General features: G+C 40.1%; 2 protein-coding genes across 5 annotated transcripts; one reads left to right on the top strand and one right to left on the bottom strand.

The window, feature by feature from the left end:
* Window positions 1-48,504: 48,504 nt before the first annotated feature.
* On the top strand, window positions 48,505-132,191 carry PCTP (phosphatidylcholine transfer protein). 3 transcript variants are annotated; one of them, XM_082680001.1, is made up of 6 exons: window positions 48,505-48,560; window positions 111,094-111,208; window positions 125,743-125,822; window positions 128,722-128,893; window positions 129,775-129,842; window positions 130,958-132,191. In XM_082680001.1, exons 2-6 carry the CDS (start codon window positions 111,166-111,168, stop codon window positions 131,021-131,023), a joined length of 429 nt encoding a protein of 142 aa, XP_082536127.1. In that variant the 5' UTR covers window positions 48,505-48,560; window positions 111,094-111,165; the 3' UTR covers window positions 131,024-132,191. The 3 variants fall into 3 exon arrangements, with proteins under 3 accessions (XP_082536127.1, XP_082536126.1, XP_082536125.1); XM_082680000.1 differs by lacking the exon at window positions 48,505-48,560 and adding an exon at window positions 96,936-97,550; XM_082679999.1 differs by lacking the exon at window positions 48,505-48,560 and adding an exon at window positions 96,936-97,550 and having other exon boundaries at window positions 111,091-111,208.
* TMEM100 (transmembrane protein 100) lies at window positions 60,955-64,054 on the bottom strand. 2 transcript variants are annotated; one of them, XM_082679635.1, is made up of 3 exons: window positions 63,995-64,054; window positions 63,708-63,850; window positions 60,955-62,219 (listed from the first exon to the last, which is right to left on the bottom strand). In XM_082679635.1, the coding sequence occupies exon 3, from the start codon at window positions 62,153-62,155 to the stop codon at window positions 61,751-61,753; it is 405 nt and encodes a 134-aa protein (XP_082535761.1). In that variant the 5' UTR covers window positions 62,156-62,219; window positions 63,708-63,850; window positions 63,995-64,054; the 3' UTR covers window positions 60,955-61,750. The 2 variants fall into 2 exon arrangements, with proteins under 2 accessions (XP_082535761.1, XP_082535760.1); XM_082679634.1 differs by lacking the exon at window positions 63,995-64,054 and having other exon boundaries at window positions 63,708-63,916.
* Window positions 132,192-144,179: the final 11,988 nt, after the last annotated feature.

The raw sequence follows: 144,179 nt of genomic DNA, 5'->3' as shown, positions 1-144,179 counted from the left end.
GTAATCAAGACAATATGATACTGGCACAAAAACAGAAACATGGACCAATGGAACAAGATAGAAAGCCCAGAGATAAACCCATGCACTTATGGTCAACTAATCTATGACAAAGATATACAATGGAGAAAAGACAGTCTCTTCAATAAGTGGTGCTTGGAAAACTGGACAGCTACATGTAAAAGAGTGAAATTAGAACACTCCCTAACACCATACACAAAAATAAACTCAAAATGGATTTCAGACCTAAATGTAAGACTGGACAATAGAAAACTTAGGAAAAACACTCTTTGACATAAATCACAGTTAGATCTTTTCTGATCCACCTCCTAGAGTAATGGAAATAAAAATAAACAAATGGGACCTAATGAAACGTCAAAGCTTTTGCACAGCAAAGGAAACCATAAACAAGATGAAAAGATAACCCTCTGAATGGGAGAAAATATTTGCAAATGAATCAACGGACAAAGGATTAATTTCCAAAATATATAAACAGCTCATGCAGCTAAATATTAAAGAAATAAACAACGCAATCCAAAAATGGGCAGAAGATCTAAATAGACATTTCTCCTAAGAAGATATACAGATGGCCAAGAAGCACATGAAAAGCTGCTCAACATCACTAATTATTAGAGAAATGTAAATCAAAATTACAATGAGGTATCACCTCACACCAGTTAGAATGGGCATCATCAGAAAACCTACAAACAAGAAATGCTTGAGAGGGTGTGGTGAAAAGGGAACCCTCTTGCACTGTTTGCGGGAATGAAAATTGATACAGCCACTATGGAGAACAGTATGGAGGTTCCTTAAAAAACTAAAAATAGAATTACCATATGACTCAACAATCCCACTGCTGGGCATATACCCAGAGGAAACCATAGTTCAAAAAGACACATGCACCCCAATGTTCATTGCAGCACTATTTACAATAGCCAGGTCATGGAAGCAACCTAAATGCCCATCAACAGATGGATGGATAAAGAAGATGTGGTACATGTATACAATGAAATATTACTCAGCCATAAAAAAGAACAACATTGAGTCATTTGTTGAGACGTGGATGGATGTAGACTCATACAGAGTGAAGTAAGTCAGAAAGAGAAAAACAAATATCGTATATTAATGCATGTATGTGGAACCTAGAAAAATGGTACAGATGAACCGGTTTGCAGGGCAGAAGGTGAGACACAGGTGTAGAGAACAAACGTATGGACAACAAGGGGGTAAAACCACGATGGGGTGGGGGTGATCGTGTGCTGAATTGGGCGATTGAGATTGACAAGTATACACTGATGTGTATAAAATTGATGACTAATAAGAACCTGCAGTATAAACAAACAAACAAAACAAAACAACTAATACTAAACTTTCTTTGGGTTATTTGTATGGAAATATGTTAATATAAATGTTTCAGACATTACATGAAATTTCTAAAAATCTTATATGTTCTGGTATAATGTTATAAGTCCTAATTCTAGTTAATACTTTAAAATGTATATCTCAGAAATTACTAGATTTCCTCATCAATTGCATTATTATGAACTTTCATCAAATCTTTAACAGTGGTCATTTTTAAGTCTTTTGTCATTTACAGACAGTTCTGGGTGTACTCTGATGCTTTTGCAAATATGTTCCTATAAAAGGGTTTCATCTTCAAGGAATTCATGGAAAAGACTCTGAGAAGTACAGGTTTCTGGTAACTGACTATACTGCTGAACTGAATGAATAAGCGTTTTCAGAACTCTAATGGAAAACTGATGAACTCATAAAAGTGCTAACAAAAATCAAGATAAAAAAATTAATTACATGGGACTGAGTGAACTGATACAGATGATTATAATTTTTGTGACTTTCTGTTTGAATAAAAGAAAAAAATCCCACAAGGACTCAGAGGCAAAAAATATACAAATCAATTTTCACTGCAAAGTGAAGGAGCTGTTACAGTGGAGGATTCCTGGACTGAATGTCAATATTATGACATAGTATGAGTGTGTTTCGTGTTTGGTAATTGCAATCATTGTTGCTTTTGTTGTGGTCATCCATTTACAATGCTTGGTGTCAGTCTATTTATCTCTTGTAAAAATAAAATACCATGTGTGTGTGAAAAAAAAAAGATCTTGTATCAGCAGTAATAGTAAAACTGAGAGCAACCTCTAAAGAGTAGGGCAATAAATAAAGTTTATAAGGAAAAAAAAAAAAAGCAGACAGGAACTACAAAAAAAAAGAAAAAAGAAACACTGATTCAGAGAATGAGTCAAGACAGAAGGATCTTAGAACTCAATGATCTTTTAAAACATTTCCTTCTTGCAGATTTTTCTTAGAAACCTAGTAAAGAAACAAAATGAATTTTAGCCCATAAATCTTTTGGTGTTGGTTGCCATTATATCCTTTATTCATGAAAAGTGTTTAAGGATTTGATCATGCAATTTACATTAACAAGAGTCACTAATTTCCAGTAGTGATCAATAGAATTTTTTTTCTGAGAGGATATAGTAGAAAATGGAAATATGACTTTGCAAAGCCTACAAGACTGACCCAGCAATTTTTCATGTCCATGTTCACTGCTCTAGGTTTATATACCATCAGTAGAAAGTATAAACAGCATGAATTATTGATCTATATTATAGCTACGCAAGCACTAAATTCTTGGAAGCCTCTTTACTATTTTTCTATCTACTGATTAGACACATAATGTTTATAAGTATGCTACAGTGAGTATATCTGGAAGAAATAAATTCTTATCAATGCCTATTATCAGAAAAACAGGAAATTTTTAAAAAGATTGGAATTCAGCAATTTTTAAAACACATTCTGCATAAAGGAGAACTCAATTTTATAAATACTTTCATGAAATATAAGAAATTAAATTCCTAATTGGTAATCTGGGAATTTAAGTAAAATAAGCAAAGTCATGGTAAATGCCTTATCATCATTTATCCATACATTTGTTCAACATTTGTTTACTGAGGGCTGCTATGGCCTGGACTGAGCATAAAACAGTGAAGAAAAGAGAGGTGAGCAGAGGTTCTGCTGTAAGGAAGGGCTCAAAACTGATTTCTCTTCCCTTCCCTTGCTATTGCACAGGATCTCCATGTCCAAAAGATAATTCTTCAGAGTTGTTGCTAGATTTTATGTAACTGCAATGTAATGGGAAACATTGATGCATAACTCAGGGCTAATTTTCAGAGAAAGCGTCCATGAGTTTATACCAAAGAGAAAAGTCACAGAAACTATCAAGTCTTCTATGAGAATTGTAAAATGTATGGCTTGATTCTAAGCCAAGGGCAGGGAGAACGTTCTTAAATAAACACTTCTCTCATCTAGATGAAGAAAAGTAACAGAAAATGAAGATAGCAAATCTCCCATGACTTCACCGAAATCCCTCATGTGACCTTGGGCAGTGGGTGGGACACACCTTCACATCCCCCTCAGCAATCTAAAACCCTGCAACAAGCCACCTTTAGGAAATCTTTACAGTATGGTTTAAAATATTACTCTCAGGCTGGGACCAAGAACTTTCTGGACACTACCATGGAGAATGACCTGGCTTGGACCTAAACCCTTTGTATTTTATCCTGATTGAAAAATAAAGAGTATCTATCCATAAATGGATTGCTTCTCCTCCCTCCCTCTGCTGTATTATATACAAATTCCTTGTAGGCATAATCAAGTCTGTATTTTTCACTATAGCACCCAGCAGAGTGCATAGTGTGCAGCAGAGTGCATAGTGTGCAGATATTGAATGACTGAGTGAATAAGTGAATGAATGAATTCAGCAAGTATGTGTGGAGAGCCTACCATACATAAAGGATAGTTCTAGGCCCTGGGAGCAGGGGTGGAAAGGGAAGTGGATTCAAGAATGATGTAACAGCCCTGTGTTGCTGCACGTCTTTGCCCTTGTACTTAGGCAGCATTTGCCCTGGGAACACAACCTCTATAGATCAGAAGTGCCAGGTTTGTATTCCCTTCCACCACATTCTAGCCCTGTGAGCTCAGGGGGAATCATTGAAATCTCCTTTAACCTCACTTACTTGTTTCAAAATTGGATAATACCTACCTGTTCTATCTTCCAGGGTTGCTGTGAGATTCAATTGATTGAATGTGTGTGAATCCCTCTGTAAAGGAGTAAGCAATTAAGTTAATTTGGCCTAAATAGGAGATGATACTATAAAAATGCTAATGATTATAAAAGCAAAATGATTATAGCATGGGAGAAGTTCAGATAAGATACCAAGCATACGGTTCTCATTTAAAAGTAGTACTTAGAGCAGTACTGTAAACTCAGTATTTACTGCCTTCAATTTTATAGATGAGGAAACAGATTCAGAAAAGTGACTTGCCCAGGGTCACACAGCTAATAAGTAGCTCAGATGGGATAGCCGATCTCCTCTTCCATTGATGTCTGTGTCTGTTCCACATTCAGCTCAGTTAGTTAGCCTAGAAACATATCAGCTAAAATATGGTGGTATTATTGTTATTTTTCTACCATTTAATTTTTTGATTTCCTTCTGATTTCAGAATTAGATTATGTATAAAAGTATATATTTTCTACCTATCCTTAAATGATCATCAGGCATAAATTAGGAGAGAAATAAGGTTATTTTGGTTTATTAAATAATACAATGGTGTTTAAATTTTGGAAAACATTTGCATCATTGGTTCAGGGAAAAAGAACTGGACTCAAAACACTGAGGTGAGGGTGGGAGGGAGACGCAAGAGGGAGAGGATATGGGGATATATGTATACATATAGCTGATTCACTTTGTTATATGGCAGAAACTAACACAACATTGTAAAGCAATTATACTCCAATAAAGATGTTGAGAAAAAAAAGAACTGGACTTCTTGTTCAAATAAACAGGTGGTCAGTTTCAAATAGATGGCAGCTAGAGGACTGTAGTCTGTCTTCACCTCCCACTTGGGATATTTTGTCACGATAAGGATTTCATGCTCCCCCAGGAGAAATACAGCCTTGGAGGAAGAGAGTGAAGATTGAGGCTGTCCATCAGTGTGAGCTCAGCATATTCCTAACAAGTAGTATATTTCCGTACTCTGTGACAGTCACCTTGTGACCTGGACCGGGGGTCCTCCATGCAGGATTCTGGATCTCTGCTGCGTGAGTGATGTAGCTGGAAGGGATGGGATATGTCCTAGGAAAGACGGTGGGCTACTTTCTTGTGACACTCACGTCTTTTTTCGGAACACAGGCTCCGGACGCGCAGGCCCAGAGGCCATGGCTCACGGGCCCAGCTGCTCCGCGGCACGTGGGATCCTCCCGGATCAGGGCACGAACCCGTGTCCCCTGCCTCGGCAGGCGGACTCTCAACCACTGTGCCACCAGGGAAGCCCGACACTCAAGTTTAAAAGAGAGCACTACATGTGTCATTTTGGGGAATGGGGGCTGGATTCCTGGACAGGACAGTGGTAAGTGTATCAGTGCTTGCTCTGGGGGTTCTAGCACAGTGCCTTTGAATGCATGTTCCTGACATCCTACAGCTGGAGTCACTCATCCTTTCCCTTCAAATGCCCCCAAGTCACGCATGGCATGCCTCTGACAATTGTTTCTTTCAGCTACTGTACATTGGTTGTCGCTCCATCCTCTCAGGCTACAGAAAGGTTTGTGATGGCCTTTATAAAGGTATTCACTTGTTCCCAGTTGCCTGAGTGTCATTGTCCTGTCTTTCCTCAGATGTTTCCTAGAAGGCACCTCCAGCCTGCGTACAACACGTGCATTTTATCACCCTGCTTATACTCCTTCTTGGTGTATTAGCTGTACCTCTAGAACAGAGCTGCTTGTTGCTGGCCTCCACCGTTTATTCATTCTGTAACCTTGGGCAAATTATTCATCTTTCTGTGCTTCAGTTTTCTTAAGTAAAGCAAGGAGCGTCATAGCCCCTACCTCATACAAAGTGGAGGAAGAGAGGGGTAGTGGAACACAGTGACTGGGCATATGGAACTGAAAGCAGACTGTGGGGCTTCAATCCCAGCTCTGTCAGTTCCTGCTGAGGGAACCTTGAAAGATACTTCACCTTCGTAAACCTCAGGTTTTTCTCTTACTCAAATGGAGATCATAATAGTACCTACATCACAGAACTGAGATGACGATCAAATGAGATCATATTGATCAAGTGCTTAGCAGAATGCTTGGCACTGAGTGTGGAGTGGTCAGTAAAGAGATGTTGGTGATGGTGATGATGATGATGATAATGATGATGGTGTTAATGGTGATGACAGTGATGGGCAGCAGCCAACCCCTCATGTTAGTTCTGTTGGTAAGTCATTCTCCTTTCTGTTCTTTTACCTAAAAAGCCCATGCTCTTTTATCTAAAAGGAAGGGGGAAGGGAGAATAATACTTCACCTTTCTCAAGTAACAAGAGTGATCAAGAACAATGGTGAGTATGAATGTACCTGGAAGACATATAAAGAACCACACAAACCCAAGGAAGTATTATTCTTGATATATCCTTACCCAAGTAGAGTCAGAACAGCTCTAGGTCTATGTGATTGAGACGTTTGCCTGCGATTCCTCAATTTTTCAAGTAACACATTCTAAGCACAACGCCTCTCTCCCCAGAGACCCATCACTGTCATTTGACACATTTACAGCACACTTCCTTCGAAGAAAATGCTTATTGAATGTTGTACAATAAACTATTTCCTGGCCCAGCACTAAACAACAGAGACTCACAGGCCCTTTCTCCATTTCAGTGAACTTAATGCTGTTTTGTTTCACAGCCTAACCAGCTCAGCTTCCCATCTCATTCCCAAAGGATTAACTCTTTCTGCTCAAGAGGGCACAATTCTTTTTGAGCTAGCGAAAATGTACTCATTCTAAATCTGTAGGCATAGCAGGATAGACCAGGTCATTTGAGTTGCCTTGGAGGTTGGGTCTTTTTAACTTAAGGATCAAATACTCTGTGTTTGGACTTGTCACTTTTACTGAACCAAAATGACCAGGACTCCAGAGGGTAAACTCCTGTCATGACTTCACCAGGACCATGGCAACCCTGCCCTGCTAGTGTTCAGGGTTTAAGGTTTACCTAAAGACCTCAAGGACTTAATATCTATGAGTCCTGGATACTCTCTTCAGCAGGCCCTTTAACAAGCTCCACTTACTTGGCAGTTCTTGCCAGGTGAGCTGGTCTTGCTGACTCTGGAGTCTTGTTATTGACACCAGGGAACCTGCCTGCTCCTCCCTGCCTTGTCTGCTTTAGAGCATTGGTCAGGGAGTTACAAGACCTGGGCTTGAGCCCTGATGCAGATTTCCTAGCTGTGAGTGCATGGGCAAGTTAGCTTAGCCTCTTCCTTACCTGCAGAATGGGGCTCATTAGTTCCCTATATGGCTACTGTGAAGATTAAATGGCATAATGAGTGCAGAAGTTGCATTTTCAACAACTGGTACATGAGATAATTTTAAGCATGCTAAGTGAAATTGGGTTCTTTTGAATCCAACCCCTTATGGCTTTCACATCCTCCAGATTCTCCTAGTCCTACCCTTAGCTGCCTAACCCTTCTTCATTGTTATTTATAAACCTTCAAGTGGATACTCTCACCTTGGCATTTGGTAGGGCTTCATGCATTTCTTAGGGCTTCATGGCTCATTTCTACTGGAAAAATCCAAATGCAAATAGGACATATGGTTCTCATGTATAGATGGTCCATGTAGTATTTACATCTTTGTCAAATAAAGCTAATGGGAAACTTGTGTAGACACAGTCCACATGTGCTCTGTTTTCTTTGTTAGGGATTAGAGAATATGATGAAAAAAATGACAAGAGTATGATGAAAATCTTTTCTGAAGTCACATTAATTTGTATTTTGCTGTAAGTAGAATCATTTGGTTATTCTGAGCAAATGCTTTTTAAAAAATTTTTCCCATGTGTGTGACACTGTTTTCAATTCTATAGGAAGTTCAAGAAAGCCATCATGTAAACTCTGCTTAGAAAGATAACATAAACTTTTAACAAGCTCTATCTTTGTATAGAGAGTCTTAAACAATGAACTGAAAATTATAGAGCTGGGTTTTCTAATCAGAATCATGACACCCAAACTCTGTGTCTGATTATTAATTTAAAATAAATTAAAATTTGATGAATATTTATTAAATGTGTACTACTACTAGCCACAGATTATCAACGATAAAGTCCAGTCCATGTCCTTTAGAAGTTTTTAGTTTAATTGGAGGAGATAGACAAGCAACTGGATAATTATAACACTGTGTGATCAATGCAAATGTCAGTCCTATAAGAAGGAATTGAAAACATACACACACATAGGAGCTGGGGTGGATTTTAGTCCCTGCTCATATGCCAGCTTCCTCCTCTAAACTCCCCCAGCATTTTATCTGAACTTCCATCAAGGCCCTTTTCCATTTTTGCATCCTCCACAAATATTTGTAGAATGAATGAACAATTTCCTTACCTTTTCCAAACACAGGAAGCCAGTATCTATAGCTGAATAGTTGCTGCTCGATATCTGATCCTGCCTACTAGTAGCCAAGCTGCTAGCTGAGTGATAAACTTCCTTCAGACCCCACCCCTGAGAACTTATATCTGTGCACGACCCTGAAAGGGGAAGGAATTTAACGAAATGAGTAAATGGTCAAAGAAAAAACGTGCCCCTGGAACTTTCAATATGGCTGATTTGATGACACGTCATGCTGAGGGAGAGGGGAGGGTTATATGGAAGCCATCTGTGGTGAAAGGATCTTTCCAAAAATTCATCCAAGTATACCCTGCTGCTAACCACCCTTGGCCTGTGGTCTCCTGCTCGTCTCACTTTGTGTCTCCAATCCCCGTGTTTACTTTGGCTTCTATCTCTGTTTTGGACCCTTATTTGTTTTGGTGACTTGGCTTATTATCCTTATCTGACCTTTGCTTCCACGTTTACTCTCTGTTCTTTGTGTGCCCTTGACATCAGTGTTACCTATAGCTTCAAGCAAAGAACCCTCACAAGGCAGCTTCCTCCCTGAGATACACTCATGGGCTGGGCGGTTCCCCCTGTTTCCCCTTAGGGAGGGAAATTTGGACAAGTAAAGGGCGATGGGACTGAGATGTTTTAGTCCCACATATGTCACTTCCTGCTGTTCAAAGATTGTTTACTGTTCACTCTCTTGGTTCATCTCAGGAACACTGGAGTATTCCTAAATCCAACACATGCCGATTATTTTGCAGCTAACTCACTGATAGTTGAATGTGACACAAATTCGTGTATCGATAATACTACCAAAAGAATCAATATACTCAGCAAAAAAGGCTAGTGATGTGTTGCATTATTCCCAGCAGTATAAAACAGGGATATCCTGGCTATCTTCTTTTAAAATTGTACCTTAAGGATTTTATATTGCCTTTGTGTATACATAATTTAATTAACATGAACTAAGTTGTAAGAATATTTTTGTCTTGGTAACTTAGATCTAAGTAGCTCCTTATTCCCTGAACCTCGCCATGTTGCCCTCTTGAAGAGGGAATGGCAACCCCTTGCCCTGTTGACACATCAGCAGTGTGGGTGCACCAAGAAAGAGACATAATTTAAGAGGTTTCTAAAGACGACCAAGAATGTTCCAAGACATGGAATCAAAAAAATGTGCCAAAAGGCTCCCAAGTTTTCAACCATTTGACTTAGACCCTCTACCCTCCACCAAAATAGGGGCTTAATAAATATCCTTGCCCTTGATCCTTACCCATCCTTGGGGATTAAGAAGGCAAATGGGACTTGTCACCCTATGTATTAGTCAGGGTTCTCCAGAAAAATAGAATGTTTATATATGGATTGGAGTATTGGAAGATCAGGATCTTGGGAAAATGTTCAAATCTATTTTGGGCATTGTAAGTTTGAGATTCCTCCCAAAAGGCAGCTAATGTAGGAGTTCAGGATACTAGGGAAGAATCAAGACAACTGGATTACCTTGAATTGTAGACAAGGAGGTCACATAAAGTTACATAGTCTACAAGGTGCTCTTTTGGGGTGTTTTATGACTGAAGTGGTATTTGGTTTCACCTGATCAAAAAATTTTCCATCCTAAGTTGATTGCAGTCTGGCATGAGGTTTGGGATTAGGTTTTTCCATCTGCTTGTGCTGTCAGAAGTAATGGATTTATTCTTTACTATGAATCCCTTGTTTCGGATTCCTCCATTCATCACAACTTTCCTGAACATTCTCTCAACTTCCAACTCAAGGGACTACTGATTCCTCTTAAAGACATCACTTCCTAAAACGGTGGCTGCCTGTTTCCCTTTGTACCTTCAAGTGAGGAAGGAGCAGGGGGTCAAAGTCCGGGATTTTTTAGCTAAAAATCCATGCTCCTCGCGCCATCCAGTGCCACCATCATTTGTCCTTCCTCTGTCTCCAGATACCAACTTCCTGGCCATCTCTTCTCACTCACTGAGTATGGGCATCTGGCTCACTCTTTCTTTCTGCCCCAAAGTCTGCCATTATTTTGTTTGATCCCGATATCCACGACCCCTCGTTCACATATTTCCCTAAGGTATTCAGTGGTGTGTCAGGGGTTACATAAAGCTGCTGGGGAAAAAAAGAAAGAAAATGTAACATATACCTGGAGTCAAAATATTACTTGAGATTTTGGATGCAGAATGTGCACATTAAAATAAACACAGGTAGAATATGAAATAGAATGCAACTATATGGAGGTTTTAAAGACAAAACAGTAGCAATGGGCTGCTTAAGACTATGCCCTCAGACACCCCAGGCTGAGTATGTATTATGCTCTGTCTTTAAGGATTCTTTGGTGGAGAAGCATGAAAAGTGCTACTTTGGATTCTCAGTTCCTTGAGTGCCTCGATTCTGTCACCAGTTCCCATGGCCACACCCGATAAATCTTACTTGCCATCCAGAACTTGTTGGTCTCTAAAGTTTAATTTCCAAACATCACACTCTCTCATGTAAACCTTGGCAATTTGATGGTAGGAAAATGCTGTTTCATTGTTTAAATTCACATTTCTTTTGATTCCTAATGAGATTGATTTCTTTTACATCTGGTGGTCATTTTAATTTTCTCTTGCATATTTTCTTACTGAGATGTCCATTTCTTATAACTGATTAGCACTTTCACCAACAAAAATGCTTCATTTAATTTTTATTATTTCATTTTTATAAGTCATTTTAACAAAAATTATTGGATTGTTTTTAATTTAGCTAACTAAACTTTAAAAAAATCATTTTAAGAAGAACTGGGTTTAGACTCAGGTACATTTAAAAAACAATACCATTACTTTAACACTGAACTGTGTTTTATTTTGTAGGAGTCCCATCTGGCAATTTACCTGTGGCTGGTTCTTCTGAAATGAGCCTATTTCCTGCCTCTGATAGTTATAAATATTATCTAGAGGCTCAAAAAGAATACTTCTTAGTTATTTTCATTAATTTTTGTCTTCAAAATCTCATATCTCTGAGCGAGGTTTTCTTTTTTGAGGACAGATTCTTTTTAATGTTAATGACTAATCAAATGAAATATCTAGTTTGTGATATGTATAATATCACTCCAGAGCTTGTTAGAACTACGAGGAACTTTGAAAAGACCCGAGTAAGTCAGTCCAAAATAGACCCTTAGACCCAAGACACATAGGCAGAAACTCCCCCCTATTTTACCAGCTGCCAAGGCAGCACAGAATATTGGGACCTTAATATTAGGACCTTATACACAGCCTTCCCAAACCCACTAGTGTTCTCACCGTGGAGGCATAGCCTCCTTCCCCTTGTGCTATGCAGCACGTTAGAGGCTTACCAAAGCAGTTTTTAGTATAAACAGTGCTTTCAGTTTTGTTTTGTCTCCCCTCTTCACAGGGAGAACATCCAAATTACAGACATGAATTTGTACTCTTAAGCCCCAGTTCCCTTTGCACACGGGGATTTTGTTTCTAGTAAAACTCATCTTTCTGCCTCCCTCCTTCCTTTCTCAGGGGTCCTCTCAGGCCCTCAAGCAAAAAGATCCATGGCAGGCTCTGCCTGGGAGTCTGCCCAGTGTTCACAGGTATGCAGAGGTGGTCAGGGTCTCAGGTGGGCATCCCTGCCCACGAACACTGTGTATTCAAGAGCCAGAGGGTAAACTGGGGTCAGAATCAGGGGGAGTAGCAGCTACGTAGCCTCTGGAGCAACTTTTGTTCCTGCAGCCCCAGGCATTTCTGGTTGAATGCTGCCACTCACAGCACTTGCACAAAATCTGAAGCCATTTAGAGTTCAAAAGCACCCACAGACTTCAGCAAAGCCGAGCTGGGGACAGCTCTGACTATACAAAGGACACTAACATACATATCTGTTTAAGAGGTTTGGAGGCTACTTGGTGGAGTTACTGGCTGAAAAGCTGCTGAAGAAAGTCCACGCCTGCAACAGGGAGCACCTTTAATACAATTTATGGAGTGTCCAGAAAGGGGTCCGTCTGCAGAAGGTCAGGAAATGAGGGCACCATCTCCACGCTTTTCTCGGCATTTAGTCAGCAAGGATTTGGCCCTCTTGACTGCTCAGAAGGCAAATGGGACCCCCTGGATGCAATGAACCCAGAGTCTCCTTGGAGCACACAGCAGATTTCCTGTGATTCTCAGCTTTGGAGTTTCGAAACTAATAACCAAAAAAAAAAAAAAAAAAAAAAAGACACAGTCAATTCTATTTCTTATTTAGTAATCCCCCTTCTATCTCATCCTTCTCTTTGATTTTTCTCCTCTATGATCCATCTTCTTATCCCCTCTTACCATTCTTCCTTCTGCCATTCCTATCTTCATTTCCTTCCATCCCCCTTTCCTCTCCCTTCTCCCCCTTCCCTTCACCCCTTGTTCTTGCTGTTGATCCTCTTAGAGCTGAACTTCAGCAGAGGTTGGCACAAGACTATTTAGACTCTTGCCACCTTCTTTTTTTGGTTTGTTTGTTTGTTTTTGTTTCTTTCCGGTACGCGGGTCTCTCTCGTTGCGGAGCACAGGCTCCGGACGCGCAGGCTCAGCGGCCATGGTTCACGGGCCCAGCCGCTCCGCGGCATGTGGGATCTTCCCGGACCGGGGCACGAACCCGTGTCCCCTGCATCGGCAGGCGGACTCTCAACCACTGAGCCACCAGGGAAGCCTTCTTGCCACCTTCTTGATCATAGTCATGTGGTGCCTCATGACTGAGAGGGAAGGGTACCCCACTCTAGGGTTCATGAGCCCTGAGACATTTCCTCTAGCAATTCCACTAGCAACTGATCTCCCCACAGAGAAGTTGGGCAAACTTCCAGTGTGAGACACGGAGGCAGAAACCACTGGGGAGACCCACTGGGGGTCACTAGGGTGGGCTTTAAGAAGAGGGAGGGCGTGGAGCCTGGGGAGAACCAGACCACCTGTGAGCCAGTCATACTTTCCCTGTGAGTCCTTGGATGGGGGACGGACCGTCCCTCTCTGTGCCTCAAAGTTCTAGCTGCAAGAATGAAGATGCTGGTCTCAAAGGGCTTTTCCCATTCCTTAATTTATTGGTTCCTTTTGTTATGGTATTGCCATAAAACTCTAGGCTTATCTCTCCCATAATAAACATTATCTTCTGTGAGTAATGAGTAGGTTTATAGTGCAAGTGGCCCTTGAAAAAATTTCCAAGCAGAGAGAGGGGAGCAATTCCTGTTTGCATCTGACCCTGAGACTGAGAGTCGCTGGCTCCACCCTGTCTTCCTCCAGTACCCCCCTCCCCCCACCCCACCCCCACCCCCGCCACAGTCTCTGGCTCCTGCCACAGTAGCCCTTTCTCACTGACGCCACCCACTGGCTCCAGGAATGGCAAGCTCCTCCTCTCTCCTCTTTCCAGGGGAAAAATCTTGTTAGAAACTCAGAAGAAGATTTGGAGGTTAAAAACGGAATGTTTACTGAAAAACAAAGCAAGAAGGCAGCATTTCTGAATAAAGGCTTCTTAATGTATTTGAGAGCCAAGTTCAAGCAAGCTAAACTCTCAATCTAGGTTGTTTTGGGGGCTGAGTTTCTATAACTAGTGGGATCTGCAGACTCTCTCAGAAGACTCACTCACTCCAATTGTTATAGAAACTAAATTCCAGTATTACCACAAGAGTTCTGCTAGTCCCCTCCTCAGAGCTGGCTCAGTGACGGGAACATGACCAGTGTTTACTAAAAGTGGAGTCATGTAGTGGGAGAGGGTCAACAGGAACAGATCAAAACTAATCCTCATTCACCACCTACGCTGCTCCCCCAACCCACAGCTCTGGCTTTGTTGGATAAATTCCCTTGTAGGCTATGAATGGAGCATATCAGCCTCCCTGTCCTATGGCCAGTTAAGCCTCTGGGAACGGAAAGCCAAATTCAGGAATTCATTTGGGAAAAGAAGTACTGGTTGGTTGATCTGTTTCCTTGTCATCAGGCTTGGTTTTGGTCCCTGTTCATCACAGATTGTTCCCATTGCCCTGGCAGAGTCAGACCTACGTGAGGAGGGTCAGTGACAGACTTGGCCTTTGCTCTACTTCTGTGGCAAGGGGCTGCCAAGAGCTGTGGGGAAAGGGGGGGTGCTCAGACATGGTTCCCATTAGGGGAAAGTAGAATAAAGTTTAGGGCAATGACTTGTGCTAGTAAATGCATTGTTCTTTCTAGTGAGGAAGGTTCTCTCTGAAAAAGTGAATGAAGATAGAAAAGAGATGCTGCCCCTGAGAGGCTCAACAGTGCAATGAGCCTGTCTGGTTCTTCTTTCTACAGTATTTCAGTCCCAAAGTCTTTGACTGATGATGCCCAGAGAGCACTGGCAACAGACACCTCTGGTATTCAGACCCCTGTAGCCCTTTCTAAATTATTCTCTTCATAAATTATTATACAAGGAGATTAATGGAGACAGCCTCTATCCTTGTCACTATGCCTAGAAATCTTCGGGATGGAACAGGATTGTCTTCCCACTTCACTTCTGAATGCTTTGTGATAACCATGATTCCTACCCAAACCTTTGGAGTTACATCAATAAATCCTGCTTTCCTTTCACAGGTGGAAAAACAAGGTCAAATGACTTGTGACTGGATGCTCTGGATCGGGGTTAGAAATGAGACACCACCAAAAGATGCCACTTTCTGGTACTTGCCCTACTTTGAACCTCAGGAATGTGGAAGAATGTTAGACATACATGTTCTAACATGGGCTTTCTCTTTGTAAAGTCCAGTGAATGATACAAAGTGCATAATTTCTGATATACAGAGACAGCTGAAGGGACTGTGGGTAAGATGTCAACTACTAGGGAAGAACAGTGCTGGGAACACTTGGGATGCAAAGAGGTCCCCTCAAGTCACATTTCTTTGGGCACTTTTGCTGCTATTTGAATAACTTTCTGCCGTGGCTGTCACCCAGCCCACTGAGAGTTTATCCTCCAAAGACGATGCTTCTGGGAGCATCACCCGGCCCATGAGTGACTCCTCCCCTACGTGTCCTGGGTCAGATGGTCAGGGTGCCACTTTACTACAGTGGGTGGAAATATCAGGCTCTCACTCCCCTGAATAGTAACGACGTGCCTGGACTCACAGCTCACCTCAGCTGTGGCTGCCGCGGTGATAGTCACACCATCATCTCCATCTCAATTTCCTTTCTTCACACTATCACACCCTCCAGGAACCTTCCTCTTCTCTCAAGCTAGAAATCTCTCTCATGCTCTCCCCACATCCCCAGATATTGCAGACAAACAAGAGTCTTTCTAGATGCATGTCAACTTTTATAGTGCTGTGTCCATGCAAGACAGGACTCCCCCAAATGCAATCATTCTTGCCTTGGCAGTCTCTCTGGGTTATGCCCCCAAACTCTCAGATCTAGAAATTTCCTTTCAAAGCATAGACCTTCCAGGGGGAACATCTAAGAAATACACCTCCAAGATGTTCTTCCAAACATCATGCTGCCCTTTGTACTTCTCTCATCAGAGACTTCTGTGGGTAAATTTTTGCCCACAACTTCTCCAAACCTTTATATCTTTTTACCCATCGCACAAGTCACCAGCCTATTTAAATGACACAGAATTCATATTTCTATATGATATCCAATACAAATATGCCTATGTATAAAATATAATTCCATTTAAATTAAAATAGATACAGCATATATGTATGTATATACAGAAACTAAGGGACATTTATTTTTTAAATCTTTTAGTTATTTAAATTATGAAAGTAAGGTTGTTATGTTACAACAACTCAAAAAATGTAAATGAGTCTAAAGTCAAATGAATATCCTCACCCTCTTCTCCAGTTCCACAGTGAAAGGTGGGCAATGGCATGGTATACACAAATATGTAAATATGTGTAATGTTTTTATTCAAAATTTGAGCATACTCTCTCTATATATACATAGATAAAAAGTCTTTAACTTTTTTACTTGATATATCATGACTATTATTTTTATTAATATACACATTTCCCCAATTTTTATATTGTTTTTAATTTGTTGGTTTTTAAGAGTAAATAATATATGTAAAGAATATCTAAAGAGTAAAAACAATAAACGTACATGGTCACAAATGTAAACAATAGAAAATGGGCATACAGTAGAAAGTATCTTATCTTTCCACAGACTCTAGTTTCCCTTTCTCAGAAGCCACAACTTTTAGCACTCTCTTGTGACTTGTTCCTGAAATTTGGAACAATGGATCTCTCTCAAATAAAAGTCTACCTCACCTTCCCTTTCTTTTCATACTCATAGATTAGGAAAAAATAAAGAAAACCCTTTTCTTTCGTGAAAGGGTCTTCCTGACTTCATGAAGCACTGAATAGAAATCAGATATTTCTCAGGGAAAGCCACAAACTACCTGCAGTTGATAAAAGAGTGTTATGTTAGCTCAGAGCTCGAAAGAGACATTGCCACTCAAGTCCAGAGGTTGAAACTGTTGAAAGCTACAAATCATCTTGAGAGAAAAACAAGCATATATGTGTTTTCATATAATTGCAGGAGGCTCATAGATGTCCTGAAGGCCAGCCATGGGCTCTAGATTAAGAGCACCTGATCTGACCCAGTCTCTTTCCTTCTCTCTTCATTGTGCAGAGAGGAAACTGAGGCACAAGTGGATAAATACGACAGACAGCTTGAGCCAGAGCTGTAATTGGGACCAAGGTCTCCTGACACCTGGCCCACTGCTTGGTTTAGATGGCACGGCCATGAGGACACTCTGTTTAATCTTACTCCACACCAAATAAAGAAGTGAGATCATCATACAAACGAGTAGTGTGGTGAATCATCCTGCATAATATTCTAAGGGAAAATGGGCCACAGTGTTTTTGGATGATAGATTATATAATATGCCTATTGGCCCATGTATTAGTTAAGAATCTCCAGAGAACAAGAACCAGTGAGATGTATATATATAGAGAGACTTATTTTAAGGAATTTGCTCACACTACTATGGAGTCTGACAAGTTCAAAATCTGCTGGGTAGGCTGACAGGCTGGAGATGCAGGGAAAAGCTGATGCTGAAGTTCAAGTCTAAAGCCATCTTCTGCAGAATTCCTTCTTGCTCAGAGGAGGTCAGTACTTGTTTGTTATATTAAGGCTTTTGACTGATTAGATGAAGCCCACCCATATTATGGAGGGAGAGCAATCTGCTTTATTCAAAGTCCACCAATTTAAATGTTAACCTCATCCAAAAACACTCTCATGAAAACATCCAGAATAATGTTCAACCAAATATCTGTGGGCCCAGCCAAGTTGACACATAAAACTCACCATGACAGTCTTATCTGGCTCTTTCTATCAACTTCTTCAGACTTAAGTCATAACCCACTGGAATGTGTTTGAACCTGGAAGAGCATTTCCTGGAATAAGAAGATGAATTTTTATTATTCTTTGATGATAAAACCAGCAATGTGTAATTTCTGATACCAACAACCAACTCACTAATGAACTGTATGTATTTGTAGTAAAGTTATGCTGGAACCAGAAATTTTGTACACAAATAATATTAAATTTGAAGACTTCCTTGGATTCTAGAAAGTGTCCAGACATTCAGTGTTGTGAATTTCTGCTCTTTAAGAGTCATTAATTCTTTAGATGAACATATATTGGGCACCTGCTCTCAGCCAGGAATTGTATTAGCCATTGAGAGAATATAACAGTTCTTAAGTCAAGAAACTTATGGTCTAATGGGAAGAGTAGACAAGAAAAATTCCCTCCAGTTAATGCTCTGAAGAAGATTTGCACAGTGTGCTAAAGGAAGCACATTCTCAAGAATAAATCCTCTATCACAATTCATTCCCTCTTCATGTTTACCACACACACTTGCTTCCAAGATACAGAGGCAAGCATTCCTTTGGCCAACTTGCTTAACGTTCATCTCACTCCATCACAAGTTCTCTAACTCCAGAATCCAGTTTCCCTATAGTGGTTTTATCAGAACAAAATTATTTCAATATTTTTCAGGTGCAATGTAGATTGGGGAATAAGGAGTTTGTACCCAAAGCATAACTTATCATTTCTTCTGAAGAGAGAAGCCACATGCACTGACTTGGGTCTCGAGAAGCACAGCCTCTGGCATCTGCATAAATAGAAGCCCCTCTCAGAGAGGCATCTGGGTATTTGGTGGATTTCTGAAATAAGGGTCCCATTAAGAAGGTCACTGTGTTGTACTGTTATGTTAGCAATTATCACAGAGGAAGTTAGTCTGGGATTAGGACCAGATTTTCCAAAGCTGGACTTGTAAACACCATGGAAGTGAACTTTCCTGTTGGTGATCGAAAGATTGACATTTAACAGCAGCTTTTTGTGCAGCAATGACACGTCTGATTATTCTGAAGGTTGACCAAGCTCGCGGGTTGATTAGATTATGGGTTAGTGGGTGTTTCAATTTCTGGTTCACTGAGAGCTAGCTTTAAACTATGGGTCCGTGACTTTAACGTCTGATGCTTTTGTGCTGTGCTAGCCCAGGTGGTCTCTGTAGGTGAGGGGAAGGTGTCAGCTATTTAAAATTAGAGAAAGACAGTATACACAGGCTGGTCATGAAAAGCTCAGTTTTGTCACCCTAAATTGACTCACACTCCTCCTGAAATCCACTGTATTTTTGTTCCAGAAGAATTTATGCTCCAGTTCAGAATTTCAAAATTGAGCAATGCGTGTATTCACTGAACATTAAGAGTAAAAGAGTGAAAATTTATTTTTTCCCAAATTCAGAACAGAATGAATCAAACCTTATCCTGTTGAAGAAAATAGTCTCTTCATTTCAAATAGGACTAATATCTGGAACAGATTAAAATGGTAAGGAGCTTAATGTTGTTTACTTTTGAGCCAACAAAATAAAACATTGTTGGAAAACAACCCCTATTACCCAAAAGAGAGAGAAATGGGAAAGAGGTCCAATTAGGTCAATCCCAAAGAGTATTTTGACTTTATCATACTAACTTGTCCTGGATCACAAGATGAGGGCTAAAAATATTAATAAAAATATTACCATGGTAGTACTACTGAGGTAAGCTTTTGATATTATTCAGTGCATTTTAAAAGAGACACTCAGATGTCATTTTGTTTCAAGCTGGCTGCTTATCTACAAACCAGATTTAAGGCACATTCTGGAAGAGTTTGGCATTGTGCAAATATTGGCTACAATTAATCAATTCTTTCAAAATATTGTGGAATAAACTTATAGACAAACAGGGAAACATAAGGTTTAAGATGAAGCAGTGACTGATTTGAAGTCAGTCATGATCCTAGTGTAAAAATATTATTCCTAAGAGCATTTACAAATTACTGATAATTTTAAAACCCAATGGACATTCCCTTTTGCTGGGTGATGTAAGCAATAGCATGGACTGCTGTTTGCAATCACGTTGAAACAAGGCTCAGTGATGATTATATTGGGAATTTATCTTTGGGAGCCTCTTATTGCTACAAGAAAGAGCACAAGGGGTGGGACAAGACTGAGAAATATTTTAATTAGTAATGAGTGTCACTAGAGTCTATGAAATGATTGGTTCTCTCCAACAACGTGACACTAAAAGACATCTCAGTGACCCTGGCTATTGTGATTTAGCAGCTTAAATATTTTGAGAAGTATGGGCCGAAAAATGACTAAAATAGGGTTTCTAGAAAAATATTAAATGGCTAGTAGATACAAATGAGAATGCTGTATACTTTCTATAAATCCTAATTTATTGAAAGAATATAGAAATTTAGAATTTCTCTACAGACATCCCTGCTTGTATCTTCTTTTTATCTCACTGATTCCTTTCTCTCAACCTATGACTATTTTAACGATGGTGTTTTTTAAAAGCCCCCTTTAACATAGTTTGTGTTTCTAGCTATTAGTTGTACATTTCTATTAAACATATAAAAATTAGCATACTTTTATTGTGTCTTTCCTTAACTGTATCATTTTGAATCTAATAAAATTTATTTTCATAATAATTGTTCTTGCTTGAGTCACCAATGACTTGCTAATTTCCAAATGGCCAAATCAAAGGGTTATGTCCCCATTCTGTTTGATCTCTAAGGCACTGCACTACTACAATCTCCTCTTTTAAAATCCTCTCCTTCTTTGTAACTCAGAGAACCGTCCCTTCTGACTCTCCTATCTCTGCCTTCCTGTCTTCTTTATGTGGGCTTCACTTCCTCGTCCTCAGATGTTCATATTCCAGTAGGTTCCTTCCTAGTCTTCTTAGTCATTGTGAACAATCTCACTTCTCCCATGGCTTCAGCAAATACTTATTATATTTCCAGTCCATGATTCCCAAATTTCAACAACTATTCATAAGTTCAACGATCATTCATTAAGCAACTTTTATGTGCTAGGCAGTGGGGATACAATGAAGACAAGGTATCTGACTTCAAGGTTATAAAAACTTAGAGTAGAAAAAACACAGATGATTTCTTTATAGAGGGATAAATGGAATTATGCTACAAGGACTATTTGAACACAGGAAGTCAGCTCCCTCTAGTTCCCATCTCGCTTTTGAACTTAACAGGTATATTCTCAGCGTCTTTAACTGGATAGTTCTCAGTTGCCACAAACTCGACATGCCGAAAGGAGAACAATCTATTTCTCCATCCCACTTACCTAACACCCTAAACCTGCATTTTGCACTGATATTTCCTATCTTAATTAATAATAAAACAATATAAGCAATTGTCTAAGCTTGAAGTCCCATAACCTTTTTTTTTTGTATCTATTTTTTATCCTTTACATCACCCCCTAAGTATCTCTCAAATCTTTTTTCTCCTTCCTGCATTTGCTTGTGGGTGATGTCTTATATGTGAGAAAGAACCAGAAGTGAGCTGGCCTTGCTCACCCTCAGCTTCATACTGCCCCCCTCTGCTCTTGCTCTGTGACCTCAGCCATGCAGATTCTTCCCACATTTGGTACTTCCTGTGCTGCCTCTTGACTTCAAGGCCTTTGCACATACTGTTCCCTCTGCCTGAAACACTCCTCTCATCCATTGCTGTTAACTTATTCACATTTTAGGTCAGAAGTTCTCAAATCTGTGTGTTCATGTGAAGGGGATTTTACCCCCAGGACAAGCTAGTAGGTAATGGCCAGGGAGGCTGCTAAACTTCCTACAGAAACACCCACAACATAGAATTGTCTGGCTCCAAATGTCAATATTGCTGAGATGGAAAAATTCTGCTCTAGGTCTCAGCTCAAGGAAGATTTCTCCGACAAAATCAGGGCCCCTATCCTTCTCTCTCAAAGCACATCATTGTTTCCCTCAAAGTGCTCACCTCTCTGTAGTAATCTATCACTTGAGAATAGGGGCCATATCTATTTTGTTTGCCATTTTATCCACAGTGCTGGCTCAGAGTTAAGTCCAGTGAATATTATTTGAAGGAAGGAAGAAGGAAAGGAGGAGAAAGGCAAAAGGAACAGGATAAGAAGAGACATCTGTGTTTTACGAGGTCTAAATCTGTTATTAATTTGCTGTTATAATTAGTCATACTTTTTTGTTCTCATCTATAAAACAGAATGATAATCCAGTCTTTGCTTCCATGGCTTGAGTTGGCTGAGGAATAAATGTGCTTCTGTCTGTGATCTAGCATAGGAATCATGGGGAATGATGGTGAGAGGGACCACAGCATCTGATGCAGCAATGTGTACAAAGGCAGACAAGGAGAGAAAGTGGTAGAAGAAAGTGAAAGGATAGTATGGCTTCAGTCATAACAGAGAAGAAGCATCAGTACCCCAGGAGTTAGATGGTCATAGACCTGCATGACCTGCATAGCCCAGCAGGGTTGGCCACGGGTATGGCGAGTGCCATCTATGAAGAGAGGTTGAGAGTAGAAAACAGATACAGCGATCCAAGGAGGAAGAAGAAGCTCCACGGGAAGATAAGGAAAACATGCCTAGATGACTTCCTATAAGCTTTTCAATTTCAAGAGGCTTGCCTAGTAGATAAAGAGACTTCTTTCTGCAGGGAGGGAACACTAAAGGGACTCCTTTAAAAAATGATGAACTTCTAACAAGGTGGAGAACATGTGACTGACTAGAGTTCCTGTCTGGGGTAGGTGGGCTGACCTGGTGAGTTTTCTCCCTGTGAGAGATGCAGTAGAGTGAGGTCAGGAGAGGGAGCTTAGAATGCTCCTTCCAATGGGCAGCATGTTGGGGGAAGCCATGTGTCCAGAGTGTGGGTGACAGGAGGCAGCAGGGCAGGAAAGCACTTAGCCAAGGAGCTGGCAAAGCAGGTCTGATCATTCTCCCGTGATATCCCTGTATTTTGGGTAAAGTTGTTAAATATTACAACACTCTTATGATTGGATTTCTTGTGGAAAAGAAAGAAAGGACAGAATTCCAGATCTAAATATGGCATGGTGCAGCCCTGATGAAGCTGCAAGAACTCAGGTGAAGAGGCAGAGAGAAGCTGAGGAAATGACAAATGAAACTGTGGGGAGAGCTCTGTGGGTCCTCAGGCCTTGCCCTCAGCTCTGAGTCCTCAGTTTCTGAGGACCTGGGTGCATAAGCTTCCACTGGGATGAGGGCAGATATTGAGTGAGAAATTACATAGTGAGGACACCATGTTCAATTACATTGTGGTGCAACCCATAGATATAATATGGAACCCTTAATGAACTCCAGATTGGAAAGAAAACTGGATTTGCTTTGGTGAAAATGGCCTACAAGTGCTGGAAGTAATTTATGTGACCCCACTAACAAGCTAAGATGAAAGAATCTCTTCTTTTTCTCAAACAATAAAACATCACAAAAAGGGAGAATTTGACTTAGCTGAAGAGATTGCCAGATATTTATAGATTAATTTAAAGCAGTTTAAGACATAGGACCAGGCAGAATACCATAGTGGTTAAGATCTGTTTGTATATTGGTGGGAATGTAAATTGATACAGCCACTGTGGAGAACAGTTTGGAGGTTCCTGGAAAACTAAAAAGAGAGCTACTATATGATCCTGCAATCCCACTCCTGGGCATATATCTGAAGAAAAACATGGTCCGAAAGGATACATGCACCCCAATGTTCATAGCAGCACTATTTACAATAGCCAAGACATGGAAGCAACCTAAATGTCTATCAAGAGAGGAATGGATAAAGAAGATGTGGTACAGATATACGATGGAATATTACTCAGCCATTAAAAAGAATTAAATAAGTGCCATCTGCAGCAACATGGATGGACCTGGAGATTGTCATAGTGAGCGAGGTAAGTCAGACAGAGAGAAATATTGTATGGTATCGCTTACATGCAGAATCTTAAAAATGTGATACAAATGAACTTATTTACAAAAAAGAAACAACTTAGAGAACGAACTTACTGTTACTGGGGGGAAGGGTGGGAGGGAGGGATAGTTAGGGAATTTGGGATTGACATATACACACTGCTATATTTAAAATGGATAACCAACAAGGACCTACTGTACTCAGTATTATGTAACAACCTAAATGGGAAAAGAATTTGAAAAAGAATAGATAGCATGTATATTTATAACTCAATCACTTTGCTGTATACCTGAAACTAGCACTACATTGTTAAGCAACTATACTCCAGTATAAAATAAAAAGTTAAAAAATGATCTGTTTGTATAAATTGCATGAGTGTGTGCGTGTGTGTGTGTGTGAGTGTTCGTGTGTGTGTGTATGTGTATGTACAGATGCGTAAAGACAGAGAGGTTGCTGTTCCCCCAAATGGTAACATTGGTCATTTTTGTGTTATGGTATTTATATTTTGGTGATATTTATATTCCTTTCTGGTTTATACTGCTTTCATTTTTTATGATAACATGCTTTCCTTTTACAATACAAAGCAATGAAATTACTCTTTAAATTTGGAAAAGGAAACAGTTTTCCTCTCTCTTTCTATTTAAATATATATGCTAGGTATATATTATCTATCTATTGAAATCAATATCTACTTAGGTATAACAAACAGTAAACAACTTTGTAAAGAAAAGAAAGTACTCAAAAAGTCATATTTTTCTGTTGCCAAGGAAGATAAAGTTTACAGTAGTCCTGTGTAATATTCAATATTTTTAAATATAAAACACTGAATATTATATTCAGTATTTGAAATATAAGGCAAAATATGAAGCATGTTAGGAGAAGAAGGCAAACAAAGAGCCCAAGGATTTGAGAGGAATGACATATCCATTCCAGGGGCAACACCTAGAGCGGCTCTCTCCAGAAGCCTTGCAGCTGCATCTCACCCTCCCTCAGGAATTCTACAAAGGGACACCAAGCCTTTTTCCAAAACCCCCAATGTGAAGGAGATTAGTGTATATTCAGAAACGACGATCCCAGGAACCATAAGATGCTATGCATACACTATTCATTTAATATTTACAAGAAATCAATGAGATTTTCGTCTTCACTTTACAAATGAAAAAAACTGAAGCTTAAATGTTACTTAACTTGGCCAGATTCATGCCCCAGTAGGTAGCAAAGCCAGAGGTGGAACTCAGGACCTCCTGACTTCATTGCTCTGGCTCTCTCACACATATCTCAAAAGGCTCATCCTTAAGGGGCCTCAGCATATAATAAAAAGGAACTTGGTTTATAACAAACATAAATGATGTATGTGCAGATCAATCACGTCTCCATGGGAAGCAGAGGGCACATTCAGTTAGGTACTTGAAAGTTGAACAGAAGGAACCATTTACAAAGTCATAAGCAGCAGTACCAAGCCAGTCATAGGAATGAATGGCAGAGTACTCAGGGCTAGTAGCAGAGGGGTGCCGCTTACCCCTGGATCCAAAGGGGCAGAGTAATGGAAGGATCACCAAGACCTAAGGCAGAGAGCTGTGTGGAGGGGGTCACCTGACAGCTGAAGGATGCTGTCAACCAACAGTGACCCTGCAAGTGGGGAGCCATGGGAATGAATATACTGAACCCACATTCCACCCAACCTCTGATCTCCTTGCTGTGCTCTTGACTGGCCAGACTCAATTGGAAGTCTGGAGGCAAGGTAGATCTTGGGGGAGGCTGGCAAGTAAAATAATGAGGAACATAGGAAATCATTAAATGTGTCATCATGGTACCCTGGCTCAGACTATTAGGCATGACATTGCTGCTGTTCCTACACACAACAACGAGCCTTCAAACTAGCCTAATAGTTGAGTCTTTTGAATTCCGGGACTGCGTCTCATACAACTTTCTATTCCCAGTGTCCAGCATGAGGCCTGGCATGTTAGTAGGCTCTCAATGCATGCTTATTGAATTGACTTGAATTAATAAAGGACTCATGCTGCCTGATATCTACGAACCTAAAATGTTTTAGAAGTATAATTGTCATGGGGGGGGAGGTGTTCCCACATTTCTCACATTTTCAGGCTGACAGTAGGACTAGAAATTGGATAAGAGCTTGAAAAAATGTAACTGGATAACTAAGAGAATTTGTGAGTAGCTCTCAAGAATGATCTGTTATTTGGAGACATGGAGTTTTGATTGATTCCTCATGAGGTTCCCTGGGAAGAGGCAAAGGAGGCTGACTCAGCATTATTGCATCTTTAGTCACAATCACAGAAAACATGCAGAACAGCAAAGATGATGCTGTCAACACTTCCTCATGGAGCAATGTGGAAGATTCCAACACAGTGCGTGTTGCTGTAAACAGACCCTCCAAGTGACATGTAATGGACAACATGTGATGGAGACCTCAGATCCCTCTCTCCGCTGCTCACGCATTTGTCTTCATGGCAGACACTCCTGACGTTTCTCACTCTTAATCACAAGAAGCTATTCAACAAAGTTAAGAATCAGAGCAATCTAGAGCCAAAGGACCCCTAAGTATGTTTTGTTGTATTCTTTCATTCTGCAGGAGAGGAAACTGAGGCCCAAGCTAAAACATTAGTGGAATGCCTTACTTGCATTAAACTTGACAAAACCAACTTGTTCAAACCCATACCAAGCAAATAGGTGTTGTGGAAACCTGGGCTTTGCCCTCAAAATTTCTTTGGCTGATGGAGAGTGTTGTTCTCAACCAGGGCCTTATCTGTCTGAGCATAAGTTTCTTCATTTAATGAAAACGAGTATCACAATAACTTCCTCCCAAGTTATAATGATAAAAGCGAGTGCATGCAAGCAAGTTTTATAAACCACAAAATGTAATAAAATTATTGTTATTCACTAATAAATGAACACTATTGACCAACAGCCAACTCTACCATCCTCTGCTTAAGCTTTGGAGATCAGCCCCTCTTTGAAGATTTTGCTCTTGAGAGTTCTCTTTCTTCTGCTTCGTTATCTTTTCCCTAAATAAATCTTTTATTTTAGAGTGGTTTTAGATTTACAGAAAAATTGGGAAGATAGTACAGAATTCTCATGTACCCAGCTCCCTGCCTTATTGATGTTTCTCTCTTACAGACTCTTCCATCAGTGTACATTTTGTAGTGTCTCCCAGCCTCCCAACTTAAAACAGGAGGACAACACCTTCTCCCCTCACACCCCCTTCAATTATTGTTCCATTTCACTCTTCCACTTCACAGAAAAACCATTCAAGTATTTATCTTTACTTATGGTCTCTACTTCACCCCTATTATCTCCATAACCCACTTTTGTCCCTATGACTCCATTGACTTGAGTTTGTTAAAGTCACAAAATCATCTGTTGCCTATTCCAGTGGTCACTTCTGTCTTTATTTTAATCTACCTCTCATCAGTATTCAATTCAGCGGATTTCTCCCTCCTTGGAAACCTCTTTCCTTGGCGCTTGTTATACCAACCCTCTTTTTTCACTGGTTAACCCTCTTCAATCTCATTTTCCAGCTACTCCTTCTTTGCTTACTTTCTGAATGTTGGCAAGACATTGGACATAATCAAAAGCCTTTTGTTTTCCTCTAATCTATATATTTGATGCCTAGGAAATCTCATTCACGCTCATGGCTTATCCACCTTATATCCAAGGATTTGCATCTCTATTTTGAGGATTGAAATTGCATCTTCACTTGCTGAGTATGCATCTCCTCTTAGGTGTCTAATAGTGATCTCAAATTTCATACAGTCAAAACAGAACTACTGGTCACTCTCCACCTCAATCTGTATGTTTCCTAGTCTCTCGTCTCAGTAAATGGCAAGATCCAGTTGTCTAAGCTAAAAGTGAGGCATTGTCCTTGATTTTTTGTTTCTCTCAACCCTTCACATCCAATCTACCGGCACGTCCCTTCAACTCTACTTAAACATATATACTCAACCCAACCACATTTTTCCATCTCCATACCTATCACTCCAGTTTAAGTCCCCATCTCGAGCCCCACCTACTGCAATGGCGTCCAGAGTGGTTCCCTTGCATCCACTTTTTTGCCCCTTCCTCTCCCAATTACTATTTCATATCTTGGTTTTAATTTCTCCATTGCACATATAACTGTTTTCAGTTTCCTTATTCATTTATTTGTCTGCTTTTCTCCCTCTAATGCCAGCCTCTTGAGAGCAGGCACCCTGTCTATCTTGTTCACCAATTCCAGGGCCTTGACACACTGTTGTCACATAGTAAGGTACTCAGTAGTACACGTTCCTTGAATAAAGGAATGAGTGTACTCAGCAATAAGGCTGTGGTGGTGAACAAATATAAAGGCCTGTGATTACTTTTATTATCTTCACAACAGCCTACTTTTGACATGGACCGTAAGTATCCAAAACCACCCATTTAGAGTCATGCAGGTATTCCTATCCTGCCTGGCCACACAACCTGAGAAGAATGAGGGGATTGTTGAGAGTTTTGTGGTGGATTAGTGGAGGATGGTTGACTTCTAGACACTTGCAGAAGCCCTGGATAATACTAACAGTTGTGAGATGTTAGGACTATTCATCTCCTGGGCAGTGTAGAGACATAACACTGCTAATTGGACATCTGCTCTGTGCTGGAAACCCCGCTCAGGGCTTCACTCATATTAACTCATTGAATCATCCCAATCACTTCACAAGGAATTTATTTATCAACTCCACTTTTCAGATGAAATAACTGAGGCACAGAGGGATCAAGTAAGTTGAAAAAAGTCACAAAAATAATAAATGACAAATCAGAGAGTCCAAAGCCTGGTTTCTCTCCATTGCCTACCACAATTTTGAGAACTAAGATGTATTCCCAGGTTATAATAGCAGGAAGCTGAACTAATAATTGGATCCCAGTTAAGCCTAGAATTTCCCAAGTAACTCCTCTCTGGGGTTGAATTCAAAGTATCCCAGGTATTGGCAAGAGGAAGAATCTTTTGTGAGAAAATGGAATGATCATTAAAATTGTTTAAATATTAAGAATTGAAATGAGCACTCTTCCCCCTCTTTTTCATTCCCCAACTCCCAGTAAATATTTACTTAGTGCCTACTATGTTCCAGGCACCTGCCAGATGCTAGGGATATAGTAGTGACAAGACTGATATAATGTCCTCTGGAGGTTTCCTTTGGAAGAAATGAGACTACATTTAATTCTTCATCACTTATACCATCCACTTCCAGGTCCTTAATAGAAGTAGGGTTCTTCCATGGTCTGGAATCAGCCAGACATTGGTGGACAAAAGGGTCCTCAGAGGGTCTCCAGGGAGATGGAGCATCATTGATGGAACTAGATGGCACCATTCCTAGCAGGTCATCTTTGGTTCAGCTTGGGAGTGTGGCTTCCTTTAGTTAGTTAAGCTTTACAAATTTTTGCTTACTGTGGAGAGAACCTTCCTGGCACATTGTAAACTTATTGCCTGAATCTGGGACATGTTTAGGAAGTGCTATTGACAGGCTTTGGGGGATTTATTGGAGATGAAAGGGATGAAGAAATGGGAAGAGTCAAGGTTGACTTCCTGGTTTGGGATCTGAGCAACTGGGTGATTGGTATTGTCATTTACTAAGAGGAAATGAACTAGAAGAGGAACAGGGTGTTTTGTTTTGGAGAAATATCATGAAGTCAGTCTGGGATATGTTGACAGAGAGGTGCTCTATGAGACTTTCAAGAGGGATGTCCAATAGGCAGCTGAATACACAAGGTGGGACCTCAAAAAAGAGCTGGAAAAAAAACTGGAGAATTATCAACAAATAATAATAAAACCCTGAGAGTGAAAAATATGTGTTATGGGTGGTGAACCATGGAATTCAATAATCCAGATAGAGGCAGTAGTTTTATATTAATTAGACAAGGTATTTTTAATTCTGTAGATTTGTTTCAGCATCCAAATTTCTTCCTTTGGAAAAAAAAACAATAAAAAAGTAAAACAAAACAAAACAAAACAAAAAAATCTGACACCACCTTTTCTTCTAGTATTGTCTTTAAGCTTATCTTGCCTAGTCCTTTCAGCTTCAAGTCAGATAATCATTCCCCCCAAGGGAAGGAAGCAGGCATGGAAATATTGAATTAAATTCTAACAAAAAGAGCCAATATATTTTCCCTCCACTTATGTACAATTCTGTTTCATCTCAGTTGTGACTGATACTTCTGATAAAAGAACATGCAACTCTGGCTGATTTAAGTAGTGTTGTACAACACTTAACTCTGCCATGATCAAAGCTTTTGTATTCTTTTAACTTTATGTTGTTTATAAAAAGGCTTCTTCATTTTTGCTTTTCTTCTGTGAGAAAGTGGTGGGGTACACATGTATTTTGAGGCAAAAGGTCGAGCATTCCATCCCAGCTCTATGTCTTTCAGCTGGTCACATTTTAGTCCCTTCCCTCCGATGCGATGTAATCACTGCCATCAGGAGCTGCAAGGCACAAAGGTGCCTGGTATGAGGTGGGGACTAGTTGCAGACACTGTTAGTTACCTGCCCAATGTCTCTGCTCTCCCTCTTTCTTTACAACAGAACCCCAATTTTCAGGGGGCAGTGTGCCCAACTCTTAGATTGAACCATGTGAAATTGACTCCTTGTCAGTTAAAAATGCAGAAATATTGGTAACTTCATGTGGTTTATTCTAAAGCAAACTTACTTCTAAGGGTGGCACAGAGTCCTTCTGGTCAAAGATGATGGAGGAGGTACGTTGGAAGAGGTTTACACCCTTTCTTAAATAAAAAGGTGAAGTCCATTTGATCCTTCCAGGAATATAGACATGCTGCCTGAAGGAGCAACTGACATGTTGCAATTGTGGGGATGACAGCCATGCACTAGAGATGGTGGAGCAGGAATTCAGAGGAGCCTTGGGCAGAGTAATTTCCTCGACAAATAAACCTCTTACTGGTTCACTGGTTTAAGTCACAGGTTAGTTGGGTTTCTGTTGCCTGATGCTGATTGAAATCCTTTTTGATACTGTGCTCACCAACTGTTGTTTCCTCTTCACCTACCTCCTGATAATTTTTTTAAATTCCAAGATTCCTTGGGCCCTGAGAGAGAGCTTATTCTGCACTCAGAAGTACTTCCAAGCTACTAGATGGAAAGACTTCAGTGTGCAGTGGTTGTTTGATGAAATGACCTCACCCTCAGCCCAGCACTATCATTTCTTGAGCACACACAACATACCAGACATCATGCTAAGCCCTTGCATACGTGGTCTCATGGAATTCTCAAAACAAGCCTATAGGAAAGTAGAATCAATCAGTATCCACCTTTCATAGAGAAGAAAAGCAAGGAAGAGATGTTAATCAGTTTGTTCAAACCATACAGCTGAAACCTAGGCTGAAACTAGACCTGAATTCACGTCTCTTCCTATCCGCTGTGCCATGCTGCCCTTGTTCACTCCTTGTGCTGTGGCCAAGCCTGCTGAAGGCGTCCCTTCATACAGAGTCATTCGTTTCATTTCTCTCTCCTGCATTTCTCTAACAACACTGTTCAATAGAACTTTCTATAATGATGGGAATGCTCTATATCTTCCCCTTCAGTACTGCAGCTGTTGGCCATATGTGGTCATTGAAGACTTGAAATGTTGCTGATGCAACTAAGAAATGGAATTTTTTTGACAAAACTTATGAGATTATTTAGGAATAAATTTTATTTTTCCAGTTTTATTGAGATACAGACATATTAATTACATTAAGGTATACAACATAATGTTTTGATATATGTACATCTTGCAAAATTATCACCACAGTAAGTCTAAGTGTCATTAATCACCTCACATAGTTACAATTTATTTCCTTGTGATGAAAAATTTTAAGATCTACCAACTTTCAAAGATGCAATACAGTATTGTTAACTACAGTCACCATGCTATATATTATATCCCCAGAACTTATTTATCTTACAGTTGGAAGCTTTTACCTCTTGACCACCTTTACCCATTTGCCTCCCACACCCAGCCTCTATAACCACAAATCTGTCCTGTTTCTATGGGTTTGATTTTTTAGGTTCCACATATAAGTGAGATCACATAGTATTTGTCTTTCTCTGTCTGACTTATTTTACTTAGCACAATGACCTCAGGGTCCATCCATGTTGTCCCAAATGGCTGGATTTCCTCTTTTTTATGGTTGAATCATATTCCATTGTGTGTGTATATATATATATATATATATATATATATTCCATTGTGTGTGTATATATATATACATATTATATATATATTATATATATAATATATATATATATATAACATTTTCTTTATCCATTCAGCTGTCAATAGACACAGGTTGTTTCCATACCTTGGCTATTGTAAATTATGCTACAATGAACATGAAGGTACAGATATCTCTTTGTGATAGTAATTTTATTTCCTTCACCCAAAAGTAGAATTGCTGGATCATATGGTAGTTCTATTTTTAATTTTTTGAGGAACATCCATACTGTTTTCCATAGTGGTTACACCAATTTGCAATTCCACCAGTACTACACAAAAGGATTCCCTTTCTCTGCATCTTTGCCAACACCTATTATGTCTTGTCTTTTTGAATTTTTAATTTTAAGTAATTTTTTTTTTAAGTAGAGGGAAAGATTTTTTATTTATTTTTGGCTGTGTTGGGTCTTCGTTTCATGTGAAGGCTTTCTCTAGTTGAGGCGAGTGGGGGCCACTCTTCATCGCGGTGTGCAGGCCTTTCACTGTCATGGCCTCGCTTGTTGTGGGGCACAGGCTCCAGAGGCACAGGCCCAGTAGTTGTGGCGCATGGGCCTAGCTGCACCACAGCATGTGGGATCTTCCCAGACCAGGGCTCGAACCCGTGTCCCCTGCATTGGCAGGCAGATTCTCAACCACTGCGCCACCAGGGAAGCCCTCATTTTAAGTAATTTTAATTGAATAGCTACATGTGGCAAGTGGCTGCTATGTTGGACAGTGCCACTTTCGAAGACCACAGCCAGATTGAGTCCCTTAGGTGCCTGCTCCTGGTGAATATGCCCTGACATTCATGATATTTTCTGGGGTTCATAGTTGTCCTCCACAGACCTTACTTGTGGAACTGACTAGAAGGAATCAAGCCTTTCAATAACACACACCTTTCTTCAAACTTAGTGCTATGAAAATGACAGCATCTGGTTTCAGTGTGTCACGGGTGACTTTTTCACAGCAGAGGTAAAATACCAAAGTTGCGGAGAAATGATGGTAAAAATTGTGACATTTTTGTGAGTGACAGAGGGTTATGAGACCATCATTTTTTAAGGTGAGTGATTTATCTGGGGAGCTTGAATATTTAAAAGGTACAACAATATGAAATGAAAACCAAAAGAATGTTATAAAACCCCATAACACTTTTATATTTCAAAGTTAAAATATCACCTATAATTTGCACCTGGGTAGTAGCTTCACCTTTATTTCATAATTGGGTTCTGGGTTGCATCATGAAGCAATTGAATCTAGTCAGTGGAATTTCTTAAGAAAATTATCTACTTATAGTCAAGTAGTGGGACAGCTACAGCTATTTACAAACTTCCTTTGAGTGATCAACTTGGAAGGAGTCACAGAACAGAAATGGTGATTGCTATTTTATCTCCCTAATTTGGGACAGGAACTTACAACTGCTACATGCGGGGAATTAGAAAGAGTGCAATGTAAGAAAGGAAAACCTGGTTTTCTACTAATTTGCTGTGACTTTGGACAAGTAATTTAACCTGCTCAACCTCAGTATCACCATACTTAAAAATTGGGAGAATGAAGACAGTCTTTTCAACTTCAAACTATGAATTTTATGGTGAATGGTGCATGCCAGGACAGCAGCAACATGGTGTATTGGGTGAGCAGTGAAATACTGAGAGAATCCAGAAATTGTTGCAGTGGCCCAAGTAGAGAAACTAAGGTGAAAAGAAAGAGGAAGGTCATGAGGGCTCATATGTCCTAAGTCAGTGGTTAAGATTTGGGAAGAGATAAGCCTCTAGAGCAACAGCACAACTACAGAAGTTCAGACACACAGAGCTCTGGTTTCTGCTTGCCTGACCTTGACAAGGGGTATAGTGTCAAGTGTGAATAGGATGTTAAAAAAGGGGAAAGAATGATCACACTGGAAAAAAATGTGGAGGAAGAGATGGAAAGGTACAGGAAAGGAGGAACAAAGAAGAGGACAGGTCACAGAAGGAAAATCTAAGAAAAGAGAATGCTACTTACTATGATCTTCCGTAAGTATCTTCTATCACAGTTCTGCTGGTACCCCTCTAACTGGTACCCCTCCTATAAATCTCGCACCCTCCAATCCATTCTGCATATGCAGCCAAAGTGATTTTCCTAAATCACAAATCTGATGAGCATGTCCTCCCCTTGCTTAAAATCCTTCATCAGCCTTTCTGTCGCTCCTCTGAATGAAGTCTAGATTCTTAGTATGGCTTTCCAAGATCATCATGTTCTGTTTCATATCCCTTTAGCAGTGGTTGGCAAACTTTTTCTGTAAAGGGCCTGATAGTAAATATTTTTGCCCTTCAGACCAAATCGTCTCTGTGGCAGCTACTGAACTTTGCCACCGTAGTAAGAAAAGAGCCACAGACAATTTGTAAATCAAATCAGCATGGCTGTGTTCCAATACAACTTTACTTATAAAAATGGTTGGCCCTTCTGCAGGCCTTAGTTTACTGACCCTTGCCCTACGATCTCAAGATCACCTCCCTCACCCAACCCTTAACCCTCTGCACTCAGGACCCACTGAATTACTTGCAATTCCCTAGTGGTACCCTGCTCTCTCTCAATATTGTAGTTTTGTATACATTCTTCCCTAGTCTAGATCACCTTCCCCCTTCTCATTGCCCAGTTAACTTTCGCTCATCCTTGTGATTCACTTTAAACTTCCTTGACCAGCCTTATGCCAACACTGTGTTCCCACTTATAACACTGAAGTGTACTGACCTGTTGGCATTTGTCTCTCATACCTCACTAGCCTGTAGGCTATTGGAGGACAGCAGCTATGTGTTACTCATTTCTCTCCTGGAAATTAATTGACACTAAAATCTATTTATTACTATGAGGATTTGATACCTGAAGTATTCCTCGCTCTATTGCCTAGCTACAAAATGAGTGCATGGTACTAACTCTGATGATTGAGTTTGGAAGAATATAGGCCATATTTTCAATAATTCCAGTTCCTAGAATTAATAGGCTTGATATAAAGCCCTAGAAAGGAGAAACTGACCTTAAGTCTTTTCAATTTATTTTCCTGAATCCTAGTTTATAACATTAGAAAGACACAGAGAGAGAAAAAACAAAAATAAAAACAAACAACAAAAAATCAATTATACTTGTCTAATAGGGTTATTTGTAAGAATTACATGAAAAACATGTGTAACACACTAGCATAGTCTTGAGCACATGTGTAAGAACTTAATAAATGGTAGCTGGTATGTAATAACCTTCAATGATAATAATGTTTGTAATGAACAAATTCAGATGGTACAGGACCGACTTGACTTCTGAGTACAAAGAAGCTGTGCTCACTGCACCCCGGCTTTCTTCTTCACTGTAGTTTTTCATCAAAATATCCAATGGAGTAATGAAAAGATGGAAAAAGCTTCAAGAGTGTTTGAAACTAGGAAAGAGTGCCATCAACAGGACAGAAACTTTGAGGAACCCCCAAGAGATATGCTTCAGATGGGACCAAATGTTACTCATCCTAAAGTTAATATGTAACACAACTTCATGAAAAAAATACAGTCACAGGAAAGTAGGTTGAGGAACCCCTGAACAAGGATAATTAGGAGAGGCCAGAGAAGGTCAAGGAACAGTAGGACAACACACCACTTGATTTGCCTACTCTTTATAAATTAGTAGTATCCAAAGAAGTCTCCAGAGAGACTCTGAGACTAAGGTCTCAGTTACCTTAAGAAGAAAACTAACAAGTAGACACTCAAAGGAGACTATATACCTCTATGTCTTATTCCTCAGTTAAGACAAGATGAAACACAACACTGGATATGGAATTTTTTTTTTAAGATTTTTTTTGATATGGACCATTTTTAAAGTCCTTATTGAATTTGTTACAATATTGCTTCTGTTTTTATGTTTTGTTTTTTCGGCGATGAGGCACGTAGGATCTTAGTTCCCTGACCAGGGATCAAACTCGTACCCCCTGCATTGGAAGGTGAAGTCTTAACCACTGGAACATCAGGGAAGTCCCAGGAAAATTCCATTTTTAAAAAATTTTATTTTATATTGGAGTATAGTTGATTTACAATGTTGTGTTAGTTTCAGGTATACAGCAAAGTGATTCAGTTATATACATACATATATCTATTCTTTTTTGGATTCTTTTCCCATGTAGGTTATTACAGAATATTGAGTACAGTTCCCTGTGTATACAGTAGGTCTTGGCTGATTATCTGTTTCATATATAGTAGTGTGTAATGTTAGTCCCAAACTCCTAATTTATCCCCCAACCCCCACACTTCCCCTTTGGTAACCATAAGCTTCCTTTCTGTGTATGTGGGTCTCTTTCTGTTTTGGAAATAAGTTCATTTGTATTATTATTATTTTTAGATTCCACATATAACTGATAGCATATGATATTTGTCTTTCTCTGCCTGACTTACTTCACTTAATATGATAATATCTAAGTCCAACCATGATGCTGCAAATGGCATTATTTCATTATTTTTTATGACTGATTAATATTCCATTGTACATATGTACCATATCTTCTCACTCATTCCTCTGTTGATAAACATTTAGGTTGCTTCCATGTCCTGGCTATTGTAAATAGTGCTGTAATGAACATTGGGGTGCATGTATGGTTTTCTCCAAATATATGCCCAGGAGTGGGATTGTTGGATCATATGGCGGCTCTAGTTTTAGCTTTTTTATGGAACTTCCATACTGTTCTCCATAGTGGCTGTACAAATTTACACTCCCACCAACAGTATAAGAGGTTTCCCTTTTCTCCACATCCTCTCCAGCATTTATTGTTTGTAGACTTTTTGGTGATGGCCATTCTGACTGATGTGAGGTGATACCTCATTGTAGTTTTGATTTGCATTTCTCTGATAATTAGCGATGCTGAGCATCTTTTCATGTGCTTTTTGGCCATCTGTATGTCTTCTTTGGAGAAATGTCTATTAACGCTTTCTGCTCTTTTTTTTTTTTTTTTTTAACATCTTTATTGGAGTATAATTACTTTACAACGTTGTGTTAGTTTCTGCTGTACAACAAAGTGAATCAGGTATATATATACATATATCCCAATATCCCCTCCCTCTTGAGCCTCCCTCCCACCCTCCCTATCCCACTCTTCTAGGCCGTCACAAAGCTCTGAGCTGATCTCCCTGTGCTGAGCACAGCTAGCTTCCCACTAGCTAGCTATTTTACATTAGGTAGTGTATATATGTCAATACTTACTTCTCCCTTCGTCCCAGCTTCCCCTTAACCCCCCCCACCCCATGTCCTCAAGTCCATTCTCTACGTCTGTGTCTTTATTCCTGCCTTGCCACTAGGTTCATCAGTACCATTTTTTTAGATTCTATATATATGCATTAGCACACGGTATTTGTTTTTCTCTTTCTGACTTACTTCACTCTGTATGACAGACTCTAGGACCATCCACTTCACTACAAATAACTCATTCATTCCTTTTTATAGCTGAGTAATATTCCATTGTATATATGTGCCACATGTCCTTTATCCATTCATCTGTCAATGGACTTTGAGGTTGCTTCCATGTCCTGGCTATTGTAAACAGTGTTGCAGTGAACATTGTGGTACATGTATCTTTTTGAATTTTGGTTTTCTCAAGGTATATGCCCAGTGGATTGCTGGGTCATATGGTAGTTCTATTTTTAGTTTTTTAAGGAACCTCCATACTGTTCTCCATAGTGGCTGTTTCAATTTACATTCCCACCAACAGTGCAGGAGGATTCCCTTTTCTCCATGCTCTCTCCAGCATTTATTGTTTCTAGATTTTTTGATGATGGCCATTCTGACTGATGTGAGGTGATACCTCATTGTGGTTTTGATTTGCATTTCTCTAATGATTAATGATGTTGAGCAACTGTTCATGTGTGTTGGCCATCTGTATGTCTTGTTTGGAGAAATGTTTATTTAGGCCTTCTGCCCATTTTTTTATTGGGTTGCTTGTTTGTTTTTGATATTGAGCTGCATGAGCTGTTTATATATTTTGGAGATTAATTCCTTGTCAGTTGCATTGTTTGCAGATATTTTCTCCCATTCTGTGGGTTGCCTTTTCATTTTGTTTATGGTTTCCTTTGCTGTGCAAAAGCTTTTAAGTTTCATTAGATCCCATTTGTTTCTTTTTGTTTTTATTTCCATTACTCTAGGAGGTGGATCCAAAAAAATATTGCTTTAATTTATTTCAAAGAGTGTTCTGCCTATGTTTTCCTCTAAGAGTTTTATAGTATCTGGCCTTACATTTAGGTCTTTAATCAATTTTGAGTTTATTTTTGTGTATTGTGTTAGAGAATATTCTAGGAAAATTCTTGATAGTCTGAAATAACTCTCTGGGAACCATCAGCAAATAGCACCAGGTAGAACAGACATAACTTGAAGATGAATGAAAAACAAAAAGGCAAAGTACTCACACAAATACTACCAAAAATATGTGGGGGAGAAACAGATTTTTTTCAGTGAATGAAGAGGGAACACTTCCCAACTCATTTAATGAGGACAGTGTAATCTTTTTTTTTTAACATCTTTATTGGAGTATAATTGCTTTACAATGGTGTGTTAGTTTCTGCTGTATAACAAAGTGAATCAGCTATACATATACATATATCCCCATATCTCCTCCCTCTTGCATCTCCCTCCCACCTGCCTTATCCCACCCTTCTAGGTGGACACAAAGCACCAAGCTGATCTCCCTGTGCTCTGAAGCTCCTTCCCACTATCTGTTTTACATTTGGTAGTGTATTTATATACATGCCACTCTCTCACTTCATCCCAACTTACCCTTCCCTCTCCCCATGTCCTCAAGTCATTCTCTACATCTCCATCTTTATTCCTGTCCTGCCCCTAGGTTCTTCAGAACAATTTTCCTTTTTTTTTTAGATTCCACATATATATGTTAGCATATGGTATTTGTTTTTCTCTTTCTGGCTTACTTCACTCTGTATGACGGACTCAAGGTCCATCCACCTCACTACATAAAACTCAGTTTTGTTTCTTTTTATGGCTGAGTAATATTCCATTGTATATGTGTGCCACATCTTTTTTATCCATTCATCTATCGATGGACACTTAGGTTGCTTCCGTGTCCTGGCTATTGTAAATAGAGCTGCAATGAACATCGTGGTACATGACTCTTTTTGAATTATCATTTTCTCAGGGTATATGCCCAGTAGTGGGATTGCTGGGTCATATGGTAGTTCTATTTTTAGTTTTTTAAGGAACCACCATACTGTTCTCCATAGTGGCTATATCAATTTATATTCCCACCAACAGTGCAAGAGGTTTCCCTTTTCTCCACACCCTCTCCAGCATTAATTGTTTCTAGACTTTTTGATGATGGCCATTCTGACCTGTGTGAGGTGATACCTCATTGCAGTTTTGATTTGCCTTTCTCTAATGATTAGTGATGTTGAGCATCCTTTCATGTGTTTGTTGGCAGTCTGTATATCTTCTTTGGAGAAATGTCTATTTAGGTCTTCTGCCCATTTTTGGATTGGGTTGTTTGTTTTTTTGATATTGAGCTGTCTGAGCTGCTTGTATATTTTGGAGATTAATCCTTTGTCAGTTGCTTCATTTGCAAATATTTTTTTCCCATTCTGAGGGTTGTCTTTTCATCTTGTTTATGGTTTCCTTTGCTGTGCAAAAACTTTTAAGTTTCATTAGATCCCATTTGTTTCTTTTTGTTTTTATTTCCATTTCTCTAAGAGGTGGGTCAAAAAGGATCTTGCAGTGATTTATGTTATAGAGTGTTCTGCCTATGTTTTCCTCTAAGAGTTTTATAGTGGAGGACAGTGTAATCTTGATACCAAAACACATGTAAAGGACTTCACAGAAAAGACTTAAAGACTTAAATAAATATAAGCATATATGCTAATCATGAGTCAAATGTCACAGTAATGTGACAATTTCTCTCCAGAGTAATCTATAGACTTTATACAGTTCTAATCTGACTCCCAGCTTACATTTTTGTGGAACTGAAAAGCTCATTGAAAAATATAGTTGAAAATGCAGAGGGCCAAGAACTAAGACAATCTTTAAAAGGAACAAATTGGAGGATATATATGGAGACTTATTATAAAACTACAGGAATTAGAAGAGCTTGATATGGGAACAAGGATAGAAAATAATGAACAGAATGGAAAATCCAGTGGTTGACCCATATCTTACATGCAGTCATCTAGTTCATGACAAAGGTGTGAACGCACTACTGTGGGAGGAAGAATTGCTAATTGGGTGAGTAGAGAAGGATCAACTGAATATCCATATTTTTTTAAAAAAAGAACTGTTATCTTACACAATATATAACAGAAATGCTAGATGCATCGTGGACTTCAGTGTGAAGGGTAAACTGGTAGAGTCTGCAGAAAATAGAAAAATATTTCCATGATTTTTAATGATGAAGAGTTCTTAAACTGGTCACAAAAGAGTTTTTATAATAGTGACAAATGGGCTTCATTAAAATTGAGAAGTTGTTTTCATCAAAAGACACAAGCGAGTTAAAAGGAAGGCAGTGGCAAAAGATATTTGGAGTCCAAATATCTGACAAAGAACTTATATCTAGAGTATAAGTATGCCTAAGTAGTCCATAAGTTTACCTAAGACAGCAGAAATACTAAAACCTATTAACATGAAAAAAGAAGAGAACAACAAATTAGAAAAGTAAAATCATAAGGAAAGAGAAAACACTATGTAGGGAGAGAAACAAGAGAAACCAAAAAAAGGCAAATTTCAAATGATGAGCTTATATGACATTGATAAGAAATGTTTGAGTAAATTTTGTTAGCTTATCAATGAGAAGATAACATAAACTAAGAAGAAGATATGTCTAGTGTGTAAATATCATTTATTAAAACAATGACAAGGATAAATAATAGAATAGATGGGAAAATTGTTGGAATACTATTAAGTATTATCTTTTTGGATTTCAACAACCAAACTTTTTTAGAATTCCTCAAAATCAATTTGGAAGGGATACAGAGTTGGATGATATTTCTGGCCTTGGTAGCTCAACTTAAAGGCAAAATTGAGCTGAAATAAACAGAATATCTTGTACTATCAATCATTTGTGCACAAGGAACTTTATGAGTGTGTCCAACACCTTCCAGTTGCTCCTTGAGACCCACTCTCCGACCCTACCTCCCTACTCGCTCTTTTCTCTGTCCCAGGGATTGACTTCAGGAACCCCTCTGGCTTCCATGGGTGTGGTCACTGGGACGTGCTTTCAGGAGATTAGAGGGAAGGAAGAGAGTGAGGTCCTGGTATTATTTCCCACCTCCATTCCTGCAAGTTGCTTCCAGCCGGCCACAGCTCCACTCAAGTTGGCCATCTTTACAAATGTTTCTCCTCCTAGGATTTCATGACTGCCTCTTCTTCCATACCTTTGAGCCTTGGATGGCTACTATCCCTGAGGAAGCCCACCCATACCTTTGAAAATAGTCCCTTTATGTATCTTCCTCCAATCATCTTGATTTGAGTGTGCCTCCTGTCTCCTGCTAGGTCTCTAACTGAGAAACACAAAGCAGGTGCCACTCAGAACATTTACAATCACACAATCACTTCTCTTGCTTTTCGGCAGAAACATCCTTTCAACAGCCTAGCTTGGGATACTTTCCTAATGATTTTTAGGTAAAGAGAGTCAATGTTTTCCCTCAATAATGTATCCAGCATTAAACCTTCCCAATAACTTATCAAGGATTAAACTAACCTTTGCAGATAGAAATTTATACTTCATACACAATGAAAATCCATTCCTCTTTCCCTTTTATGCTTGTTACTGGGATCATAGGATGTCAGTGTTGAGAAGGGAGATTGGACACCATCAAATCCAGAGGTTGCCAAACAGGTGTTTCTGTTTATGCCCTGGTGCATTTTCTAAATTTTCAAAAGGATAAATGGAAATCATCCGTTCGTCTATGATAGGACCACATGGGTTATTCTGTTGTTTGCGAGAGCTTTCCAAACACATGTCCCATATGAAAAGTCTGGGAACTCGCCAACCTAGTTTAACCACTTCCTTGGAGCTCAGAGAGGTTATAGCTTATTCAAATGAACCCAGTTAGCTTGTTGCATAACTTGGAACATGGCACTGGTTTCTTTGCTCCCAATTAGTCCTCTTTCCATCACACAATCTTACTTCCTGCCCCAATACAGCTTTATTATCCATGTTCCTTTGGGATAAATCTCCAAAAAGCAAATTGCCAGGTAAGCAAAATGCCACACTTTGAGTAGCAAGGTAAATGTAGCCCAGCTACTCAAATTGTGGCCTGAGAACCAGCTGCATCTATATAGACTGAGAGCCAATTAGAAATGCAGAGTCTCAGCCCCCACCCCAACCTGCAACATCTTAACAAGATCCCCTGGTGATTCACAGACACATTAGAATTTGAGACACTCTAGCCTGTGATCTTGCTAATTTCAAATCTATGAACGGCACCTGCAGGTGGTTCATCCCCAGAATCCAGACGCACAGGTAAATGCCCGTTTTCCCCACCTTCATCACCCACAGTGGAATTGGCTGTAAGAAGGCTTACGAGGAGGACGAACCATCTGAAACCTCTTTCTTCCCAGAACAACAGGCTTGACACTGAGTTAATACTACCCCACCAGACACCTAAGAGTTCTTTGCTTCTAGAGTAAAATATTTCAATTTTCCCAGTGTCAGTTGTCTTCAGGAGTTAGAGCTCCTTGAGAACCCATGCTTCTTCCACCTCATTGCCTGAAACCTGCTAATGGAAAATAGGAAATTTAAATTGACGGAGATAGGGGTGGGGAGGGGGGAAACCCAGCTGGACAAAGGGAAATCATTTGGAAATTAAAAACAAAACAAAGTATGAATCCAGGAGTCTGGGAGTTGAGAAGGGAAGTTTTATGTAATTCTAGCCAGTTGATGTCATTGTAGACCATTCTCTGACCAACTAGAGAGGCCAAGCGGGGGGTGTGGGATGTGGAGATGGGAAGGACCCAGACATTCTCCTTTGGGCCTGATGCATGCAGGATGAGGTCAATGAGAACAAAGGGATGTGTCTGAGCAAGAGCCAGAGCCATTTCCCTGCAGAGATGATTCCGCAGTCCTGAAGAGGGGCTCACTGCGAGTCGAAAGCTCCCTCATGCCTTCTGGGCCTCCCCTGCCCTCTGCCAGTCTTTCTGTGGCCTCCTGAGCCCACCCTCAGCACGGTGACACCTCCCAGGCTTCTGGCTCATCTGTGTTCAGGAATGGGAGGGTCGGGGCCACTGACACACACCGGTATCCTGCAGCCTATTATTTCCTGCCTGCCCTGGCTCCTCTCCAAGGCCCAGCATGACAGGTGGATGAAGTTCACGAGAAAGCTCAGCAGCGGGCCAGTTTTCCAGGAATGCTGCTGCTAACTGGATTCACAAACCAAGCCACCCTGCACCACCCCAGGCTGAATGGAGAGCCCACCGAATGGAGGCAGAGGGTTTTTTTTTCTTTTTTTTTTTTCTCTGTCTCCAGTCTGGATCCTGTGATTGTTTCAGCTGGTATAAGCAACTCCCCTCTCAGGCTCCAGGGTTCGAAGTGTTTCCAAGGCCCTGTGAAGAACAAAGGTGCTTAAACACAAGCCTCCACTCCCAGCCGAGGGTCTGAGGTTGAGGAATGGAAGGAAGAGCAGTGCCCCTGGGAGCGTGGGGTCAGGGAGCATGAGGGCCTCAGACCGTTCTAGCAAGAAAGGTGTCAGGGAGATTAGCAACCTGACTGTGGAAGATGATGTGAAAAGCAAAAACAGAGCACAGTTTTTAATAGGCCATTCAGAGGGATGTAGAGAGCCAGATTAAAATTAGAGAGATAAATTATTCCTTTTAAACAACAGAGATTGTAAAAGTGTCTGATCTTTCAATGTGCTTATGACTTTTTTCCCAAGTAAAACTGAGCTAATAGGGAAAATAACAATGTAAATGCTTCTTGCCTGTTGCCTCAGGCTGAGCAGTTTAAAGCAAACCCTGAGGCTGCTATATAAGGTCCATTCAACTGAGAATTCATTGAGTACCTAATCTCTGCCTACCACTATACTGAGAGGGAAAAGAGAAGAGAGGGAACGTACATATAAGTAAGTTCCTGCCTTCCTGGAGCTCATAGGCAAGCAAGAAAGACAGACACATAGGTGCGTAAATTGTAACATGGTGTAGCTAGCATTGAGGTGGAGGTGTGTGCAAATACATGACAATACACAGGAAGGAGACACAGGAAAATGCACCAATGTTGGTGGAAGGAGAGTTGTACTGTTTCTGATTCTGGGTAAGCTGAGCCAGAATGGCATGGGCCTGGCCCACCAGATTTTAAGGCAGAAAATCTGCTAATTAAGTTGGTAGTCAGGAAAGGTGACTTTGGGTAAAAGAGAAATCTGTGGGCATCTCCTTGGATGCTAAATAATCACCATCTGTCCCTGATATGAGCCTAGGCACCTCATTTGCAGAAATCCTTAGAAGGTTCCCCCCAAATCAGCATGGCTGCTGGGGGAGCTAGCTTCAGACTTCACAAGATGTCCTAGAGATCTCAAGGGAATCATTTTGGGAAAGATGTATGTATTCCATGGTACTAACCAGTGTCTAAATGACTGACTTCACTGTTGCTTCCATGGTTAAATACTAAGTATATCTTCCCAGTGCTATAGAATCAGAGCAAAGGAATGAACCAGAAGGGCCAACCGTCCCACACCCCAAACCACTTCTTGAGATGTGAACTTGTTTTTCCAGTTTCCTGCAGATATTTCTACATCAAGCCTTTCTAGTACCCAAAACTCTATGTACCTAGACTAATGGAAGTTACCATTTTCCATCAGACCTGTCCTTCACATTTCCCACCACATTTTTGTTAGTAATACCATCAGTCTATCATTCGTCACATTTTCCTACCCAGCCCTTATCCCAATCTCCACTAATACCTGGTGGAGGCCATGAGATGCCTTCAAGGTATCCCCAGATAGGAGTAGAAGCACTTGTGTCTAAATAAGAAACAACAGGTGCAGAGAGCAGCAGTCCACTTAGCAAAATTCCTTGGAGACTTTCTAAGTCTGGTCTCCTGTCTCCCCTTTACTTTTTTTTTCTGGTCTGTAATGCTTGGCTCTTGATCCAGGCTTAGTATCTGCTTTTATCTTTTATATTTGAGGCTCCAACTCAACTTTTCTAGACTTTGGATTAATGACTAATCTCTGGAGCCTCAACTATTGCAAATACTCATTAACTGATCTCCCTTTCTTCAGTGTCTTCCTGTCTAATCCAGCATTCCAAAAGGGATCACCTTAATCATCCAAATAATTCCTTTAATAATATTACTCCTCTAGGGATAAACCTCAGGAGCTCTTCCATTGTCTACAGCATAAATACTAAGTTATTTTGCCTGGATATTTAGTGAGGAACTATACTCCTTGTTTCCTACCTATCTTTCTAGACATCTCTCACCATTCCCCTAGATGAATTCTTTGCCTTAATGTCAATATAATTTACTTATTTTTAAAGTAAAATGTACTTTTATTTTTGGCTATCCCACAGTTCAACCACCTTACCTTCTTATCTGGGGGAGAATCCTCCCATTATGTTATTCTTGGTGGGAGACAGGGTCAAATGCACCATCTCTTCCCTCCTTGCTCCCATTGTATGAGAACGGACTTAGCCTTAGCCAATCATATGCTCCCATCCAAGAGAATGACTACTAAGTGAGTGGTGCAAAGATAGATAAGCAGTTGGAATTCACTTACAGTGGGGGTGGGGGTGGCATTGGCTGAGTCCTATGGCCGTTGTAGCAGCATCCTGGCTAGATTCTTCTGGCTGAAAGACTATTGTGCTGCTTGCTTCTAGGCTTTGGGGAAGTATGTTTGCTTCCTACCTTTTTCTAAGCCTGGTCCTCCCGCTTTCTGATGATTCTGTAAGCCACTGATGTTATTCCAATACATTTCCATTGTCCTTCTTACAGACAGAGCTAGTTTCTGTTGCTTTAAACCTTAAGGATCCTAACTTATCTATCCCCCAAAGTACCTTGCTGTTTTCACAATTATCTCTTTGCTGTGCCTTACTTCTCTCTGCTTGTCCATATCAAGCTCAAATCTTATCTTTCTTCATCATCCTTAACATGTTCTAAGTGTATACCCTATGTGCCCCATCCTGGGCTAGGAATACAGAGAAGAATACTCAGAGACAAAATATACAGAGACAAAAGACACAGCCCCTCTGCTCATATTGATGTCATTCTTAGTGAAAGACAAACATGTAAAGAACGATCACATTGCCAAAAGATAAAAGCCAGAATGAAGATATGCATCATGTTCATTAGGGCTTGAAGGGAAAAGTTCCTCCTTGTGCTAAGCTTCAATAGAGAGGGACTTGTCAGGTGTTGAACTGGAAGAAGGGCAATACAGGCACAGAGCAAGCACATGCATTGACGATGAGGTGTGAAAGAACACGAAATACTGAGCAGTGGCTGAAGTCCGCTGTCTCTACGAAATAGGATGTGAGGGGATGGACCTCGGTCGGAAATAAAGCTGGGGGAATGGTACCTATCTGACAAGCTCAATGATGTGGGCTCCATTCTTTAGGCTACAGTGTCCCAACCTTCTTGATCATGCATGCCATCAAATATTTTTGAGTTACTCCCCAAATGTATGTCCACCTAATTACAAATCTTATTCAGTATTTTGATGGATTCATATATGAAGTATTGATCATATTAATTTCATATTTAAGTTTAAAAAGTAATGATAAATACAACACTGTGGTCTTCCCACATGCCAAAGGGTTGTCTTGCTGGTCTCAATCTGTTATTAGAAGAGTTTATTAGAGGGCAAATAAGGTAAGGTAAGGTAAGGTAATTGTGTAAGCAGAATGGAAAAAGGACTAAAGTAAAACCCTTGAGTTTTAAGGTGTGTAAAATTTACTTGCATTGCTTTAAAAATAAAGAACTGGAGTTCCCAATGAGTTAATGGAACTGAGCAATGTTCATCAATAGCTACTAATATTATAAAAACACAACCAGACATGCAGTGCCCCCAGATGGAGGTATTCGATACTTCACACCACCTAGGAAGTATTCTCGACAAAAACATCACATCTGAATCTGATCAAGGTTTTACATTTCAATGGTAATAAGGAAATTATTGTATAATTATAAGTAAATACATAATAAATTGTAAATTTAATTATTATATAACATTATTATATCAATTAAAGACAATACAGGGGTCAAAGAACAAATTAAATGATAGCACAAAGATGTAACTAACAAAATACAGACTCTGGGAAACTCTACAGGACAAACAACCCAATTTCTTCAACAAATAAGAAATAAAGGGGGAAAAGAGTGAGAAAGAAAAAAAGAGCTAAGTGATATATTAGCCAATTGAAATGCAGGAAAGTTACTCAGATTTTGATTCAGAAAATTGTGAGGCAACATGGGAAATTTGAATACTGACTAGTTTGGTATAAAAATATTCTTAATTTTTTAAGAAATAATAATTGTATTTAGAGTTTTTAAAAGTCTTTATTATTTAGAGATGGAAATATTTTCAGATGAAATGATATATCTGGGACTTGCTTCAGAATAATTTGGGGAGAGGATATTAATCAAATAATATTGGCCAGGAGTTGATAATAATTAAAGCTGGTGACAAGTCCATGGCAGGTGGTTCATTATATTTTTCTCTTTACTTTTTAAATATGCTTGAAATTTTCTTAATAAAAATATTTTGAATTCAGATCCCTTGGTTTCACTCCCTGTAGATTCTGATGCCATAGATCTAAGGTGATGCTCAGAAATCTCAACTTTTAACAAGCACCACAGGGAATTTGGAATCAAATGGCCCCTAGACCATAACCAAGAAATTAGTACAGTGACTGGAAGGGAAGAAATCAAGTAGGAGAAATTGGCACCTTAAAGTGGAGTAGGTGCTCAAGATAAATATCTGCCAATTAGATTGGATAATTGTTTACAAATAATTGCCCCAAATCTTAATATGTTTGTGTGTAATAGTCAGGGTATGACTACTGGTGCTATTTCCTGATATGGACCTTTTTTTCTGTTAGACTTTTTAAGAGTCTCCTCATTCTCACTGCATGAATCAAGGCTAATTCCCTGATTAGATAATCATCCTTGTGAATGCTTTCTTGCTAATCACAATGGTAGGAGAGATGTCACCAGGCCTTCCAGGAAGGGAGAGACATCCAGTTGTGACCACTAAATTGGCATCAGCTGTCACTCCACCCCTTCCAGGAGGAAAGGATCTTATAACCCTGGAAAGGGGACAGAGCAGAGAGGTGACCCATCCATCCCAGTGCTGTCAGCTCCCATTACCTCTCACACACCCTCCACCACCCAACCCCCCCTTTTTCTTTCCACATTTGAGACTTTTTCAACTGGAAAGCGCTCTAGGTCCTGGGGCTGGGAGTGTGCTGAAGACAGAGCTGGTTGTGTCATAAGGCAAACTAACTGAAAAGGGGACGATCCCGACATTGATCTCAGAACATGGGTCCCTCTCCAGCCAGTAACCTGCAGGTGGCCCGCCCAGCAAAGTCAACACAAGCACTGCTGCTGGCTGGGCCTCCCTGGGATTGTGAACATGCTTTCCATCCAGGCAAAGCTCTGATGTCCTGCCAGCAACCAAAAAGCCATCTTCCAGAAGAATCTCCTACTTCTCTAGAGCGGTTCCAGGCTTCAAACCTATCTGGATCAGCTCATGTCTGGGGTGGTAGGTGGAAGGATCCCCAACACAACTGTGAACTGAAGTGGCCTTGCCTCTCCTGCACCATCCAGGAAACCTCATCATGCTGCACAGATAAGGTAATGAAACAACAGTAGCCAGAGATGGGCACTGTTCATATCCTGATTTTATAGACAAAGACCTTGAAGGTTAAGGTCTCAGTGATTTATCCAAGATCACTCAGCTCAGGGCCGGAGCTAGGTTCAAGTAATCTTGCTTCAGGCTTTGTGTATTTAACTCTCTCTGAAGTTCTCTGCTACCTGCCTTGATACAATCAGCTTGCCTTTTATATCCTGTTCTACTCCTGCCAATGTGGCCTGTGTGCATTTCCCTGAATACGTTCCACTTGTACTATATTTCCCTTTTTTTTCACATTTCTTTCTTCCTGAAATGCTTTCTTCCCCTCAACTTCAATTTCACTAACTGAACTCCTGCCCCAGCTTCAAGGCCCATGTCAATGGCACTCCTTCCAAGACACCTTTTAGGATTCATTTCTCCATTTCCATCAATTAGTGACAGTTCCCTTCTTTGCATCTTCATCACCTGCTGATAACATTTTTTGTCACTCACATTTGTTTCCTTTTCTTGTATTTTTCTTATTGTAGCATTATGGCCACGTAGATACTTGCCTTAAGAATCCTGTTACATTGCAACCTCCTTGAGCCCAATGATCATTTATTATTCAACTTTTTATTGCCCCCAGCATTTACAACAGTGCTTTTTATATAGCAGGAGCTTAAAAATCCATTGAGTTGAATGTATGCAACTGTGAAAATATATATAACTTAGTTATATATAACTTAGAAATATGTATACATATAAATTAGTTTTTATTTATCCAGATGTAATTAAATGTATGGGGGAGGTGAGATGTTGCAAAGGATTAACCTTGGGATTGATTAATCTATACACAATAACAACAAAAACTTCTTAAGCAACATTGGAATTTTATCTTTGCTAAATCTGTGCTTGCATATACTACACACACTGCAAATGGACTTCCATTGTGTTTTGAGCGCCTTACTTGCACTTCTCTGCTTTACACAGATGAGGAAGTAGAGGCTAGGAGGTAGAGCTACAGAGCAGCCCAGGGAAGTTAATATGTTCAGATGCTCACCCCCAACCTTCCTTGCCCTTTTGTGATTCCGGATTGGATTGGGTGTGTGAGGAGGGAAAGGGCTGCCCTCTGGGGAGATTAATAATAAGGTCTGAAGGATGAAGATCAAAGAACAGCTTTGGCTACAGACCACGTAGTTACCGGCAAAGACTCTCTGATCTCCGTGCCCCTCCATGCCCCCTGTAATCTCAAACTGCATTTTGCACCCTTTCCTGGGTCAGCACCCTTCTCAATTACACTCCACCCTTATTTCTCCTAAGCTACAACTCCTGCAAGACCATATAGGTCGGCTGTTTATCTGCATATAGGTCTGCTGTTCACCTGCCATCAGACAGCACCCGTAAGAAAAGTTTTACGTAACTAATGTGAAGCCAATTTTTAGTTAGTATGAAAGTTCAGGGAAAGTTTGTCTAAACTTTTCTTAGAGTATCTATTCAAAATGAATTATCCTAATTGGTCTTCTACAGCATTTAACTTCACTAACTAACCAAGTCATAAACCTTATAAAAGTTTGCCTTTTAAATCATCTATTGCACGTTGTCTGGGATTTACTCCGAAATAATCTGGTGGTAAATGGGAGTTGGGGGAGAGTACAAATGAACCAAAACAGACTGTGAGTTGATGATTGTTGAAGCTGGTTGATGGGTACCTGGGGTTTCATTATGCCATTTTCTCTTGTTTTAGTATATGTTTGAAATTTCCCTCGTAAATTTTTTTATTAAAAAAAATCTATTTTTCTTCACATTCTGCCTCTGCACAATTCTAGCGTGGTTAACTTTTCTGTTGTAGAAGATGGGGAATCTGCTACGTCTGCCTTTCTTTTTGTCCCAACTTGTCTTCTTTACCTGACCTAGCTGGTGAAACAGGGGTCTGTCTGCTTGGTGAATCTCAAATACTATCCACCGTGTGGCCCAGGAACTTTGCGGGTTGCCAGTCTGAGTGCTCAGACTCCTTTCGTTACCATTTAAAAATATTCTGTGGTATCGGCAGTTCCAAGTTCAAGGGTTGTATTTTTACTGAGAACTGCAAATACTGCCACTGGGCTGCAAATAGAAACTAGGATGATGGCTTGTTTGTAAAAGTCACCGTGTTCTTTATCTCTTTCCTCATTCCTTCTCTCTCTCTCTTCTTTTTCCTCTATTGGAAAAACATCTATTGATAGGCAGTTACCAAGTCAAGGATTCAGGAATTTTCTGGTGTTAAATATTTCCAGGACATCAATAAGCAAACCTGTTTGGACTGCTGTGAAAGGCATGGTAAATCAGCACCCTGTGTCCCCTTTTGGGAGGATTAAACTGTTATTGGTCTGGGGTGAAAGGAAGCTAAAAACTCAAATGTGAGGCCCTGTATGAAAGGTGACGTTCAGGTTGTACTTCACAGGTGTTTTGACACTAGCGAGTCAAACAGGGCATTTCTTAAATCCACTTGATCCACAGCAGACTTCGTCCTGCACAAACCACATCCAAATATTATTCCACCCAGTGGGCAAGTCCCTGCAACCTGTCACTAGCAGGAGACCCTTGAAAACTGCTCTCGGGAACTTCTCCTGAGGTGCTGCCTTTCTTTACAGCTTGTCTGATTCCATGAGGCCAGAGACTCCTTGAACCACCAAAAAAGGCAAACTGAAAAAAATAGAGCAGTCTGACTGGTTAGAACTCCGGGTTGTGGAGGAATGTGGCCAAAGAGGCTGGATTTATGACTGGCAATCACCCATCTCATTTTGCACAGGAAAGACATTTCTCTAATCCACCTGTTCAATTATTTATCATGCTATGTGTTACCCCTTAATTGTCACTTGGGCAAAGCCTTTATGTTGTAAGGTGACACCCTAGTATTTTTTAATGACCTTAGGCAAAGTGATTGACACTGGATCCTGGAGTCAGATGTTCCTAGTGACGCAACTTGTTCTCCCAGTAGCAGGAAACCTTCCTGCCATGATTAAGTTAGAACTGTGAAAGCGCTAAAATGTGTCGTCAGCCTTCCTCTGATGCAAACACTTCATTATAGAGTCTAGTTGCAGAGGAGTGAAGCAACACATATCTTGCCTCCAAATGTCCCTTTTCTCTCTGGACTAGCCACTCTCTGTAGAAAAGCAATGTGTTCCGGACCTTGAAATACCAGTGATCACAGTCACGCCTTTCCCAAATGTACAGTTTTTCTGGCTCTACCCCTTCCCTCTCTTCTATTTCTTTTTCTGGGTTCATACGACAATGTGATCACAACTGATTTATGTCTGGCAAGCTGCCAGTCTCTGAACTCTCATTAACTACCCCAGTCAAGCAAAACAAAAAGCCATCCATTCTGTATTTGAACTTGAAATGGAAAATCATCTGTGTTTGCTTTTCTCGATAGGAGGCTGAGATGGAGCAAAAGTGTAAGTCTATTTTTTTTGGACGTGGCCTACACTTCCTGATGAAAATGCTTGAGAACCCGAGAGCTCTGAGTGTCAGATCCACTGTGACTCAATGCTGGATGGTCCCCATTAAAACAGCACAAAGGGCTTTCTCAGCAGCCCTGCCTGGGTTATCTCTACTACTATTCAAGTTTCCTAGGTAAAGAGTATTTTTTTAGGATATTGTTGCCTCCTGAGTGAATATTCTGAATTGTTACTGATTCATTAATTTACCAACGTTGTACCACAAGTAATGCAATGAGACCAAACACACATAAGGCTGTGTCCTATAAACATCTGTGGTTAACTTAGAAAGGAAGGGGAAACCAATAGTCTATGTTGTACTCCGGTTACTTTAACACTCAAGATTCTTATATGTATTCATTCCAGATTACCACAGACATTGTGTTCCCATTCTATCGTGATACCAGAGGTACTGGAATCCAAATACATGAGGTTAACACATAGAATGGGAAGTTGACCCTATAGGCTTTTACTCTTTTTGTAAGATTATACCTGAATACCTGAGCCAGACTTAATTCAATCACAATATATTTCTTTTCACTTAATTTCTTCTTAAATTTCCAATACCTCGATGTGAGTGCTCAGTAAATACTGAGCAAATGAGTGAACGAGTGAATGAGTAATCAGAGAGGAACCTCATCTTGGAAGGGAGCTGGTGTGAGTCAGCAATTCCCTAACATTGCTGCAAACCAGACTCAATAAGTGCTTTATTTGTATTTGTGGTATTTCTCCAAGTACCACTTTATTTTCCCCCTCGTTCTATATCCTTTTAATTATTGCTCATTATAATAATTCAAACAGTATAGAGGAGTCTAAAGAAAAAATTCTTCTTTTTCCCTGAAGTAACACCCCAGTGGTGTACCCACACTTAATGACACACCATGTGTTCTTCTATAATTTTTCTTTGTTTAAATGTGCTCAAATACACTTCCAGTTTATTTTATAAGAATGGTATTGGATGATAAATATTAGCTGAAAACTTGCTTTTTCACATAGTATATTATAGACATTCTTCCAAATTAACATTTGTACATACCAGTCTGCCTTATTCATTTTATTAGCTACATGGTATACATAATATAGAGGCACCATAATTCATTCAAAGGTTGTTTTGGTGCATGTGTGTGCACAAGCTAGCAATGCAGAAATAAATACTCACGTAGTTCTATTACATCTATAGCTATCATGCATTTCCAAAAGTGGGATAAAGAGCATACACATTTAAGTTTTAATAAAATATGGCCATATTACCTGATTCTTCATCCTTACCAGTACTTGTATTTATTAATCCTCTACTTTATTATAAATCTATTGAGAAATAAAATGGTATCATATTGTGCTTATTAATTTACATTTCCTGGGACAGTTTGTTTTAAAATACAGATTCTGGGTCTCACTTTGAATCTACTGAACCAGAATCTCTGGGGTCAGCACCTGTGCATCCTGGTCTTTGTAGAGCTGCTAGGTGGATCTGATGTAGTTAGTGCATGGACAGGCATTTAGGAACCACTGATCAAAATGATCTCTTGGTTGAGACGTAAGCTTCTATTATTTAAAAACTAAACAAAACAAAATAAAATCCTCAAAAGCAATAAGATCTCGTTAGTAAAATTTGTGTGTTGCATAATCATGTTATATTTTCTATATGACTTAAAACTATACACTTTTTTTTTACACCTTTATTGGAGTATAATAGCTTTACAATGGTGTGTATATGCTTATTTTAGATGTTGATACAAATCTCAGCTTACCACCTTAACTTTTTAAAAATGTCTGTGTCCAGTCAGAAAGAACAGTAAAGCATAGCTGTAGGCATAACCCATTTTAAGACTTTTGAAACATCCTTAGCTGCATGGCCAAGGGGCATAGACCCCTAAGGGTGGGCATCCTATAGGAACCTCAGGGTCCAGGGACAAGATGGAATTGAACGACAAAGACCTGGATCTGTTTGTGAGTTTTATTTCTGTCAGGTATGACCTGTTGGATCACAAGTAAACCATTTCACCTCTCCAAGCCCCCATTTCCTCATCTATAAATGAGAATAATATTTCATACAGCTTCTGGAAGGAGTTAACGAGGTGATGCAAGTGAAAATGCTATGTCTACATCTAAGCACCAATGTAAATGCTAACCGGCCCTCTATCAGATTGCATGATAGCTTTAAGGTTTTTCTGAGATATATAAATTTGGATAAGGATATGCTGAACATAAGGAACTTCTGATTAAGAAAACAAAACATTGATATGTACATGGATTTGGAGGGGGTGAGTTCCTGACAGATATGGCCTAATACAAATTCCTGCGTCAACTTGTTTTCTCTCAGTGTTTGCAGTTTCACTCCTGAGGTAAACTGCTATTTTTCTACAAATGTCCCATTTAAACTGACTTTCTTGCAGCTTCTGTAGTTTTAAATGTCATAAAAACTCACTGAAATCACGCATCAGCTAAGCTTTAAAATTAATTTTAAGATAGATAAAAGTACTACCTAATATGTTGAGTACCAGTCTTTGACATAAAGTTCTTTATATCAATTAACTCAATTAATACTACAACCCTATGAGGTATACCATTATTATTCCCATTTTGTTGATGAGGAAACTGAGGCATGGAGAAGTTGACCTGTGCAGAGATACACAGTGAGAAAGCCGAATTTCAAGACCAGGTGCTTCATCTCTAGAGTTCATGGCTTTAACCACAGTGTTACACTATCTTCAGGGAAGATAGGTATTGATATCATAAGGAGGAAGAAGATTTTAGTTATGATAATATTTTTTATTCATGATCCCCGTAGAACTCATAGATTGAAGTAAAGTGTTTCTGCTCCTTTAGAACCTGAATGTTTGATTCTCTGGTGATAAGTTTGAGCCCTGTGGATATTGGAGTTATTGAGCCTCTTTGCTTGGACAGAATTTTGCAATTGACAAATCCCCGTAACAAGTTCTTTCATTTTTGCCTTTCAATGATCCAGTGAGGCAGAGAGGCTGAAGGCTGGCTCTATCCATGACTGTTCAGCATTCACTCATGGTGTTCCCTCTGAGAGTATCCCTTATTGCTCCTTCTTACTCCCTGCACCTGGCTAACTCTTCTAATAGTCTTACTCTCGTCAAGTCACTGCCTTAAGGAAGCCTTCTTTGGTTCCCCCTAAAGTGTAAGTTTTTCTGCTATGCACTGTTGTACCCTGCCTCCAGTTTCAGGCTGAGGCTGGCTGTTATTCTGAGTCTTGAGTTTTCCACACAGGAAACTCAAGGAGGCTGGGAATGAAAGCACCAGCTTTGGTGGCAGATGAAGCTGGGCTCCTGAGGCGGTCCCAGGTTCGCTAATAAGAGTCTGTAGATATTTGGAAAATGCTGCATATTAGAAGAAGACCAGGCTTCTGGTGGCAGATGGTTCAGAGGTCATCTGCATTTTCAGTTCTAGCTTCTCAAAACTGTTGACTTGGTCTTTAGCGTTAGCTTAGACTCTTGACCCTGTGTTGCTCAGCTTCTGCTGGGATGTTTGTTCAAGTATCAGGTATTGAAAGGTTACCATGTACCTGGGAGTACAGGCATTCCAATTAAGTAGTAGACCCTACTCTACTAGCCGTGGGATCTCAATTACTTGGCTTAATCTGCCTCTCAGTTTCCTCATCTGTAAAATACAGATAATATTAGGATCTACTTCATCAAGTGAGAGCATCCATTCAAACAAATCTCAGACAGTAATGTTTAGAGTATAGTAAGTGCTTGGTAAATGCTGTTGTTCACATTATGAGTTAAACTCCCAGTGTCTAGCCTGGGAGCTCCTGGTCTCAGAGCACTTCCCTAAGAATTTATTTCTTGCTGCTTTGCTTTTTCAAAGCCCAAATCTAAATCTTATGTTTCCACTCTAATCTCCCATTTTCTAGCCTGCTCTGCCCTATCATGTCCCAGTTTCTGGTGGGGCATCGCCTTTCTGAAATATATACTTAAAAGTGAATGTTATAACCACTGGAATGACTAAAATGGAAAAGATGGAAAATGAGAAAAATTGATCGAGACGTTATGCATCCAGAACTCTCTTATGGTGCTGGTAGGAGAATAAATTGATTCAAACATTTTTGAAAACTGGCAGTAAAGCTGAACACATTACCCATCCTTTATTTAATTCAGGGATTCCACTCCTAGGTCTTTCTCAACCTAGGAGATGTGTAAGTATGTAACTAAAAATCATGTAGAAGAAATTTCATAATAGCACAATATTAGTTATCCCTTGCTGAATAACAAATTATTCCAAAACTTAGCAACTTATAACAACAAACATTTATTATCTCAGTTTCTGTGGGTCAGGAATTTTCGGCTTAGCTGGATGAAGGGCCAATTCACCCATTAGGCACAGTTCGTGCAGTGCCTGTAGCTCACAGTGCTTGTCAGTACAAATTCCTTCTTGCAATAAATGAAAATCATCTTTTTTTTTTTTTTCTTAGTGGAGGAAAGGGCCCATGAGACACGAGTGCCAAGATACCGCTAAAGTCATATAATCACGTAATGCAGCCCTGGTTGAGGGTCTCTCATGAGGTTTTGGTCAAGCTGTCTTCTGGGGACACAGATCCACCTTCAAGTTCATTCAGGTAGTTGCTGGCAGGTCTCAGCTCTTCTCTAGCCGTTAGCTGGAGGTCTCTGTGCCTCCCCACATGGGCCGCTCCATGGTGGCCTGAGTGTCCCCACAACGTGGCAGACGGCTTCCCCCAAAGAAAGGAGGGAGAGAGAGGCACCGAGGTGAAAGTCTCAGTGTCTTTATAGCCCAGTCTTAGAAGTGACATACCAGGGCTTCCCTGGTGGTGCAGTGGTTGAGAGTCCACCTGCCGATGCAGGGGACACGGGTTCGTGCCCCGGTCCGCAAAAATTCCACATGCCACGGAGCGGCTGGGCCCGTGAGCCATGGCCGCTGAGCCTGCGCATCCGGAGCCTGTGCTCCGCAACGGGAGGGGCCACAACAGTGAGAGGCCTGCGTACCGCAAAAAAAGTGACATATCATCACTTCTGCCATCGGCCACACAAAGCAACCTGAGACAATGTAGGAGGTACGTGAATATCAGGAGGCAGTTATTTTGGGGGTCCTCTGGGAGCCTGGCTACCACAAGTACTATTTTTAATAGTTAGAAACTATCCAAATGCCTATCAAAAGCAGAAAGGATAAATAAATGATGGTGTATTCATACAGTGGAATTCTACACAGAGATGAGAATAAACGCTTTATAATGACATGTAACAATATGGACGTACCTCATAAACATAATATTGCACAGAAGCCAGGCACAAAGAGTACACACTCCACAATTCCATTTATATAAGGTTAAAAATCAGGCAAGACTACTCATGTGTTAGAGTGAAGATATCCTCCTGGAGAAATAATGACTGGAAACGGATTCAAGGGGGGCTTTTGAGGGACCAGCAATATTTGTTTTCTTCATCTGTTTCCACAGGTTTGTGTGTATGTGTGTGTGTGTGAGAAATTCATTCAGCTATACGTTTTTCTCTATGTATATTATACTTTAAAAAGAGTTTTCTGAAAATAGGTATTAGAACACCTTTTTGGTCTCCTTTTCCTATCATTCTGGAAATGATATCTGTCACAGCTAAGCATAAACCTGCAATAAATATAATCTCTGGTCAGCAAATTGGTCTGACTCAAGGCCTCACCAGCTGTGAAACCTTGACTGGATAAACCACTTACCCTCTCGGAACTATAGTTTGCTTACCTGAGAGTAGGGTGGACATGCACTTATAGCCTCAAAGTGTGGTGGAGAATATTGAGTAATATCAGATATATTTGAGCCCCATCATATACAGGGTCAAAGAGTAATGTAAAAAATCGAGTGTAAACAAATTACATTTGAAAATTACTTAGATAAGCCTTAAATCAGTAAGATGCCCTTGAGGCTCAAAAACCAGGAACAAGGAATTTACTTTTTTTGCTTCTCTTTAGATTCCTGCTCTGGTCTTCCTTTCTGTGGGGAAGACTCGGATGAGATTGGCTGGAATGGGGATGGGAGGAGGGGAGGTGTGTGTGGGGGTTTCTCACTCTCCTGATCTCCTTTTTATTAAAGACACATAATTGAATTTCTGTATTAAATATACCTTTACAATGACTCCAATGTATGTGAAAGCACCAAAAATTATAACAATATTAAGAAAATGTAAGTTAATATTCATATTTGGAACAGGTGTTTTCCCCAGATTATTTTGGTCTAGAGAGCCTTCATGGATAATGTCAAGGTTAAACAAGTGACTAATTAAAGCCATTTAACCAAAAGAGGGGGCTGCTCGATGCTTGATGGCGTGTTGGGACAATAAGTACAGAAAGAAGCTGAGGTCAACATTAGATAGAAAAATAACAATTTTGCAAGAGTGTAGTGCTTTATAGATGACACAACTTAAATCATTTCTTTAAAGCTAAGCTTATTTTAAAGGTGAGGCTTAACTTCTCAAGATCACCTGACTAGTTTAACAGGAGAGCTGGGATTCATAACCAGATCTTCCAAGTTCAAAACCATAACACGGTACAAACCAGGATCTCTGTCTCTGTCTCTGTCTGTCTGTCTGTCTAGTGGTGGTCGTGGAACAGAGAGGTAGGTCTGAGGATTTGTGATCTGGCTCTCCTGAGCTTATCTGGCCTCAGCCACCTGCGTGATTCATCTGACCTTGCCATCTTCTCTAGGCAAGGTTTCCTAGATCAACCGTGATAGTGAGGTGGGGAGAGCAGAGTTCCCTAGATGGCTGTGTTTCTCACCTGGGCAGAGACTTGCTGCCCAGGATGGGGTTAAAAGTTATTCCTGTGCATTCTAGGATGTATGAGGTTTAGGGAAAATCCTTCCAGGTGATAACTGGTTTCTGATCCTCCAGGGTAGGGCCAGGTTATCTTTTCAATACATATATGCCTGCATCATGCTTATGCATGCATTTAACACCTGCTTATCACTAGATCATCAAACCATTTGTAAAGACAAACCTTGACCATTAAAGACATATGTTATGAGATAATTGTGATATCATGATTCAAGTCTGGGTTTATTCTCCTTGTGGGAGTTGGGAGCCACAGTACATAGGACTATCTCTGTGCCTTACAGCTCTGCAGGTGTGTACACCTTTTTAATGTGACTGGAGGCTCCCTCAGCAGGGCAAGACCTTCCTGTATTTACTAGAAAAACCCAGAATTAGCCATTGCAAAGTGGCTTAGGGAAGAGGGTAGGGGTGGCCTCAGTGGAGTATCTTCTCTAACTCCTCACATATAGGAGAGATATCTCTATTTCCGGTATGATCCTATTTCAGTCTTTACAATTTAAGTCATTCCATGGGGTTTCTTTTGGGACTCTCAGGTAGCAGCATGAGGCCCCCTGGTGGCCTGAAATAATTCACACGTTTACTTTTCAAGCAGTTGGAAGGGCAGGCGTGGCTAGAGAAATATTATACAAAGGTAGTAAATACTCACCTGGACCTGGTGCTTCCAGTAGAGGCCGGGTGGGGTAGGATGACCTATTTTGGGAGAGGTGAGAACTAAAGAACTTTGTTTTACGGGATTAAAACAAACTGTAATTCTGGATCAAACACTCAACACTTTCTGATTTTTATTCTTTCGTTCATTTAGTCAAACACTTACTGAGTACCTAATCTGTGCAGGACATTTTATTAGGGGTTTAAAATTATATGACACGTTATGCACTTCTAAGGAGTTTTGGAAGAAGATAAAACATTTATGGTACTCACGTGGTAGAAAATGAAAGTTGCCATCAGAGAGTAAATAGGTAGAGACTCTTGAAGGAGCAATTCCTTTCAGATAAATGGGAACCTCTGGGAAGAGGTTGCACTTAAGCTGGGGCTCTAATGAGAAGCAGGATCTGGATATGTCTGAGTTGGAGGGGGAAAGGATGGCATAAGGATGGAGGGAGAACAGAAGTTTGAACGTCCATGGAGGCAGGAAAATTGAAGCCTAATCCGGGAATGGGGAATCATCTGGTCTGGCTACCTCATGAGTTTTGGGGTTGGAATAAGAATGAAAGCTGGATACATTTGTTTGGAGCATACAGAGCAGGACCTTGAATACTCACTTGAGAAATTTCTTCATCAACAGTGGGGAGCTTTTGGATATCTTTGAGCAAAAAAAAAAAAAAAAAAAAGCATGTCAAAATACAGTATCCCTCCCACTGTCATAAACACAATGCCATACACTTGCATTTGGTCCAGAGGAGTGTTCACCTGCATGTGTTCAAGATGATTGTATTCAACAACTCCAGACTTTCACCATCTGACCTTCAAAGCCAGGAGAAACTAGGTCATCAAGGTGTCTCCCCTTGACAAAACCACCTGAGCACCAGGGAGCAGTCAGTGCCAGAGGGCTCCTGCCACATTTAATTAAAGTCCTTGATAGAATGCCTTTCATCGAAAGTGCTATGCTAGGCTTGTTTTGTTTTGCTTTGTTTTTCCAAGGTTTAGGAAAGGCTTTGTGCCTATCTTTCCTCTCTAGTTTAATATGGTTTAAACGACATGAACTGGGGATATTTCTGGCTAGAGTTATGGCGTAGAGTCCTAGCTGCTCAATATTCACAGAATTCAAGCAGTAACGTTATTTGCATTGTATTATTGCTAAGTCAGTTAAGCAGCCTGAGAATCTACACAATGCCTGGTATATAGCTGCTGCTCAAAAATATGTTCAGCAAATATTTAACAACTGATCTGATAAATATGTAACACACATTTAACAACACATAAAATTCCTGACCCAAGGCATTGATTTCCTAATTATAAGGGCATATAAATCTTTTAGAATAAACATAATTCATATTACTCTTCAGAAGTCGTGAAAAAAAATGATGTGATAAAAAATAAAAATCTTTTAGTTAAGTTAGGAAGAAGCAACATGCCCATTTGAGAGAAATACAATTGAGATGTTGCTGATAAGGCAAGGAAAGATGGGCAATCTGGAACTGCAGTAACAGTAACTACAATGGAAATAACCATTTAAGAAGTTTCAGCAGCAATGAGTATTTATTATTTTGAATAAAATGTACATTAAACTTTAATATAAAAATCATCAAAAGTGCTATATTGGATTATTTTAATATTAATTTATCCCCACATGTCATCGAGTAGCTACACATTTTACCTTTTTTTTTTAAACTTCTGACACAGCATTACGATCATCTAAAAACTGTCCAATGTTAAAACATAAAAAAAATATTAGTTTATTCTTCAAGAAAAGTACCACCAGTGATGAGTTACTGAAAGTGAAAAATAAAACAGATGCTAGAGAATCAACTTTTTGGAAAAAAATGATCACAGAATTTCACAGGAGTATGCAAAGTTCAAGGCAGTTTAGACTCTCAGCAGAACATTTTTATGATATAACATCCTAATAGCGTGGGTTATCTCTTTTGGAGGCAGGTTGCTGGTGTGCCAGAACTCATATTCTCTTGCCTACTTTCCAAGGTGAACCAAATGTTGTCTAATGCCGCACACCTCCCATGACCCCTAAAATGTTTAATGTAGAGGAAACACTGATTTTTCAGTCTTAGAAACAGCCCTTAGAATTAAGTTTGTCATCGAAGACACAAGTCATTGCTCACAGAGGAGAACCCCATCCATCCTCCACCCTCAGGCCACCCCCATGCCTCTGGTCTGCGGCAATGCCAAGTCCATCCTCTCCCACACCAGTCCTGGGTGCATTGGCGGACGAAGTGAGAGCAGGTCCTTCAGACCACACATCCCGTTTGGTCTCATTCAGTCCTAAGCAAACAAGCTTCTCTGATTTGCCACGAGAGTCGTCTGACTCTCCCGCCTCTTGGCTTTCTTGCTTCTCTGTCTCACCTTCCAGCACAGGGCGCTGGAGGCTAACAAAAAAAGTCCCAATGATAGAAGGACTAGACCTAAGATGGAGATGATGGAGCCATGGGAATTGAAGCTGTAAGCCACGGCAGTGACCGCTATCCCAGCGATGAGGACAACCACGGCGAAGGGGATGATGCAGCGGTAACAGGAGAGCTCAGCGCCCCCCGTGGCGGCTGTCAGCTGAATCTCATTGACCAGGGGGACCATGGTGACCATGACTTCACCATTGGAGCTCTTCTCCATTGCCACTGGCTTGGGAGACTTCGGGGTTCCCAGGATCTCCTTTATGGGCTCTTCGGTCATTTTTACAGTATGTCTCCTAGCTGAGTTCACAGACTAGACCTGGGCGGTCTCACCAGGGTGGAAGCTGTGGAGGAGAAGACAGGAGATTCCAGTTAAATGCATCAGAGTAAGCCTCACAAGTAGGAGTAAAGAGCTGGGGGAAAGACCACTGTGTTCTTTTCTAGGAGGCATGGATGCGTGTGAAAATCAACTTTAATATATTTTTTTCCTAATTGTTTGCATTCTCTTTGCATTGAGAAGAAAACAAGATAAAGCAGAGAACCATAAAGAAAGGGAAGATATAAAAAGCAGGAAGCACTTTACAGTGCTTAATACACTCTGGCGGTCTGCAAATGTTTTACAAGCTTTTCTTCTTTGTCTATTGCTTTTCTTTCCTCTAAACACACAGAGAAGCCTCAATCTTAATCCCAAAACAGCCTCATTCAAGAGGAGAACACGTTATAAACAACACTTCGCACAGTCCCTTCCACACTCACAGCAACCTAGACTCTGCGGGCGTTTCCGGGCATAACATGCACTCTTTCCAAACTATTGCCCATTAGCTGTGCACCAAAGCAACGTCAAGACCAGCAATCAGCGTACAAATGATGTTCTTCTACATCAACTGACAGTTAACAAGTCTTTATTGTTGTAATTATTAAATACAGCGAAACATGCATCCTGGGTCCATGATGGGGGTGCAGTTGGGCAAAAATTCAGGGACAATAAGGCTAGGATTTGTGAGCTAAAATGCGGCAATATCCTCTGATCCTTTTGAAAAGGGAAAAATAAGAAAAATAATTCAACAGTTTTTTGGACAAAATTTTATGCTTTTTTATGTTAAAGAGAAGATCAATTATTAGGATAATTAGCTGTCAATTCACAAATTTTCCATTAAACTCAACAAGGAATTTTGATATTAGATGTACCACATGTTTTAAAAAACAAGCATACTAGATAAGCATAAAGATTTACAAGTTCATTTTTACCCCACGCTGCTGTGTACAAAAACTTGCTGCACTGTATCTTTCTAGATATTTTGAATCTGAACATTTCAGGGTGAAATCTGAGACTCTCGATCAAAAGCCTCTGGTTGAAACGCCATCTATGAGAAATCAGTGAACACTCTTCTCTTGCTCAGACATGGTAAGTCATTCTCCTTTACCATCGAGAAGTGATCCAGCAGCTAAAGGGCTGAGCAGTTATAGTTACTGAAAGCATTTAAAGGAAGATACTGGAGATGATTTCAGTGAGATGAATACTTTGATCATATTAAGCACCCACTGAAAACTAATTCAACACCAAATCAAACCTCACAGTTTCTTCCTTGCTCTGGGAGGTCAAAAATATCACTCCTTGTGCAATGAACTAAAAGTTAGAGCTGCCTATTTGCATGGGATTTTTAATCACCAAATTAATCACTGCTGTTCAATGATACCTTAAATACTGGCTAGGCCAGTAAAAGGATATTTGAGATTCTGTCTGAAAGAAAAAAAATCTTCACCCCAAAGCTGAGACTTCAGCTAACCTGAAAATGAAGCTCCATCCCCCAAAGACTTACACTGACCCGTACCTCAGAGAGAAGCAATCCATTACCAGGGAGACCACTGGACTTGGGAGGGAAGGAACAGCAGCGTCTGAGCTTCTTCTGCGACCTCTGGGAAGACAGCCTGTAACAGCACGTCTGTCTATAAAGTGACAGGACAGGGATCTCCTCTGGGGAAAAGAAAAGATACAAAATACTTTATGGTAGGTTTTAGATCCTGGAGCTCTTTCTTTTACTCTACCTCTTCCTAAATGACGCTTGTCTTTCCCTCTCTCTCTTTTTATTTCCTCCCCCGCCGGATTGCCCCTCCCTACCATTTTTTTTTTCTTCGTTCTTTTCCTTGCCAGCAGATTCCGAGTTTTGGTTTCCCCCAGCTCTGCTCAGTGACATGATAAGTCAGAATCATTCTAGAGTCCCTAGAGACAGGAGACAGCTTTTACTTTTATTTCTCTTGCAGCATTTACTGAGCGCACTGCTTTGCATTACTCATTTTTTCCCCAGCCAACCTCCAGATCTTCCTCCCGCCCAGCAGGCATTTTCACAAGAAAATCCCAGAGTCAGCGTTGCAGACCCAGCTGAGGGGACAGAGCCGAAGGGATAGACACTTTTAGGGCGGGAGGAACAGCTGTGAAGTCATCGAGCAGCTGAATCCAGCCTCTAAGCCAGCAAAAATCTATGTTCCCAGGTTTCCCGAGTATTCTTTCTTCGTATATGTGTGCTGTTCATCGGAAGCTTAACCCCCCCACCCTTATGTGATATTAATTCATTTAGGAACAAGGGTGGGAGATACAAATGTTTGTGACTAAGGGGGGAAAACAGTCATTTTGATTTAAACATGATTACTACTTGTGCTAGGAAGTGAGTAACTTCGGCAATGCTGAAATCATCATTACCATCACTGTCATTATAGAGCACCTGCAAGGTGCATGCATTAACATGACTTCTCACTAGTTTACAAATGAGCTTATAGATAGTTTATAAATGAGGCTCAGAGAGGTTAAGTAATCTGACAAAGTTCACACAGAGAGAAACCCTTGGTTTGAACTCTAGGCTTTAAGGAGCACACAAATTACGTAAGGAGCTTGCTAAATGTAGATTGATTTAATAGGTCTGTAGCAAGCTCCTGGCTGGTGTCAATCTGCAGATCCTTGACCCACTTAAAGGAGCAAGGTATTTTAAATATTCAAACATATATGGCTTGACATGTCACGCTCTCAAACAATAAATGTCTATTTCCCACCCCCTGTCTGCAAATGGACTTAGAGCTCTAGACTTTCTTGCAGATAAGTTATTTAAAATTGTAAAGCCCCAGATTGTCTTCTGGAGGGAAAAATGAGATAATACTGGATGACTATTATAAGTTCATCCCGATACTTCTGTAGCTAAAAGTTATCTGTCATCTATTTTTAATCCATACAAGTTTGAATATCTTTTTAATTGATACAACTAATACTACAAATATAAATTAAATCTTTAAAGAGATTTGTTTTCCTTCTTTCTCTCGAGTTGTTAGATTTCTCTAACTTCCAGTGGAGGGCATGGATGTTCTCAGGCATCTCGTCTCTGTTCTACGATAGCCCACTCTTTCCATCCTTGTCTAGAAATCATACCTTGGTGATTTTCTCATAAAGGGAGAGGGACCAGAATGGAAATCAGAGAAAGGGCTTCTTCATTAAAAAGAAATAAAGTTGAAAAGTTCCTGAGGCCTGGCTGAGTCGGGGGAGCCCAGCCTGCTGCGGCTGACGAGTACCCGGAGGGCCTCGGCCACGACTATCTTCAGACTTTAAAAATGTGGGATGTAAAGGGACACATTCATCCTCCAGGAGGAGTGCTGTCACTTGGTGTTTGAGAAGGGGTACTTAGAACTACGGCATTTCAGCACTTGCCAGCAATGCCCTGGGAGGACAGGGATATTGGGAGCCACGGGCCACGTAATTGGAGGTTCTTGAGAAGCTCCTTATGAGAGCAGCAGTCTTCCCACTGTGAACTGTGGCCTTCGGGGGCAATTCCTCTTTACTTTCTAGCAGGGCTGTTTTCTCCCCAACGTAATCCAATAACCCCACTGAAGCTTTGAATATCATCACCCTTTCCTGTTGACCATGTTCCCCCATTGTCAAAGTCAAAGGTACATCATTTGAACTCCTTCCAGAGAGAGGCCAGAGGCACCTTTTTTTGATGGTGACTTCTTGGCTGAACTTATACTGAGGGATAGTGAATGCATCTGTGCGCTGGGAACAGAGTTGGTCTGTCGTTATTGCTCCTAATACCCAAGCTTTCCTCAGCCTTTTCAGGCTTCAGATGTTACATTCACCCTAATTCTTCTTCAGAGTATGTACATCTGCTCAGATACACAGATGCACATCTTCAGATTGCTAGTAGACAACTTATGGTTTGTACTGATAAATACAGAGAAGTAGAAAGCTTTGGGATAAAGCAGAAATATCTAAAGAATAGATACCCAAGAACACCTGCAGTTTTAAATGATTCTTACCTCTTCAAATTAAAATTCAAAGAATTCCTAGTGATCAATGCCTGATGCCTTTGAATGATTTTTCCTCCCTCCTCTCTGCGCCTATAAGATATTAAACATTCCTGAGAGTGCCTTAAGAGACACCTGCCCGTAAATGCAAAATCTCATTCACAAAGCAACCAGCCTTCTTTCTGCAAGACTTCTTTCAGAAGGGAGAGGAAATCTTTCTGGTTCTTTTTAAACAGAAGGCTGCCAGCTCCCGGCCAGGCCAACAGCTAGCCAGAGACGGTGATGCAAATCACTACGCTAGGGACTGTAAACAAAGTACTCACCAAGGCTTAAACACAATTAAGGGATCAGAGAAAAATTGATGAGAGGAAATTCCTTAAGTGCTGTTGTATTTTCTTCCATATTTCCCTCTATGAAAATGGAATCCATGTATTTTTTTTAAAGGGACCCAAATTTGGAAAGAGTGTCTTCCTTTGTTTTTCTTTCTTTGTATCCTCATTCGGGCTTCCATTTTCAAGGTTTTCCCTATCCAAACCCCCATTCTGATACTATCTCTCTGTAATACTGTGAACCTGCAGAAAAGAAGTTGCAATCCTTGTTCTATACTTCTAGGAGGGTGTGGGGTTGGGAGAGTATGTGCAGTGGGGAGTGAAAAGGCAAATTAATTTTTTCACCATAACAAGCAAGTAATAGAAGAGTAAAGGAAGAAGAGATCCATTGATGGCGAAATGGCATTTGGTTCCTTGTGTGAACCCTCTCCCTAAAGCCAGAGGAGAGGTGTTATCAGGGCTGTTCATCAGAGGGGTGCAAGGCAATGGAAATGGTGGTACACAGGAAAATCACAGCTCTGAGCAACTGAGCTAAACTTCCACCAAAGGCATCATAAAAAGCAGAATTAGGAACACTTGCTGTTCTGGAGAAAATTCCCCCAAATTAAAAAAAATCTCGTTTTACTTAGAAACAAGCCAGAAACAAAGTTATTTAGGGAAGGGAGATATAGAAGTGGAGGAGGACAAGGAAAATCGTGAGTACCATGACCAAGAGGAGATTTTGCCTGTGTCCCTTCAGTAGAAGCCAAAAGGATTCAGTTTCTCAATTAGAAAGGGTACTATTTTGTTTTTGCCGTGGGTCGATGCTGTTGAAGACCTGGAAATCTCTCCTTTGGGAACACACAAAGTTTTCATTTGGTGAAGAGCATCCCCACGTGCATTCAATTACTCTCCCATATTTACTTTCAGTTTGCTTTTGCTTGGTGTGGTTCATTTGGCTAAATTTCAGCAGGCCTGAAGATGCCAGTTCCTCCCAGTTCTCTGTCCAGTCGCCACATGCCTTTGATCTCCGTCATCACCCAGTCCAGTTGGATTCAGTGAGATTTGGGAAGCTGGCCAATTTTTCTTCTTTCCAATGCTTCTTTTAAGGGTGTGTCTGCATTTAAGCTCTGAAATCATGGACATTTTGGAAAGTGATCTGTGCTTGTGTTTTCATTTTGGATAACAGGTCATATTATTTCTACTCCTACCCCTGCCCCAAAGCACTTCTCTTTGAGGTCTAGGACATCAAATAGGGAGATCTGATAGTAACAAGTGGAATAATGGGTATGCCTCAGATATAAGTATATATTTTACTATTTGCTGGTCAATTTTAAGGTACCCCAAACTCATAGAATCCACACAGATATAGAAAGAAAAACACATCTTTTAGATGTACACTCTGGTCACCATTCTCTTACCCATTTTGTTCTGAGTCACTATGAAAGATTGCATAAACATAAAATAACAGAATTGCTGCAATCAAATAACATGGTGGGACCTTAGGGAAGGATGAATAAACTATGTTTCACTTCATCAAGAACTAATTGTCATTCTGGCCTCGGATGAGAAGAGCTGATTTCCTTGTTTCAAAATCTGAGTATATACTAAAACAGCTATGATAACATCCCCATGTGTCTGGCACAATCCTTTATATTTGTGTACATTATATTTTTGGAGGACTAAGATGAGGAAGCTCAGAGGTAAAGAGTTATAGCAAATTGGACTGACGCTTTCCCAAGACAAGTGCACAGCACTTGGGTCAGCTTCCCCTACTGGGCTCTGGATCATGTATTCAGGGGCTTGTAAGGCCCACCATTTTTGCCTTTTCCAGAAAAGGAAAGGGAGGGACAACAGTACCCTCCCCGCTTTGCCCCTCCTCTAGATCCCTGATAATATGGGGCCCTTCTATGCCTTTTTACAGAAGCAATCTCCCCCTAGCCTCTGGTGACAAATGTCACTCGTCCATAAAATGATGTGCACAAACATCGTGTGACCCCAATCCACACCAAATCAGCACAACATTTCTAGGTTTCAACATCATTCTGGTCCTGGGGATTTGAAACCACCCTGTAACAAGTAAAATTTTCTGAAAGTTAATAATCTACAATGTTCTGTAAGGGTCAGTTAGCTTCTCTTGTTCCATATTCATAGAGCAGAACATACCTTCTGACCTGATTCACCATTTCCCATTTGTGTAGCTCTGGTCTTGAAATGACTGGCATGGGATGGGCTCACCAGTCTGGCCCTCCTCCACATAATGAAATATTCAGTTGAAACCATAGATTTTAAGCTCTGTGCTTAAGTAAGAGGAAGATTGAGTTTATTTCCACAAGTAGATTCTGTTATCTCCATGTTTTAGAGAAAGAAATGGGGGTGTAGAGGGTGCCACTATCCCCAGGTCTAACTCCAGGTTGCTTCATTCTGAGTCGACCTACATGATACATCCAGTTTGAAGAGGAGAGAGCACAATAAGGCTTATCAATCATCTAATATGCACCACTGATATACAGCCCCTGTCTCAGGTCTTTGTATTTTTATTTTACTAGTGAGGAAACTAAAACTCAGCAGCGTTAAGTCCTTAACTTGCCTGGGGTGCACTGATACTTACTACACACCTTTTGGGTGCCAAGAACTTGTTGAATGTTCTAGTTGAGCATATAGAAACCAGTTAGTAAAGCATGATTTCTGCTCTCAGGGAGCTTACAGTCTAGGACAGGAAAGCCGCAGGTAATCTTTCTGCTAGAGGGAATACCAAACTGCTATGGGAGACCGCTGGAAGATCAAACCAGTCTGATCCAGGTGGGAGGGAAAGCTTCATGGTAGATTGGTACTTGACAGTGTAGGTAGGGAAGGAGAGAAGGTGATTCTAGTTGGAAGGAAGAGCCTATATATAAATGTAGCTCAGAAAAGTGCAAATCTGCAGAGAGCTTTGAGTAGCCTGTGTGGCTGAATTTCAGAGAGCATGGGGCAGACAGGGAGCAGTCCAAATAAGACTGGAAATGGTTGCTGGTGAGATCATTGCCTCAGGGTTGAGTTTGGACTTTATTTTGAGAGCAGTGTGGGTTTTGAATAGGATGGCATGGTTGGCTCTGTGCTTTGTCAGTAGTAGCCTGGAATTAAAGTGTTGGGATGCACAGGGCCGGGGGTGGGGGGCTGGGGGTGGGGAGTCAAAATGGAGAAGCCAGAAAGTGTGCAAATTAGAGAACCTTTGTGACTGTCCACATGAGAGTGCTGGGGGCCTGATAATGGAAAATGCATACAGGTGGGGAGTCACTACAATGGGTAGAATTGGTAAAAGTTGGCAATGGATTTCACAGGGTAAAATTACCAAGGGAGAGGGGTTTGTAAGGTTTTTAAGCCTAAGTAATTAATAGCTTGGTGATACTGTCAGAAGAAATAGAGGGCAGGGTGCGGAGGGTATACACTTAGTTTGGTTAGCATAGCTATCCATTTCTCCAACAGAGAGGCAAATGCTAGAGAAAGTGGCATTACTGCCTGACTACTAATTTGTGAAGCATTGTCTTAGTTGCCAAATAATGCTGTCATAGTCTCACAGATGAATTTTCCACTAAAATTATGATTGAATTTATAATTCACTTCATTTCATGCAAACACACAAAATTGCAGATACATATGCAATATACATACATGATTTGAGATTGCTAACTTTCTGCCTGGAACAAGAAATAAATATTTTAAGAATTCAGATTTGAGACTTCAAATGTACTGACTATATGCAAATAATATATTGATTCAATTTTAAAGTTTAACTTTAAACTCCTCAAAAACAAGAACATAAGTATGCAGTTCTTTTTGTACAGTGTCTAGCATGAAAAAAGCACCTCAAAGATGTTTTCTGGGAATGAAAATGTTTTCTTCTCCCATTGATCACTACTCCAAGGGTTCATATAGAGAGTTCCAATCACTTCACATTTGGAGAAACAGCCTTTGTCTGTTATTAGAATTAAGAGCTAATTTTATGTTGCCCCGTGAGTTAAAGCTTTAAAAAAAAATGGCAGTCCCAGTCCACTATGGATTTCTTTAGAAATGTCCTGTTTTGGGCCTCATGCATTGTAAGCAAGCCTTCACATTAGGGTTTACCAAGATCATGTTGACTGGAAAATCTCCCATAAGTTCCTGAAGGATAGTATTAGTAATTATATACATAAGGAAAGTTTTTGCCAAATAAATGAACAAGTAAAAAGATGACTCTACATTGAAGTCAGATGTAAACTTGAAAGCTCAGATCATTTTTCAAATGGATTATTTCAAAGTGTCCAGCTATTTAGTGCTAATTACATTAGTTATTCAGTTATAATTGAATTACTCAATTATTATTTGCATTTTCCAGTATTCTTTGGGTGGTGGGTACCCTGTAGACCCAACAAGAGGCTGTACCTAATAATAAACAAATATTTATTGAACATTTAGTTTGTGTTATATACTTTTTATAGATTTATTATTTCATTTAATACTCATAAATAATCCAAGAGGTAGCTGCCAGACAGTCCCATTATATAAATGAAGAGATTAGGGACTTGTTTGGGGAAGTCACCATTTAGAAGATGGTGAAGCCCACAACTAGAACCAAAGCCTGTTTGACTCCAAAGTTTATCCCTATGCATTATTGTTTCTGTGTTCAGATGATATGCATGTTTTCTGTTGCTCATAGGAGTTTACACTCACCCCAGAATAAACTTGGGTTTAGAAAAAGTTATTTTGCCAGAAAAAACATGCAATCACCTTCCCACAGGACGCCTGTAGTGACCCATTGATGAGAACAGGATCAGCTCAAGAAACTGTTTGTAAATATTTTTATCCACTTAAAAAGTCTTTGGTGTTCACAACGTGGGTGGGTAGTGGGAAAGGGAACCATTTGCCCAGCTGAACTGAGGTCAAACTAGAACAATTTATCTTATGAACTTATCTTATGGAACAATGCAGAACAGATCCCTTGCTTTCTTTCTTTAGATAAAAATTTTAAAGTCTTGCTTCACAAAGGAGATGGTACCTTGCTGTCTCCTTGTTTACTTAAGTAAACTATACAGGAAATGGGCATTATTGTCTTTGTAAAAGCAGTTGTAAAACTTGATAAAACTAATGATCCCAAGACAGTGCATGGCCACAGAATGAGAACACGATGTTTCTTCCATCGTGCACACAGAGGGCATCAAGTCCACTTTGAACTCCAACTGGCCACTGAGCCTGGTCAGTAAATCTGCCATCGATATCTTTGGATGACTTCCAATTTGAGGGGCTCTATGGTCTCAGGGGAACCTCTCTCCCCTGACTATTTCTATTTATCTTCTAAGTTAAACTTAGTTTGGAAAGGCTTCTTTACAGCTCTGATATGACTTGTTCTTTCTTTCTAGGGTTACAGGGTAAGGTTTTGGCTCACTTTCACAACAAAATTAACATTTCTGACTCTATACTCTTGTTGTGCAATGAAAACAGCCATAAATTGAAAGTGAGGAAACTTGGGTTTGAATCATTTTTTTCCCTTTTTGTTGACCTTAGGCAAGACACCCAACCTCTCAGGGTCCCATTTGTCAGATCTCAGGGTCCCCTCTGTAGGTTCTTTACCATTCTTTCCTTTTATTCTATTTAAAAAATCCTATTTGGGGTCCTATAATTTCCCATGTCATTATTAGAGAACGTAGATGAGACAACTTGGGAAAATAGCTAACACAACTACCCTAGCTACCAGGAAATCTCTTTAAAAAAATATTCCCTGGTGCAGCATCTGTCAGCAAAGCCATTGACCTCTTACTGTGGATATTCATCTATTTCCCTGAGAGGAGAGTTGCAGACATCTGGCTCAGAGACAGACTGCAGTGCAAAGGTTTCCTCCAGTTCAAATCAGAAATTCTAGGATTGCAGTGTTTACACGCTAATTTCCACTCTTGCTGATCCAAAGCCAATGTCATAAGAAGTGTGAGGTGTCCAAGGAAATCAGTTAAGCCATAGATGGCAAGTTGAATTCGGAAGGCAAGCATCAGGGGCAGAATTCCCACTGGTGGAGCCTTACTCTGCTGTGACTGACATGATGAGATATAAGTCTGAGATCTCAGCTCACATCTTAACGTGACAGGACACAGGAGCAGCCAGGTTTAGGGAAGACTGGTGGGAAAGCCCAAGGGTGGGTCTCTCTGGGAACAGGAAGCACGTATTGCTGTACCAAGAAGGCTCTGGGACACAGAATTTTTCAAGTTGGAGAAGCAATTGAGCTTCCCAGGGGCTGCCAAGAGTGTGTCACAAGGAGTGTGCACTTCCTTAGTGCTTCTTCTGTCTCAGGTCACAGAATCCAGAAGGGAGCAGCTGTGCTGCTTTATGACTTGCATTAACACAGATTCCTATATAAGCACCCAGTTCAGACCCTCACATTATGGATTAGAGCAGAGACAAGGATGAATCTATATATTCCTCTCTTTCTGAAATTCCTTTTTGTTTTCTTTGTGGTAGGAGTATAATTTTACCACCATCAAATATATTCTGTACACCAGTGAGGAGTTGGACTACCTGCATGAGAATTGCAAAGAGTACTTACAAAAAAAAATATATATGTGTTTCAGGGTTCTACCTAGACCTACTGTATTATTGCACCAGGATGTTTGGGGTGTGTGTGTGTTGGTAGGTCAGGAACCTGCATTTTTAATTCATATCCCAAATGAAGTTTGAGATCCTCTGCTTGACACTAATCTAGCAAACTATTGAGTATGTGCACTTAACCACATGGTTCTCTGGTTAAAACCATCAATGGTTCCTTTTCATTGAAGGGTCAGCTTCAGTTTAGATCAAATTGCAAATACAACACACTATTTCATGTCCCTCTTGCCTGTTGGTTCTTACCTATACTCAGGATGGTGTCTACTCATTTTTCCTGATACCTCAAGCAACACCTACTTCCCTGATAAGTCCTCCTCTGTCATTGGACCAGGCAGACCTGACTTTATTTCCACTGTGTCCCTATATTGCTCTATGCTAGGGTATCTCGACCTAGGCACTTTTGACATTTGGGGCTGGATAATTCTTTGTTGTGGGTGGCTGTCCTCTTCATTGATGGATGTTAACATCATTCTTGGCTCTACCCACTAGATGCCAGTAACAACTCCCGAGCTGTGAGAACCAAAAATGTCTTCACGCACTGCCAAATGTCTCTTGGGGGGCAAAATTGTACCTGGTTGTGCACACTGCTCTACACTTACAAATATCGTAGCCCTAGCCAAATAATGTGGAAAGTTTCTGCTTGCTAGTTTATCTCCTCTGAGATTCTGAGAGTTCAAGAGTAGGGGGTTTGCAAAATGTATCCTTGTGTCCCCTGTGCCAAGGCATAACACCTGATGCACAGTAGGCATGTAATACACATTTCCTTAGCAAAACTTTATTGAGGTACTAGATGTCAAAAGACCTGGATTTTAGCTTATCTTGGTTGGCTCTACGGTTTGAAATGTGGTGACTCTGGACACATCAATTAGCATCTCTGTGCCTCAGTTTCCCTCATTGGAAACATCAGCATTAGGCCTTTGGGTTGTATGTGGATGGAATGTGAGTGGGTCTAAGAAAGTGTAAAGTGCAGAAAGAAGCCTAGTCAAGGCAATGTGTTCTGAGGAAGACATGCTGCTGTCATGTTTTTATCTTCTGGGCACAAAGTCTGGGTAGCACTGAAAATTCAGGTCTGTGCAAACAATACAATGTTTTATAACAATATCTAGAGGATTTCTTTCATGTGGAACACTATAAATACTAGAAACTTTGTTGAACTGATTGAACCTGTGATATGAAATGAGACTACCACAAAGACTAAGCATAATGCTGTACAACACACTATAGAAACCCTAAAGTTTCAACTCCCTGCCCCCAGATACACTTGTGTGGTTCTGATAAAGACCCAGCCAGGCCTAAGGGAACCTTCTCTGCTCTAGGTCTGTCTGATGTTCTGTGGCCTCCAGGAGCTGCCAAACCCATTCTCTGAGTCCTATTCTGTTCTGTGTTGGGACTGTGGCTTCCTTGTTTCCTGACCTTTAACATCAGTGGCAGGAAATTAGCAGGTTTTGCACCTGCAACTGCACAGAACATGTGGCATTAATAAGGAGACTCATCCACTCTTTGTAAAGATTTTTTTCCTCTAATACACCCTATGGAATGCCTCTCCAGTTATTTATTACCTTCAAAAACCTCTCTCTCTCATTCTGCTTACCTACTTTTATGACTTCCTTTTACACCCTGGGCATGCCATCACTCTTGCCTCCATGCTCTCCCAGCGCTGTGGTGGGCTGGTTTATAGATCTCCCTCCCTTCTTTTAGCAGAATGAATTTGTTTCCAGGTTAGCTCAGCTGTGAAAAACCTCTGTCGCGTGGAAATGTGGACTCTGATGTGCATGCGCGAGTGTGTGTGTGTGTGTGTGTGTGTGTGTGTGTGTGTGTGTGTGTGTGTACCACCATCAACTCTCTTCCAGCTGCAACCAGCCAGGACTTTCCCACTAACCATTTCATGTCCCGAACATGTAGGCTGCAAAAGCACTCACAAATTGTAAAACTATACAAACAAGTCAAAAAGTCCTGAACACATATACCGCTAGTGCTGCAAGAGGGCTTGCTAACCATTTAGTCTAGCTCTTCCATTTTAAATTTGAGAACATTGAAGCCTGCACAGGTTAACTGACTCCCTCTTAGTATTTTCTTTGCAGTTTCTGACCATGTCAGAAAGCTACCATGAATCATTACATTACTTTTAAATGCATCACAGCTAATCTTTATTTTCCAATTTTTTCTATACTTCTGATCATCTCTTTAAGCTTAAAATAATAATTTCCTTTCAATATAGGGCTTGGGGATATCTCATCTGAAAGAGGTGGTAGGTGTTTTTAAAATAGTGAGTTCTGTGTATTTTTACAATAACACACGGTTTAGAGCAACGAATACGACCTTTTTTTCCTTACAAATTGACAATTATTCTGCTCCAAAATTTTTCTTACAATTTCTTTTTAAACAGCTCAGGCAGATTTCTGAGATTTGTTTGTAAGAAGATGGCCCTGGAGGATATTTGTCTGCTCATTAGCCACTAAAATTTTTCTACTTTGAGAATTTTTAGAGAACTTATTGAATGGATGTACCTGTCTACTAGTTTATATGAAGAACTCATGGACAGCTTTTTTTTTTTTTTTAAAGAATAAACAGTCAATTTTATTGGGCTCAGACTAGGAATCCATGGATCTTGAGGACCTCTGTGAATTTGTCAATTTTCTTCTCTCTGTTCTTTTTGTCCTGCTTCCAGAGCCTCATAAGCTGCTTCTTCTTCCAGTAATGGATCTTGGCCTTCTCCTTCCTCTTCTTCTCCAGGGTGGCTGTTACTGCCTGGGACTTCCAGCCAACCTCATGAGCCAGGCATCCTATGTTAGCAAACTTTTTCATAGGCTTCAGATGCACAACCTTGAGGGCAGCAGGAATCACCATCTGCTTTTTTTGTCATAGGGTGGTGTGATCCCATCAAACATCTTGAGGTGGTCCAGAGCAGCCTGGCCTCTCTTGGTCTTATGGGGCAGCATGCTTGTGGGCAGAGGACAGCAGCCCTGCTCAGTGGGGCATGCGAGGACCCTGCTGCCCGACCCAGGCAGGCAGACAGGTGGCCTCAGATGGTAATGCGTGTGGAATCATCTCATGGTTGGGAAACTCGAACATGAGTGAGAAAAGTCCTCATCACCAACCTCATGGACAGCTTTATTGAAAAGCTTGGCAGCCTGAGAATCTAGGATTGTTCATTGCTGATCAAAAACTGTGTTTCCTTGGGGACTCAGATCAGTAAAAATGTAAAATGAGGAGGGAGAGACTGATATAGGATTTCAAACTATTTTTGACCACCTGACTTGAAGAAAAAACTAAGAAGTAATAGTCCCTCCTTCCCTGCACACCATTCCCAACCCATTCTCCTAAAAATCCTTCGTATTGTGGGGTTTATTTTTCATTTTAATATTAATTGTATTTTAAATTAGGTCTCTAAGAAAGAAGTTGGCCTTTCTCATTCTTTTCAGAGTGGTTTGCGAAATACTACATCAATGCATCTGAGAAAAACATAGGAAAACAGGATCTCTTGTAGTTTTGTTTTTGAATCAATACCCAAAATAATGACCAGAAGCAAAAATCCACTGGTGTGTCCACAAGCTGGTTGCTGGGCCAGTCAGCTTCATCCTTCCCGCCCTGAGCTGTTCTCCTGCAGGCTCCATGCCACTGCTGCAAGCCCCTAGAGCAGATAGAAAATGTAGGACAGAATGAGCAGACCTATGATGGCAAAGAACATCAGGATGAAAATATCCAGCATTGTGGACTCCTTGGCCAAAGAGGCCTCTGGATTCCAGAGAGATGTGAGCTGTGAGCACGGAGTGTGCAGTCGGTGGAGAGAAATGACTCTTTCTTCCCCGTGCTGCTCAGCCCTCCTTTCCCCTCTCCCTCCCAGGGCCTGCAACTACCGGTTGCTGTAGCTCCATCAGCAGCTTACTTCCCTCCTCCCTCACTTCCACAGCCAACCAATCACAAAGCCTGGAGGAGGTAACCAGGGAACTGCTTCGTATAGACCAGGCAGAAGTGAAGAGGTTTAATTTCTCCCTAGGAACCCAGTCCCACCCCTTTGTATCTAAATGGAGTCTGCATGACATGCACATAGGAGGAGATCTGATCTGTATCCAGATGCCCTAGGAATGAATCCTCCTGACTGCCTTTCTTCTCCCTTTTCCCACTCACACACGCTGGGCAAATTATCTCAGAAAAATGACAGTTGGGAGTTGGATGGGTCGACCACTGGCAAGTAGTAAAAGTCATGTCATGCAAGACATGGACAAAGGTCCCATGTGAGTCTCAGCTGGCATCTCTGTGGATGGAGCTAACACTGATGGGAATTCCTAAGCTGTGCCAGATTCTGCACACGTGGTGTAAATTTTTTTAAAGAACAATTCAATTTATGTAAATTAAGCAAAAGAAACATCGAAACAGTTCACCTATTGCCCCCACCCCGACCATTAATCTGTTCTCTGTATCTATGAGCTTGCTTTCTTTTGCGAAACAAATACTTTAAAGAAAAAAAAAGCAGTGTACCACCATCCACAATCATGATTATTTCTTAAAAGAGAGAATACTTCAGAGCAAAACAAAAAACAGGATATAACCTCATGAAATTGCTTTTATTTTTCACATTTTTCAGTACATGTCTCCAAATTAGCATTTGGAAACCACCAAAGCTAGATTAATTAATCCAGGAGCCAGAGATGTGAGTTATAATGTCAAATCCTGTAAAAAATAATGGAGGACAAAAATTCTTTGATTTGCATTGGTATTAACTATTGCTCATATCGTGTGGCTCTTTCATGGGGCCAAGGTGTTATGTCTGAAGATTTCTAGATTATTTGAGAGACAGCATATGGAAATCAGCATGCCCAGACACACAAGCCTTGCTGAGAGAATCTTTAACTTTGCCACACTCCATAATCCACTCAGCCTTCATCTTTAAAAGAAGGATCTGTTTTAAAGGATGTTATATGAAATGAAATAGTAAATCTGAAAGCATTTAATAAACTATAAAGTGATCTGTAGCCATCAGATTTTGTCAGTATCTCTAAGCTTTATAGACGTTTTCTTTAATCAAAACCTCATCAAGGCTGTGTTAATGTGACTGCAATGTCTGATGAAACATCAAAATATGTTCTACATAGGAGACCACGGTATATAATGTATATGTCAGTGCCTGACACAAAATAGGCACTCAATTATTTTCTGTTCCCCTTACCCCTTGAAAGTATGTGCTTTGACTCTCTAGATAATGCCAAATATTTTGTTGTAAAAGCAATAGTCAAACTTCAGTTATGCTTCTATGATCTTTTTGAAATTTTCTTGGATAAATGAATGGAAAGGAAATCAGAATAATCTTTATGTTATGAAAACCTTCATCCTGCTCATAATCAGCTTTTTCACTTCACTTCCTTCTCTCTCTCCTTGCGCCCTCTACTGACTACAAGTTTGTATTGATTTAGCAAACTTAACTGTTCTGAACAAAAAGATCACAATTTTCTCCAGCCTGTGACAGTGATTAATATGTATGCTACTTTTCCCACAAATATAGGATCAAGCTGTATATCAGTTTTTGAAAATTCGCTTTTATCCCTAATTATGTATGGCAAACATCTCTCCATGTCAATAAGAGGACCATCAAAATGGCTACATAGTGTGCCATTGCAAGGATGTCCCATCTTTATGGGAGCAAATTTAGTCTGCCTCAGCTTTCCTCACTGCTGTATTTTTAAAAGTTTCCTTTTATGTCTCATATTCTCCATGAAGATATGTTAGAAACTAGAGCCAAAATTGATAACACTCCATAATTAACATTGGAATCTAAAAAAGATACACCAGTACTCAAATTTGCAATATACAGCACTGCCAAATATTTATCCTGCCACTTTCTTTTCCCTGCACTGCTTATCCTTTTCTATGAAATTGCACCGAAATATATTTATCATAATCAAAGAGCAAATATTTAAAAAGACTTAAAAGATACGTCATCTCCAAAATGAATGAGGGTTGATTGTCATGAATAAGGAAAAATCTGAGGTCTGGAAAAGCTAGGTGAAAATTAGAAATATATTTGCTATGTTCACCTGCCACCAATGAAGGAGTGAATGTCCTATATTACACTGAAAAAATCCAATTAATGAAGCTGAAGAAAAACTTGAGCATTCTCTCAAAATTCACAGGAAAATAATAAATAATTGAAAATAATGAAAGAAAAGATAAGAAATAAGGAGTCCAAAACATGTAGTTACACAAAGTAGGAATTCCAAAGCAGGAAATGAAACCAGGAGAACACAAATTAAATGACAGAAGAAGAAATTTTTAAGCTAAAGAAATATTTAAGTTTGAAGCTTTAAAAACTTCACTAAAAATAAATGAAACACATGCCTAGGTATAACCAGGCAAAATTCTTGAATATAAAAGATAAATCAAGCTTTCTACATGAATTGAGCCTTTTAAAACAGAAAAAAATCATGTATTCTAGAGAAGAACACAAATCAAGCGATTCTCCCTAAAGCTAAATTTCAATCCTCAATGTTTACAGAACTTTAAGGATGGGTCAAAATTAAGAATTCAAGAACAGTAGAGACTTAGCTTAAAAGAACTAACAGTGAACAATAAAAGCATGGTTTTGAATCATTTGCAAATATAAAAATATAATTCTTTAAAAACAGGATGGATGTTGTAAACCATAACAGTAATAATCTAGGTTTTCATTCCAAAATAATATAAGCAAACTCAAGAAATAGCAAAGGTTAGTGAAAGGTAGTATAAAATCACTATATTTTTTTCTTTTTTTGGATGAGCTTAATATTTTTTATTGAAGTATAGTTGATGTACAATATTATATAAGTTACAGGTATACACCACAGTGATTCACAATTTTTAAAGGTTATACTCCATTTATAGTTATTATAAAATATTGGCTATATTCCCCTGTGGTACAATATATCCTTGTAGCTTATTTTATATTTAATAGCTTGTAAATTTTTTTCCCGACATCTTTATTGGAGTATAATTGCTCTACAATTGTGTGCTGGCTTCTGCTGTAAAACAAAGTGGATCAGCCATATGTATACACATATCCATATTTCCTCCCTCTTGCATCTCCCTCCCACCCTCCTTATCACACCCCTCTAGGTGGTCACAAAGCACAGAGCTGATCTCCCTGTGCTATGGTGCTGCTTCCCACCAGACATACATTCTACATTTGGTAGTATATATATATGTCCATGCCACTCTCTCACCTTGTCCCAGCCCACCCCTCCCCCTCAACGTGTCCTCAAATCCACTCTCCAAGTCTGCGTCTTAATTCCTTTCGTGCCCCTAGGTTCTTCAGAACATTTTTCTTTTTAGATTCCATATATATGTGTTAGCATACAGTATTTGTTTTTCTCTTTCTGACTTGCTTCACTCTGTATGACAGACTCTATGTCCATTCACCTCACTACAAGTAACTCAATTTCGTTTCTTTTTATGGCTGAGTAATATTCCATTGTATATATGTGCCACATCTTCTTTATCCATTCATCTGTTGATGGACAATTAGGTTGCTTCCATGTCCTGGCTATTGTAAATAGAGCTGCAATGAACATTGTGGTACATGACTCTTTTTGAATTATGGTTTTCTCAGGGTATATGCCCAGTAGTTAGATTGCTGGGTCGTATAGTAGTTCTATTTGTAGTCTTGTAAGGAACTTCCATACTGCTCCCCATAGTGGCTGTATCAATTTACATTTCCACCAACAGTGCAAGAGGGTTCCCTTTTCTCAACATCCTCTCCAGCATTTATTGTTTGTCGATTTTTCTTATGAAGGCCATTCTGACTGCTGTGAGGTGGTACCTCAGTGTAGTTTGGATTTGCCTTTCTCTAATGATTAGTGCTGCTTGCATCCTTCCATATGTTTGTTGGCAATATGTATATCTTCTTTCCAGAAATGTCTACTTAGGTCTTCTGGCCATTTTTGATTGGGTTGTTTGTTTTTTTTTGATATTGAGCTGCATGAGCTACTTGTATATTTTGGAGATTAATCCTTTGTCAGTTACTTCATTTGGAAATATTTTCTCCATTTCTGAGGGTGGTCTTTTGGTCTTGTTTATGGTTTCCTTTGTCATGTGAAAGCTTTTAAGTTTCATTAGGTCCAATTTGTTTATTTTTGTTTTTATTTCCATTTCTCTAGGAGGTGGGTCAAAAAGGATGTTGCTGTGATTTATGTCATAGAGTGTTCTGCCTATGTTTTCCTCTAAGAGTTTAATAGTGTCTAGCCTTACATTTAGGTCTTTAATCCATTTTGAGTTTATTTTTGTGTATGGTGTTAGGGAGTGTTCTAATTTCATTCTTTTACATGTAGCTGTCCAGTTTTCCCAGCACCACTTATGGAAGAGTCTGCCTTTTCTCCACTGTATATTCTTGCCTTCTTTATCAAAGATAAGGTGACCATATGTGCTTGGGTTTATCTCTGGGCTTTCTATCCTGTTCCATTGATCTATATTTCTGTTTTTGTGCCAGTACCATACTGTCTTGATTACTGTAGCTTTGTAGTACAGTCTGAAGTCAGGGAGCCTGATTCCTCCAGCTCCATTTTTCTTTCTCAAGATTGCTTTGGCTATTCGGGGTCTATTGTGTTGCCATACAAATCATGAAATTTTTCGATCTAGTTCTGTGAAAAATGTCAGTGGTAGCTTGATAAGGATTGCATTGAATCTGTAGATTGCGTTGGGTAGTATAGTCATTTCCACAATGTTGATTATTCTAATCCAAGAACATGCTATGTCTCTCCATCTATTTGTATCATCTTTAATTTTTTTCATCAGTGTCTTATAATTTTCTGCATACAGGTCTTTTGTCTCCTTAGGTAGGTTTATTCCTAGGCATTTTATTCTTTTTGTTGTAATGATAAATGGGAGTGTTTCATTAATTCTGCATTTAGAATTTTTGTCATTAGTGTATAGGACTGCAGGAGATTTCTGTGCACTAATTTTGTTTCCTGCTACTTTATGAAATTCATTGATTAGCTCTAGCTAGTTTTCTGGTAGCATATTTAGGATTCTCTACATTTAGTATCACGCCATCTGCAAACAGTGACAGCTTTACTCCTTCTTTTCCAATTTGGATTCCTTTTATTTCTTTTTCTTCTGTGATTGATGTGGCTAAAAGTTCCAAAACTATGTTGAATAAGAGTGGTGAGAGTGGACAACCTTTTCTTGTTCTTGAACTTAGAGGAAATGGTTTCAATGTTTCACCATTGAGAACCATGTTAGCTGTGGGTTTGTCGTATATGACCTTAATTATATTGAGGTAAGTTCCCTCTATGCCTTCTTTCTGGAGGGTTTTTATCATAAATGGGTGTTGAATTTTGTGGAAAGCTTTCTCTGCATCTATTGAGATGATCAAATGGTTTTTCTCCTTTAATTTGTTAATATGGTGTATCACATTGACTGATTTGCGTATATTGAAGAATCCTTGCATTCCCGGGATAAACCCCACTTGATCATGGTGTATGATCCTTTTAATGTGCTGTTGGATACTGTTTGCTAGTATTTTGTAGAGGATTTTTGCGTCTATGTTCATCAGTGTTATTGGCCTGTAGTTCTCTTCTTTTGTGTCATCTTAGTCTGGTTTGGTTAACAGGGTGATGGTGGCCTTGTAGAATGAGTTTGGGAGTGTTCCTCCCTCTGCTATATTTTGGAAGAGTTTGAGAAGGATAGGTGTTATCTCTTCTCTAAATGTTTGATAGACTTCTCCTGTGAAGCCATCTGGTCCTGGGCTTTTGTTTGTTGGAAGATTTTTAATCACAGTTTCAATTTCAGTGCTTGTGATTGGTCTGTGTATATTTTCTATTTCTTCCTGGTTCAGTCTTGGAAGGTTGTGCATTTCTCAGAATTTGTCCATTTTATTGGCATAGAGTTGCTTGTAGTAATCTCTCATGATCCTTTGTATTTCTGTAGTGTCAGTTGTTACTTCTCCTTTTTCATTTCTAATTCCATTGATTTGAGTCTTCTCCCTTTTCTTCTTGATGAGTCTGGCTAATGGTTTATCAATTTTTGTTATCTTCTCAAGAAACCAGCTTTTACGTTTATTGATCTTTGCTAGAGTTTCCTTCATTTCTTTTTCATTTATTTCTCTTCTGATCTTTATGATTTCTTTCCTTCTGCTAACTCTGGGGGTTTTTTGTTCTTTTTTCTCTAATTGCTTTAGGTGTAAGGTTAGGTTGTTTATTTGAGATGTTTCTTGTTTCTTAAGGTAGGATTGTATTGCTCTAAACTTCCCTCTTAAAACCGCTTTTGCTGCAGCCCATAGGTTTTGCATCGTCGAGTTTTCATTGTCATTTGTTTCTAGGTATTTTTTGATTTCCTCTTTGATTTCTTCAGTGATCTCTCGGTTATTTAGTAGTGTATTGTTTAGCCTCCATATGTTTGTATTTTTTACAGCTCTTTTCCTGTAACTGATATCTAGTCTCATAGAACTGTGGTCGGAAAAGATACTTGATACGGTTTCAATTTTCTTAAATTTACCAAGGTGTGATTTGTGACCCAAGATATGATCTATCCTGGAGAATGCTCCATGAGCACTTGAGAAGAAAGTGTATTCTCTTGTTTTTGGATGGAATGTCCTGTAAATATTAATTAAGTCCATCTTGTTTAATATGTCATTTAAAGCTTGTGTTTCCTTATTTATTTTCATTTTGGATGATCTGTCCATTGATGAAAGTGGGGTATTAAAATCCCCACTATGATTATGTTACTGTTGATTTCCCCTTTTATGGCTGTTAGTATTTGCCTTATGTATTGAGGTGCTCCTACGTTGGGTGCATAAATATTTACAATTTTTTATATTTTCTTCTTGGATTGATCCCTTGATTGTTATGTAGTGTCCTTCTTTGTCTCTTGTAATTGTGTTTGTTTTAAAGTCTATTTTGTCTGATATGAGAATTGCTACTCCAGCTTTCTTTTGATCTCCATTTGCATGGAATATCTTTTTCCATCCCCTTACTTTCAGTCCGTATGTGTCCCTAGGTCTGAAGTGGGTCTCTTGTAGACAGCATATATACAGGTCTTGTTTTTGTACCCATTCAGGCAGTCTATGTCTTTTGGTTGGAGCATTTAATCCATTTACATTTAAGGTAATTATCAACATGTATGTTCTTATTACCATTTTCTTAACTTTTTGGGGTCTGTTATTGTAGGCTTGTTCCTTCTCTTGTGCTTCCTGCCTAGAGAAGTTCCTTTAGCATTTGTTGTAAAGCTGATTTGGTGGTGGTGAATTCTCTTAGCTTTTTCTTGTCTGTAAAAGTTTTAATTTCTCCATTAACTCTGAATGAAATCCTTACTGTGTAAAGTAATATTGGTTGTACACATTCCTTTTCATCACTTTAAATATGTCCTGCCACTCCCTTCTGGCTTGCAGAGTTTCTGCTAAAAGATCAGCTGTTAACCTTATGGGGATTCCCTTGTATGTTATTTGTTGGTTTTCCCTTGCTGCTTTTAATATTTTTTTCTACGTATTTAATTTTTGTTAATTTTATTAATATGTGTCTTGGCGTCTTTCTCCTTGAATTTATCTTATATGGGACTCTCTGTGCTTCCTGGACTTAACTATTTTCTTTCTCATTTTAGGGAAGTTTTCAACTATAATCTCTTCAAGTATTTTCTTAGTCCCTTTTTCTCTTCTTCTTCTGGGACCCCTATAGTTTGAATGTTGGTGCATTTATTGTTGTCCCAGAGGTCTCTAAGGCTGTCCTCAATTCTTTTCATTCTTTTTACTTTATTCTGCTCTGTAGTAGTTATTTCCACTGTTTTATCTTCCAGGTCACTTATCCGCTCTTCTGCCTCAGTTATTCTGCTACTGATCCCTTCTAGAGAATTATTAATTTCATTTACTGTGTTGTTCATCACTGTTTGTTTGGTCTTTAGTTAAACGTTTCTTGTATTTTCTCCATTCTATTTCCAGGATTTTGGATCATTATTACTATCATTATGCTGAATTCTTTTTCAGGTAGACTGCCTATTTCCTCTTCATTTGTTAGGTGTGGGTGGTGTTTACCTTGCTCCTTTATCTGCTGTGTGTTTCTGTGTCTTCTCATTTTGCTTAACTTACTGTGTTTGGGGTCTCCTTTCACAGGCTACAGGTTTGTAGTTCCCATTGTTTTTGGTGTCGGCCCCCAATGGCTAAGGTTGGTTCAGTGGGTTGTGTAGGCTTCCTGGTGGAGGGGACTAGTGCCTGTGTTCTTGTGGATGAGGCTGGATCTTGTCTTTCTGGTGTGTAAGTCCATGTCTGGTGGTGTGTTTCGGGATGTGTGTGATCTTATTACGATTTTAGTCAACCTCTCTGTTAATGGGTGGGGTTGTGTTCCTCCTTGCTAGTTGTTTGGCATAGGGTGTCCAGCACTGTAGCTTGATGGTCGTTGAGTGGATCTGGTCTTGGCGTTGAGATGGAGATCTATGTGAGATATTCGCTGTTTGATATTATGTGGAGCTGGGAGGTCTCTTGTGAACCAATGTCCTGAACTTGGCTCTCCCACCTCATAAGCACAGCTCTGACAACTGGCTGGAGTACCAAGAGCCTGTCATCCACATGGCTCAGAATAAAAGGGAGAAAAAAAAGAAAGAAATAAGAGGGTAAAATAAAATAATGTTATTAAAATAAAAAATAATTATTAAAAAAAAATTTTTAAAGTGATAGATAAAAAAGAAAGAAGAGAGCAACCAAACCAAAAAACAAACCCACCAATTATAACATGTCCTAAAAACTATACTAAAAAACAAACAAAAAATGGACAGAACCCTAGGACAAATGGTAAAAGCAAAGCTATACAGACAAAATCACACACAGAAGCATACACATACACACTCACAAAAAGAGAAAAGTGGGGAGAAATATATATCGTTGCTCCCAAAGTCCACCTTCTCAATTTGGGATGATTCGTTGTCTATTCATGTATTCCACAGATGCAGAGTACATCAAGTTGTTTGTGGAGCTTTAATCTGCTGCTCCTGAGGTTGCTGAGTGAGATTTCCCTTCTCTTCTTTGTTCGCACAGCTCCCGGGGTTTAGCTTTGGATTTGGCCCCACCTCTGCGTGTAGGTCGCCTGAGGGCGTCTGTTCTTCACTTAGACAGGACAGGGTTAAAGGAGCAGCAGACTCGGGGCTCTGGCTTACTCAGGCCGGGGGAAGGGAGGGGTACAGATGCAGGGCAAGCCCGCGGCGGCAGAGGCAAACGTAATGTTGTAGCAGCCTGAGGTGCGCCTTGCGTTCTCCCGGGGAAGTTGTCCCTGGATCACGGGACCCTGGCAGTGGCGGGCTGCACAGGCTCCCGGAGGGGAGGTGGGGATAGTGACCTGTTCTCCCACACAGGCTTCTTGGTGGCGGCAGCAGCGGCCTTAGCGTCTCATGCCCGTCTCTGGGGTCTGCGCTGTTAGCTGCGTGCGGCTCGTGCCCGTCTCTGGAGCTCCTTTAAGCAGCGTTCTTAATCCCCTCTCCTCGCGCACCAGGAAACAAAGAGGCAAGAAAAAGTCTCTTGCTTCTTGGCAGCTGCAGACTTTTTCCCGGACTCCCTCCCGGCTAGCCGTGGTGCACTAGCCTCCTTCAGGCTGTGTTCACACAGCTAACCCCAGTCCTCTCCCTGGGATCTGACCTCCGAAGCCCGAGCCTCAGCTCCCAGCCCCCGCCCGTCCCGGCGGGTGAGCAGACAAGTCTCTAGGGCTGGTGAGTGCCAGTCGGCACCGATCCTCTGTGTGGGAACCTCTCCGCTTTGCCCTCCGCACCCCTGTTGCTGCACTCTCCTCTGTGGCTCCGAAGCTTCCCTCCTCCGCCTCCCACCGTCTCCGCCCATGAAGGGGCTTCCTAGTGTGTGGAAACCTTTCCTCCTTCACAGCTCCCTCCCACTGGTGCAGGTCCTCTCCCTATTCTTTTGTCTCTGTTTTTTTCTTTTTTCTTTTGCCCTACACAGGTACATGGCGAGTTTCTTGCCTTTTGGGAGGTCTGAGGTCTTCTGCCAGCTTTCAGTAGGTGTTCTGTAGGAGCTGTTCCACATGTAGATGTATTTCTGATGTATTTTGGGGGAGGAAGGTGATCTCCACGTCTTACTCTTCCACCATCTTGAAGCTCCTCTCCCAGTATCTACTTTCAAGATGACTTGCTTACATGGCTGGCAAGCTAGTGCTAACTGCCAGCTATAAACTCATCCAGGGCTGTGAGCCAGTGGCCTTGGATCCCCTCCAAGGCTGCTTGGTCTTCCTCATTTCATGGCATCTAGGAATTGAGATGGACTTCCTAGAGAAACAGGAAGCAGTATTATCGTCTAGAGAAACAGGAAGCAGTATTATCGTCTATGACCTGGTCTTGGAAGTCACAGAATATCACTTCTGAGTGTAGGCAGAAGCTCACCCTTATTCAAAATGAGGGGACACAGACACTACCTTTTGGTGGTATGAGTGTCACAGTCACATCATACGAGGTTATGTGGGATAAGAGATATTGTTGTGGCTATTTTTTAGAAAGTACAATGTGTCTACCTTCAAATTACTAAAGGGGAGAATGTATTTTAAAATCTCCACATATATGGCCTTATTTACCTCAGTAGTTGTGAGAAGTGGCTAGAATTAGAAAGATTTGGATCCTTTGCATGTATGGACATTTCACTTAGTCTTTTTTTTTTTTTTTTTTTTTCGGTACACGGACCTCCTCACTGTTGTGGCCTCTCCCGTTGTGGAGCACAGGCTCCGGACACGCAGGCTCAGCGACCATGGCTCACGGGCCCAGCCGCTTCCGCGGCACGTGGGATCTTCTCGGACCGGGGCACGATGGCAGGCGTGTCCCTTGGCAGGCGGACTCTCAACCACTGCACCACCAGGGAAGTCCTCACTTAGTCTTTTTAAAGCTATTTCTTAAATGGAAATATTGATATACAATTCATAGGGTCTGTAGTGAGAAAACGTATTTTAACTAGTTAGCATATTACCTGGCTTATATTAAATAGTCAATCAGTGATCATTTTTCAAAAGACAAGGATGACTGGGATACCACTGTTTACATTGTTTCAGAAGTTTTAGCCCAGTGATTCTCAAGTTTCTTTTGGGGAGTTGAACCATTTTCCCCTCATAAACTCTTCTGTAGAGCAATTAGAAAACCAACTAAAGCTTAGCTTTTATTTTTGAGGCAAGACTGGGGGCCTGGAGCTCTACCTGCTAGTTTACCCTATTTCCCATGATGGAGCCAGAGATATCTCCTCGGAAGTTTCAGCCCATATAATAACATGGGAAAGGGAAATAATTGATATAGCTATTGGATAAGCTATGATGCAATTATCTTCCCCACTCCTGACAATATGATTGTCTATGTAGAAAACTGAGAACAACTTAAAATCTAATGGAACTGACAAAAGAACTTAGTATACAATTCATATATAATTCATATATATATGAATATATATAAGGATCAACTGAATTCTTATATTAATTCACTCAACAGATATTTACATGTTATGACATGTTCATAACTGGGGATAACAGTGGTGAGAGGGATGGACAGGTCTCTGCTCTTGGGCTTATGCTCTAATGGAGAAGACAGATGCTCAGCTAATTACAGATCAAGATCATTGTTGGAAAGCAAAGAGCACTTACTTGTTTACTTTTTAGTTTTCCTACTGCACCCACTGGGGTGCAGGTTCAATCACAAGTAGCAGTAAATTTTATACAGGAAAAAAGCAAATGGCTGAGATAGCAAATAAAAGAGGCTGAGGAGGAGAGTCTATGGAAGGAAGATTCAGGCTGATACCCAAAGGATGAGAATGAGTGAAGGGTGTGGGGAAAGCTGCTGAGACAGAGAAAAGAGTGAGGACCATGTTTCTGAGGTAAGGACATTCTTGGCACAACCCAGAAACTAAGGAACAGCAGGCTGGAGCCTAGTGAGTGAGGGGAGGGTGGAGAAAATGGGGATGAAGATGCAGGAAGGGCCAATCAGATGGCGGAGGACTCTGTAGGCTAGGGGAAGAAGTTTGAATGTTATTTAACGCACCCCTAAGCCAATGAATGGTTGTAAGGAGTAGGGTGACAGGATAACTCAGCATTTTAATATAGCACTCTGTGTGTCTCTGTGTTGGGCGTGGACTCCATCAGGGAGACCATCAGAAGGTCACTGAGCAATCAGGGGAACCGTCATGTGGCTTTGGCTAGGTGGGTAGTACAGATGGAAAGCAGTGGAAAAATCCAAGCTATGTGGGAAGTAGAAATAGCAAAAACTGTTGACAAATCATATGTGGGGTTTGAAGGAAAGAGAGGAGTATCATTGTAAGGTTTTTAAACTTCCAAACAAAATCTGATCTACCCTCATGGACACAAAACCCTAGTGAGACAGTGTGTAGAGAGGACCTGAATGAGACCTTTTCTAGGTGGAAATGGCCTAAATTAGGTTGCCTGAAGTTACGAAAAGCATAGTCTACAATCTCAGTCAGGCTTTGGATCCAAACTTGAGTGCTCCACTTTAAGAGAGGAACCCATATTTATGCTGATTCATATGGAGGTGCAGCCCTGCAGTCTGGAGATCACAACCCAGCTGAAACCCTAGACATGGTCTGAAACATCCTAGTGCTGAACTTGGATCCCCTGTGGTGATTTGTCAGGGCAACGAAGGGACTTCGTAATACAATACTTTCAGCTAGTCTCTGGAATCCCCTTACTGGAAGGAAGGTGGTTGGTGATTTTATTCTCTGATCCCTTCCAGTAGTCAAACAAACCTAGTTTTGTGAATTATCATTTTCATTTAATAAAGTTCACACAAAGCATGTTTTAACAGGAAACACTATAAACTCATCTTTCATAACACCTAATTTGTATGTCATTATATTTATATTAACAGGCAAAATACACTAGGGACACTTGGTCTTCATGGGTCTGTGACAACAGGCTTTGACTAACTGGATAACCAAGTTATTATTCAAGGTATTACCTCTTTGTACCTCAATTCTATCAGCTGTAAAAGTGGTGGACTAGATAATCCATGACATACATAAAATACTTTCTCTAATTAATTGTGTTCATGTGGACTGCAAGCTAAAGATAAGAATTTGCATCTCGTGTATCTTTTCTACAATAGCTGTTATAGCCATGGAAGCATAAACTTTCATACTTAAGGAGAATTCAGGTATTGTCTTTAATTTATTCTTTTACCTATTTATATAGTCACTTGTTTGATAAATATTGATCAATATTCAATAAATACCTATCAAACAAATGAGTACATAAATAAATTAACAAAATAATAAACTACGGGTGATATCTAAATCCTTTTTCAGTATTAAATTTTATAGTTTTATGGCTATAATGTTTCATTAAAGTCTTTTAGGAATGAAAACCTTGTTTACAGATCTAATTGGGTTAGAAGTTATGTTCACTGCTTCATGTCTATAGATTCTGTATTAGTAATGGGTGATCCAGACATGAGAGATAGGTTCTAGAATCCAACAAAACTAAATCCAAACCTCAGCTTTACCTTTGACCTACCCATGTGACTGTGGACAAGTTACTTCACTTCTCTAAACTTCAGTTTCTTCATGTAAAATCTGGAGAGTATAATAGAACTGATTTCAAAACTGGTATTGTAAAGATTAAATGAAAACCCTTAGCATAGTTTCTGTTATAAAGAGTACTCAGGAGACTTAATCTATTATGAACCAACTTACAAGTGAATATTTTATGAGTTTTGGAGCTTGGTAACAGCTTCATCACCCTCTTTTGCTTCTCCATTGCCCTAGCAAGATAAAGCTCTTGAGCATTTTAATAGAGGCAGACATTCAACAGTACAAGTTGAGTAGAATAGAACTAAATTGATTTGGATGGCCCTTGAAACAGATTAACATCAGCTCAGCTATAGAATTTAGAGTTAACTACTGAGATAATACATTTCATAAGGGTTTTACTTTCACTTTACAGAGAGCTTTCATTTGTATTATTATATTTATATCACTGTTAAGTAAACAGGTTTAAAAAATTGAAGTGATTTGCCAGGTTCTTAAAGACCAGAACCAAGATTTTTAATTGCAAAGCTAGTTTTTGTGACCAGGATTCTATCTTGGGAATCTACAAATCAAATTAGTTCTGTACTGTGAAACACATCTCTAGGGAAAGTGAGAAGTTCTGATCTTTACACAGATGTTTTATCCATGATACCATATATTTCATTCACTTTTCAGTTACTTGGGGCCTAGTAGCTTTTACAAGTGAATAAGAACAGATATTCTTTTAATCCCCTAACTAAAAACAAAACCAAAAACACTGACCAATCACAATAGGTAATGCCTAACGTTGTTCCCTGTGCAAAGTTAGGCATTTGTGAACATTCATTATTCATTCATTTTTCATAGTATCTCAGAATGGTGTTTTTCTTCTGCTATTGTTAATGGCAATTATAGTATTACATCTTTATTAGAATTATTTCCTTTATTTGCTTAAATTACACAAACTTCAAATATACAGAAAAGTGTAGAGAATAACATTCATGAATCCACCACCCAGTGTATACATTACTATTGTGCCTTATTTGCCTCACACATTTTTAAAGAAATAAAATGTTACAGTTACTGTTGAATTTAACGGGAATTCTTCCCATTCACATTCACAGTTTTTAGGGCATATGTATTGTCCGTAAACACTAGAAAGTATCTTACTCTGTACGTCCTTCTACAACTTGCTGTCTTCATTCATCAGTGTTTTCAAGATTTATCCATAATTTACAAGTAGATTATTTTTTAATTTCAAAAGCTATACAATGAATAAACCACAATTTATTGATATTTATTTTCTGCTTGGTAGATCATTATGTTTTATCAAAAAATTGTTTTGCCACTAAAACAATGTGCATTGTTATGCAATATTAGCAGTTGTCTCAGGTGTACTAATAGCTGTGGAACTGCTGGGCCAGACAGTATGTGTATCCTCAAATTTAATACGTCTTTTCAAGTTGTTTTTCAAACTATCATTTAAATTTTAACCAGAACACTTTGTCAGAGCTATCATTTCCCTCTATATTCACCAACACCTAATTTTTAAGTTTTTGCCAATTTAACGTAAATGAAATGATGTAATTTATTTTGCACTTCTCCAGTTACTCTGGAAGTTAAGCAACTTTTCATGTGTTCTTATGCTATTTGGGTTTTCTCACTGTTCATATTTTCAATTTCGTTATCTGGGTTTTTCTCACTGATTCCTAGTTCTGTGTATATCATCAATATTGATCCTTGGTTGGCTTTGTGAGTAACAAGTGTCTTCTACAAATCTATGTGTTGGATTTTAATTTATTTATAGTATGTAGCTGAACAGGAGTTCTTGCTTTTTAATGTAGACAAAAATCAGTCAAGAGTAAGTGCAGAAAAGAACACTCTAGGTACTTCAAGCAGAAAGGAATTTGATGCGGGGAGTTAATTGCTGGCTAAGTTCCTAGAATAAGTGTGTATTTGTTTTGTTTTGTTTTCAAATATATGGGGGGGCAGGGATTGGCTATTTTTGTTTCCTTTTTATTCCTTTCTTTTATCTTTTACATTGACATCAGAGAATGATATAGATTCTTTCCTGTTGGTTGAAAACATCCTTTGTGGCTTATGGAAACATCAGTTTTAATAAATGTTTTATGAGAGTTTGTAATTGGGTTATATAAATGCCCTTTATATCAGACATATGAATTATATGCTCAAGTCTTTCATATTTTTACCAATTTTTTTGTCTACTTGATCAATCCATTTCCTAGAAAAGAGCCTTAAAATCGTCCACTGATTGTAAATTTGATGATTTTTTCTTGTACAGTGAGCCCTTCACATCCATGGGTTTCCTCGATTTAACCAACCACAAATTGAAAACATAAAAAAATTCCAGAAAGTTCCAAAAAGCAAAGCTTGAAAATGCTACACACAGGCAACTCTTTATGTAGCATTTACATTATATTAGGTATTATAAGTAATCTAGAGATGACTTAAAGTACATGTGAGGATGTGCATAGGTTATATACAAATATTTTACCAATTCATATAAGGGATGTGAGTATCTGCAGATTTTGGTATCCTCAGGGGTCTTGGAATCAACCCCCCCAAATGCTGAGGGAAGACTGCACAGGTAATATCTTTTGCCTTATGTATTTGAAACCATGTTGTGAAATGAATATAAATTTAGGCATTCAGAACTCCTGAAGAGTTGTGTCCTTTGTCCTTTAATTCATGAACTTCTTTCTACTAATTCTTTTCTTGCCTTAAAGTCTGTTTTGTCTGATATTTTTACAGCCACATCAGCTTTCTTTTGTTTAAGGCTTACTTGTGTATATTTTGCATACATTTACCTCTACATTTTCTGTGTAATTGTATTTTAGTTATGTCTCATATAAACACATATAGCTGGGTTTTCTCAAAATTTCTATTTTGAATAATTTCAAATATGAAGAAAATTTGAAGGAATAGAATAGAAAATATTGCTACCCTTACCTAAATTTATCAGTTGTTCATATTTTGTCACTTTTGCATTTCTATATAGATTACACAATTTTTAACTGACCAATTTGAATGTAAATTGCAGGTATCATGCTACTTCACTCCTGAATTGAATGATTTATACAAAATTGCATAAATTACATTGTATATCTATATATATATCTATATATATCACATACATATGCACACAAGTTCATATACACATGTTAATCATTTAAAAGTGTATTGCTGAGTAGTACTTGGTTGGTGGATATATCACAATTTGTTTTATCAATTCACCCACTAAAGGACATTTGAGTTGTTTCCAGTTTTTGGCTATTACAAATTAAGATGCTATGAACAGTTGTGTCTATATGAACAATGCTATTTTTTTTTCTCTTGGATAAATACCTAGGAATGGAATGGCTAGATTGTACGGTAGGTGTATGTTTTTTTTTTTAACATCTTTATTGGAGTATAATTGCTTTACAATGTTGTGTTAGTTTCTGCTGTACAACAAGGTGAATCAGCTATATGTATATATATATCCCAATAGCCCCTCCCTCTTGCGTCTCCCTCCCACCCTCCCTATCCCACCCCTCTAGGTGGTCACAAAGCACCAAGCTGATCTCCCTGTGCTATGTGGCTGCTTCCCACTAGCTATCTATTTTGCATTTGGTAGTGTATATATGTCAGTGCTACTCTCTCACTTCGTCCCAGCTTACCCTTCCCCCTCCTGTGTATGTTTAACTTTTAAAGAAATTGTCAGTTTTCCACAGTGTTTGTCCCATTTCCATTCCCATCAGCAATGCAGGAGAGTTCTATTTCTTCCACATCCTTGCCAACACTTACTTTGGTCAATCTTTTTAATTTCAGCTCTCTAAAAGGTGCGTATTTATATCTCATATGTGATTTTAATTCATATTACCCTGATGATGAATGATGTTGAGTATCTTTTCATGTTCTTATTGCCATCAGTATATATTCTTGGTGAAATGTCTGTTTAAATCTTTTGCCCATTTTTATTTGTTTGCTTGCTTTCTTATTGTTGCCTTTTGAGAATTTATTCCATTAAATTTTAGCATGCACAGAAGACAATTAATCAATATCTCTTACCCACTTTCTAAAGAAAACTCTGACCTTGTCCTCCCCTGTTTATGTTTTTTGCTGTTTAGAATTTTAGTTTCTCTTTGTTTCCATATGTCCATTTATCTATCTATCTCCCCACCCATACACCTCACCTCTTAACCTCTCTGTTCTCTTCTTGTGGAACTCCAGTCATAAATGTTTTACCTTTTCAATGTGTCCTTCATGTCTCTTAGTTAATCTTTCATGTTTTCCATTTCTTTATATCTCTGTGTTGCTTTCTGAAGAATTTCCTCATAGCCACCTTCTTATTTCCCTCTTGAACTGTGGTAGGACAACTACTTTACCTCCTCTTTTACATTTCTAATTGTAGTGACTGTTAATAGTTTTTATTTGTAAAAGGTGGTTTGCTTCTTTTGTTTCTTTTTCACATTCATTTATCTTTTTATTAGTGTTCTATTTTCTAGACCTTCTTTTACCTCTTATATTATCACAAATACATGTTGAATAATTACTCTCATATTGATCTGTTATCTGTGGTTCTTTGGTTCTGATAATCTTGTTTGCATATCTGCTAACTCTCTGACATGGAGAGCTGTTCCCTCAGGTCTTTGTAACTCACTTTTTGTACATGCATCTTTTTGTGGGTGTTGTTTTCTCTTGGATAATTGCACATGTCCTAGCTGTGAAAGTGTCACCGGTTTTGATTCTCGCAGGGTCCCAGGCGTTTCAATGTTCCTTTGTGTTAGTCTCCTTGTGGCTCCCGTTCAGTTGCACGTAATGTAAATTTAAATTCCATCTCTGGCTTAGGCTTGGGGTGTGGTTTCTTCCAGTTGCCTTTTTGTTTCTTTCTACCTAAGGCTTCTGGGAAAAGCATGAGTTTCCTTGAGGGCTCCATGGTCTACAGGTTGGGGATTTTCTGGTTTCATTGGAATGGAAGGGGCAGCTCTTAGGGGATCCAGGCTCCTTGAAGAAGTCCCTGGTCCAGCTTCCCACCAGCTATGGCCCAGCACATCTTTAGTCCACGTGTGAGTACTAGAACCACAACCCCAGCCCTTAGAACGTTTGTTTGTTGGGATTTTAGGAAGCCCCAAATATATTATTCCTCACCTGCCATGTTGCTGGAAGTTCCTCTAAAGAGTGTTTTTCACAAAGGAAAGAGGCTGGCCTATTATAATAGACAAGTCCTAAAGGAGAACAGGTCTTTCTGGACACCCTTCCAACCCTTTTCCAGACTTTTGCCACAAAATAAAAATTATTTCCTAATATGATTCCTTCCTTCATTAGCTCTAATAAAATAAGCATGGTTGTAAATATCAACATACCCAAATGTATATACATTTTACCTTCTGAGTTTAGTAGGTAAGCACACGTTTAAACACATGTAATAAACACAATTTAAACTTCCTGCCTTATATCTTTCATAATGCCATTTATACTCTCATGCTTGTCTTCATTAATCAATTGCTATAAAGTGATAAAGCTGCAACCTCATCAAAGTCCACCTTTAAAATGGAATTCCTTGATGATATATGAAAATACTTCACAGTCAATGGTTTTTGAAGAAATTCCTTTTTTTAACAATTAAACTTTAGTTTAAATATTTTTTTATAAAGAGGACCAAACTTAAGAGTCTTAAGAGTCTCTAATCTCTTGTGCATTTAGTGTAGGGAACTACCCCATCCCTCCTCCCATCCTCATAAAACAGAACAGAACCAGCCTTGAACTGAATACAGCAGTAATTTACCTATGCTGCCAAGTCTAATCATTTTCTCTTCTTGCAAACTGGCATAAATGCAGAGTTTTCCATCAACTTCAAGGCTTTCTTTCAAGTACAGAAGGAGAAACATTTCAATATATAAATGTAAAACACGTGGACATTTTAATGAACATTTACTTTGATAGGCACTGCGCAAACATGTTCTATGTTTATTTTATGTAGTTACCTCTTCAATTCTAACTGGTTGTACAATTTTACCCCATTTCAAAGATTAGGAAACATGGGTTGCCAGAGTTTACTGGCACCCATGTACTGTTACACTGATTAATGTTTAAGCTGTCTACTTTATCCAAACCAAAATGCAGCCTGGTGGTAAGAAATATAGCAACATCAAAGGGACTTGAGGGAAGAAAAAGGTCTTTGAGTTGCAAAAGATCAAAATTATGCAACCAGCAGAAATCTCGGGTGGACACCAGGATACCTTTTTAGATCATCTTCCACCATCCAGGGAGCAAAATACCATTATGGAGTAGGTTTCTTAATCCTTTTTGTGAGATGGACCCTTTGGCCTTCTGGGGAATCCCATGGACCTCGTCTCAGAAGAATGTTTTAAAGTGCGTAACAGAACGAATGTAATATTGTTCTAGCATCTGACCCCTGAGATTTTCAAGCATTTCTGCTCTGTCCATTTTACCTCCATATCTACCGAACCACTCAGACACCTTCCCTAGCCTTCTTCAGAGAAGGTAAAGGAGAGACAGCCAAGCAGGTTTGGTGGGTATGGTGTTGGGGAAGAGATGCTTCTGAGATGACATTAATGTCTTCCTTTTCTCTTCTGTCTAGAAGCCTCCCCATTTCCTAGCCTCTCCAGCTTTCCCCAGATCAAGTCCAAAGTTTCTCCACTCTTCCTTCTTTCCCGTCCTTCCGCAGCTCTCGCACTGCGGAAACCTTCTCTAGGCCTGCCCCTCACTGGCCCCGCCTCCTCTTCGCCTCTTCCTCCCAAGTCCCGCCTTCCCCCAATCACTTTTCAGTTCCCTGCCAGTTACGCTGGGCCACCCTCTCGCCCCGCCCCCGAACACGAACCTAGCCTGTCCTTAGCCTTCCCTGCAGGTTGAGAAGCAGCTACTGCGGAAGGATGGACCTTGGGGCCGGCGGCTTCTCTGAGGAGCAGTTCCGGGAAGTCTTCGCTGAGCTTCAGCAGCCCGCACTTTCCGGGGCCGACTGGGAGCTGCTGGTGGAGACCTTCGGTATCAGCATCTACCGGCTGCTGGACCAGGTAGCTGTAGACCCGCTGGAGGAGCACGGGGCGACAGCTTACGGGGTTCCCCTGCCCGCGGAGAGTGCGGGGCTGTAGCCGGAAGTGCGGACCTCGCGGGCCTTCTGGAACCTAGAGGAGCTAGCTCTGGGGGTGCCTCCCGCCGACTTTGCCCCCTGCTGGTCGCGGGGAGTGGGGAGGTCATCAGAATTTAGGCTCAGGTCTGAGGCCCGACAGGGCAAGTCGTTTGTTACAACTTACTGATAGAGTTAAAAGGTGGGTCTGCTAATTCTTAGCTCCATGCACTTGCCGGCAAGGGACGTGGAGCCCCGCTCCCGGGTGGATGCCAGTGGTGTCCGTGTGGTGGGAAGTATTTTAGGATTGAATACAGGTAGAAAAAAGACTGGACTTTTCAGAGAGTGGATGTGCAGGGTGATACGTGTGGGGACAGGAGTGTTGCCGAGAAGGGACCTACTGTCATCTCTAGTCATTTTACTGACTTGCTCCGTTTGGATGCTCCCCACTTCCTTGTAAATTGGACTTAATAACTTGTCTGAAGCCTCCCGAGAGAAAGATTAAAAGGGTAGGAGGAATGGAGTTGGGGGCCTGCCTGGAGGCTTTTGGAGCCAGGTGGAATGATGGCCAGTCATCAGTTGCTCTGTGTGCGGGTAGCTGCATGGCAAGTAGCTTAAAAGTCACCTTTAGACAAGGTAAGTGAAGTTGAGGTTTCCTCGCAGAGGATCAGAAGATTAGAGTGTTAGAGAAGAGAGAAGCTCTGAATGTCTGTGAGTACCAGGGTCACTGGGTACAACAGGATGAACAGGAAGCTTAGTGAAGAGCAGGCAGAATTAATATCTTAGTGTCATTTCAGCAGTTACCTTGGTGCAAAAATGGACATGTTTTCAGACAACATCCTTTTATCTTCTGACCATTTCATTTTCCACACCAGCCATGCCCAGTCATTTGCCAAGTGTTGTCAGTTCACTGCTCAGATGTATCTGATGTCTGGTCCATTTCCCTTCCCTTTCTTTCCTTTACCTTTGCTACTCTGAGTGACACCTCTTACCTAGAATTGCAGTGACCTCCAAACTAGCTTCTTGGCCTTCCACCTTTCTGATCCCTTCCATCCTACACACTGCAGTCCAATCAAGCACCTGAAGGAGAGGTTGTGATCTTATCACACCCCTTCCAGTGGCCCTGTTGATTGTAGAATTAACAATAATAATACCTACGGTAATAGCTAACACACTGCATGCTTTCTTAGGCTCCAGGCACTGTTTAAGTGCTTTGCAGGCATTGACTTAATCCTCACATCAACCCCATGTTGTAAGTTCCTATGTATGTATACGTAAGGTACTTTGACTATCACCTTTTTACCAATTTGGTAATGGATATGTGGAAAGGTTAAGTTGATTGCTCAAGACTCAGACTGGGATTGGAACTCAGCTATCTAGCTCCAGACCTGTGCTGTAAATATGCTCCTACACTGACTCTGAAAGAGGGCAAGTGCTGCCAGGTGGGCTGTGCACGTGGTACTAGGCTGGTCCCAACTCACATTTCCAGCTTTACCTCCCATGACTTGTCCATACCCCTCCTGTCCTCCAGTCAACCCTGACTGCTCCCCTCACCTCTCCCCAAGGGCTTGTGCTCTTTTGATTTTGTGCCTTTTATCGCACAGCATCCACTGCCTGAGCTGAGACAGAGTGACTGGCATTGTATTATGTATTGTTTCCATTGTGTATTGTTAGGTAGCAGGTCCCATCTCCCTCCTGTGGGGAGGATGTGAGTGGTATTCAGAATAGTTCCTATCCCTACCAACTGTAAGTCTTATTTCCACCTGTTCTGAGTGTGAGGGCAGTCATGGTACATTGACAAGTCTTTCCGGAGAAGTTTCGTAAGTTGGAGGCTGTACGATTCCCAGAGCTGTGCCCTTGAGCCTCAATAGCTAGGATGCAGGGCCACCTTGATCTCCATCTGTATTAAATGTCAAGAGGCCCTGTTGTGTTGGGTACAAGCCCTTCCTCTTTCTTTCTTCCTTTCCTTTCTTTCTTTCTTTTCTCTTTCTTTCTTTCTTTTTAACCAGTTGCCAAGTGATGCTGAAGCTCCTGGTCCACAGACCATACTTTGAGAACCACTGATATATGGGGAGCATCTTGCATGGTGCTCAAGGGGGTTCTGACATTGAGAGACAGGAGAGGGCCCTAGAGATGAGAAGCAGTGGGAACTAAAAGGTAAGGGTGAGAAAAAGGAGTATCTTAAGACAAAAGCAATGCCCACTTTAAGACTCACTCTCCCTGATTTTTAAATTAGTGGTCACTTGGGAGTGAATGTGGTCCCCTGAACAGTGTTGAGAAGCTCCCCTGGGGAGAAAGGCCGTGGGTTACTTACAAATGCTTGCCCAGGGATCTGCAGTCAGATCTCGCTGGAGCTTTAGGCTGGTTACCATGCCAGTAGACATTGTGAACTGCCAATAGATGGTGTGAAACTGGTGTGCAGAGGCTCACATCATTGATTTAGACCAAGAAAGCATTGGACTGAAAAGATCTGGCTGAGCGCTTGACTTCTTAATGTTTTTAAACCAAGTGTCTGGCACTGTGAGAAGGGACTGCCTTTGTCCTCTCATAGGTCTTCTAATCAATGAGTTTGGTAAGGAGCAGACAGTACTTTCCTAGGAACTGTTCTTTCCTATATTGTTGACCTTCTAAAATACTGAGAGCCTGGATTTACTGAGAAAACTCTGTGGTTAGCCAGGCTGGACTGAGAGAAAGTTTGGCCTTTTGGAGGGAAGCAGAGATTTAACTGCCATGAGAACAGATTTACCTCGATGGATGAGAAGCTTCCACTCCCATTCCCCAGGTGGGATTATAATCCAGTTTGCATCATGGGCTTCTTTACTTCCGGATGATAGGACTCTTCTGCTCCCTTCTCCCACCCTTCTGCCTCTCTCTTAATGGAGGAGTAGGTACCAGTGTGATTGATGGAACAATTGTTGCACCCAGGACACTTACAGAGCCATATTTACTCCTGGGTAGGGCCACCATGTCTTAAAGCTGAACACCATGTGTTGCCTCCTTCTACTTCCTGCCACTGATCGAGGCTAACTCTCTCTCTGTCTCTGTCTCTCTCTGTCTGTCTCTTTCTCTGTCTCTGTCTCTCTCCTATTTCATCTTTCCTGAGCATACAACTGGATGGACATGTCAGAGCCTCAGTTCTCCTTCTCCTCACTTGTCTCTCAGGATGAGGGTGTGGTATGAGGCAGTATGAAGATGCTGGTCCCAAGATTTAGATTTGGGGGAATGAAGGGGGAGAGATGAGTAGGATCCCCCTCTTCCGTCTCCAGGTATAAGTCGAACTTTGTGCTCCACAGCTGCCTTTGGGCTGTTTGAATGTGTCCTAGTGAGAAGAAACCTCTAAAATATTGGTTCATGACCCATTCAAGCAGTTTTCAGGACCTATTGTGTGCCTGCATTTTGCTAAGCCCTGGTGATGCTTGATGAGTAAGACAAAGTTCATGCCTTCCAGAAGCTTTAAGACAATAAAACAGACACTTTTTTTGCTATGTAGATCTGAGCGCCTGACCTATACCATTTTCTTCTGCCTGAAAAGCTTCTTTTAACATTCCTTCCAGAGGAGGTCTGCTACTGATGAACTCCCTCAGTGTTTTGTTTTTTTTTTTTGCGGTACGCAGGCCTCTCACTGCTGTGGCCTCTCCCGTTGCGGAGCACAGGCTCCGGACGCGCAGGCTCTGCGGCCATGGCTCACGGGCCCAGCCGCTCTGCGGCACGTGGGATCTTCCCAGACCGGGGCACGAACCCATGTCCCCTGCATTGGCAGGCGGACTCTCAACCACTGTGCCACCAGGGAAGCCCCCTCAGTTTTTATTTGTCTGAAAAAGTTTTTATTTCTTCTTCACTCTTGAAGGACAGTTTCAATGGATATAGAATTCTAGTCAGTAACTTATTTCTTTCAAAATATTATATATTTCACTCCACCCTCTTTTTGCAGGGTGGATTCTCAGGAGATGTCTGTTGTAATTCTCATCTGCATTCCTCTGTAGGTAAAGTGCTCCCCCATCCCTCCTGCTACAGCATCTTTCAAGATTTTCTTTTTCTCTTTGGTTTTCTGAGTTTGAATATGATTTATTTAAGACTTTTTGGTGTTTCTTTTGTATGGTGTGCTCAAGATTGGCAGATTTACTTTGACGGGTGGTCTGAGCTTAGATGGTAAACCGCCATGTGATTCAAAATAAAATATAGTACATTTGGGGCTTATGACACAAAGATTTCTCTCTTGCATGTGGAATTGCAGTACAACTCTAGTAATTCAGAGTTTTCCTGGGGTGTATGTTTTAGAAGTGGTGGTGGCAATGGTCTCAAGCAGGGACTGTGAATTTTTTTATGTAAAGAGCCAAATAGAAAATATTTTAGGCTTTACAGGCTGAGACAAAATGGAGGTAATTATGTATTGACTTATATAACCACTTAAAAATGTAAAAACCATTTTTAGCTTGTGGACTGTGAAAAATAGCCAGCATGACAGATTTAGCAACCCTGGTCTAATGTACGGTTTTGATGCCTAATTGCTCTGTCACTTCAGGATTTACGAACCTAAGACCCTAGCTGGGTCTCTGCTTCCCAGTCTACAAGCTGGAGATAATTCCTGTCCTGCCAAATTTGTACAGGGATCCAATGAGAGGATACATTTTGAAGCACCTTGTAAATTGAATGGTGTTTGGTTGTGAGATATACCAAGGGTGATCTATGTCCTGATATACCCACCACAGACCTGGTTCGCACTTGTCCTGGTGAAAAATTTTATAACACCTCTCTCACTCAAAAGTGTTCTGGTTGGAATGATAAATTATATGGTCACCCTAATGCTATATGCACCCTGAGGGCTTATTAATTTATCTAATTACATGTTGGGAGAGGTCAGTGACTATTGAGGCAGGATCATAGACTTTGAACTCTGCGGTCACATCGCTGGCTTCAAGTCCAGGTTCTGTTGCAACTAATGTTGTAGTTTCTTAGGACAGGGCCGAAAGTAAGCTCATCACACGAGATGAATTGTGCCAAAGCACAGCAGTAGAGGGCTGCCGCTCGCTCAGGCAAAACAGCGCCGTCTGTCTTGCTGTGGTAACTTTTATTAAAGCATTATCTAGATTTACACTTTAAGACTTGTTTTCTTAAAATTTCAGAAGTGCCAAAGCAGCAACCTATGTCTTTATTAATTATACAAGCAATAATTGGCTTTCGTGAGCACCTGCCGTGCTTCGTCCTTGAGCGCAAAAGCAGCATTCCCACCATTATTTTGATTATACTGAAGTAGCACAAGGACATCTCCTTGCGTTCCCACCACTCTGATTATACTGAGGACATCTCATGGATCAGTGCCCAAAGCACTCAATGCTTCTTTTGCAGGCCCCCGGTTTGCCGGGGGGGGCGCTCGAAGCATTCAGAACTGTTCACAACTCTGGCTTATTCGCATGCCCCCGGTTTGCCGGGGGGGTGGGGGGGCTCAAAGCAATCAGGACTGTTTGCAGTTCTGGCTTATTTGCCAGCCCCCAGTTTGCTGGGGGGGGGGGGCTCATGGGTCACGTCTCCTTTCCATGTCCTCAGTTATCCCACTACAACTAATGAACTTCAAGTTCATTAGTTGTGTGACCTTGGGTGGGTTTCATAACCTTTTGTTTTTATTTTAATAGCTTTTTTGAGGTATCATTTAAGTACCACAAAATTTATTCATTTTAAGTGTACAGTTCACTGATTTTTAGTAAATTTATGGAGTCATGCAGCCTTCCCCAAGCCTAATTTTAGAACATGTGTGTTACCCCCAAAGAAACCTCCTGCCCATTTGCAGTCATCCCCTGTTCCCATTCCCAATCTCAGACAATCACCAAGCTACTTCCTGTCTCTACAGACTTAACTTTTCCAGGAATTTCTCAGAACTTCTTTAAACCTCAGTTTTGTTGTCTGTAAAATGAGTTTACCAATGGTCCACACCTCATATTTTCATTGCGTAGCTTAAGTGGGATGACCCCTGTAATGCACTCAGCCCAGGGCCTGGTATTCAGTAAGTACTCAACAAGCTATCAGTGTTATCTTACCTAGCTGTCTGCAGTCCTTCAGGATTAAACATGCCATGTGTTCTTGGAGAGACCTCAAATATTGAATCTGATTTAGTCAGCTGTCTTTCTTCATACAGTCTTCTTCATACACACTGCCCAGTGGCAGCTACAGCTTTGACATCTGCCATTAGGAGTGATTCTTGTTGGTGAAAAATGCTTACTTTTCATACCTTGTGAGCCTGTTACTTGCCACACAGGGCTGGAGTTGGACAGTTTCCACAGTGGTAGATTGGAGAGGTGTCCTAGGGCCTGAGGAATGGAAATGAGCTCTTCTATGAGAGGCAAAGAAAATTCAGTGCACACTTGAGGGTGCATTTATAGGATTAGAGAGATGTGATTCACCAAGGCTGTCTTGTAGTTTAGTGATGTAAATGTGGAAAAACACCATAATTGAAGAGAATGAGTGATGCCTTTCTGCAGGTGAAGTGTCAGGGTTTAGGGACAGTGGGGATTACTCCTCTGCGGGATTACTCCTGTGTGGGAATTGCAAATGTCAAACACAAACATTATGACCTTTTGACATTTCTCAGATGTAAACACATTAGCGCTACAGAATTTATTCTGCTTAGGACAAATAAGTGAACTATTGGCAGCAATGTTTCTCAAAATATTTTAACTCTATAAATGCAATTTAAAAAATTGAAATTTTTAAAAAATGCATTTGAATTACAATTGGTAAGAAATGTAACAGCTTGATTTTTAGACTAGTAAGCCAGAATAACAGAACATCTCAAAAATTAGTTATGACAGTAGCAAATTGCTAAAGCGTGCCTCCATACCACTTCCGCTTCTTCACTGATAGAGATAATGAGATGCTTATTTCATAGGGTTATTATGAGTATTAATCTCCAAGTACAGTGCCCAGCTTACAGCAGGTGCTGCATAGATGTTAGTTCCTGTAAAATGTGCATTACATTTTCTAAATTATCAGTTCTTTAATCTGGAAAAAGGAGATCATTATTACACCTACCTTATTAGTACTTACTAAGTACTTACTACATACTGGGCACCACAGTGAGAGCTTTAGATGGATTATCTAATTTAATCCTCATAATCATTCCCCTAGGAAGAAACTCTTATTAGACCCACTTTGCAGCTGAGGAAAGCAAGGCTAGTAGGTGGAAGAGCTTAGACCATACCTGGGTTGTGACTCCAAGCCCATTCTATAAATACCATGCTGTATTTCCCGGCACGGGAGTTTTGAGATGACTCTGAAATACTATATGGAAAAACACCACAGCCCTAGCTCATTGAAAGTGATAATATTTATCCTTTCTCCATTCCTGCCTTTTTCTTTTTCCTTGTCTCAATCCCCCAGAAGCAGCATCTAAAAAATACCTCTTCTGGCTGTTGAAGGCCTATTGGACAAACACACCAGGCTGAAGGACTCATGGGAACATCTCAGTGGAAGGTCCATCCTGGGTGGTCTGGTGCAGGAACACTGGCTTGGGGACTGGAAGGGACAGTTTCCCATCCACGCTTTGCCACCAAGAGTCATCAGTTGACTCTTGGCGAGTCACTGTCACCTTTTCCATAAGGGTCTAAGGCCCCTTCCAGCTCTAAGAGCTTGTGTTGTCTTTACTGAAATTATTAGCTTGTCATTTAGAACAGTGGCTTGAAGCAAATGTGCAGAGAGAATAGAGCTAAATTAGAAGACTTTGTGGGAAGAAGAAGGGGCTGGTGTCGCCCTCTTTCTGGCTGTCCCAAGTGTTAACTGTAGGACTCAGGCAACTAATGTAGCGTTTTTGAGCTTCATTTCCTCATGTAAAGGTGGAGATGACACCAATGCCCCTATTGATACCACAGGGCTATGTTGAGATTATATGACATAATGAATATAAAACTGAAAACTGCACTGTGTTTAGAGAAACAAATGCTAGTGTTATTGAAAGAACTTACAGCAGGTCCGAGTGATTGGAAGACTTCAAATGCATAATACATGATTGTTGCAGTGACTGCTGACAGATCACCAAAGGAAATACATTCCAAGCTGAAAAACCAAGTATAAGACTATGCCTGATTGTTTTCTCAGGGCCAAGAACATAGTGGGTCCATAAATTTTTTCTGAGTTACATAGTGGAAGGATGTGGAACTTTCTATGATAGTGTGTGTGAAGTTTCAGATATCTGTGCAAAATTAAATATGCTTCAAGTTAATGTCCATTAATAGTGTCCATTATCTCTTCTCTTCCTTGACAATTCATTTTAGTAATGCTTATGTATTTCTGTACTATTTTAATGTTTTACACATAGTCATATTTGCTTGTAATGTTTTGTCAGTCTACTTTTCTACTTAAAATAATGTTAAAGAAAAAACAAACCTGGACTTAGGGTTGGGGGTTATTGCAGTAGGGAGAATACTTTGACCATAAGATCCACGAGTATCTCAGAAGTGAGGCAGAAAGGTCTTTCTTTTATAGAGAGAAGTCAGCAAGGCTAGAAGCCATGTATGGGCAAGTGAGATGAAGGTGGCCTGACTGGAGAAGAGAACAGAGAATATCTTACCCTGAGGCCAGTCTGTTCTCAGGAGGTGCTGGATGCTGACTCAGGCTGAGGCTGGGCCAAAGTTTAGGGTCTGGAGGAAGGAGAGGTACTTAACTAGCTTGGTTAGCAAGTATTTTGTTCCAATTGATCAGTGGAATAAGCAGTTTAGCTAATCATTTACAGGGCAATGAAAGGGAATTTAGAGGCTCTATGTCTGGCCTTGTGACAGGTAAACAAGGGGCATGTATGTGAGTCTCATCTAAGTCATGAGGGGAAAGGTGGTTCTTTTGTGATAAGCTGTTTTCTGGAACCCAAAGAGTGGGAGATTTTCTTAACCTCTACTATTTGCTGGGATGACAGAACTCAAGTACAATTCTCAGTAAGAACTACTTGTAATAATTAGGATTGCTTTTAGCTGCAAGTAACAGAAAACTGGATTAACAAAGACTTAAGCAAAGAGGGGTTTTTCTCACCTAACAAGTAGTTCAGAGGTCAGCAGTTGCTGGCATTGGTTTAGCTGATCAACGACGTTAATAAAACTCTGAATATTTTCACTCTGCTTTCTCATGTTTGTTGTCTTTTGGTCACAAAATAGCTGCTGCAGCTCCAGAATCATATACATATTCAAAACAAGAGGGAGGTGTCTTATGGCTATTAACCTCTACGTGTATAGGAGACCAGGAAAGTTTTTAGCTGTGCACATGGCCATAGGGGTTCTCTTAGTAAGAAAGAGAGTATATGCTATAATGAATCTTCTGTTTCTTCTGGGAATTATATTCTACACATGATATTGACTGATTCTCTACCATTGAATAATTCCTTTACCATGTCAAGTATAGGAAATTAAATATCCTATAAAGGGAGCATTAGAAAATCATGCAGTGTGTTTTACTTTAGATAAAAAAAAAATGAGCCTTTCTTAGAAGTGATTTTCTGGAGGACCTTCAGGAAAAGCCAAGAACCTCTTCAGTAAACTTGTTTGGAGTCATTTATTGAAATGTTAGTATGTTTGGAAACATATCTGCAACAAATATTGTACAATAATTATATCTCTAATTGGAAAGAGACTAAATACTGAAGTTTTATGTGGGCAATACTAGAAACATTGCCCAAATAAAACTAAGGTTTATGTCCTTTTTCTATTAAATTGTTTGTACAAACAATGGTACCTAATCCTGAGAAGATGCTTCTTTGCTACTGGTGAGAGTATAAATAGGTAAAAATTTTTCTTAAAGTTTAGAAAAAGTAAAAAGAGCATTAAAATGTTAATGTTCTTTACCCTAAAATTTATCTCTAAGGAAGAATTTGCTTTCCTTGTGAAAATGTTAGAATTATGAACCAAGTTTGTCCATACAGAATCATTTTTCCAGCAATGCTCATAATTGTGAAAATATATGGAAACAGAAATAACTTACAAGAATAATTAAATTAGTTGTTATTGCTCCATAGTTTCAAATTAATATAGTTAAAAATAGGAATACAAGTTGTTTATCCATCTTACTCCCATTTTATAACACGTAGAAGTATTTATTTACTCAAAAAACATGTCAAATATTACCAATAGGTACTTGTGGATTATGGAATTTCACGTCATTTTAATTTTCTTTATTATTTTTGGCATTTTCTCATTTTCCTTAATGAATATGAATTATTTCTATAATTATAAAAAATTCACTTTATTTTGTAAAAGATATAATGAAAATGTGAGTATCTTTGCTGAGACCCTCTTTTGAAAGAAATAAGGGGTGAAAAAGTGCTTTGATCCAAGAATTTGGGTGGGGTTGCTCAGAGCCTGAAAAGAACCTTTTATTGATAGACTAGAAAAGGTGTCACAAAGCACTTTGTCCTCTGGAGTTCTGGCATTTCTCAGTTCTGCCACGAAGGAAGTGTTTAAAGGAAGTTGTCCCAATAGTTCATTCTTTTGTATTCAGGTTAATCCCATCTTTCTATTTTTCTCTTCCTAGAGAGCTTTCTGTTTTTCTTTTCTGTGATATGTACAAGACTGAGGTTACTAGGGCTGAAACTATATTCAGAGGGATGGGAACCAGTTCTAGAAAACTGTCTTAATTCATCCAGATAACCAAAGGTAGCTCATGTGGAGTTGGAGAGATCATTATCTCTATACATAATTATCCCTTTTGCTTAGTATGTGTAGAAAATGGGGACCCACTACTCCTGAACAGAAGCAAATTGTCCCTCTCCTAAGACATTAAAATGTGTGTGGGTGTAGATGTGTGGTGTGTACAATACCTCACTATCTTTCCATCTGTGAACTTGAGGGGAGGGGACAGGAGGGGAAGGAGATGTTTCTCTTGAGTCCTGCCTTTCCTATGGGGCATCCATGGTACAGCATATAAGGAGGTCAGACCTACCAGTTTGTCATTTGCTGGTTGGAAACCCTTGGTATAAAGCCACATACTTTTGGAACTGAAACATCCTTATGAATTCAGTTTCAATTTTACCTTCCATATCCTGCCAGGTACTTTCATATACATCTGAGATTCCTAAACTGGGTTATGCTTATCCCTGGGTTATGCCACCTGAGTCAGGAGACAATTGAAGCCTCAGGATCTCTAGAAAGATTTCCCATGTTTACCCCTTGACCTCAGGTAAGTCCCTGGAACGGTGTTTAAGAAGATGGGTTCATTCGTGTTTGATTAGCCAATCAGATTGCGTTAGCACGTGGAAATATGAATACATATAAAAGCTTCATTTTTGTTTGTTTGTTTGCTTTTGCACTGAAATTAAGAGGCATTGATTTAATTTTAACAATAGAGCCTTTAGACAAGGTGAGGTTCAGGAATTGTTAGCTGCCATTGTACGGAGAGTGAAGCGTGTAGTGTCACCAACTCCAGTCCAGAACCTCACAGAATATGGCTTAACATGAAAACAAGGAAAGTCTCTTGTACTTAGGAATCTAGATATGGTCTTTTACTGAATAAAAGGGACTAGTATGATTTGAGGCTGGTGTGTTGCCCCCGTTTCATTCTTTTATACACAAGTCTTTTACAGGGACTTCCCTGTCAGTCCAGTGGTTAAGACTTCGCCTTCCAATGCAGTGGGTGAGGGTTCAGTCCCTGGTTGGGGAGCTAAGATTCCACATACCTTGTGGCGAAAACCCCAAAACATAAAACAGAAGCAGCATTGTTAACAAATTCAATAAAGACTTAAAAAAAAGTCACTTATAGAAAACTTCTGTCTTGGAATTGGTAAAACAATGTGTTGGGTTTCATTACGCCCCATGGATATCTAAAACAGTAGTCTGAACCCTGAATGCTAGCTACCTATATGATACCCCTACATGGATGTTTAATAAGCCTCTCAAACTCAACGTGCTCAAGGTAGAACTCTTGGTTACCCTGCAGCCCACAGATCACCTCCTCTGCAAGTTTTCTCTGTCTTAGAAAATGGATCTTCCATCTACCTGGTTGTTTAAGCAAGTGTTATAAGAATTATCCTCAACTCTTTGTTTTCTCTGTCCCCACGGCCAGTCTGTCAGCAATTCCTGTTAACATCACTTCCAAAATGTGTCCCTAAATCACTGACTTCTCCCCATCACTGTTGTTACCTTCCTGTCTAATCACCATCATCTCTTTTCTGGACCATTGCACTGGTCTTCTAACTCAGGGGTCCCCAATCCCCGGGCCACGGACTGGTGCTGGTCTGTGGCCTGTTAGGAACCGCACTGCACAGCAGGAGGTGAGTGGCATGTGAGCGAGCGAAGCTTCATCTGTATTTACAGCCACTCCCCATCGCTCGCATTACCGCCTGAGCTCCACCTTCTGTCAGATCAGCAGTGGCGTTAGAATCCCATAGGAGCGCAAACCCTACTGTGCATTGCTCACATGAGGGATCTAGGTTGCGTGCTTCTCATGAGAATCTAATGCCTGATGATCTGAGGTGGAGCTGAGGCCGTGATGCTAGTGCTGGGGAGTGGCTGCAAATACAGATTATCATTAGCAGAGAGGTTTGACTACACAGAGACCAAAATAAATCAATTGCTTGCAGACTCAGTGCCTATCAGTGAATGGCAAGTGAAAACAAGTGAATGGCAAGTGAAAACAAGCTCATGGCTCTCACTGATTCTGCATTAGGGTGAATTATATAATTATTTCATTAAATATTGCAATGTAATAATAATAGAAATAAAGTACACAATAAATGTAATGCACTTGAATCATCCCGAAACCATCCTCCACCCTGGTCCGTGGAAAAATTGTCTTCCACGAAACCGGTCCCTAGTGCCAAAAAAGTTGGGGACCGCTGTTCTAACCCATCTCCTTGCTCCCTTATGATCTGTTTTCTACCAAGAAGCAAGAATCATCTTTTAAAAGTCATCCCCTATTTAAAGTCATTCCCATATTTAAAATTATTTGTTGGTTTTCCAGAGCAGTTATAAAAATATTTTCACCCCTTTACCCTGGTTTACAAAGCCCTTTGGGCATGGCCTCTACTACCTCTCTGACCTCAGCCCTTACCACTCTCCCCCATCACAGTTCTCTGGACCCCCTGACTTTCTGTTCTGTGAGTAAGGCAAACCATCGGGCCCCCTCCCAACCAGAAGTGGGCTTTCCTCATCTTCCCATGGCTGGATCCTTCTAATATTTAGAAGAAACCGTTCTGATAAATCCCTCATAGAGACATTTCCTGAACACCCAATGATATAGGACGCACCACCAGCCCACCAAAACTAGACACCATTTATCACATAACCCTCTTTTATCCTACTTAAATTACCTGGATAGCATATAGCTGTCACCACCTCCAATGCCTAAGGCCAAATATAAGACCCATGAGAGCAGGTTCCTCATCTGCTTTTTCACTGTTGTTTCACTAAGACCAAGAGGAGGTGCTCAATAATGGTGCTGCATGAACAGCTGTTTTTCATATGCTGTGCAATCTCAACCTGAGAATCAATAGGTTGTTTCTATCTGTTCTGTTGTTTCTATAGCAGACTGGAGTGTATGAGTATAAGGTCTTTGGCTTTCTGGAGGATTGCTCACCGGATCTACTTGCAGATGTCTATATGGACTTAGACTACAGAAAACAGTGGGACCAATATGTTAAAGGTGAGTGACACTTACAATTTAACAAAACCAGTTAGAAAGTAGAATCTAATGTTATTTATTCTAGCCAGCAGTAAGCAAAAGTTTTAATTTTTACTATATTATGTTTCATTTTTAATTTTGGCATGTATGTCTTAAAGTTCTAGGTTAAAATGTGACTTTGCTAATCTTAGGATTTGCTCCTTGCATACTATTAGAGTCACTCTCCAATTTGCTCTGAGGGCTGCTTTGTTCTTATTATAAGTTCGTTGTCATCTCATAAACCTAGGTGGTCATGGAAAGCTTCTTGGAGGAGGTGGTACCCAAGCTTTGTTTTAGAGGTTGAATCAGAGTTTTATAAATGGCAAGAATACCTATATGTGAAGAGGTGAGAGGGTGAGGGGGTGAGTGGTTAAAGGGCATTTGAGGTCTAGGAATAGCATGAGTAAAGTGAGGAAGGCATGAAACAACATGAAATATTAAAAAATTGTGAGCAGTTGGGTGCTATTGAGTTGCTGGGGTAGCAGAATCTGGAACTAGGGTGGGAGGAGGGTCCAGAGCCCCAAGGGCCTAGGCTGGCCGCCTCGCTACACTTCTTAGATTTTCACTAGAAGTGAGGGAGAGTTATGAGAAGCATTAGATAGGGGCTCTTCCTGCCACTTAGAATGGGGAGTGGCCTCTGCCATCCAAGTCACAGCGGGGTAGATACGCAGCAGCTAGCCCAGGGACACAGAAACCCTGACATACCCTTGCTGTGGTCAGGAATCTTAGTTGCAAGTAACCAAGCACTAACAAATGCCAGTGTAAGAAAAGGAGAAAGCGTTTTTTTTTTTTGTTGTTGTTGTTCATGGATGAAAAGTGCATAGGTGTCTGGCTTCCAGGTCAGCTACATCCAATACTTTGAATCTCCAGCTTGACTGTGTTTTCTTCTGTGTTGATCTCATTCTCAGGCAGATTCTTATGTCATGGCAAAGTTGCCACCAGGGGTTGCAGGCTTACATTCTAACCATGTACATAACTCCAGAGGAATAGGAACGTTCCTACTGATGCAGCCAGAGTCCCAGGGTTGGCTCTCATAACCTCAATATGGATCATATACTTACTTCCTGGGGACATTTATCATGGTTTTGGGTCACTTAGTGCTATCAAATAGCCTTCCTATCTAGGGGAAATTGTGATGCCACTTATTCAAGGGAGAAGCCACAAGTTCTCTGTCCATCTCTCTAGCAGACATTGTTCAGTCGTGTGCTGTAGACATTGGAAGAGCGTCTGATGTGCGGTACTTGGCATCAGCAGTCCACACTATGGAGTACAGTCCAGAGACAGCAGTAGTTTGGCTTCTCTGGAGCCATCCTGAGGTTCTAACCTAACTGTGGTCCTCCTAGATCTTCTGTAAACTGCATGAGAGCCTTTAAAAAAACACTTTTTGGCCTAAAGTTGCTAGAGTGGCAAGCCAAGACTCTGTCCACACATGCCTTCCCTAAACTAATCACCTTGGCCATGTCTGGCTCAATATCACACCCCTATAATTAACGCCGAGTCAGTTCTGCTTAAACCGCATAGTGAAGGAAAAAAAGGAGAATGAGATGCTGGTCCAAGAAGAGGAGAGCCAAAGCTGAGCAGGCAAAGCAACAGATGTCTGCTCCTTCCCTTCCTTTCAAGGGCATCTTCAGCCTCCTGTACCAGTGGGCTGGCAAGCTCTTTACCCCATGGTCTGCTTCTAATAGATTTCATTTTTTCAAAAGCTAAATTAATTAACACATTGCCACAGTTAGTATCTCCTCAAGGGACTCTCTTGGTTCCTTCAGCAGCCTTGGTGTAGCGCCTTCTCTAAACGGTTAGTTAGAAGCTTCCTGCACAGCTTGCGGACAGAGGCTGTGCACTTCATAGTATTCCTTTGCTATCTCCGTGCAAGAGCTGATGCTATATGCACTATATGCATGGTGGATATTAAGGAGATTTGGTCCCTGTAGCTGTGGTATAAAGCAACATAGGAGAGAGGAAAGAAAGTTAGGATTAGCACAGTTAAGCAACTTTCTAGCTGTTTAGAAAGGACACTGCCCTCTCTGGAAACTTTGTTTCCCAATTGAACACACAAGACTAGGTCGCTCAGTCCCAGGACACCTGTAATATGTCAAGAAATCTAAAGGGTGGTGTGCGTAAGGACACAACAGTAAAACATTTGCTACTCTAGTGACATCTGGTGGTTTCCCTGATTTTGTTTTTTGTTTTTTGTTTTTTTTTGCAGTACGCGGGCCTCTCACTGTTGCAGCCTCTCCCGTTGCGGAGCACAGGCTCCGGACGCGCAGGCTCAGCGGCCATGGCTCACGGGCCTAGCCACTCCGCAGCATGTGGGATCTTCCCGGACCGGGGCACGAACCCGTGTCCCCTGCATCGCCAGGCGGACTCTCAACCACTGCACCACCAGGGAAGCCCGGTTTCCCTGATTTTTAAACCTGAAAATTTATTTTTTAATGCCGAATTTTATTTCACTGCATTTTTTTGAGAGTGTTGTTTGTGCTATATGATGAACAATTTTTGCTGGGTTCTTTTATTTTTACTCTGTTTTTATATCTACTAGACTCTGCCCCTGGGCAGCAGACTTTCAGTGGCAGTAAACCTGACTTTTTCTAGAATTCTGTGCCTTATGAGTGAGTGGTTTAGCATCCCTACAGGATCATCATATCAAAGCTTCTTGTTTTTTTTAATTTCTTCTGAATTTTTGAATTTTATTTTATTTATTTTTTTATACAGCAGGTCCTTACTACTTATCCATTTTATACATATTAGTGTATACATGTCAATCCCAATCTCCCAATTCATCACACCACCCCCCCACCCGATCGGTTTCCCCCCTTGGTGCCCACACATTTGTTCTCTCCATCTGTGTCTCTATTTCTGCCCTGCAAACCAGTTCATCTGTACTATTTTTCCAGGTTCCACATATATGCATTAACATACGATATTTGTTTTTCTCTTTCTGACTTACTTCACTCTGTATGACAGTCTCTAGATCCATCCACGTCTCTACAAATGACCCAATTTTGTTCCTTTTTATGGCTGAGTAATATTCCATTGTATATATGTACCACATCTTCTGTATCCATTCGCCTGTCAATGGGCATTTAGGTTGCTTCCATGACCTGGCTGTTGTAAATAGTGCTGCAGTGAACATTGAGGTGCTTGTGTCTTTTTGAATTATGGTTTTCTGTGGGTATATGCCCAGTAGTGGGATTGTTGGGTCATATGGTAATTCTATTTTTAGTTTTTTAAGGAACCTCCATGCTGTTCTCCATAGTGGCTGTATCAATTTACAATCCCACCAATAGTGCAAGAGGATTCCCTTTTCTCCACACCCTCTCCAGCATTTGTTGTTTGTAGATTTTCTGATGATGCCCATTCTAACTGGTGTGAGGTGATACCTCATTGTAGTTTTGATTTACATTTCTCTAATAATTAGTGATGTTGAGCAGCTTTTCATGTGCTTCTTGGCCATCTGTATGTCTTCTTTGGAGAAATGTCTATTTAGGTCTTCTTCCCATTTTTTTGATTGGGTTGTTTGTTTTTCTAATATTTAGCTGCATGAGCTGTTTATATATTTTGGAGATTAATCCTATGTCCATTAATTCATTTGCAAATATTTTCTCCCATTCTGAGGGTTGTCTTTTTGTCTTGTTTGTAGTTTCCTTTGCTGTGCAAAAGCTTTTAAGTTTCATTAGGACCCATTTGTTTATTTTTGTTTTTATTCCCATTACTCTAGGAGGTGGATCAAAAAAGATCTTGCTGTGATTTATGTCAAAGAGTGTTCTTCCTATGTTTTCCTCTAAGAATTTTATAGCGTCCGGTCTTACATTTATGTCTCTAATCCATTTTGAGTTTATTTTTGTGTATGGTGTTAAAGAATGTTCTAATTTCATTCTTTTACATGTAGCTGTCCAGTTTTCCCAGCACCACTTATTGAAGAGACTGTCTTTTCTCCATTTTATATCCTTGCCTCCTTTGTCATAGATTAGGTAACTATAGGTGCATGGGTTTATTTCTGGGCTTTCTATACTGTTCCATTGATCTGTATTTGTGTTTTTGTGCCAGTACCATATTATCTTGATGACTGTAGCTTTGTAATGTAGTCTGAAGTCAGGGAGTCTGATTCCTCCACCTCCGTTTTTTTCCCTCAAGACTGCTTTGGCTATTCATGGTCTTTTGTCTCTCCATACAAATTTTAAGACTTTTTGTTCTAGTTTTGTAAAAAATGCCATTGGTAATTTGATAGGGATTGCACTGAATCTGTAGATTGCTTTGAGTAGTATAGTCATTTTCACAATATTGATTCTTCCAATCCAAGAACATGGTATATCTCTCCATCTGTTTGTATCATCTTTAACTTCTTTCATCAGTGTCTTGTAGTTTTCTGCATATAGGTCTTTTGTCTCCCTAGGTAGGTTATTCCTAGGTATTTTATTCTTTTTGTTGCAAAGATAAATGGGAGTGTTTCCTTAATTTCTCTTTCACATTTTTCATCATTAGTGTATAGGAATGCAAGAGACTTCTGTGCATTAATTTTGTATCCTGCAACTTTACGAAATTCATTGATTAGCTCTTGTAGTTTTCTGGTGGCATCTTTAGGATTCTCTACATATCGTATCATGTCATCTGCAAACAGTGACAGTTTTACTTCTTTTCCGATTTGGATTCGTTTTATTTCTTTTTCCTCTCTGATTGCTGTGGCTAGGACTTCCAAAACTATCTTGAATCATAGTGGTGAGAGTGGACATCCTTGTCTTGTTCCTGATCTTAGAGGAAATGCTTTCAGTTTTTCACCATTGAAAATGATGTTTGCTGTGGGTTTTGTCGTATATGGCGTTTATTTTGTTGAGCTAAGTTTGCTCTTTGCCCACTTTCTGGAGAATTTTGATCATAAATGGGCATTGAAGTTTGTCAAAAGCTTTTTCTGCATCTATTGAGATGATCATATGGTTTTTATTCTTCAGTTTGTTAATATGGTGTATCACGTTGATTGATTTGCATATATTGAAGAATCCTTGCATCCCTGGGATAAATCCCACTTGACCATGGTGTGTGATCCTTTGAATGTGTTGTTGGATTCTGTTTGCTAGAATTTTGTTGAGGATTTTTGCATCTATGTTCATCAGTGATATTGGTATGTAATTTTCTCTTTTTGCATATATTTGTCTGGTTTTGGTATCAGGGTGATGGTGGCCTCCTAGAATGAGTGTGGGAGTGTTCCTCCCTCTGTTATATTTTGTAAGAGTTTGAGAAGGATAGGTGTTATCTCTTTTCTAAATATTTGATAGGATTTGCCTGTGAAGCCATCTGGTCCTGGACTTTTGTTTGTTGCAAGATTTTTAATCACAGTTTCAATATCATTACTTGTGTTTGGTCTGTTCATATTTTCTATTTCTTCCTGGTTCAGTCTTGGAAGGTTATAATTTTCTAAGAATTTGTCCATTTCTTCCAGGTTGTCCATCTTATTGGCATAGAGTTGCTTGTAGTAGTCTCTTAGGATGCTTTGTATTTCTGCGGTGTCTGTTGTAACTGCTCCTTTTTCATTTCTAATTTTATTGATTTGAGTCCTCTCCCTCTTTTTCCTGATGAGTCTGATTAATGGTTTATCAATTTCGTGTATCTTCTCAAAGAACCAGCTTTTAGTTTTATTGATCTTTACTATTGTTTTCTTTGTTTCTATTTCATTTATTTCTGCTCTGATCTTTATGATTTCTTTCCTTCTGCTAACTTTGGGTTTTGTTTGTTCTTCTTTCTCAAGTTCCTTTAGATGTAAGGTTAGATTGTTCATTTGAGATTTTTCTTGTTTCCTGTGGTAGGCTTGTATTGCTAGAAACTTCCCTCTTAGAACTGCTTTTGCTGCATCCCATTGGTTTTGGATCATCGTTTTTTTGTTGTAATTTGTTTCCAGATATTTTTTGATTTCCTCTTTGATTTCCTCAGTGATCTCTTGGTTATTTAGTCGCGTATTGTTTAACCTCCATGTGTTTGTGTTTTTTTATGTTTTTTTCCCTGTAATTGATTTCTAATCTCACAGTGTTGTGGTCCGAAAAGATGCTTGATATGATTTCAGTTTCTAAATTTACTGAGGCTTGATTTGTGACCCAAGATGTGATCTATCCTGGAAAATGTTCCGTGTGCACTTGAGAAGAAAGTGTAATCTTCTGTTTTTGTATGGAATATCCTATAAATACCAGTTAAATCTATCTGGTCTATTGTGTCATTTAAAGCTTGTGTTTTTTTCCTTATTAATTTTCTGTTTGGATGATCTGTCCATTGGTTTAAGTGAGGTGTTAAAGTCCCCCACTATTATTGTGTTACTGTCGATATCCTCTTTTATAGCTGTTAGCAGTTGCCTTATGTATTGAGGTGCTCCTATGTTGGGTGCATATATATTTATAATTGTTATATCTTCTTTTAGATTGATCCGTTGATCATTATGTAATGTCCTTCCTTGTCTCTTGTAACATTCTTTATTTTAAAGTCTATTTTATCTGATATGAGTATTGCTATTCCAGCTTTCTTTTGATTTCCATTTGCATGGAATATCTTTTTCCATCCCCTCACTTTCTGTCTGTATGTGTCCCAAGGTCTGAAGTGGGTCTCTTATAGACAGCATATATATAGGTCTTGTTTTTGTATCCATTCAGCAAGCCTGTGTCTTCTGATTGGAGCATTTAATCCATTCACGTTTAAGGTAATTATCGATATGTATGTTCCTATTACCATTTTCTTAATTGTTATTGGTTTGTTTTTGTAGGTCCTTTTCTTCTCTTGTGTTTCCCTCTTAGAGAAGTTCCTTTAGCGTTTGTGGTAGAGCTTGTTTGGTGGTGCTGAATTCTCTTAGCTTTCACGTGTTTGTAAAGCTTTTGATTTCTCCATCAAATGTGAATGTGATCCTTGCTGGATAGAGTAATCTTGGTTGTAGGTTCCTCCTTTTCATCACTTTAAATATATCATGCCACTCCCTCTGGCTTGTAGAGTTTCTGCTGAGAAATCAGCTGTTAACCTTATGGGTGTTCCCTTGTATGTTATTTGTCATTTTTCCCTTGGTGCTTTCAACAATTTTTCTTTGTCTTTAATTTTTGTCAATTTGATTACTATGTGTCTCGACGTGTTTTTCCTTGGGCTTATCCTGCCTGGGACTCTGTGCTTCCTGGACTTTGGTGGCTATTTCCTTTCCCATGTTAAGGAAGTTTTTGACTGTAATCTTTTCATACATTTTCTTGGGTCCTTTCTCTGTCTCTTCTCCTTCTGGGACCGCTATAATGTAATGTTGTTGCATTTAATGTTGTCCCAGAGGTTATTAGGCTGTCTTCATTTCTTTTGATTCTTTTTTCTTTATTCTGTCCTGTGGCAGTGAATTCCACCATTCTGTCTTCCTGGTCACTTATCTGTTATTCTGCCTCAGTTATTCTGCTATTGACTCCTTCTAGAGTATTTTTCATTTCAGTTATTGTATTGTTCATCTCTGTTTGTTTGTTCTTTAAATCTTCTAGGTGTTTGTTCTTTAATTCTTCTAAGTCTTTGTTAAACATTTCTTGCATCTTCTCGATCTTTGCCTCCATTCTTTTTCCGAGGTCCTGGATCATCTTCACTATCATTATTCTGAATTCTTTTTCTGGAAGATTTCCTATCTCCACTTCATTTAGTTGTTTTTCTGGGGTTTTATCTTGTTCCTTCATCTGGTACATAGTCCTCTGCCTTTTCACCTTGTCTATCTTTCTGTGAATGTGGTTTTTTTTTGGTTTGTTTTTTTTTCTGCTTCCTTGTCTGTTTCTTTTCTTTTTTTTTTTTAACATCTTTATTGGGGTATAATTGCTTTACAATGGTGTGTTAGTTTCTGCTTTATAACAAAGTGAATCAGTTATACATATACATATGTTCCCATATGTCTTCCCTATTGCGTCTCCCGCCCTCCCACCCTCCCTATCCCACCCCTCTAGGCGGTTACAAAGCACCGAGCCAATATCCCTGTGCCATGCGGCTACTTCCCACTAGCTATCTACCTTATGTTTGTTAGTGTGTATATGTCCATGACTCTCTCTCGCCCTGTCACAGCTCACCCTTCCCTCTCCCCATATCCTCAAGTCCCTTCTCCAGTAGGTCTGTGTCTTTATTCCTGTCTTACCCCTAGGTTCTTCATGACATTTTTTTTTTCTTCTTAAATTCCATATATATGTGTATCATACGGTATTTGTCTTTTTCTTTTTGACTTACTTCACTCTGTGTGACAGACTCTAGGTCTATCCACCTCATTACAAATAGCTCAATTTCATTTATTTTTATGGCTGAGTAATATTCCATTGTATATATGTGCCAAATCTTCTTTATCCATTCATCCGATGATGGGCACTTAGGTTGTTTCCATGTCCTGGCTATTCTAAATAGAGCTGCAGTGAACATTTTGGTACATGACTCTTTTTGAATTATGGTTTTCTCAGGGTATATGCCCAGTAGTGGGATTGCTGGGTCATATGGTAGTTCTATTTGTAGTTTTTTAAGGAACTTCCATACTGTTCTCCATAGTGGCTGAACCAATTCACATTCCTGCCAGCAGTGCAAGAGGATTCCCTTTTCTCCACACCCTCTCCAGCATTTATTGTTTCTAGATTTTTTGATGATGGCTATTCTGACCTGTGTGAGGTGATATCTCATTGTAGTTTTGATTTGCATTTCTCTAATGATTAATGATGTTGAGCATTCTTTCATGTGTTTGTTGGCAGTCTGTATATCTTCTTTGGAGAAATGTCTATTGAGGTCTTCTGCCCATTTTTGGATTGGGTTGTTTGTTTTTCTGTTATTGAGCTGCGTGAGCTGCTTATAAATTCTGGAGATTAATCCTTTGTCAGTTGCTTCATTTGCAAATATTTTCTCCCATTCTAAGGGTTGTCTTTTGGTCTTGTTTATAGTTTCCTTTGCTGTGCAAAAGCTTTGAAGTTTCATTAGGTCCCATTTGTTTATTTTTGTTTTTATTTCCATTACTCTAGGAGGTGGGTCAGAAAGGATCTTGCTGTGATTTATGTCATAGAGTGTTCTGCCTATGTTTTCCTCTAAGAGTTTGATAGTTTCTCGCCTTACATTTTGGTCTTTAATCCATTTTGAGCTTATTTTTGTGTATGGTGTTAGGGAGTGATCTAATCTCATACTTTTACATGTAGCTGTCCAGTTTTCCCAGCACCACTTATTGAAGAGGCTGTCCTTTCTCCACTGTACATTCCTGCCACCTTTATCAAAGATAAGGTGACCATATGTGCGTGGGTTTATCTCTGGGCTTTCTATCCTGTTCCATTGATCTATATTTCTGTTTTTGTGCCAGTACCATACTGTCTTGATTACTGTAGATTTGTAGTATAGTCTGAAGTCAGGGAGCCTGATTCCTCCAGCTCCTTTTTTCGTTCTCAAGATTGCTTTGGCTATTCGGGGTCTTTTGTGTTTCCATACAAATTGTGAAATTTTTTGTTCTAGTTCTGTGAAAAATGCCAGTGGTAGTTTGATAGGGATTGCATTGAATCTATAGATTGCTTTGGGTAGTAGAGTCATTTTCACAATGTTGATTCTTCCAATCCAAGAACATGGTATATCTCTCCATCTATTTGTATCATCTTTAATTTCTTTCATCAGTGTCTTATAATTTTCTGCATACAGGTCTTTTGTCTCCTTAGGTAGGTTTATTCCTAGATATTTTATTCTTTTTGTTGCAATGGTAAATGGGAATGTTTTCTTGATTTCCATTTCAGATTTTTCATCATTAGTATATAGGAATGCCAGATATTTCTGTGCATTAATTTTGTATCCTGCTACTTTACCAAATTCATTGATTAGCTCTAGTAGTTTTCTGGTAGCATCTTTAGGATTCTCTATGTATAGTATCATGTCATCTGCAAACAGTGACAGCTTTACTTCTTCTTTTCCGATTTGGATACCTTTTATTTCCTTTTCTTCTCTGGTTGCTGTGGCTAAAACTTCCAAAACTATGTTGAATAAGAGTGGTTAGAGTGGGCAACCTTGTCTTGTTCCTCATCTTAGTGGAAATGCTTTCAGTTTTTCACCATTGAGGATGATGTTGGCTGTGGGCTTGTCATATATGGCCTTTATTATGTTGAGGAAAGTTCCCTCTATGCCTACTTTCTGCAGGGTTTTTATCATAAATGGGTGTTGCATTTTGTCGAAAGCTTTCTCTGCATCTATTGAGATGATCATATGGTTTTTCTCCTTCAATTTGTTAATATGATTTATCACATTGATAGATTTGTGTATATTGAAGAATCCTTGCATTCCTGGAATAAACCCCACTTGATCATGGTGCATGATCCTTTTAATGTGCTGTTGGATTCTGTATGCTAGTATTTTGTTGAGGATTTTTGCATCTATGTTCATCAGTGATATTGGCCTGTAGTTTTCTTTCTTTGTGACATCCTTGTCTGGTTTTGGTATCAAGGTGATGGTGGCCTCGTAGAAGGAATTTGGGAGTGTTCCTCCCTCTGCTATATTTTGGAAGAGTTTGAGAAGGATAGGTGTTAGCTCTTGTCTAACTGTTTGATAGAATTCGCCTGTGAAGCCATCTGGTCCTGGGCTTTTGTTTGTTGGAAGATTTTTAATCACAGTTTCAATTTCAGTGCTTGTGATTGGGCTGTTCATATTTTCTATTCCTTCCTGAAGCAGTCTTGGCAGGTTGTGCATTTCTAAGAATTTGTCCATTTCTTCCAGATTGTCCATTTTATTGGCATAGAGTTGCTTGTAGTAATCTCTCATGATCTTTTTTATTTCTGCAGTGTCAGTTGTTACTTATCCTTTTTCATTTCTAATTCTATTGATTTGAGTCTTCTCCCTTTTTTTCTTGATGGGTCTGGCTAGTGGTTTATCTATTTTGTTTATCTTCTCAAAGATCCAGCTTTTAGTTTTATTGATCTTTGCTATTGTTTCCTTCATTTCTTTTTCATTTATTTCTGATCTGATTTTTATGATTTTTTTCCTTCTGCTAGCTTTGGGGTTTTTTTGTTCTTCTTTCTCTAATTGCTTGAGGTGCAAGGTTAGGTTGTTTATTCGAGATGTTTCCTGCTTCTTACGGTGGGCTTGTATTGCTATAAACTTCCCCCTTAGAACTGCTTTTGCTGCATCCCATAGGTTTTGAGTCGTTGTGTCTCCATTGTCATTTGTTTCTAGGTATTTTTTTATTTCCTCTTTGATTTCTTTAGTGATCACTTCATTATTAAGTAGTGTATTGTTTAGCCTCCATATGTTTGTATTTTTTACAGATCTTTCCTGTAATTGATATCTAGTCTCATGGCATTGTGGTCAGAAAAGATACTTGATACAATTTCAATTTTCTTAAATTTTCTTAAAATTTCTTAAATTTACCAAGGCTTGATTTGTGACCCAAGATATGATCTATCCTGGAGAATGTTCCATGAGCACTTGAGAAAAATGTGTATTCTGTTGTTTTTGGATGGAGTGTCCTATAAATATCAATTAAGTCCATCTTGTTTAATGTATCATTTAAAGCTTGTGTTTCCTTATTGATTTTCATTTTGGATGATCTGTCCATTGGTGAAAGTGGGGTGTTAAAGTCCCCTACTATGAATGTGTTACTGTCGATTTCCCCTTTTATGGTTGTTAGTATTTCCCTTATGTATTGAGGTGCTCCTATGTTGGGTGCATAAATATTTACAATTGTTATATCTTCTTCTTGGATCGATCCCTTGATCATTATGTAGTGTCCTTCTTTGTCTCTTCTAATAGTCCTTATTTTAAAGTCTATTTTGTCTGATATGAGAATTGCTACTCCAGCTTTCTTTTAGTTTCCATTTACATGGAATATATTTTTCCATCCCCTTACTTTCAGTCTGTATGTGTCTCTAGGTCTGAAGTGGGTCTCTTGTAGACAGCATATGTAAGGGTCTTGTTTTTGTATCCATTCAGCCAATCTGTGTCTTTTGGTGGGAGCATTTAGTCCATTTACATTTAAGGTAGTTATCGATATGTATGTTCCTATTCCCATTTTCTAAATTGTTTTGGGTTCATTATTATAGGTCTATTCCTTCTCTTGTGTTTCTTGTCTAAAGAAGTTCCTTTAGCATTTGTTGTAAAGCTGGTTTGGTGGTGCTGAACTCTCTCAGCTTTTGCTTGTCTGTAAAGGTTTTAATTTCTCTATCAAATCTGAATGAGATCCTTGCTGGGTAGAGGAATCTTGGTTGCAGGTTTTTCTCCTTCATCACTTTCAGTATGTCCTGCCACTCCCTTCTGGCTTGTAGGGTTTCTTCTGAGAGATCAGTTGTTAACCTTATGGGGATTCCCTTGTGTGTTATTTGTTGTTTTTGCCTAGCTGCTTTTAATATGTTTTCTTTGTATTTAATTTTTGACAGTTTGATTAATATGTGTCTTGGTGTGTTTCTCCTTGGATTTATCCTGTATGGGACTCTCTGTGCTTCCTGGACTTGATTAACTATTTCCTTTCCCATATTAGGAAAGTTTTCACCTATAATCTCTTCAAATATTTTCTCAGTCCCTTTCTTTTTCTCTTCTTCTTCTGGAACCCATATAATTCGAATGTTGGTGCGTTTAATGTTGTCCCAGAGGTCTCTGAGACTGTCCTCAGTTCTTTTCATTCTTTTTTCTTTATTCTGCTCTGCAGTAGTTATTTCCACTATTTTATCTTCCAGGTCACTTATCCGTTCTTCTGCCTCAGTTATTCTGCTATTGATCCCATCTAGAGTACTTTTAATTTCACTTATTGTGTTGTTCAACGTTGCTTGTTTCATCTTTATTTCTTCTAGGTCCTTATTAACTGTTTCTTGCATTTTGTCCATTCTACTTCCAAGATTTCGCATCATCCTTACTATCATTATTCTGAATTCTTTTTCAGGTAGACTGCCTATTTCCTCTTCATTTGTTAGGTCTCGTGCATTTTTATCTTGCTCCTTTATCTGCTGTGTGTTTTTCTGTGTTCTCATTTTGCTTATCTTACTGTGTTTGGGGTCTCCTTTTTGCAGGCTGCAGGTTCGTAGCTCCCGCTGTTTTTGATGTCTGTCTCCAGTGGCTAAGGTTGGTTCAGTGGGTTGTGTAGGCTTCCTGGTGGCGGGGACTAGTGCCTGTGTTGTGGTGGATGAGGCTGGATCTTGTCTCTCTAGTGGGCAGGTTCACATCTGGTGGTGAGTTTTGGGGTGTCTGTGGCCTTATTATGATTTTAGGCAGCCTCTCTGCTAATGGGTGGGGTTGTGTTCCTGTTTTGCTAGTTGTTTGGCATAGGTTGTCCAGCACTGTAGCTTGCTGGTCGTTGAGTGAAGCTGGGTGCTGGTGTTAAAATGGAGGTCTCTGGGAGATTTTTGGCATTTGATATTATGTGGAGCTGGGAGGTCTCTTGTTGACCAGTGTCCTGAAGTTGGCTCTCCTACCTCAGAGGCAGAGCCCTGACTCTTGGCTGGAGCACCAAGAGCCTTTCATCCACCCGGCTCAGAATAAAAGGGAGAAAAAGCAGAGAGAATTAGTAGAAGTATGAAGAAAGAAAGAAAGAAAGGAGGGAAGGAAGGAAGGAAGGAAGAAAGAAAAAGAAAGAAGCAAAGAAGGAAGGAAGGCAAGAAGGAAAGAAAGATGGGAGGGAGGGAGGAAGGAAGGAAGGAGGGAAAGAAGGAAAAAAACAGAAAGAAAGAAGATACAGTAAAATAAAATAAAGTATAATAAAGTTATTGAATTAAAAAATACTTAGAAAAAAAAAAAGGAACGGATAGAACCTTAGGACAAATGTTGGAAGCAAAGCTATACAGACAAAATCTTACACAGAAGCATATACATACACCCTCACAGAAAGAGGTAAAGGGAAAAAAATCATAAATCTTGCTCTCAGAGACCACCTCCTGAATTTGGGTTGATTCGTTGTCTAAAGGAGGGAAGGAAGGAAGGAAGGAAGGGAGGGAGGGAGGGAGGGAGGTAAAGTATAATAAAGTTATTAAAATTAATTATTAAGAAAAAAAATTTTTAAAAAAACCATGGACGGATAGAACCCTAGGACAAATGGTGGAAGCAAAACTATACAGACAAGATCTCACACAGAAGCATACACATTCACAAAAAGAGGAAAAGGGGAAAAAATCATAGATCTTGCTCTCGAAGCCCACCTCCTCAATTTGGGATGACTCCTTGTCTATTCATGTATTCCACAGATGCAGGGTACATCAAGTTGATTGTGGAGCTTTAATCCGCTGCTTCTGAGGCTTTTGGGAGGTCTGAGGTCTTCCGCCAGCCTTCAGTAGGTGTTCTGTAGGAGTTGTTCCACGTGTAGATGTATTTCTGGTGTATCTGTGGGGAGGAAGGTGATCTCTGCGTCTTACTCTTCCGCCATCTTCAAGGTCCCCCCGTGAATGTGTTTTTTGTTCCACAGGCTTCAGGATTGTAGTTCATCTGGTTTCTTCTGTCTGACTTCTGGTGGATGAGGCTATCTAAAAGGCTTGTGCAAGTTTCCTGATGGGAGGCAAAGCTTCTTGTTAATAGACACCAAAGAGGCTTCTAGATGCAATAACTTCTTTTTTTTTTTTTTTTAGAACTTTATGAAAAAGAATGCAATGGAGAAGCAGTGGTGTACTGGCAAGTCAAGTACCCTTTTCCCATGTCTAACAGAGATGTATCCTTTCCAAAAGCACACCAATACTCAGCTTTTGAAGTGTTTCTGTGCCCCATGGTCATCACCCAATGGTGGTATGTCCAACAGGTGGAAAATATTGTCTTTGACTCTTGCAGAGAGTGCATCTGTAATTGTGGTTATGGGAGGGCAGCTCATACTTTCCTGAAAAGTTTTCTAGGAAATCCTTGTGCCAGAGAATTGGGGACCTGAAAACAACTTTTCATAGAGAGTATTCAATACACTCTCTCAATCTATAGGAGAGGAAGTAGGGACCCAGAGAGGCAATGTGAGAGGCCCACTCTCAGGTGGTTAGCAGCAGACTGGGGGCTGGGACTCAGGCTCCACGTTTCCAGCTCCCTCCACCTTCCCTCCTCCTCAAATATTGGATCTGGACACTGTGTGTATGTTTCTTCCCCTCAGTTTCCTTGATTACGATATGAAGCAGTTGAATGGATGTGAGGAGCCTTAGCTGACACTCCAAGGCTCTATGAGGCCCCCTTAGGGCCAGCATGGGGGTTTTGATGGACATTTGCTGGGTGGGCAGATGGGGTAGAATATAGGCGGGGACAGGTGAGATTTCCACTCCACTGTTCTCTTCAAACATAGCAGCTGAGTGTTTTACACACTGAATTTTCATAAATAATCCTTTTAACAAAGGGTCTGTGGAATTAAAAGAAAAAAAAACTTGGAAACCACTGAACTGGATGATCACCGGAATCTTTTCTAGGTCTAACATTCTGTAAGTCTGTATGTTCCTAAGTAATTGTTCTTTAGAAAGAGAGGGGGCATGGGGGTGGTTTGTGGGTATTGTTTCTGTGTGTTTTGTGTGTATGTGTCCACCCTGGCCCAGCTAGATTACAGACTCCATAAGGGATTATTTCTGGCACAGTTCCCACAGACTGCTAAATACAGGTGGTAGGTATTTCAAGAAATTGTGGTTACTTAATCCCTTAGATTTTATGTGGTTTTCTCTCCTCCTTCCAGCAACTGTGCAGGGTAGGAGCCATCATCCCCATCAGTCAGGGAAGGAGACTGAGGCAAAGGCAAGTTCAGAGCCCTGCTCAGGTTCTCATCAGTTTCTCACCACTAGTGGGCGGCAGACACAGGCCTGGGCCCAGGTCCAGCTGTGACCAGAGAAGGTGATCTGGACCAGGGCAACACCACTTTCTGACCTCATGTGGATACTGCTGGGGGCTGTTCTCAGGAGTGGACACTTGGTGCTCCTTGAAGTTTGGTTTCATTGACTTTCTAGTGCCACACAGTCCTGTAATGAGTTTCTTAGTCCTTGTATATATGCATATGTCTCTCCAACAAGGGCTATTCAATTTTTAGATTAGAAAACAGTGTAATGGAAAAGAACATTAGTTTTGGAGGGAAAGATCCCAGGTTAAGTGTGCGCTCATTTCCTGGTTTGCTCTGTGACCTTGGAAAACGCCCTTCACTTCTCTGGGCCTCAGTAAACTAGTGGTTCTCCACTCATAGACTGTGTGCCATGCTGGAACTTCCAACCCTTCAAAGAACTCTGTGAAATGGCAGTCAATATATCAAGTTAATTTTTCCTCAGTGGAGTGTCAGGTGATGTCCATCACATGAGCTAAGCAAGGTGTGGGACCATATTTGCTGTGAGGAAAAAATAAAAGACTTCGGAGAGAGGAACTCCAGAGCTAAAGCAACTTCATTCCTTCCCTAAAACATTCAAGAGCTTTACTCATCAGTGCGTAGAGAGTGGGGGCAATAGACCATCCTGCAGGGTGCCTGGGGGAGGGGCAGCCCACCGTGGGTGCTGTAGAGCCTCCGAGCTGGCCTGGGGCTGTGGTCGCGGCTGTTGCAGTAAGTGTAACTGTGTTGTACTTACAGTGATTGTTTGGATTATTTTAGGCTTTAATTCCTTCTCCTGTGAAACCTAAAGTTCTCCTATTGGAAAGTCTAATGAACACATTAAAGAGCTGAGCCCTCTGTAGCTATGAAAATCTCACCAGGTTTTGGAGCCTAATCGTGGTTCAAGTTCAGGTTCCATCACTTCAGCTGGGCTGTGGGATCTTCAGCAAGTTTCTTTACTTCTCTGAGCCTCAATTTGGTCATTTGTAAGATGGGGATACTTATGCTGAACTCACAGGGACTTTCTCAGGATCAAAACTGATGCTAACTGTAAAGCACAGGATGCACGTACGTGGTAAGGGCTCAATAAGTGGTGACTCTTGTTGTTTCTTAAAATCAAATCATCTTCCCTATAGTAGTGCCACAGACATAGTGGTTATTCTATAAGTGTTTATTGAGTTGAAATGGCTTCGTGATTCTTGGTGAACCAGAATCAGCAAGGGCATCTGCCTACTAAATATTCAGGTATTCATGTGTCTTCCTATTATCTCCAGGTGTAAGTAACCCTTCCTGACCATCCTCTGTGCATAGAGGTCAGTGATTAGGGAGAGGACAAAGAGCAATGGCCCCATTGTTTACTGAGGGCTGCTTCTGCTCTAGTCTCTCTCTAGAGCCCCCACCAAGTCTGCCTGCAGGGCAGTGGTACCCTCTTTTCTTTCAGAGGGAAACCAATCTCAGAAAAGTTGAGTAACCAAACCAGGATCACACAGCTGATAAATGACCAATCCTCTGAAATCTCATTGCCTTCTTGGAGAAACGAGGAGTGGGTTCCCCACATAACTAAAAGCAGCAGGGAACCATTCACAGGTGGGTAATACACGCTCTCAAATAAGAACACCAGTTGGGAGGAGCTATGGTTTTGCAGGGCAGGTAGGCAGATAGGGCAGGAAGTGAAGTAACAGTGCAGGGGAGCAAATACCAAGTGGAGGAACAATTATCTCCCTCTGCTTCTGGCTTGTGGGCTTTCCTTCTGTCCATCTGAGGTGCTGGCCTCGATGTTGTGCCTTGACTGGTGGTGTGGTACGTCTATGTGCGGCATCGGCGAGAGCTGGACCATGAAGGACAGAAGATCCACGTGATCCTGGCCCAGAGCACCTCCGTGCCACAGTTTCCAGAGAAGTCGGGCGTGATTCGGGTGAAGCAGTACAAGCAGAGCCTGGTGATCCAGAGCGATGGCAAGAGGGGGAGCAAAGGTAAAAAGAGGGCACGTGTTGGCGCACCAGCCAGGGCCACCGATGTAAGGCCACACTGGCTGCAAGGCACATAAAATGCAGGATGCTTATTCCCTGAGGTCAGAGACTTAGGCATGGGTGCAAAAGAACCGAGGGAGACTCAGTTCACCCCAGAAGCTTGGCTGCAATGCAGCGTGGATGTTTAAATCTGATCAATTCATTCTTTATTGACTCTTGCATCGTCCAGATGAAATCAGAACATCCAAGGGAATCAAAATGTTTAGAAACTCAGTTCAGGCTGGTCCTGTCCATGCACATGCTGGCCAAGGCGGGGCAGGAGGACTGGTGGGACCATCTCTGAGGAGGCAGCTCCTGCTCAGCAAAAACCCAGGGACTCAGAACCTGCCTGCCTTGAATTCCAGCCTCTGGAGAGAGGCTGGGGGGGTCCATGCGGCCACCTGCTGGACTGGAATCAGTGTGGCCTTAAGGCTGCAGCAAAATCTGACCTTAGTTGTGACGTGTGTTAGATCTGCCACCTTGGGCATGTCACCCCACTCTTCTGAGTCTCCATTTTATCATTTATAAACTGGGGTTCAATTTTATCAGCTCCTTAGGATTGAGATGACTAGTGAGAGAAATAATAAAATGAGAGACTATATCCAAGTCAAGCACTTGCCAGGAGTTTAATAAATATCAGCAGAATGTGCCTTGGCTGTTTTCCAAAATGTTTATATGTAAGTCTCCCGTGAGGCAAGGCAGAGGGGCGAGTCCACTTGAATTCCGTGTTACCTCCCTCCTTACTTTCTGGACCTGGATATGAAGGTGGAATGTTTGCAAGGTTTGTTATTGTATCTTTCTAACGTGTTTCTTCCTTTTGAATTGTCCTTTCTTTCCCTCCCTAGTTTTCATGTATTACTTCGATAACCCAGGTGGCCATATTCCGTCCTGGCTCATTAACTGGGCTGCCAAGGTGAGATCCCAGGAGGTAGGAGGGGAAGTGTGTGTGACAAATGTTGGGGCTGTCAGGCTGAAGAGATGTGCTGTCTCAGGCCTCATGATGCTCTTTTATGAGACAGCTCTGTTGAGTGTCTATGGTTAGGACTGGGGTTACCAATACCCAGCACAGAGGCTGGGACAAAAGTCAAATAATCTTTACCTGGAATGTCAGCCCTCCCTGCTTTGCTCTGAGACCCCACACCAGGATCACAATAGATCACAGTAGGGACAGTGGTGCCTGTGGATCCTCTGTCTGCTTATGGAGGAGTTAGACAGGCCAACCTGGCCCAGGAGACACCAGCCATGTCCAAGCCTGGGGAAGCCTTCAGTTTTTTTTATGGTTATTTTGTTTTTCTGTAAGGAGAGGGAACCACAGTGGTACCCAGATCACTAGAAACTGCCTAGGACATGGAATCATGCCGACCATTCAGTCTGCTTTATAAGGCCCTACTTACTGGCTGGAAGGCTCACCAGTTCCCTGGGAGAGTGAAAAAGCACATAGGTTTTGAGTCAAACACATGATATTTTGAATCCTGGCCTTGTTTCTGACTGTGTAATCTAGGGAAGCCATCAATTTCTTCCCTCTTAAAAATAGAGATGGATATTCCCACCCTGTGGAGAAGGAGTATATAGAACAATGTTTGGAGAAAGTCTTGAACAATGTTCAACACTAACTAAAGAATGGCATATCCTGTCTCTTGCCCCCAATCCTTACCATTTTCTAATTCTGTAAAGCAAGTCCTTTCTCTCACTTCTTTGGAAGAATCCCACAGCCTAACCCAATCTCATTTTTGGGTTTTCTTTTTCTTTTGAAAAAATGGTGTCTTAGAAATATCTTAGCTTTTTATTAGCAAAGTTAAAATATACAACAAGGTCTTATAACAGTGGCCCCTGCGGTTCAGCCTTACCTGTGCCCTGCATCTTACCTTTTGTCATCAGCGGTTGGAACGCTCTGTGGAAATCTGTTCGTGGGCCCTATTGTCATATTTATTACTCCCAAAGCCATCTTCCTTTACCTTTGCCACATCCCAAAGAATTAGGAATAATCCCTGTGAGGACATAGAAGTGACAGTCTCCTTTCCTTTGCAGAAAGGAGTTCCTAACTTCTTGAAAGACATGACGAAAGCCTGTCAGAACTATCACAAGGAAACCTAAGGGAGGGAATTGGGAGCCTTGTGTCCATGGAATGATGTCTCCGGAAGTGCCACAACCGCCAGCGCTCAGCCTGCCTGTCACGTTTTTGTCCTCAGAGGCCTGCACGCTCTCCAGCAGGTTGTCCCCAAGTGTGTTTGCCTGACGCCCGGCTTCCTTTCCCACTCTTCCTTTCCCAGGAGCTGCTGCCTTCTTCCACTGTGGAATGTGGGTCAGATTAGGGAAACTTTTGCTTGTTTATTTTTAAAAAGGGGAGTCCTCAGTAAGGAACACAGTCAATCCATTGTGCCACTCTAGGGAGATCTTGGGTGGAGGACTGACAACACCATCTAAGAGTGACTGATCCTGGCAAGCTGGCTCCTTCCCACATGTGATTTCTTGCAACCCAGTGGGGTGATTTCCTGCTGAAGTTGCATTTTCTTCAGAACTGACGCTCAGTGCACCAAGACTGGAAGATTCATGTCCATTTGCCTTATGCTTTGCTGCCTTGATTTGAGATGATAATCCACTAAGCCTCTCCCCATTCCTGCTTGTGGAGGATCATGAGCTGTTTTGATTTTAAACCATTTTGAAAAACGTTACAGGCCTGACTAAGTGTATAGTGTGATAACAGTTTTTTCTCATCACCCATATCTGGGTTTCTCTCTTTCCCATATGCCCCTGGGGAAGGCTGTCCGTACCTCACTAGCTCTGCACTTTACTGGACACTGAGGCATCAAGACTGCTCTGGCAGTTACCAGAAGCCAACCTACTTTGCACACAGCATTGAGATAAAGTGTCTTTTTATGCAATTTCCCTTCTAGAATGTTCGGAGATGTTGAAAGGATAAGAGTTCACAGCCAGGGAAATATTAATTAGTGGTGTGGTTGACTCTACACCTTTTTCTCAGGAATTCTACCTAAGTTATCCACCTCTCCCACCACCAGAAGACTTTCCGTTTCCTACTTTTCTCTTGAATTTTGGAGGGAAAGATACTCTGTGGACAAAGGCACAGCCTTATAATCTCAGGGAAAAATTTTAACCACTGTATGTGACGGTACCAAACATTGATTAAGGGGCATAAAAATTCGGGATGCAAGGCCAGAAGCAGGGTATTTATTAAAATGGGATACTCCAGACTCTGTAATTTCTCTCTGGAAAGGGAAGTGCATTGAATACCAAATAAATATATAGTGACTTATACTTGTCCTGTCTGCAGTCTCCTTCCTGCCTTGTTCCTTCTGTGAGAATAAGTCTGTTAGGTCTCTTTGGTTTGCAAGTCACATCCAACCTAACTCATGGACTTGAAGGAATTTTAGGCTCACTTACATGCAAGGCCAGGTGTAGAGTGGTCTCACGTAGGGGTTGATACGGGTGCTCAAACTGGCATTAGGAATCAGCTCTGTTCTTCTTTAAGGTTTCTTTGATTTGGGGCCGTGTTTGGTGGCAGGATTGCTGCTAATAGCAAATAGTAGGCCTGCATCTTCTCAGGTTCCTGCTGAGTCAAAAAAAGACAGCATTTCTTTCCAGTAGATCCTGAACCATCCCATGATTTCCTCTAAACCATGTGTCAATCCCTGCCCCAGTCACCGTGGTCATATGGATAGAATTATGCAAATTAGCAATTCATAACTGTGTCATTAAAATATCACTATTAGTAATGTAGCTGGAATTTAATTTTTGGTAAGGTAAATCTAAATGTCTCATGTAATAGAGGTCAAGTTGACATTTTATGTATAAAGTAATTGAAAGACAAACACTAGGATTATAGTCTTTGAGCAGAGAACCGGCATGAAATGGTGTCAGGCAAACTATCTTTTACAGTGTTTGATAATCTGGTAAGAACACTGAGTATACTAAGAATACTGAGTTTCTAGGTAAGGCAGTTTAAGAAAAGTCACTAAGCTTGCTATAATTAGTAGGGTTAAGACCCTTTGGCATTCATGCTTGCTTATTCAGAGAAGACAGTCCTATACAGCATTGATATAGGTTACATGGGAAACTGAGAACCCCTGAGCCAATATTAAATGCAAGGGGCCCAAAATATGTAGAACTGGTGCTCTGGAAGCTGCACTGGATTCTTCAAGGTCTGTCTCTGTGCAGGGGCTGAAAGTATCATTTGGAATTTGAAAGTTATAAGTGTATTGTCATTCCTCTAGCTCTTTGTTTCACTTATTTTCTCATGTCTGTCTCTCTGAATAGACAATAAGATCTTTTTGGATAGAAACCCTTCTTTCACTTTGATTTCTGGCCCTCAAATGATAACTAAATGAGTGAATTTAATGATTTGGGGAAGACTGACCAAGTGACACACACCCAGAAGGCAAAACTTATCCAGATATAGAAGTTTAATTTGATTACATTAAATACGACTTTAACATTTAATAATTTAGTTCTAGCCAAATTGTTTCCCCAAGTCATCATTTGAGGGGTTCCTGATTCCTGAGGATCTCATTGTTTTTTCCTTGAAAGCACTCAGGTCCTTTGTTTGTTAAGGGGTGGCTTTGCTGGTGTGGCTATGGGTTATACCTTAATGTTATGAAAATGGCACAGTCTGGACTGAGTCCAGCTGAGATTAGTCAGGATTTCAGGATTCTCATGACGAAAGTAACACTACTGTTAGTGCTAAATTTTTTTCCACAGGCAAATTATTCACGCTGCATAACAGTTCAGAGTTAATGACCACCTTGGAACTGAGGGATTCCAGCAGAGGGTCACGTCCTTGAAAATGTTCCTATTTCACAGGGAGGGTCCTGGCCTGGCTCCCTGGCTGAGATTCCTCACCCAGAATCCCCACCTCTACTGCCTGCCCTTCAATTGTCCTGCTTCCCAGCTGGGTTTGAAAGAGAGAGAAAGCAGGCAGAACCCATTTGGTTCTCATGTTTCTGGTAGCACCACCCAGTCGGCTCAGAGAATTATCTTTAAAAGTTTTAAGATGTGTGTTCACTTCACAGATATTTCTTAATGGTCTGGTGTCCATCTGGCAAGGGGACAGGCATGGCAGTTCCTGGGATGAGTGAGACAGACTTGGTGTTTGCTCTCATGGAGCTTATCCAGTGAAGAAGACACAATGGACAAGCTGTTGAAAAGGTGATGAGTTGTGAGAAAGGGCAAGTAGAGGGGGCTAGAATCTAAACCTGGGGGCACTAACCAACTTTGAGGGGTCAGGGGAGAACATGTTGGAGTTGACTGGATGAAGGTTGGAGAAGAAAACTATTCCACATGGAAGGAACCATTTCTATAAAGTCCCTCAAGCAGAAAAGCCAGTCATGTTGGAGGAACTACCAGAGGCCAGTAGGTCTGAGCAATGAAAGTGGAAGAAGGCCTCTTACATGTGGCTGAAGAAGGAGGCCATCAGGTCATGGGAGATCCTGAGAGGTATGGCAAGGATTTTGGACTTTATACCCAGAGCAGCAGTAAGCTATGAAGGATTTTAGGCTGAGCAGTGACCAGATAAGACATACTCATTCCTAACAACTGCTTATTCTCCCATGGTTCTTCACCATCTCCAGTATCCCTCCAGCACCATCATGGGGGTGCTCTCCAAGGTGCTGTATGCCTCGTGGCTCTGAATCATCCCCACTGTCAGGCTGCACACTGAGTAGCCCACACCCAAACCTAGTTTCTAAGGTTGAGCATCAGCCTCTGAAGTTTAAGGGGAATAAAAGAGGTGCAGGGAACACCCATGGACACAGCCCCCTTCTTTCCTTGCCCACACTGTTGTCAACATGCCCTCCTGTGTGACTGCACCATGCAGCCCATCAGAACAGAGCCATTACAGGAGCCAGAAATGTCAGAGAAAAAGAAAAGGCATACAAAATGTAAGCAGGTCTGCCTTCCCCAAAGTTTATTTTACTATACTGCTTCCCAACTAAAAGGAAGAATATATTTTTTTTTTCTTGAGAATATAGAAACACTTTATTTGTTCAGGTTCTCAGAGTTTAGAACCAGCATAATGAAAGGACTTCAGAAAAATTATATTGCTAATCTATTTATATGTATTTTTGTGTGTGTCTGCTTGGACACATATAATATGTGCTCCATTTCATACGGTATGATAATGGAACAACAACTAGGCAGCATGTTATGTGAGTGGCTTTGCAGGTTCTCTACATGATGTGCCAGGCTCACTGCTAGGCAGTGGAGTTCATAAAGGTGAACAAATTCTTCTCTTAGGTACTTAGCAGACTACAGAGGACATGGAATATGTGCACAGTTTATGAAAATGAGATCTCCACCTTATGTAAGGAAAATATGTAATATTTTCAGAGTCTATGGCTAACTGCTCTTAAAAACAGGACAACAGGCCCCAAATGGAGTCACTAATGCTAAGCCCCACGTCCCAAACCAAGACTTAATTACAGTTTTGGCTCTCCCGGAAATGGAATCTCAAACCAGGCTATCAGGAATTGCCTGATCAGCACTAGTTAATCTGCCTGATAGACCCCTGTCCTCCCCTAAACGAAAGTAATGTTGCAATAACCAACCTTCTTTTTACCTAATATAACTTCCTTGTTTCTGCTTCCTTCTGCCTACAAAATTCTCTCATTTTGTACATTCCCTTCGAGCTCCTTTCTGTCTCCTAGGAGGGATGCTGTCCAATCGAATTGATTTTTGCTTAAACAAGCTCTTAAAAATTTCAATATGCCTCAGTTTATCTTTTAACAGCTCTGGTGTGAGAAGAGGGAACTTAAGGAGACCCCCCAAAAGCCCCAAGAAGCAAAAGCAACCAGACTTGGTTACCTGCTGAGCCCTTGAACTCTGCTTTCCTGGTGCCTCTGGAGGTGGTGAGTAAGTCTCTCTCAGATGGTAGCTCTGCAGCTTTTCCTTGAGTTTCCAGATTTTATTAGAGCATTTTTTTTCTTGACTGAGTCCAGAAACTCACCAAAATCAGATTGGGTCTGACTTAGAAACCAGACTTGGTCTGCAATTTGACTGGGTCCAGCTTAGAAACCGGACTGAGTCTAGAGTCGGACTGGGTCTGACGTAAGTTGTTCTGAGTCCGCTTGAGACCACAGGTGAATAAAATATTGTTTTAGGGCTGGACAAATAGGCTCACCTTACCAAAGATAATCTTGAATCACAGTGGCCACAGTTGGAGAACTTTTAACCTAGATAATCTTATCATCTTTATCATAGAAAAAAAAGGGGTCTCAGCCAGATATTCATCATAAAGCATAGAGGGAAAATGATTTTTCCTCCTCTAAAATTTTTGGTGACCAGGATGGGACCAGCTGGGACACCCTACTCACTGCAAACAGGATCCTAGGAGAACTGGCAGAAGCCATCAAAGGTAAGACTTCTTACCAAAGTCAGCTCTGTCATCTCTGTCTCCATCTGTGGTGCCTGATTAACAGAGGAAGGTAAAATTCCACTTTCTCCCTTCCTTCCCAAATTCAGATTGGAAGGCAGAAAACATTTATAAGAATTAGATCTTTAAATTGCGAATTTGCTTTTGAGTACACATTGGTTGTAGATCCCTTCTTTCCCAAGGACAGCCATTGCCTTCTTGTTTGTCTACCTTTTGTCCTGAGAACTTGGCAGCAGCCAAGTTGGGGTCTCCAAAAATTTTGGCTGGGAAGAAATGTGGGTTGCACTGCATGTGCGGCCAGGGTCCTACCCCTGTTGTCTGCTTTCATGGGAATTGTCTGAGGCTTTCTTTCTTTTGGTTATCTTTGGGAGTGTCTCTGGATCTTGAGAGGATAATATTTTTTGCACTCTTTGGGAATGCCTCTTGTCCTCATGGGGTTGTTCAGTACTGCTAGGAATATGTACTGTTTGTCCAGCTGAAACCTGATAAGATATTCAAAAGGAATTTTTTTTTTTTTTTTAGTAGCTCTATGATAGTAAATTGGCCAAATTGGAAGTTGAGATTCAGAGCCTGATGGGACCTTTTTTTTTTTTTGCGGTACGCGGGCCTCTCACTGCTGTGGCCTCTGCTGCCGCAGAGCACAGGCTCCGGACGCGCAGGCCCAGCGGCCACGGCCCACGGGCCCAGCCGCTCCGCGGCATGTGGGATCCTCCCGGACCGGGGCACGAACCCGCATCTCCGGCATCAGCAGGCGGACTCTCAACCACTGCGCCACCAGGGAAGCCCGATGGGACCTTTTTTTAGGCTTTCTCCTCTAAGCTAAAATGAAACTGTGTAGCCAGAGGGAAAGAAATATTCTGAAGGCTTTGTGGAAGGATTTACTAAAACACTCCACAGACACACAGCTCTAAATCTAGAACATAGGATCTTTTGATTTCCATCTTAGTTGAAGATCTTCTCCCTGATGTAAAGAAGGAAATTGAGGATAGTATAGTTGGATGGGTGGGACGGCCTCTGTATCATTCAGGTTGCTACCCAATTCTTTGAGGAATTAAAAACAACTGTACTTGTCTTACAAATCAAGCCTTTGTAAGAACAAAAGTGAAGATATAGAACTAATTCAAAGCCCTCTTTTCCTTTCTACCAATGCCCAAATGTACCCTTTTGATCTCAGACGGTTTGCAGATGCTGTAAACCTTCTGGACTTAAGGAACAAAAGTCTTTGGTGCAGCTTCCATTCTTTCTTTGTGCCTTTGAGATATAAATATTCTACATAGTCTTCTCTAGGAAGCAAGGGAATTCTTATCAGAAGGAGAAAAAAAAAAGAGAAAAGACTATTTTTAAAATTAGAACTATGAAAAATCTTAAAAGTCTCTTTTACAAATATTAGTAAAAAGCTATCTGAGCAGGTAGACTTAATTTATTCCATCTGCCAGAAACACAATGGACCCAACTGTTCTTTTATAAACTAGTGAGTTTCATATTATCATATCTGTTTCATGGCTAAAATTTTTAAATGAAAGCTAGAAGATCTCTGTTTGCCTCTTTATGTTTTTGTGTATCTGTATATGTTTGCTATAGATAGTAATTTTTTTTGTACCTCTGAATGGTATTTCCAAAATTATTTTAAAGGCTCTAGTTAATTGGCTTAAAGATGAACAAGCATTATATAAATCAAGTATACTGTCAGAAATATAGACTAATCCATAAGTTTTTCCACATTCAAGAGATCTAGGATAATATTTGGTATACTAATACTTCTGGTATAAACAGGTTTAATAGAAGTCAAATAAGATCTTATTATATCTGTTGCAAATATTTCAGCAAGAAAAATAACTCAGTATGATGACATTTTTATGTTTCTATAAATAAGTGTGAATGAGATAAGAGCTTTTGGGTGAACTCCTTAGGAATAATTATATTTTAGGAATATCTACTTAAAAATAATCTCTCCGACCACAAGGACCTACTATATAGCACAGGGAACTATACTGAATACCTTGTAATAACCTATAATGGAAGAGAAGGTAAAAAAAGAACATATATATATAATATGTATATATATATGTGTGTGTATATTTTATATATATACATATACATATCTGTACGTATTATATATAGACATATATAACTGAATCACTTTGCTGTACACCTGAAACTAGCACATTATAAATCAGCTACATTTCAATAAAAAATTTAAAAAATCTCTCCAGATTCTGGTAACTTGAAGTTTAGATTTGTGCTAAATTAAGTTAAAAGATGAAAGTTTATTGAATAGTTAGGTCATTCGCAAATAAAACAAGATACTGAAACATTAATTACTGAATATTGGCTTCCTTTTACAAAGAAACTAAAGGGATTTAGGACTATCAATAAATATGTTTGGTTCCACACTGAGATATTTTCTATAAGAAAGCACGTTTTTAGAAATTATTACTGTTATTTATGTTTGCCAATCTACAGAATGCTAATGTAAAAGTTCATAATTGCTTGCTTCTTAGTTTTCACTAGAAATTAAGGTTTTTAAGAGTTGAGTATTTGAATTTAAACATGTAATTAAAGCTACTCGAAATAATACGGGAAAAATTTCAGTATACAGTAGCAAAGTAGGATGTGTGTTTTCAGTACAAGAAGGTATGAGGAATGGAATTACATTTTGTTAAGGAAAAGAAAGTAATTTTGTCTCAGAGATAGTTGTTTCTGGATGGAAAAAAGAACAAACTAATATGAATACTAATATGGATACAGAAAGTTATGGAAAGTTTATGGAAAAGGAACCCTGAGAAAAGAGTTTTGTGCCTGGTCAGGGTTGGCTAAGTTTAGAATAAATTTAACTGAGTAAATTTTAAAAAGTAAGCTGGTGCAAAACCAGAATTTGTTTTTTTTTCTCTTTTAAGAGGTCAGTTTTCGTAACATATTGATCTGCTTTTGATAACAGATTGTAAAGTTTATTTTACCTTTAATGAGTAATCTATTATAACTTTCTGTTTTTGCCTTTGAAATCTTTTGTTATCACTTTGGTTAAGTGAATAACTATTGATTCACAGTGCCCTATGATCCTATTTGACCACGTGTTTTGAAACTTTTTGATATTTTTGATAACAAATTTCCCAAATCAAATTTTAATGTAGTTCCTTTGACCTCTAGCCAACTTTGGGATGCTTCAAAGGACCCTTGAAGCATCCCAAAGAGAGCTATAAACTAATTAGGTTTATTTGGTATGTTAAATTACATGGGAAGCATTGTCAAATGAGTAATAAATCTTCTTAGGTTATACTGTATGAGTCAATGTTATTAATTTATTAATAATTAATATTCTAGAAATTATATGGAATTCCTAAAAATCGGGTATGTCCTGGTAAAATGTTATCAGTCATAATTTTAGTCATTATTTTAAAATATTGCATGTCGCAGCAGTAATCAAGTTTCTTTGTCAATTGCATTGTAAGCAGGTATTTTTTTTTTCTTTTTGGTTGCACCAGGTCTTAGTTGCGGCAGGCAGGCTCCTTTAGTTGCAGCTCAAGGGCTCCTTTAGTTACGGCTTGCTGGCTCCTTATACGTGGCATGTGAAGTCTTAGGTGCGGCATGCATGTGGGATCTAGTTCCCTGGCCAGGGATTGAACCCAGGCCCCCTGCATTGGGAGCACAGAGTCTTAACCACTGCGCCAACAGGGAAGTCTCTGTAAGCAGGTCTTTAACCATGCCTTCTGTGGTCTTTCATCATTCATAGACAGTTATTGTTTTACTCTGATGTTTTGCAAAAATGCTTCCTCTTCGAGAAGCTCTTTAGCAAGGACATTTTGACAAGCACAGGTTTCTGAAAACTTTTAGATCATACTGCTGAACTGGGTAAGAAATTAAGAATTCTAATGGTAAACCTGATGGCATCATAAAACGGTTAATGAAAAGGATTAGTTATATAGGACTGTGTGAACTGGTGAATATGTTTATAATTTTTATGGTTTCTGTCTAAAATATTACTAGCTTTTAATCTGTGTTTTCCAGATATAAGGAAACCCTTCCCTTCAAGCTAATTATGAGTTACAGCAACTTGGTAAATTATATGTTTGTAAGCAGAATTGAAACATTTATCTTTTCTCTTTACTTGATTCCTCCAGAGACTGGAAACTCTTCGGTTGCCAGCAACTTAAAAAATCAGGTAAATTAGGAAAGCCATCTCCTAGCAGGTGCAGAAATCTCAGAGTATTTTGGGGACCTTGAAAAGGGAGGAATTCACCCAAATATGTAGATAACTCAGGTGAAATCATTGACAAGCCTTTGCCATGGCTTTCCTGGCCTTGAGAGGCCTTTTAAAAATTCAATCCGAGGTGCCAAATAATAGGTTCCAGCAAAGCCAATTTCAAATGAGCCTGTATGATTAACTACACTTCTGTAAATCATCAGGCCAAGATTTTTGAAGCCAGAATTATTTAGCAAACAAATTAGTCTTAATTTGGCTATATTTGGTAGAAATGAGGGTAATTTTAGAGAGAAAAAGATCATGTTTCTATGGAGAGTAAATTCAAGTTTTGTTAATTGAGGTCTATATTTACTAAGAGCCACTTCCCAAATATCTCCTTATTATTATATTCTTGTAAATTTTAGCTGAATCATTAAAAGGACACTCTAGTTTGTTACTGAAGTTTTTCTCATTAATCCATCTTTGGATGAAGATCATATGCCCCATGACCTGCAACCAGGGGATTATGCATACTGGAGAAGACATCATTTAAAGACTGTCTCCAACCGAGATGGTAGGACCCTTATCAGGTCCTCTTCACTAGCTCATGCACAGTGAACCTGAAGGGAATTGACTCTTGGATTAATATTTCCACTTAAAAAGGGCCCCTGAAATGGACTGGCCTATACAGAGCACTGCTGACCTCAAAATCACCTTAAAACAATGCTCAAACAGGAGAAACTACCAGACCACGATGGTAAGAAGAAGACATCCAAAGTAGACAGCTGATCCAAGATGCCAAACCCGGCCTGAATACCAGTTACTTTGATAATTGCTTACACTTGCTTATGAACTAAACGTATTTCACAATCTTAAGCAGAGTTAAAATTAATTGAATTGTTGAGTTTATGGTCAATTACCTATATCCAGTACTTCTGGTTACCTTGGTGGATTTCTCCACTCCAAGGCTCTAATTGGATGGCCCTTAGGAAATTATTCTAGAAGAAAGAAGTTATAGTTCTGTTTGGGCCACTATTGATGTTACTGGATGGGACTCCCTCACTTGGCCAATCAATCATAGTTGCTCTGACCATTGCCATAAATATAAAAGACCCCCCTTATGTTGGGAACAATTCAACCATACTAAGGGTAGCCAGGCTAAATAATACAAGGAAATGTGTCTGGGTGCCTTATGAACAATGCCAGTATATCATTTCCTTTAAAAGTAAGAATTGGTACAGAACAGATTAAGTCAGATGACCTAGGGGTATACTGTGTGGAACCTAATGGAAGTTCTTGGCTTAAATTCTTATTTATAACCTTACAAATACTACTAGCTATATTACTTGTATTCTACCTATTTTATAAGATTGTTGTTTCTTTCCTTACCAGATATGTGACTGAGCCTCTGATAAAATAATAAGAAGGTGACTTAAGGCTGTTGACCAGATATATAGTTCTATACAAGATCAATGATGGTAATAGTGTAACTTTAGATATGGAAAGAAGCATCAAGAGGGAATAATTTCCTGGACCATAACAGACTAGTAAATCAGTGGTCCAGAGACTTTTGGCTATAGTTAATAGGGCCTAGTCCAGTAATAGCACACTGAGTGGCCTATCAGTGAGATCTTTGCCTGGGACAAAATGATGATGAAATGCCTCCCAAACCATGGTCGAATTTATGACCATGAGAGGGCAATGCCAACTAAAAATGGTCACTTGCCATCTGTCACTACAAGTATGATATCACTAGCCAATGCAGTCACTGACTTTTGACACACCCTGAAAAGAGTTCATGGTGGAGATCAGGAATGAGGTACTCCGTGCTCTGGAAGGATCTGGCAGAACAGGTCTTCAGATAGTTAGATATTTTCAGGAGAAGATTTTATGAACCTGATTTCTTGCTTCTTCCTATATCTAGAAAATATCTAGAAAATCACTAAAATCATTAACGGAGACATCTCCTCATGACTAGCAGCAACCTTCTTGTGACTGGCAGCAACCCTCTGCCAGAAATGTGTACTTGATTGCATGTATCCCCCTTCACTAAAATCACATATATACTGACCTCCCTCCACCTCTTTAGAGCAGTTCCTCAGAGATATCTGAGAGGCTTCTCCTGGGCTATAGTCCTCATTTTGCCCCAAAGAAAACTTAACTCACAACTCTCACATTGTGCATTGTTTTTCAGTCAACACCTTCAAACTAAAAATTTAAAATAAAATGTCTTCATTTTTGACAAGCAGCTCTACCACCAGTCTCTGATATCCTATGTCATTCAATGCAGCCGTTGCATCTAAGGTCTTATGAGGGTTGGGTCAAAGACAACTCCAAGGTTTTCTGCATTCCTACGATTCTCCTTTCAATGGAGGATCATTTTGGAAAACACATGTAAAGGAGTGTGACTTTGTGTAAGCCATGGTGTGCTGCATTGTGCTCTAGCACTAAAAGAAAAACAAGATTCACAGTAAAGGTTTGTGCCCACTTATCAAAAAAAGAAAAGCTAGTTTTAGTTTAGTCAGTTTAATTAAAACAGGCATATCTTTAGAGTTTTCAACATTAAATACTTTTATCCTGTGTTTGCTAAAAGTCAAATAAGTTCATGTTACTCCTATTACAGAATTTTTTTTATTACAGTCAGCAAGAAAGATAAGCTGATGGTTAGCTGTTTAATAGCTCTTGAAATTTTCATGAGTGATCTAAACATAATTGTTATGAAGAAGGAAATTACATAGATGTAAATAAGATAAAAGTATATAAATAAAGTTTTCAACAACAGTTATGTTCAGTGCTATGTCTACTTAAAAATAGTTTCCAGGGCTTCCCTGGTGGCTCAGTGGTTGAGAGTCCGCCTGCCGATGCAGGGGACACGGGTTCGTGCCCTGGTCCGGGAAGATCCCACATGCCGCAGAGTGGCTGGGCCCGTGAGCCATGGCCACTGAGCCTGCGTGTCCAGAGCCTGTGCTCCGCAACGGGGGAGGCCACAACAGTGAGAGGCAAGCGTACCACAAAAAAAAAAAAAAAAATAGTTTCCAAAATCTTTTTGGGACTTCTCAGGCTACATAATCGTGTGAGCCAATTCCTTGTGCTAAATGTTGAATTTGGACAGAAATTTGACAAAACGGGTGGAGGATTTCCTTTGAAACTTGGGGAGGTAAACGGAATAGCTTGAGTCAAAGCACAAGGGAGGTAATAGCTAATAATAGCAAAGATTTATTGACCACTTTCTAAATGCCAGGCACAGTCTGAGCACTTCACACACATTAGATTGATTCATCCTCACACTTCTATACATACAAAGACTCCCAGAGGACATAGAACTTTGTCTTTTCCCAGCTATACACTCAATATAGTGAACACACAATATTCAAACTCTCTGCTAAAGGAATGAATGAATCAGTGGTGGAGCAGCAATCCTAAAGCTCCAGGATCTCAATTTGAACCTATGCCAAAAAGATGGATATAAAAATGTATGCTTTATCTTGTGTTCCACCTATTTCTTAACAAAAGAGTGAGCTTTTGGACAAATGAATTTTTAGAATTTTTAACAGCTAGAATTGTTTTGTCTTTCAGTTATATTTTTGCTTAATCTTACTGATTAAAAATTTAAAAAAATGTTTTTTGCTTCTCCATTCTGTTTGAACACCTTTGGAGGACTTATACAGACTGTCTAGAAGTCCACACAG

This window comes from Grampus griseus, assembly GCF_964374135.1.
Source record: "Grampus griseus genome assembly, chromosome: 20".
Lineage (NCBI taxonomy): Eukaryota > Metazoa > Chordata > Mammalia > Artiodactyla > Delphinidae > Grampus > Grampus griseus.
The sequence above is the reverse complement of the archived record's forward strand: the minus strand, read 5'-3'. Positions and strand labels throughout refer to the sequence as shown.

Bases quoted from the DNA above. Each gene is read 5' to 3' on its own strand.
- PCTP (XM_082679999.1), top strand. From the start codon at position 97,410: ATGGACCTTGGGGCCGGCGGCTTCTCTGAGGAGCAGTTCCGGGAAGTC. The intron at 125,823-128,721 runs GTATCCTTTCCA...CTGGTGGTGTGG, and splicing joins TTCCCATGTCTAACAGAGAT to TACGTCTATGTGCGGCATCG. The intron at 128,894-129,774 runs GTAAAAAGAGGG...TTCCCTCCCTAG, and splicing joins TGGCAAGAGGGGGAGCAAAG to TTTTCATGTATTACTTCGAT.
- TMEM100 (XM_082679635.1), bottom strand. From the start codon at position 62,155: ATGACCGAAGAGCCCATAAAGGAGATCCTGGGAACCCCGAAGTCTCCC.